The sequence below is a fragment of the Protomyctophum parallelum genome (assembly GCF_964188405.1).
Source record: "Protomyctophum parallelum genome assembly, chromosome: 12".
Taxonomy (NCBI): domain Eukaryota; kingdom Metazoa; phylum Chordata; class Actinopteri; order Myctophiformes; family Myctophidae; genus Protomyctophum; species Protomyctophum parallelum.
Genome location: NC_139712.1, coordinates 25,108,129 through 25,252,307, shown reverse-complemented (window position 1 = coordinate 25,252,307; position 144,179 = coordinate 25,108,129). Strand labels below are relative to the sequence as shown.

Below are 144,179 nucleotides of genomic sequence, written 5' to 3'. Positions count from 1 at the left end.
CGGATATGGAAAAGGAGTAGAAATACGACACCAGTACACGGCTTACACCGAAGGAGTACAAGTACTCGAGTGCAGGCTGAGAAGAAATAATTACCGTTCTAAAAGCCGCTCTCGGCGCATGTGTTGACATTGGTTCAGTAGCCTGAGCGTACTCGTTATCTCACCTGTGGGAAGAAGAACCTAAGCTAAGGGGGCCTAATCTAAACCTGTACCTACCCCGATCCTCTGTGAATGTAATCCATACCTACCGGTGACGTCCAGCGACGAAGATCCCCCTCTCTACCTTGGAAATTAACTTTGTGTTAACTGCTACTTTGACTGCATTCCCCTGCAATAGGAAAAGAGAGAAAAGTTAATTTCTGTTCCGCAACAATATTCAAAAAATGCTTTTGTGAATAGGCAATCTTGATTCCCGCTCCTGAGTTGTGTATCAGTCGCCACAGTATACAAACTCAGTATGTGAGAAGACCGTTACTGTGACGTGGCAAGTTCTGGCAACAAAACTTTTAACAAACAACGTGTTTTACATTCTCTTAATCAAACATTTCTCCTTCCTTCTCCATCTCTCTCTGCGCACCATACTCTCTCTCACGCACGCACGCATGCATGCACGCAGACACAAACGCACACAGACACACACACACACACACACACACACACACACACACACACACACACAGACCAGATGCTCTTCCCATCTCCTCCAGAGCTTGTAGACAGGGGGCTTATTGAGATGAAGCATGGGGCCTTGAGGGACCACTGCCATTCTAAGCTCTGACAGAACTGACTCAGAGGAGCTCCGCAACGAAGCAGTCAAAATACTGCAGGAAAATTACCACACTAAACAAAGTTGGTTTTGTACAGATAAAATAAGTGTTCTTGACTTATTATTATTGTGGGTTTGGTTTCGATCATGCAGTGCGAGTCCACGATAGCCGATAGTCCAAGCAGTTCCTTTCCCCTCCATCAGTTCCTTTCCAAATTCCACACAGAAGGGCCCTTTCGCCAACCCCACAGCGCCCACAGCGTCCCCAGCGGGAATCGAACGCAGGACCTTCTAGCTGTGAGGCGACAGCACTATACCGACTGTGCCACCGTGCCCTGTCATGTGTTTGTTTTTTACTTCTTGTTCTTAATGTGCAGGTTTATCAGAGCGCCCGAGACCACAACTGAGAGTGAGTGGCCGCCGCTGCTGCGTGCCGTGTGCCAATTAACCTGCCGCGCATGCTAGAAATAATAAATAAATAAAAATGTGTCAGGGCTTCGGGCTGGGCCCGGGCCCATAGTTTAGGCCCCTTGGGAGCTTGTAGATTGCCTATATTCATATAGCACACGCTATATATTCAGCCACGCATAAAATTACTTTTCAACATTTTTAGTAGAGTTTTTCGGAGCCTTAATTAGTGTCATGGGTAACACCTGTGAAGTTATTTGTGCATAGAGCCTATTAAATCCTGGAGCGATATCTCTCCATAGATTCAGCAACAGCTGGACTCGTCCCAAGTATCTGCAGCTCGACTCTGAGTCTGAAGAAGACTCAGATAGATAGACGTTGATAGAATCATGTATAACTTGCACACTAATGAAGACAAAACGGGCGTACGTACGTGCGTACCAGGTGGTCCCCAAATGATGGAGAGTTGGTAGATCTTCAACTCTTGAGAGCTCTCAAGAGTTAAATTATTGTTAAACATCTGCATTAGCCTATACTTATAATTTGCTAAATTAAGTCTACACAATTAGAGAATGTAGAAGAATTGTTATTTTGATCAACGTTTTAAAAATATTCTTTAGTTTTGGGTCTGCAAGGCTAAATCTCATCAAATGGTGGTCGGTGGTTCAAATGCCGAATAAATGATGAACCTTGATGTGAAAGAGACCACCACCCTGAAGGCAGAGAGCAGCAGACCACCACCCTGAAGGCAGAGAGTAGCAGACCACCACCCTGAAGGCAGAGAGCAGCAGACCACCACCCTGAAGGCAGAGAGCAGCAGACCACCACCCTGAAGGCAGAGAGTAGCAGACCACCACCCTGAAGGCAGAGAGCAGCAGACCACCACCCTGAAGACAAAGAGCAGCAGACCACCACCCTGAAGGCAGAGAGCAGCAGACCACCACCCTGAAGGCAAAGAGCAGCAGACCACCACCCTGAAGGCAGAGAGTAGCAGGCCACCACCCTGAAGGCAGAGAGCAGCAAACCACCACCCTGAAGGCAGAGAGCAGCAGACCACCACCCTGAAGGCAGAGAGCAGCAGACCACCACCCTGAAGGCAGAGAGCAGCAGACCACCACCCTGAAGGCAGAGAGCAGCAGACCACCACCCTGAAGGCAGAGAGCAGCAGACCACCACCCTGAAGGCAGAGATCAGCAGACCACCACCCTGAAGGCAAAGAGCAGCAGACCACCACCCTGAAGACAAAGAGCAGCAGACCACCACCCTGAAGGCAGAGAGCAGCAGACCACCACCCTGAAGGCAGAGAGCAGCAGACCACCACCCTGAAGACAAAGAGCAGCAGACCACCACCCTGAAGGCAGAGAGCAGCAGACCACCACCCTGAAGACAAAGAGCAGCAGACCACCACCCTGAAGGCAGAGAGCAGCAGACCACCACCCTGAAGACAAAGAGCAGCAGACCACCACCCTGAAGACAAAGAGCAGCAGACCACCACCCTGAAGACAAAGAGCAGCAGACCACCACCCTCACACTAGAGGCCCGTGTCTTTCATGTCTCGTGTGTGGTTGTGTTAAAGCTCATGGAGAGAAGTGAGTTGTGAAACAAAAACTCCTGCCTGGCTATTCAAATCAGGAAGGTCACATTGGGACATACTGCATAATAATCAAGCATGTTAATATGAAATCATATTTTATGAAATATTCTAGTCTATTGAAGCCATTGTGTCCACACACACACTGACTCTGCCCATCTGTGCTCAAGTCTTTCATTACCCAGGTTTCCATACAATGTCATTAAATTAACAAAATTAATAGCAGCAAATATTATGTAGAGAGTAAGCGCAGCTATGGTGAAAGACAAGCTTGTGCTTTCACCCTCAGTGGTTTTACTAAAGTATCAATACTGCAATATCAAAATGTACTTTTCTAAGTTGTATTAGTTCTGTATCTCTACCGCTAGCTGTTGGCATAAACCCCAGTTCCAGGTGCCAGCATAGTTTGCCCTTTGCACTTTGAATATATTTCCAATCCCATAGTTAGAAACGGTGGGGCGTTGCTATAGGAACCGGACCAATGTTAAAAGCTTCCGTAGGACTCAACCATTAAATAGATGGAGTATACGTTGGGGTAAGTATATATACGGACCTGGGATATGACGCCACCTAGCGTCGACGTCCATATATATACGGACTTGGGAAAAAGCTCACTAATGACGCATTGTGAGCTTGTATAGATTTTCAAATGTCCGAAATGTATATAGAGCAATCAAAATGTACAAAGTAACTATATTAACTAATGTTTTCAAATAATTGTAGTAGTAAAAGTACAAAAAGCTACACTGTTCGCTTTCTCGCTTGGATTCTGAGTGTCATGTAGCTCTCAGTAGCTTGTCAAATCCACCCATCTGTTAATGATGCATTATTCTAGTTTGAGACCATTTTTCACTTTAGGTTTTGTCTCTTAATTGGTACAGATTTGTCAAGTCTGTCATATCAATTGTAATGGTGGAAGAGCTGAGAGGGAAGGCCTTTTGTAACTCTCTTTCAAAATGTGCTTCAAAATAAATGGTATTATACTAGACCAGAATATCTGGCTTTAGTGTCAGACTCATCATCATCATTATTTGTTACTATTAGTACTATTATAGTCATACTACTAGAACGTTGCCCGTTGGGCCTACTTGGAACGATGCAAGTTGTAAATGGATGCCCCACCCAGTTATTACAGATATTACCATATATGGAGTTCTTTGTCGGGCATGCCCAAACATGGAGTCTATGCAGATGTCAGAACATCATTGTGATGTCAGAACAGGCCAGCTCCACATATAGAGATCTAGGGGTGATCAATTGGCCCTAATTTGGGCCCTGACATAACCTGGGCAGGGGCTGTTGTGCTGGTTCTGGACAACCGGCTATCCGACGGACTCCACACCGGGCACTGCACTGCACTATGGTGGCGTTGGAGACGTGTCCGTGGGGCGAACGGTTTCCGAGTTACGTGGATTACAGTCAAACTGTTTTTTTCTCCGGGTTTAAATGCAAGGGCAGAGTGTGGAGGGAGTGAGTAATTTAATATGGCATCTGTTTCTGACCGTCCGTCCGTCCGTCTCTCTCTCTCTCTGTCATACTCCCCCCGTCCCCCATCCCGCCAGCAGCGGTTAGTGATTGGGATTGAGGCAGAGCAGACACAATCATGTCCACACTGTCACCCTCAAGGCCCCATGCTTCATCTCAATAAGTGCCCCTGTCTTCGACCAGCCTCTGGAGGAGATGGGAAGAGCATCTGGGGAGGGTGTGTGTGTGTGTGTGTGTGTGTGTGTGTGTGTGTGTGATGATATGAAATCTCTCCTCATTTCGCTGTGCCAGTTTTACACCATATCACGGCACCTAGCAGTCCGTGTGACGTACGTCACTGAATTTTAAAAATAAATGTGAAAACGAACTGATCAAGGCTGAAGCTAAACTCAAATAAAATAAAACTCCTTGGTGCTCACAGGAGATATAAAAAGGTAACATCAAACAGGATCAAAACATGTGGAAAAACAACAACAGACAATCCGGTCAGGGCTGGGAGAGTGAAAAAGGACGAACAGCCTTTTTTTTATTAAACGGCCCATGGCCCCTTGTGTCTGTTCCTCTCCTCTCCATCTCCCTGCTAAGGGGAAGAGGGGAGGGCAGGAGAGCTAGATGGATGATTGGAGATAATGATTGTGTTGTAAAATTAATGAACACCTATAGTATTAATGGACACTGCCACGACGTACGTACGTACGTACATACATGTGCGTGCGTGCGTGCGTGCGTGCGTGCGTGCGTGCGTGCGTGCGTGCGTGTCTGTGCAAAATAACATTGGCAGCTATGGGCCATGAGATGGAATCTTGTCCAACCATATATTCTGCTAGCTTAGCAACGGCTGCTAAGATAGTGTTGGACATTCGCTTCTGGTGGCGAGGGCGTGTCTTGAGGAAGGAGAAGAAAACCGTGAATGCATGCGAGACGACGCTAAAGACGCAATTTACAATTTAGCAGATGTTCTTAATCCAGAGCGATTTACATTAAAGGACCACTTCACCACTTTTAAACCTATCTTCATATAATATAGGTCCTCACTAATAATCATGAAGAAATGGCGCAATTCTTTTCTACTCAGTCTGTGTCTCATGGGAGGGCTGTGGGCAGTTCAGAAACCCGTCCACCAGTGACCTCATCGATGGGGAATCCAAGCAAACTGCAAGATTTCTAGTCCTGAAAAGTTGCAATGCTAAAGTGGAAGCCATCGTTCTCACAATAATAAAAATCTAAAACTGCCCACAACCCTCCTATGAGACACAGACTGAGTAGAAACAAATGGTGCCATTTTATCATGATTATTAGTGAGGACCTCTTATATGAAGATGGATTGAAAAGTGGTGAAGTGGTCCTTTAAGCAAGAACAAAGATGCATTTTCTCGCCCACTGCGTCGGTCTGTTGTGAACGGCAGCAGAACTGCACACGACAGAGGGGAAGAACGAAACACAGAGGGGAGTCAGAGATCATCCCGCGCTCTCCTCCTCTGATGGAGGCTGTGATCGATGGAGTGCATACCCCCCTCCCCCTCAATCTCACCAAGCCCAGAAAGAGGTTACAGTAGATTGTTCAGAATGCACTGCGGAAACACCGAATGCATGCACTGCATGCTACAGAAATACACTCCAGATATCCCATATCCTGGGTTGTTTGGTGGTCAGGCCTGTCTTTATGTTCCCCTCGGGGGTGGTTTCCACTTCAGAGATAGTCTTATAGTGTTATTGGAGAATATGAGCTCTCCGTGTGCAGAGCAGTGGGAGGAGGATCTCTTCCTAAGCCTGGCTTGCTGCCTCAGTTCTTTGTTGCTGATGCTTTTAGGCCAGAGGATATGAAGAATGTTAGTCCAGGGGGGATATATATGGTTGATGAAATGTTTCTTTGTAGTGGGGACAGTTTGTACTCGGTATGTCTCAACACTTTTCATCCAATATATATATTTTCAATCTATACGGCCATGGACGAAAAGGAGCAGGAAATGTTTGGATGTTTCTTTGTAGTGGGGACAGTTTGTACTCGGTATGTCTCAACACTGTTTCATCCAATATATATATTTGTAGTCTAATACGGCCATGGACGAAAAGGAGCAGGAAAAAGAAGAAGAAAACACGAATACCTGTCCCCCCTTGGATGACAACTAGGGGTGCACGATTATCAGATATCTGATCTCTGATTATTTGCAGGGACATATCTGCCAATTCCGATTCTGATTGATTCCGATATTATACAGAGGACCACAATGGAAACAAGCCTAGACCCTATAGGGCAGGGTTCCCCAATACATTTTCCTCAAGGGCCATATTTCGACTAGGGTACCAGGCTGGGGGCCGAGTCCGTACGCGCAAGGTTGAAAATGGATTTTCAGGGCAAGACCTGAAATCAATCAATACAATACAAAATAGCCTACCGGTATACTCTTTTTCTAAGTGTCTGTTTTCAATAATGACTACTGAATGAGTACAAAGCCATTGAAGCTGTCACTTTATAATTGCATCATCAATATCGGTGAAAAACAAATCTGTCTCAAAATATAGGATTATTTTGAGACCGATCCAATAACGATTTTTCATGGCCGATACGACCTATTCCGATTATATCTCTAATGACAACTATTACTTGCACTAAAATGAAAATTTTAACAAAAAGAAACTAAACTAAAATGATCAACAAATAAACACTGAAAACTATATGACTATATAACTCCTATCCTATGTCTCGTGCTCATATTGACTAATTATTTACTGACTTCCCATTAGCATTGAAGATCAATGCAATTCAATTCAATGACATTATATACAGCTCCATCCCATGTAATAAGAATATTTTGTCAAAGTAATATAATTCAAAAAGTGAAACTTTCATAATATATTCTCAATTCATTGTGCATAAAGTCAAGTATGTAAAACCTTTTTTTTTGTTTTAATCTTGATGATTATGGCGTACAGCTAATGCAAATCAAAAAATCCTATCCCAATGAATTAGAATATTTTACGAGACCACTAAAAAATATATTTTTTAAACGAGAAATATCAACCATCTGATATTAATACTTTAATATTTGGTCTGGGTTGAACAAATCATTTCATCAATGGGACGTGGCATGGAGGTGATCAGCCAGTGGCACTGTTGAGGTGTTATGGAAGCCCAGGTTTGCTTTGATAACAGCCGTAAATGATGTTTTATTGTTCAGTCTTATGTCTCACACCTTCCTCTTGACAATACAACCTAGATTCTCTGTGGGGTTCAGGTCAGGCCAGTTAAGCACAGTAATACCATGGTCAGCACACAGTTACTAGTAGTTTTGGCAAATCGAGATGGAAAGGAAAATTAGCATCTCCATGAAGCTTGTCAACATACTGAAGCACAATTTACTTAAAAAAGATGGCTGTGTTGAAACCATTGTTACATTTTCAGTCAGTGGATCAACACCAGCAGATAACATGGCCTAAATCATCACTGTGTTTTGCCATGTCCAGGGTCTCAACACAACCATCTATTCTGATATTTTACAGCACTGTGTGCTTCAGTATGTTGACAAGCTTCATGGAGATGCTAATTTTCCTATCCAGCTCGATTTGGCACCTGCCCATAAATAATAAAAATCCTCTAACAGACAGACAAGAGATCACCACCCACTGCATGCTGGGGTGAATTCCTTTATAACCAATCAATTCTGATGCCTCGTGTGCGTTGCCGCTTGCGTGTGTGAGCGCGTGCCCTCGTCATCTCAGAGCTGGTCATATTATAAGTGTGCGTGCGTGCGTGTGTGCGTGCCTGCGTACGCACGCAGGCACGCACACACGCGTGATGGATAAGTGAAAGAAGTCATTGTCATCCTGATGACAATCTGTGCATCTGCCTCAACCTGAGAGAACTCTGCACTATAAATGTGATATATTTTCACACACACGCACGCACGCACGCACGCACGCATGCGCATTGACCTGAGAACACGGCACTAAATGTGACTTATGTTCTCACGCACTCGCGCTCTCTCTCTCTCTCTCTCTCTCCCTCTCTCCCTCTCTCTCTTTGTCATTGAGATGACCCTTCAGTAATCATGATCATCGGTGGTTTATGGTCTTCTGCCCACACTTTTGTCATTTACGATGGCTTTCTTGTCTATCTATGTGTGTGTGTGTGTGTGTGTGTGTGTGTGTGTGTGTGTGTGTGTGTGTGTGTGTGTGTGTGTGTGTGTGTGTGTGTGTGTGTGTGTGTGTGTGTGTGTGTGTGTGTCTGTGCGCGCGTGTAAACATGCATAATGTACCCATGATTACTTTCTATACACTTTGCAAGCCTGTCATTAAGCATACTGCATAGCATGGATGCTTACCACATTAAGCTGTGGACAATAAAACTATAATGTCCCAGGATGGCACATATGGCCTGCTGGAAACAACGGTTCTAAACCGCCATTACTGCAAATCAAAACTGGGTGTCACGGTGGCACAGTTGGTAGTGCTGTCGCCTCACAGCTAGAAGGTCCTGGGTTCGATTCCCGCTCGGGGCGCTGTGGGTGCTGGCGGCGTGTTTCCTCCTCCGCGTCATCAGTGCCCATACCCGAAGGCGGGGTTGGCGAAAGGGCCTTTCTGTGTGGAGTTTGCATGTTCTCCCCCTGTCCCCTAGGGTAGGTACCCTCACAAAAACATGCAGTAATCCTGGTCTCTAAACTGCCTCCCCCTGGCCAGCCGGGACGCCTGATGGAGGGGAAATGAACTGGTTGGAATAACGTGTTCCTTCCACGCGCTACGTCCAACCAGGGAAACTCCCCCCTGTCAGGTGTAAAGGAGCAACTTGGACACTCAAGCATGAAGGAAGCATGAGTTAAGTCCGTTTCTGTCCCTATGTTGGTGGAGGGTGTGTAGAGCCCAGGATCACATCACAGGATGATTGACACAGGGGTGAAAAATGGGTTACAAAATCGTGGGACCAAAAATATAAATTATTTAAAAAAAAACTGGCCCCTGTAAAGAAAAGTTAATATGTCCCCACCCACCCCTTAGTTCCCATACTTGTACACGTTTATCCCCTTTTTTAAACCTTCCTAAACTGTATTATGATGATTTATTTATTGTTCTTTCTCTTTTTTTCTTCCATAGAGGTGCATATTTGTACGTCTTAGTGTTCAGATTAATTGAAAATGGAGGACCCTGATGTAAACAAGTCTTAGTGCTTTTTATGGTTTAACCCTCGTAGCAGTTTTTTTAGCAGTGCGATGCTTGTAGATCTGTTACTTTTGAGAGAGAGAGAGAGAGAGAGAGAGAGAGAGAGAGAGAGAGAGAGAGAGAGAGAGAGAGAGAGAGAGAGAGAGAGAGAGAGAGAGAGAGAGAGAGAGAGAGAGAGAGAGAGAGAGAGAGAGAGAGAGAGAGAGGATCCTGGCTACGGAGGATGGAGATTAGCATGGATTAGACAACAGCGCTGAGATTGGACACAACCACAGAGACTACAACTACTCGCATGTATTACTTCAGTAAAAGTACCAATACTGCAATGTAGAGATACTCCATTACAAGTAAAAGTCCAGAATTCAAAATGTACTTGAGTAAAAGTACAAAAGTATAACTTTTTCCACCACTGGTTTGGTGCTTATACTGTGTTGTGTAAAGCACTTTTAATGACCTTGTGCTATACAAATAAACATTAGCCTTATTTGTGTATTCATGTATTTTCATAATATTAACACTGTGTGAGTGTGCGCGTGTGCGTGTGCGTGTGCGTGTGTGTGTGTGTGTGCACTCGTGCGTCTCAACAGATGGAAGCCCCTACACGTGGTGGGTCGGTCGGGGCAGTGAGAAACACTTCTACTGGGGGGGTTCTGGGCCGGGCGTCCAGAAATGTGCCTGTGGCATCGACAGGAACTGTACGGAGCCCAAATATGACTGTAACTGTGACGCTGACCTCAGCACATGGTGAGTCTAAGGTTGGATTCACGCCGTGGTCCCGGATGCGCACTCGGGACCACTTGGCAGATGTTGTGGTTTAGTGTGAATAATGCCGCGTACCGTTCCCGGGAGCGGATCACCCAACCGTTACCGGGACCGCATCGGGAGCGATTGAAGTGTACTCGGATACGGATCGCTGCAATGTGAAAGCATCGAATACAGTTGAATGAAGTGTACTCGGATAGGGATAGCTGCAATGTGAACTTCTACAAAATGTCTTCTAAATCACATGTCTATGTTTGTATATCAGTGGTTCTCAAATGTATTCATGTCAAGGAGCCCCACAACTGAATGGCCGCCGACCTACATCTCAAACTATTGTGTTCCAGGAGCAAAGATACGAGTTAAAGATGTTTGCCGTGAAAGAATAAATATTCAAAGATTTGCACACGTTTTCAAAAATAGAAGTTAAAAATGACGCTCATTTGTAACGAGTAACGCAGCGTGTTTTGGCCGAGTAAATGGGTATAATAATATGAGTGTTTTGGCAGAGTAATTCGTACTACTCGTTACTGGGAAAAGTAATAATATTACAGTAATATATTACTGGTAACTCGTTCCTGCCCAACACTGACTATGAATAGGCCTTAACTATGACACATGCACGCACGCAGGCACACACACACACACACACACACACACACACACACACACACACACACACACACACACACACACACACACACACACACACACACACACACACAGATCACACACACTTGCTATAATTGTCTGCATCCAACAGCCTCGTCCATAAATTTCCATAAAAGTGTGATAAATGATGCAGCATGTAAATAAACTATAACCCTCAGATGCATTTTGAACTGCAATAACTTGGATCAGATCTCGTCCCCAGTTGGATCAAGTCTGCGCTTTAGACTATCAATGCATTTGTGTGCGTGTGCGTACGTGCGTGCGTGCGTGTGTGCGTACACATAATCTTTACCTAATGACTTCCTTGAGCCATCCATCCACCCGACAATCGATCCCAGCATGCATTTCAAAAAACGTTTTCCTTCATTTCTAGAACATCCCAGCGTTCATTTCTCTCCAGGGACAGAGGATCAATTATACTGATGGATGAATAATTGATACGTTGTTTAACCTGCCATCACATCTTTACTGTATGTCTTCACAGTTCAATGTATTGTCTTTAAACATCTAGGGCTCCATTTCCGGCAGCGCTAAACCCCTTATCCCTAAACTTCTTTGCCTTTTTTTTACTATTTTGCAAAAAATAATTGAATACTTAAAATGGCCAGTCTACAAGCTTTTCTTACAAGCCCATGCCGAGCAGGCGTCTATAAGCACACTGCCCACGCTCATATGACTGTGAATGTGTAGCTCCGGGCGGCCTAGTAAAGACATCAAGCGCCTCCTATTCCCCGCCACACTGGCTGACTAAAAACAAGGAAGTGTGTGGCTCGCTCTGGTGGGCACAAAGCGTAGCTACTTTTGTGAATGAGTTTTGAGGTGAATATTCATTGCTATATGTTTGTAACCGTTTTAGAAAAGCAATAAGCCACGCGAGGCCCCAGCTTACCGTGGATTTCACCATGTGTAAGAGGGTTGGATCGTGTCTCACCACGCCTCTCGCCCATTGTAAAGTCCACGGTAACCTGAGACCTCTTGTGGCTTCTTGCTTTAATTCTGTCTGGTTCAGGAGAGAGGACTCTGGCCTGCTGCTGTACAAGGACCACCTGCCCGTCATCCAGGTTGCCGTGGGCGACACCAATCGGCCGGGCTCGGAGGCGGAGCTAACCGTGGGCCCGCTGCGTTGCCAGGGAGACGGTGAGCGTTATGGGCCTAATCAAATACATGCTGTCGTCAACACTCTGCTGAACAGGAAATTAGATTTGAAGTGATGTGTGCACGCACGCACGCACGCACACACGCACGCACACAATATATATCAGAGATAAAAGCACTCAGGACTCAGAGTCAGCGCTGCGCTGCGGTACATCAACATCCTCAACCCGATTTTTATGAAAAAAACGCATTCAGTTTTCTCTCTCTCATTATCTTTGAGCACACACTCACACGCACATGCACACACACATTTTAACAATGTATTTATGCCCACACAGAGAAAATTGCATAAGGACATTATGAACATAAGTTCATACTGTTCATAACATACGTTCAGGTGCAGCAAAGTTACATCAACAAATTCAAGGCATATTATGTCCTCAGTCATGATACAACAAACATGTCATGTCATGTCACCCAGCATTCCATGCAGGCACAAGTAGTGTAGGCATCCAACCAGTCCGTGGGCAAGTCCCAGGCCCCCAGACCACCAGAGGAAACAATTTTCCATGCAGTCCACTCCTGCATTGCCGCCCAGTTTCATATCCCATGGGCCCAAAATCCACCCACTGTTGTTCCGACAGCCGACGGACAAACAGCTAGAAGGCCAGGTCCAACGCCCGACATCGAAAAGCAAGTGATTAGAAAACAAACTGCGATATGTCTTCTTTTATATGCCTGAAGCGAATTATATGACACAGGTCTCAATGGTTCATAAATAATGATTGTTATGAGCTGGTCCAGCTTCCACTGCTTTGTATTCATGTAACGTCCGGTGCGAGATTTGGCTCCCATGAAAGTGTCATGGCGCAGCACGTGACCATGACACTTCCTTGGATCTGTCCAGGTTAATTAAATATGGTTAGGAAGCGAAGACCGTACGGTGGACTCCATTTTGCTCCCTGGAAGGAAAGGAACATGCACAATTGAGACCAAGGAAGCTGAACGCGGAAGTGATGGCTGCATATAGCCCATTGCGCATGTTTCTTTCCTTCCAGGGAGCAACAAGTCCACCATGTGGCCTTTGCTTCCTAACCTTATTTAATTAACCTTGGGATCTGTCCAGGGCATAGAACATGACAAAACAGCTGCTCAGCGGTGTCACAGCCATTATGCCCCCCCCCCCCCCCGCATCAACAAGCTGGTGTCACAGTCATTATGGTCCCCCTCATCACTTAGAGCTGCCTGTCATCTAAAGTAACTATGATTTAATGACCGAGTGTGTGTGTGTGTGTGTGTGTGTGTGTGTGTGTGTGTGTGTGCGTGTTCATGAGTGCATGCAGAGAGAGAGAGAGAGAGAGAGAGAGGGGGGGGGGGCAGTATGTCAGGTGTTATTAATAGAGATTAATCTTTCTGTCAGCTGCACGAGCCATATTACTTCGTCTTCATCTAATAACCATTGGACTGCAGAGAGAGAGAGAGAGAGAGAGAGACTGAACTAATTTGTTTCCCACAGTAAAGTACATTAAAACATATAGAATAATTATCTGCCTTGTAACAAAGGTAACGCTGTTACTATGCTATGCGAGGCTACGAGTAGTCCCGCGTTGCCAGACAACTATTCCACAATCTCAGAATGCTATATGGGCCATTCTACCGAATTGGTTCAAATTCAGAGTTGGAAATTGTGTGAAATTTGTATGCTATTTTGGAAAACCTTTTACCATATTCATGTTGCACCAGATCTAATATTTTTTTAAGAATTTATGTAGGTGGTTCCACAATTAAATACATTTAAATTGATATGTTAACAAAACATTTTATGTTGAAATTATTATTGAGAGTAATCCAAATCTAAACGCAATATTCTTTGTAAAATGTATAAAGTTGATTACCGGTGTATTGATTTTAGCATTATTGGTAGTTGACATTACACATACACCTAACCAATCATGATCTTAACATATTCGTTGATAACTCACTATCTTTGATTTTAGACAAAACAACCAGTGTTTCGGTAGTGACTGCACTGTTTCGGTAGTGACCACAGCATTGTCTTTACAATGCGGTGCCATAGTCATTTAACTATTTTGCTAAATATTAACTCATAACTTACTTACTTACGCCTGACACCCTTTCCAGGGTATAGGCCGTCGACAAGGGACCTCCAGAGTTCTCGGTCACTGGCGTTCTTTTCTATCTGCGACCAGGTGCCTCCCAGCCTCTTGGTGTCTGCCTGGAGATCCCTCCGCCAGGTGTTTTTGGGCCGACCTCTGTTTCTCTTCCCCTGGGGGTTCCATGTCAGAGCCTGTCTGGTCGTGTTTGACACTGGCTTACGTAGTGTGTGCCCGATCCATCTCCATCTTCTTCGTCCGATTTCATCTGCTGCTGGGAGTTGTTTGGTCTTCGTCCATAGGTCTATATTGCTGATCTTGTCTGGCCAGGATTCTTCTGAGACATTTATTGATGAAGGTTTGCACTTTATTTGTTGTGGTCTTTGTTGTTCTCCATGTCTCTGCCCCATAAAGCAGGACTGATTTTACATTAGAGTTAAATATTCTTATTTTTGTTTGTTGTTGTATCTCTCTAGAGCTCCAGATGTTTTTGAGAAGTAGGAATGCTGTTCTTGCCTTGCCTATCCTGGCTTTCACATCTGCATCAGTACCACCCTGGTTGCTGATGATACTCCCCAAGTAGGTGAAGGACTCTACTTCTTCCAACGCGTTGTCCCCTAGAAGGATTGGCTCTGTGCTGGTGTTATTTATCTTAATGAGTTGTGTTTTTCCCTTGTGGATGGAGAGTCCTAATTGTGAGGAAGTCTCTGCCAGTATTTTGGTTTTTTCTTTCATTTGTCTGTGTGAGAGTAGTGCCAGGTCGTCTGCAAAGTCCAAGTCGTCTAGCTGTGTCCATAACGTCCACTGAATTCCGTTCTTTCTTTCTTCTGTTGTTTTTCTCATTGTCCAGTCAATGGCAAGTAGAAACAGGAATGGGGATAGTAGACAACCCTGTCTGACCCCAGTCTTGATCTCAAACAGGTTTGTGAGCTCCCCATCGTGTATCACTCTACAAGTCATTCCAGAATAGCTGTTTTTGATTATGTTGACTAGCTTAGTGGGCACTCCATGGTGTCTTAGTAGCTTCCAGGTGGTCTCCCTATGTACACTATCGAAAGCTTTTTCGTAATCTACGAAGTTGACGTAGAGTGGTGAATTCCACTCTAGTGACTGCTCTATAATAATGCGGAGCGTGGCAATCTGATCTATACATGACCTGTTCTTTCGGAATCCTGCTTGCTGGTCTCTAAGTTGGTGGTCAACTGCATCCTTCATTCTGTCTAGGATTACTCTATTTAGCACTTTCCCTGGCACTGAGAGTAGGGTGATCCCTCTATAGTTGTTACAGTTACAGAGGTCTCCTTTCTTTGGGAGCTTGTTGATAAGGCCCTCTTTCCAGTCTGCTGGTATCTGTTCCTCTTCCCAGATCTTTTTGAAGAGTGGATAAAGCAGCCTCACAGTGGTATCGACATCTGTCTTTAAGGCTTCTGCCGGGATGTTATCTGGCCCTGTTGCTTTTCCGTTCTTCAGCTGTTGTACTGCTTTCCTGATCTCCTCTCTGCTTGGTATATCACAGCTGATGGGGAGGTCGGTCTGTGCTGGTTGTATCTCTGGGGGGTTTGTTGGTGGGGGTCTATTGAGCAGTTCTTCAAAGTATTCGGCCCATCTATTTAGTTGGCCGTCCTTTGTATTAATGATGTTTCCCTCTCTATCCCTGACCGGTCTTTGTGGCCTGCTATATCTACCTGACAACTTTCTGGTGGTGTCATACAGCTGCTTCATGTTTCCATGCCTTGCTGCGTCCTCTGCTTCTTCTGCTAGGTTGTGGATGTATTTCAACTTGTCTGCTCTAATGCTCCTCTTTACTGTTCTGTTGACATCAGTATATTCTGCTTGCGCCTTTGCTTTTGATGCTCTTGTGCGGCTCTTTGTCACTACTGCTTTCTTTTCTTTCCTTTCTTATATCTTCTGTTGTGTTTCTGTAGTTATCCACTCCTTTTGGTGGAATTTCCTGTAGCCAACCACTTCTTGGCATGTCGAAGTTAGTGTGTCTTTAATTTGTTGCCACTGCCTCTCAATGCTGGTCTCGCCTTCAAGTAGGTCCTGTAGAACTTCAAATTTATTGGAGAGTTTCAGTTTGAATTCTTCTTGTTTTTCTGCCCCTCTCAGTAGGCTCACGTTGTATTTCTGTCTGTTAGTTGTTGTCTCTGTCTTGTTTTTCTTTAGCTTGAGCTTCAGTCTAGCAGTTAGCAAGTGGTGGTCTGATGCTACATCTGCTCCTCTTTTAACTCTTACGTCTTGTAGTGATCTTCTGAATTTCTTAGTTATGCAGATGTGGTCAATTTGGTTCTCTGTAGTATGGTCTGGTGATACCCATGTTGCTTTATGTATCTTCTTATGGGGGAAGATGCTGCCTCCTATCACCAGCTTGTTCAGTGCACAGATGTCTATGAACTTCTCTCCGTTGTCACTCATCTCTCCGAGTCCGTGTGTTCCCATCACCTCTTCGTATCCCGTGTTTACTTCTCCTACCTTTGCGTTGAAGTCTCCGATGAGGATGGTGGTATCCTTCTCTGGGTATTTGTCCAGGATGTTCTGAAGTCTGTCATAGAACTCTTCTTTTTCTTCTTCTTCACTGTCGTTTGTTGGTGCATAGCATTGGATAATGTTCATCTTTATTTTCTCTTTTGTTGTTCTGAATGATGCTGTGATAATCCTTGGTCCATGGGCCTCCCATTCTATCAATGCTCTCTGTGCAGGTCTTGATAGCATGAGAGCTACCCCTTGTGTGTGTGGGGCACCTTCATCTTCATGGCCTGAATAAAGCAGCAGCTCTCCACTCATCAATCTTTTTTGTCCAGATTGCGTCCATCTTGCCTCGCTGATTCCCAGTAGTACGAGATCGTAGTTTCTCATCTCTTGCGCTATTTGGAAGGTTTTCCCTGCTTGGTACATTGTTCTTACGTTCCATGTTCCAATGGCAATGCTTTTCCTGGTTGAGAGAAGGGTGGTCGGTCCTGCGGCTTCCAGGGGATCCTGGCTTTCACCACCTAACGTCATACGTCCTCGAGCTGAAGAACTTCTCTCTCCCAGTGCCGAATTCTCTTTCTGTATCCTTGTCGTCGTTTCTGTAACGGAAAGTGTTTTACGGGGTGGGGTTGTTGGCCCCACGCCCAACCCCCAAACCTGGAGGACCGGGTGCTGCTTTTTGTCTGACCTCTACTCTAAAACCTGCCCGGCATGGTTAAACCTGCTGAGGGTATGAGCCCCCTCCGGTATAGCCTTCAGAGTCACGGAGGTACGCAAGCCTCCCCACCACGACAAGGTAGCAGCAACTCATAAGATGCTTTATATTTGCTCAAGCTACTACTAACCTACTAGAATTAAGTACAATGAAAAGCCTAAACATCCAATTTTGTCACTACCGAAACAATCATGTCACTAAATAGTGAATGTTTCGGTAGTGACAATTTTATCTAGTTTTTAGCTTAACTCTACAATGCTAGGCAAAGATGGCTAAGAAAAACTGCTTTGAACTGAACTGTACATGGATAGAAACATCACATTTAGCAGAAAAACCTAAATTGTTTATCATTTATGAGTAATTATGTGTTTCGGTAGTGACACTCCTTAAAACCACACACTGATTTTCAGACTTTGGAAGACATTAATTTCAGACTTAAGTAAACTAGCTATTTACTACTACTCATTTATGTCACTTCTTTGTGAAGAGTGTAGGGGTGTGGCTTAAACCAGGCTCCATCTATGGACTTAAACTCTTTCTGTTTTGGTAGTGACATGAAAACATGGGGCAGCATTTTTTATATTTTTTTATAAGAAATCTACAAAATTAATTTCATTATTTCAACTTCCCTATAAAATAAATGTTTTAAAAAACATTTTTTTAGGAAAGTGACAAATAATTGAAGGACTTTTTCATGAATTGAAATGTAGGGGTTAGAGGTTGGGACAGCCACCTTCCAATAGGAATTGACATATAAAGGATTATTTTTTATATATTTAATTTTATTATTAATTATCTCAATTAATGTATTGTGATTAATTAGACCATACTATGACATTACTACAGTGAAAAGTCTGAATACTAAATTGTTTTTTAATATGAGTTTTTCATTGTGGGACTGCAATTTGAACCAATTCGGTAGAATGGCCAATATAATGTAAAAGATCAATTATAAGCAAGAGTGTAGAAGTGAGCTGTGCTTTAAAAATGTCTACAGAGACTGCCTGTTGAAGGTACAGTGGGAGTTTGTTCCACGCCGTCGGCCCGTAGAAGAAGAAAGCTGCGTCACCGTATATTTTTGTTGCCATTTTTTTAGGCAAAGCAGGCCAGCAATGGAAGACCTTAGGGGCGGTTTGGGACATATTTAGGCACTAGGCAGTCAGTCATGATAAGATGCGAGACCATTGAGAGCTTTATAAACAAGTAAAATAATTGTAAAATCAATCCTAAAAACAACCGGAAGCCAATTCCGAAGCCAAAACTATCTCATCTTAGTTTTAGTTAAAACTCTGGCTGCCGCATTTTGTACAAGTACTTCTCTAATCTACTTTCCCATCCAAACTACTCCTTGCCCTGTCCAAGGGGTACCGTTGCCAGTGGTGCAGCACATACATTTCTCTCACAATATACATCTAAATACTTCCATTGCATGTTGATCGAGTGTAAAACACTACAAAACACGAGTTTCTTAAAAAAATAAAGAAAATGGTAGTTGTAGCTACAGTACATTATTCATAATGTGATTATGATGACAGTAATATTAAATACAATAAAATAAATTGAAATGAACTACATTAAGGTAAAGATGCATGTCTTCAGGTTACAACCTTTAGCCATAAAGGCTGATGGCCCATCCACCTCTAAATCACCAGGTATTAAAGATATCTTGCATGTGTTGTAACAACATGGAATGGAATGGAACACTTTTATCACCCAGACAGATATACCCGGTGTATACCAAGCCCCCAGTAGGGCTATCCAACGTTGAAGCTGCCACTACCTACTGGCGAAATGTGGAATTGCAGCTCTTTCATGGAGGTGGGTGGACGTTCATGACGTCACGTACGTAAGCCCGGACCTCAAAATTGAGGTCCGTGGCTAGGCTGGGCTAAACTTCTGCTCACTCGAGCCATTGAGTTATAATTATACTTCCGGCAGTCTTCCGGGTGCTTCAAAACGCCACTGAGCAACTTCCATTGAAATGAATAGTGGGGGGGGGGGGGGGGGCTAACACTCCGGTTCGGTATCTATCCTTTTATTACTCTATGGTGTACATACTCATAGGCATACATGGAGATCAGGATGTCCAGAGTCACAGATCCGCCCGCTATGCCCATAAATGGTGATATGCATATTATGTGACCGACCGACTCTAGTAATACAAGGATGCTTATTAGGCAATAGGCATAAGGGATAAGGCTCCATTCAAGATAGTGCCCTGAGTCTGCAGTGCCTGCACGTGAAATAATCCAACTGAATTGAAAGATTTGATCAGAAAATATGTTTGTCTTGTGTGTAACAATGAATAATTTATTCAGTTGCATTATGCCAGTCACTTAGAAAACGAAGAAAAAGTAAACACTAAATATGAAGTGGTGAATGACCAACCTAATAATCGTAAACTCACACAAATGCAATCAGGTTAAATGTTAACTTGCACACAAATTTTGGTGGCAATCTAAAGCCCTGTGCAACATATGAAAATCAAAATAGAGTTTTTCTAATATACCCCAGACAAGTGGACATTTTCTGACCCTGGACTACAACAATGGCATCCTTTGCTATATAAAAATGAATAGATATAAAATAAACATAAATAACAAAACAAACAGAACGTTGAGGAATGGAGAGGGGAAAAAAACTGCTGGCAGATCCTGCCTCCAAAAGACGAGTCTTAACTGAGGCCTCTGTTGAAAGGAGCAGTATGAATCTCATTAATATTTCTGTTTTTCTATTCACGTCCCAGCAAACAGAAAAGTGAGCTAATTTATAGTAGCTTCTTTCCCCCTTCTTTTTCCAGTGTGGATATGCTGATGTCTCTTCAGATTACTTGACCTGCTGAAACTCTTGTCACAATGTTCACACTGGAAAGGTTTTTCTCCAGTGTGGATACGTTGGTGTGCCTTCAGGGAAGGCAACGTTGTGAAACTCTTGTCACAATGTTTACATTGGAAATGTTTTTCTCCAGTGTGGACAAGCTGATGTGTTTTCAGATTACTTGACCTGCTGAAACTCTTGTCACAATGTTCACACTGGAAAGGTTTTTCTCCAGTGTGGATACGTTGGTGTGCCTTCAGGGAAGGCAACGCTGTGAAACTCTTGCTACAATGTTTACAGTGAAAAGATTTCTCTCCAGTGTGGATACGTTCGTGTGACGCAACGCGACGCAACGCTTTGAAACTCTTGTCACAATGTTTACATTGGAAATGTTTTTCTCCAGTGTGGACAAGCTGATGTGTTTTCAGATTACTTGACTGGCTGAAACTCTTGTCACAATGTTTACAGTGAAAAGGTTTCTCTCCAGTGTGGATACGTTCGTGTGACTTCAGGGAACCCGGCGCTTTGAAACTCTTGTCACAATGTTTACATTGGAAATGTTTTTCTCCAGTGTGGACAAGCTGATGTGCTTTCAGATTACTTGACTGGCTGAAACTCTTGTCACAATGTTTACATTGGAAATGTTTTTCTCCAGTGTGGACAAGCTGATGTGTTTTCAGATTACTTGACTGGCTGAAACTCTTGTCACAATGTTTACAGTGAAAAGGTTTCTCTCCAGTGTGGATACGTTCGTGTGACTTCAGGGAACCCGGCGCTTTGAAACTCTTGTCACAATGTCTACATTGGAAACTCTTGTAAGGCTGTTCGTCATCAATGTGTTCACTGGTCTCCTCCCAATCATCACTGTCTTTAGTGACTTCAGTGTCAGATTCAAGTTCAACTTCGACTTCAGAGCAGTGGGAAGAGGTCTCCTCCCAATCATCACTGACTTCAGAGTCAGATTCAAGTTCAACTTCGACTTCAGAGCAGTGGGAAGAGATGTATTCTTCTTCATCATCATTTTCTTCTTCACCTTTCACTGCTAGTAATGTCAACATTGACCCATCAGGATGCTCTGGTTTTTGAAGAAGATCTCCCTGTTCCTCTTTAAGCTCCTCCTGTTCATGTTTAATGTGTGGAGGCTCTGGTTCCTCCTGGAGCAGACTGGGGCTCCTCTCCCGTTTAATAGAATCCTCCTCTTTACACACATACATGTGCAGGATGTCTAGGAGCAGAAAAATTGCATAATAGTTAATACTAGATTCCTAAAATGTAAAACTATTCTTCCAGTCCTTGTTCCATGTAGAAAATGAGCCACCTTCAAAGTTTTAACAACAGATCAGCACCTTAAATATTGTGAGTAGTAATTAGAAATGCTATGTTTAGTTACTTCTTCCATTTGAGTCATGAAACTATGTAAAAACACAATACTTCACACGCAGGCTCCGATCTTGTCTGCATGCAGGTAGTCCGCCAGACCGATTTAGCCTCAGTACATCGCCAAGACACAATTTGCCAGCGCCTAGACTACACGTCAGTAAAATATAGGCTACCACAGTGCATAATTTAGTATGTAATAGCTATATAATATAATGTATAGCTATGTATCAGCAACTCATAACACGAGTGAAGACTCACAGGAGAGCGTGCACTGGGGCTTGACAATTACATTATGAACATGCAAGATATTAATCTCATCACAAAATGGAACAATACAGCCTGCTATAGGCTGACACTCACAGTATATAAGTATATATTTTTTACTTTTTAGAATAGTGCTATTCTATTTAGAACTGTTGAAAAGTAGCACTATACACTTTAAGCATATTAATGTCAAATTAATAAACAGAATTAAACAGAAGAGTAATTCCTGCACACTTCCAAGTGCTTAATATCTTGTTTCAATTGCAGCTCATTGCAATGTTTTGTGAGCTTGTAGATCAGGGGCGCCCAAAAGGTACCAGTAGATCACAAAGGCTATGCTGGTAGATCACATGACATTCCCCTAAAAATATACAATTTAAATATATATATTTTTAAAACTATTTTTCTGCCACTTGACTTATTGACTTGATTGACATAAAAAAGGGCTTATGCAATACTTTGTTTTCAAGAGTGTTTCGCACAAACAGCTGTAGTAGCATTACAAAGTTATACAAGAAAACAACTTCATTTCCACCCCTCTATTTCCCATTCCAAGTGTGTTTGTCTTTTAAAACACCATCGCCGCTATTCCAAAGTCCCCTCAGGTATTTAAAAAATAAAAAAATCAGCAATGGGATAATCTGTTTGATGGGTAGATCGTGTTGAGCTGGTCATTTTGAAAGTAGCGCTCAAGTCCAAAATGTCTGGGCACCCCTGTTGTAGATCGACTATGTATAAGGCATCTGTTCCCCCCACAATATAGGGATGCTAGGGTTCAAATGGTGAAACCTCGAAAAATACAGGCAAATATCTGTGTTATCTCACACAGTTCAGACTCACTTTATAGTCTAGTCTTTCTAGACACCTCGTCTCCTACAGAGAGACACCATGAAATCTGTTTGAGACCTACATCCATACTGTAAAGGCAATCACAAGGTGAACTTATATGGTCCAGTTTTCTTTCGCATTGCATTTGTGCAAAATCCAAAGTGCTTTTGGATATGGTAATAAGAAAATAAACATTAAATAGAATATATTTCAAAATTAAATGTGAGGGATATTCCAATGATTGATTTACATATTGGGATATGATCAGTGTCATTATTAGTAGCCCTACAGAACAGATTATTTAAAGAAAGGAAGAGCATGAAACTTACTGAGGTGTGGGTGGCCTTCAGGTTTAATATAAATGTCTTCAGGTTCCTCTTTAATATAAATGTCTTCAGGTTCCTGTTTAATAGAAATGTCTTCAGGTTCCTCTTTAATAGAAATGTCTTCAGGTTCCTGCTTAATAGAAATGTCTTCAGGTTCCTGTTTAGAAACACCCCTGGCTGAGTCTGGAGAGTTCATCTTCACCTGCAATCTGGACTCCACACACTGGCCTGAAATCAAGTGAATAAGGAAGGACTTTAGTAACTCGAGAGCTAGTGGTGTTAGCATGCTTACATGCTTCTTAAAAGGATCCCTGGCTAATGAGACAAATATGCCTTAAAACATTATACTTTCCCTCTATAACTAAAATAAATAAATAAAAGCACCTTAAATATTGTATTTCTTTCATAAATAGAGAATCTTTCACTCAATAGGGACTTCTCCTGTGGCAATTAAGTTGATGATGTCATATGTCCATGTGTGTGGTCCAGCCCTATGGAATTATGGAATGCACGTGCTAATAACAAAAATATTGCTTTAGAAATAATTAACTTTAGAAAGTATTACGTTATTTTGTATTAGCACATGCATCCCATAATTCCATAGGGCTAGACCACACATGGGCATATGACATCAACCTGCGACAGGAGCAGTCCCTATTGAGTGAAAGATTCACAATTTATGAAAGAAAAAATATGTAGGGGAGAGCCGCCAAGGATGTAACATTTTGCACGTTTATTTTTTTTACTCAGAGATCCGTTTATCCACACATGTAATATTTTCAGGCAACGGACCTACACATGTCTGCTACAATAAACCACTTCAAGTTATTTTTTTGATAAAACAGATCGGGAGTTATTAAACCGAACGTGGACGCTGTTTCAGTGTTACATTTGCTGCGCATATCGGATTAATTGTAACGGCATGCATGATAAATGTAACAACACTAAAAAACACCATTAAACATATCGTTTTCAGCTTAAAGCAATTATATTTCATTAAAGCAACTCCTTAGCATTGTTTTCATACCATGGATGTGATAAGAAAATGTATCAAACATAAGGGAAATATTAAATAGTATCGGGTGTACCAGTTTGGGCTTTTTTTTTTTTTGGTTCAATGGGGAAATACATTGATTAAACAAACGTTTGATTGATTGAGTTGTACAATGTTATACAACCCTAAACTAATTTTAGAATACACTCAGTAATGAAGACACCTGACTGAACATATAATATTGGCCAATATGTCAAATATGTAAATATTACATATAATGGTATTGAATGGAAAGCGGACCATTTGTAACATGTTACAAATGGCACACTTTTGCAAGTTCTTTGCCGTTGCTTACAGACCAGAATGAACGTGAATTCCGTCTAAACACGATGCAAACTAATGAAGAACATAAGCATGAAGACATCCATCCATGTGGATTTTTATTCACCAACACCAAAGAAAGAATTTGTAGCACACATATACTCCAGGTGTAAAATTATACGCCTTTTGAAAAAAGTCAGTTTTTCGCCAATAACTCCCCGTAGGATGAAGGTAAACACTTCACTTCCTGGGCACGTAGAGTACGTTGCTGTACACATACTGACGCGATGGCGTCATGGTGGCGTTGACCAATCAAGAGATAACGTCCATGTTACAACCGTGAAGCGTTACAATCGTGGCGGCTCTCCCCTATTCATTAGCCAGGGATCCTTTTAAAGCATAATTCAAATTAGACCTATATTATTTTGCCTTAAGGGCCTAAAGGTTTTTAATGGTACTCAAACTTTCAACCCCTGCATTTACCATGATCCTCAATACCGGTTATTGTTATTGGATGAACCTAAAGATCATAAAAAACCTTGAACGATCAGGGTTACATTAATAACAGTGCCATCAACAAGATGCAACCACACAAATAGTATTACTGCTGTTGCTGCTGCCAGTACAACTACTGGTTGTTTAAGATCACGTTTAGTGGGTGGGGGATTCAGATTTTACGGGGACAAGTTTCAAATTGCAGCCGTCCGTAGGTGCCCTTTGAGAGAGACTGCAAGAATCTCAGGAAAATAATAAGGAAACTATCAAACCAAAAACACAGAGACCCAGACAACCACAACACACGTCTCCAATATGGGGAAACACTGAAACAATACAAGAACACAGTAAGAGAAAAAAGAGATCAACATGTTAGAAACCAACTGCAAGATATTGAGGATTCCATACAGACAAACAGCTTCTGGGAAAACTGGAACAGACTTAATAAGCTAAAACAGGATGAAGTACCCATCCAAAATGGAGATATATGGGTGAACCATTTTTCTAGCCTCTTTGGCCCAATCGAGAAGAACAAAGAGCAAAAACAAATAAAGATAAACTACAAAACCTAGAGTCAGCCATAAAAGACTATACCAGAATCCACTAGATTCCCAAATCAACCTAAAAGAACTACAAGACAAAATAAAAACACTTAAAACCAAGAAGGTGTTATATATTGATGTTGATTAATGGTGGAAAATATGCCATGCAGGTTGTATAAAAAAGTGAGGTCCATCCAGTGTCCTTTTCTTTCTCATTTTGAGTTTATTTGAAGAACACCATGAGCTTGCCAAATATGACCAAACAGGACCCAATATTCTCTGAGAAGCCCCGTTCCTCCTTCCGCGAGGCTCCTATATACTTCTGTGGGTCCCTTCCCACACATACCAAATCCCGTGCATGTGCGTGTGTGTGGTGTGTGTGTATGTGTGTGTGTGTGTGTGTGTGTGTGTGTGTGTGTGTGTGTGTGTGTGTGTGTGTGTGTGTGGTGTGTGTGGTGTGTGTGTGCGGTATGTGTGTGTGTGTGTGTGTGTGTGTGTGTGTGTGTGTGTGTGTGTGTGTGTGTGTGTGTGTGTGTCAATCCCAAATCACAACCACATGCTATAATGAACAGAGGCTTTGTTTCCTAGCCCTCCCGCAGTTGACCCGTCCGACCTGTGTCCAGCACCCAGGCCAGGAATGTCTCTCCTTAGTATCACTCATGTTCATACCATAATAAGAATATAGGCTGACTTAATTAAACATGAGCTATGTGAATCTACACAACTCCTCATTATTGCAAATATGAAATACATGACATATCATACCTTTGTGGATGTAAATACAGGTGTTTCTCTATATATGTATGACTTGATGAGAACAGAAACATCTTAAGACATAGTCAAGGCTTTGTACTTTGTACGTACTCTCCATGAAGGGGGAAGGGTGGATCTCTGCATCCTGCCTACCCAATTTGAGTTCCTCCCACTGGTTCAGCTCACTGGGTCTCTCCACATCTCTATCCCAGATTGTGTCCCCAACTCTATATATATCTATACATATATGCCTACTGTATAGTATAATGCCTATATGTCTGGGCGCAAATACACGACATATCCTCCCTTCCTGACACAAACCCGTGTCAGGACATACGGAAGAGCCCAGACACGCCAAAATTTAAACACAGATTTAAACATAACTGGTCCCTTCAATGACCCAATGTTTTATCAGACCCCCGTCCACTGAACCACACAAACCACATTGTCCGCCTGACCCCCCTGGAGAGACAAACAGCTTATTACACAAAATACAATAAGGAAATAATTCAAGCTAACCTAAGCCCAAATGAACAAACTATAACAAACCATTACACAAACAATATTATCATTGACCTTACTCATAAACTAAAGCAAACTTCTGACAGTACAAACCGATAAAAACAATTACAGCATCAGAATTCATCACCTGCCTTTTTTCAAAATGTAATCATTAAACCTTAGTTTGACGTGATAGGCACACCTTAATTTCGGACCCCCCTTGACACAGGAGCGTCTTGTTAACTACCTAAATTGCATCATAATTAGAACAGACAAACCCTTTGTAGATAGATTTGAAACTGAACCATGTGTTAACCCAGAAATGAAAGTCCTCATATAACTGAAATCCTATTTAAACCAAATCAAATTCCTATATTGATTAAATTCAAATACCCGTAAATGAAAAGTTGACACTCAAAACATGCCACAAATAATAAAACAAACAAATAAAGATCAAACAATAACTCAACACATAATACCTGAAAACAATATACCTAATTGACAAAATGCACATCACCGAATATTACATGTACTGAAACACACAAAATAAAAACAAAAACCTCTAAGTTGAAATGCAAACTCCCCAATGACATCGGTCTTCTGTCATTCCTCCACCACGGACCTGTGAACAATTGACATGTACACATTGGCCCAGCGTGGGTGGGGGCTGCTAGCTGTCCCCGTTCAGCTCCCCCCCTGCTCACATAAATATGCATACTGTGACTTTAACATCCTGATTTGGGTCTACCGTCAGTATGACCCCTGCACCCCTGCGGAGGTTGCAGTCGGTCGCCCCGGTTACACTGACGCCAGAAATGACTGAATTCTCCACATATGTAACAAACGCTCTGGTTCTTCTGATGGGAATTACTACCCGGTCCTTGACGTCTAGGTGGTCTAACCCCTGGCAGAGGAGAGTATGGGAGGTACCGGGGTTCATCCTGGCTGGCCTGTGGCGGTCGCTGCTGACTATCTGAACTAACCACCATCTGTCCTGCCAGTTGGGCACGAGTCAAAGCCCTCTGCCTCTCCTCATCTTGTTCTGTTTGAGTAGTTAACTTTCTTCGGTACAGGTCGACATAATGTGCAACATGGTCTATATACATCGCTTTAGTCATGCTGGTAAGACCCACAACCCCCATTAACTTCCTCTGCACTGTCTCAGGCAACCCTTGTTCAACCGTGCTTCTGAAAACCACCTGCTCAAATTTATTTACGTCTGGATCGTTTCCTGTGACTGATCTCCATCTCTGATACACTCGGTCCACATAAATTCTTGGGTGTTCAGTTTCACTCATGTTATCAATAATAATACTGCTGGGGTGTATATTAGTCGGAAAGAGGGCCCTCAAAACACGCCAGAGTCGGCCCCTGTACGCATCAAAAAGGTCCCCATCATCAACAGTTGTTTCAATGTATCTCTGAAGTCCTGCACAATTGAAAACATTGTCCAGTGCACACAAACCAACTTGCCAGACAATCAATTTCTTAAAATCACCCATTGTTAATTGAATGCCCTCCAAAAGTACCTCGAACGTAGTAATCCAGGCATAGGCTCCGTCACAGAGCGGCGGCAGTTTACTTACAATGTCTGTTATGTCCACGTATGAAAATGGACGATAGACCAGGTTATGACCCTCAATTATCACTGGCATTTGTGTAGCAGTAATTGTTTCTTCCCTCCTGTTGCCAACACGTTCCCGCTCATCCATATCATACTGTCGGGTGACAGCAAGATGTCCTGGCTGTCGCTCAAATGACCCCTGGTCACTGTCGTCATCACGCTCACCTCAGAATTCACTGAGTCCCTACTGCAGTCGTCTGCTCCCAGATTGATAGCACAACTTTGTTGGCCAGCGGTGTCATCACGCCGGCTGTCCTTGCAGGTCTGGTCGGCGGTTCGTTGCCCCTGCCCTGCCTCAACTAGTACTGACTCCTGGTCCTTACGAGCTTTTTCCAAGGTTTGACCTACGTCACTAAACAAATCTAAAACTGCTATTTCAAATTTACGCTTCACTGTTCGGGCTTCCGTTTTCTGTCCTGCTCTATGCGTACGGACAAGGACCCCCATAGTTCTAATAATGTCCTCATTGAAAGTACCCGTTACCGGCCATCGCTGTTCAATGTCAGGCCAGCGTTTATTCCATTTCTTTGAAATCACGGAAATACCCACAACGGCGGGGTTATCCCGCTCCAGAATTCCCACTGGGTTTAGAATTTCCTTAGAACTCATCCTCAACACTAAATGAGTACCAGATTAACACAAAAGCAACTGCAGTGACACTATCTGTCCAAATGTTATATCAGATCTACTGCCTATTCTATTTCCCAGAAGTTGTTCCACACAACAAGAAATGGGACAATTCACTACTTTCCCTCTCCATCCAGACCAGGCCTCTGTGTCTTTTGTCTGAGTCCTTGCCTTGGCCTTTGTTGTTTTTTGGACATAAGAACACAAAAACGATGTCATTAGTACCACTTCTCCAATTCTTAAAAAATAACCCTCAATGACATGGGCCTTCACTCACAATCACTGTCAGGCTTCTTATCTTCTCATTTAAACCCCTGGCCAACGTTTACCCAATTCAAGCTTCATATGACCTGGCAAACATTGCTGTTTCTTCTGACACCTTAAGGTGTACCCGATCATTATCCACCACCAAAAATAAAAAAATGTCAACAGTAGACAACAGTAGTCTACCATCGCTATGCCTTTTTTTAAATGAGAAGATTTTCCAACCCTTCAACCACACTCACTCGCATCACACAATACGACAAGGTAGAAGTAGCCTATTATGTTTCTTCCACATACTACAAGGAGAGAATGACCCCCCCTTGACTCATGCACTCACACACTCATGTGCCGTGTCCTCTCTCACATGGGGAACCATAATAGCTACCCCCACATTCCACACACTCATTTGCATACAACCCACTCATAGAATGAGTAGATGGAGATTTCTCACTCAAAGCAACTGTTTAAACAATTTCTCAAATAGTTCCACACTCCTACGTATGTACACTCTACCGTACATGAATAGCCATTTTATAGTTCCCTTATCTAATTTAGTTCATTCATCCAGTTATTTATTAACCTCCTATTAATTCCCAAATTTCAATTAAATTCAAATATTACCTATTATTATTATTATTATATCATTATTATAAATGTTCCAACCCAACTCAATATACCATATACCATCAATATACCATCCCCCCTTTAAAACCTGTGGAACATGTTTTAACCATAGCCTATACCGTCAATCCTTAACCCTCAGTAAACCACCCAGGCAACGGTACACACACAGGCCACTCCGACACAGAGTAAACCATTCAACAAAACCCCATCAGCGCCATGCGTTGCCATAGTCAAGGACAGACAGGCCCCCCGCCCCCGCCCCACCCCCCTCAATACTGAGGAGAGCGGGCAGGGAGGAGCAGCAGCACACACATGCATGCAGCAAAAAGTAATCGAGTACTTCTACTCCCCACTGCAGAGTGCGTGTGGATCATACTCATACACTCCTCTCCTAAACCCCCCTCGGCACTATCCTGCCGAGAAGCGCATAGAGAGAGAGACCAACCATTTCCACTCCACATAGGCCAACATGTAATACAAAAGCCCCTATTCCATATAACAACCATCAACAATATACAGTCGCAGTATAACACCACCTCAACCATATAACATAATCCACTCCCAACTTCATTACACTCACACAGAGACAAAACAAAACACACAGACAAAATAGACAGACCACCCAACTTAACAGACAGATTTACACACAATTTACACCATGCAACACAAACACCCCATCATATCAAGTCAATTTCAATTAAATCATTCCCCCATATTAATTCAACTCCAATTCAATCATCTCATCATACCCATCACAAGTATCTGGTATCTCTATATGTACCCGGTGACACTATGCACCTCACGGCGTCACTATGCAGTATGCACCCCAACATCCACCTTAATTCCTCACACGTAACCCACACAAGACACATGCATAGGAGGAAAAAAAACAATTCAAACACAAAACAAAACCATCATCCATTCCATCCATTCCTTAACACCAAAAGTGTCTAAGGGTATCCACCATCCTTAACACCAAAAGTGTCTAAGGGTACAACATCTCAACACGAAAAGTGTCTAAGAGTAGGCTACAATATCTTAACACAAACTGTGACTAAGACTGTACCATTTCAACAGCCCAGCTTAACACCGGAGTGACTAAGACCGGCCAAAAAACATTCTGCTTTGTTATGTGTTTGTCTTGTTACGCATTTCTTCGGTTGTGTCTGTCCATGCCAATGTAACATATACAAAAGAAAATTAATCACACCGTTCCACCCGCGACGCAAAGGGTGCGGTCCCCCAGACTAGATCGTATAACCGAATAGGTTTGCAGCAGACATTCACCGCATGACGACGATGGAATTAATTGACTAGCGCACGGCCCAACTCCACCAAGTCAGAGAAACGCACGGCTGTGCATGCGCACGGCACATCACATTTACCATTTTCATTTTAGTTGTGTATTTTATTTCATTCCATTTCACTCTTATTCAATTCCATTTAATCTCCATTTTATTTAATTTAATTTAATTTCACTTTTATTTAGTTTTACATTTTTACATTAATTTACTTTATTCATAGCAATCACAATTCCTATAAACAAAGTAACACCATGGACTCTCACTGCCCGCACCAAATGCACTATTTCCACCATTACCACCGCCAAATCAATATAGGTTCTTTCCGTTAACCTGTTCTGTGGAAACACAGTAAGTATAGCCAGTAACTTACCAAGTTCCCCCCCCAAAAAATAATAAAAATAACAGGCTGAAAGCCTCCTGGCTAGCTCGCCAGATTTGTAATATATTGATGTTGATTAATGGTGGAAAATATGCCATGCAGGTTGTATAAAAAAGTGAGGTCCATCCAGTGTCCTTTTCTTTCTCATTTTGAGTTTATTTGAAGAACACCATGAGCTTGCCAAATATGACCAAACAGGACCCAATATTCTCTGAGAAGCCCCGTTCCTCCTTCCGCGAGGCTCCTATATACTTCTGTGGGTCCCTTCCCACACATACCAAATCCCGTGCATGTGCGTGTGTGTGGTGTGTGTGTATGTGTGTGTGTGTGTGTGTGTGTGTGTGTGTGTGTGTGTGTGTGTGTGTGTGTGTGTGTGTGGTGTGTGTGGTGTGTGTGTGCGGTATGTGTGTGTGTGTGTGTGTGTGTGTGTGTGTGTGTGTGTGTGTGTGTGTGTGTCAATCCCAAATCACAACCACATGCTATAATGAACAGAGGCTTTGTTTCCTAGCCCTCCCGCAGTTGACCCGTCCGACCTGTGTCCAGCACCCAGGCCAGGAATGTCTCTCCTTAGTATCACTCATGTTCATACCATAATAAGAATATAGGCTGACTTAATTAAACATGAGCTATGTGAATCTACACAACTCCTCATTATTGCAAATATGAAATACATGACATATCATACCTTTGTGGATGTAAATACAGGTGTTTCTCTATATATGTATGACTTGATGAGAACAGAAACATCTTAAGACATAGTCAAGGCTTTGTACTTTGTACGTACTCTCCATGAAGGGGGAAGGGTGGATCTCTGCATCCTGCCTACCCAATTTGAGTTCCTCCCACTGGTTCAGCTCACTGGGTCTCTCCACATCTCTATCCCAGATTGTGTCCCCAACTCTATATATATCTATACATATATGCCTACTGTATAGTATAATGCCTATATGTCTGGGCGCAAATACACGACAAAGGCCTGTGGGGCGGACGGAATTCTAAATGAAATGATAAAATGCACCGACCTCAAATTCCAACTGGCCATATTAAAACTCCTAAATATCGTGCTCAGCTCTGGGATTTTCCCCAGCACATGGAATCAAGGGCTGATAACGCCTGCATGATCCTCGACCACAGAATTCAAAATTTCCTCACAGAAAGCAATGTCCTGAGCAAATCACAAATTGGCTTTCTACCAAAATATTGCACAACAGACCACATTTACACTCTCAACACCCTAATTGACAACCAAATAAACAAAAACAAAAGCAAATTATTCTCCTGCTTTGTCGACTTCAAAAAAGCATTCGATTCAATTTGGCATGAGGGTCTGATGTACAAACTGTTGGAAAGTGGCATTGGGGGGAAAACCTATGACATCATAAAATCAATGTACTGTTGTGGACTTACTTTGACTACACTTCATGTGATGTTGGAGGCGAGTGGGTGCAATAATGCCACAACAAGGATTTCCAGGCAGTCAGGAACTTTACTAGTAGAACGGCAGATAACACAGTTCACAGGACGGCACGGCAATAATAACAACTCTCAACAGGCTGCGGAATAACAGGCGACACTACAGCAGTACACTGTACCTGTAGCTCACGCATATACACTGTAAACACACTGTAAACAGTCTTTGTGGCTGTCAGTCCTTAGTCCCTGGCACAGACGGAGGATTATTCACTCGACGACCATACACTCTGGGATCCGGAAGACAACTCAATACTCGCGGGCTGAACTGAACACAACACATAACTCTCTTAGCTGAGATCCAATCAGAACACATTACACTCGGTAAGGACACACCCAATAGGTTGTGGGCAATATAGTAGCAGGGCATAAGTTGGCAATGGTTCCCGCGTTACAGTACACTAACAACAAATGCACAGTTAAAATAGGCGAAAAGCACACAGACTTTTTCCCCCAAAGTCTCCTGCATTATGTGCAAATTCGAAACAGGTGATAATTACGCAGGGCCGTTCAGTGACATACGACGAGTGATTCCAAACTCCAGCACAAAAATATTCACCTGCACAGAATATATTGACAGAAAGTAGCTCATAACATGGCTACGGTGGATTTTTATGAAAAACAAGCTCGGCAGATTGAAAGAGGATAATTCAAGCTTGGACTACAGCTGCAATTTTAACATCGTTTTAGACAAGCAAATCGCAAACCAAATTGGATGAGTGGGGAGTCAATGGAGGGTATTGCAACTCTAGATTCATCCCATTATAAAAAAATCTAGAGTTGCAAATTGCGGCTAGTGTAGAGCTCTGGTGTACATATATGTCCCATAGGAATGCATTTTGTGGTGGTTTTATACCAACTGCTACTACACAGTGTTGATTTTGACAGCACATTTTTATTTTAGTTTTAGTCTTAGTGTCTTGAATAGTTTTTTTCGGCCCTCACCACCCGTATGCGTGATTGCGTGATGATATTTGTTATCACTGCTGCTGTAATATCCATAATGTAACAATACACTGGAATGGATAAACAGGTTAAGTAAAACAGTTGAGTACGAAACAAGTACAGTATCAAACATCAAATATGTACTCAAATGCAGCAAATCAAACATTTAGGTACCAGAAAGGCATGACAAAGTAGCACATGTCAAACAAACAAAAGCACAGAACTCCAAATACACCACTCTTTCAATGAAACATAATATGTACAATGTATTTGGAAAAGTTCTACATGCCTACTTACAACTTACTTTGACTCACACTCAGCACAAACAAAAAGCCTGACCGTCAAATGAAGCTGGCTTCTCATACTGAATTCACACTGAGTGACTGAGACTAAAGTACCTGCACAGCAGCACTGCAGCAGATTATCCCTTGATTGCTAACACTCAATAGGCAGCACCTGGAGTCTAAATGAGCAATTAACAGGAATAACAAGAAACAAAATACATTGGCCTGGTCACATGTTTATAGTCTAATAAACAGTCATGTTGTAGTGTTAGTCTAGTTTTAGGGTAGTTGTATTTATACAACGTAGTTTCAGGAGTGGAGACCACCCATCTGCTTATCACTGCCACTCTGTTCTCAGTGACTAGACCTGCCTCCTTTCACCACAGCCAATCCCTGGTGCAATCACCACAGTATAAATACACCTGCGATCTCTCAACCAAGTTGTTTGTCCTGCTTCACGACAGACCAAACATGGGTTGTGAGTATTGCACTTGTAGATCGGCTATTTTCGCTATTCTTCAAATTTTTGGTGGTGGGCCTTGATGCTGCAGCGTGACGCGTTGTGAGCTTGTATAGATCTGCTATTTTCAGCATGCAACCAAGTGTAAAATGACTTATACCGGATCACTTGTCCAGTATAAGTCTCTCTTGTTTTTGAGTGGTGCAACCACTCCAAGGAACAGCAATGTCCGTGTTCACCTATGTACCTATGTGGCCATGAGCACCAGTATATGACTATGAGTACCATTAGGGGCGCTGTTGTGCCAGAAACAGAGAGAGACATAGTATTAGTGCTGCACTGATGCCTGGTAATGAGAGATTTGTTGAAATTTGTTGACGAAATTGTCAATTATACTTTAGCTATAGTTTTAGTCATCATAGCTTGGTTTTTATTTAGTTTCAATTTAGTTTTCGTCAGTGAAAAAAGGTAGTTGACGGACATTTTTCGTCACGTTATTAGTCCTTCAAGCTTGGGAAAGCAGTTGTTTGTTTGTTTTTTGGTCATGTGATCGACGTGTCACGTGGTGTCCCGGGAACCGCTGACCCATAGGTTAATGAACAGCGCCCTCTGGGGGCTTTTGGGAAGAAGACATCGAAAACTCTCTCTCTCTCTCTCTCTCTCTTTCTCTTTCTCTCTCTCTAGGCGTGCGCGTGTGTGCGTGCGCGTGTGTGTGTTTGCACTGCCATTAATGAAACCCATTTCCACGGTTAGTTTAATGGCAATCCATACAGTCACAGTCACTGACAGAGAGGAATTAGACTAATTTACGGATGTTAAAAAGGGTTTGGACAGTTTAATGGATGAGAATGATAATAGGTCATATTATAGCAAATGAAGCAGGAGACGAATTATGTTCTATTTTTACACCGTACTATATTATATAGCCACTAAGCTTTAGCACATGTTCAGTGTTAGTGTGTGTGTGTGTGTGTGTGTGTGTGCGTGTGCGTGTGCGTGTGCGTGTGCGTGTGCGCGTGCGCGTGCGCGTGTGCGTGCGCGTGCTGCCTCTGGTGACAGTGCATTAGAGGGGGTCCGGTAGTGTCAATGGGAATGGCTTATCACACTGAACCAGAGACACACGCACACACATAGGCTACACACAGTGAGATATTGCACAACCGAAACCATGGCAACCTCCTCGCTCACTGTCCCGTTCCTTCTGTTATAAGGACTTCCTCTCCTCTTCTCTCCTCTTTTTGTAACCTTGCCTCTGCTCTCCTCCTCATTTGCCGTTATTTATTTGTAACCTTGCCTCTCCTCTCAGCTCTTCAAACTCAGCTCTCCTCTCAGCTCTTCAAACTCAATTAAATGTGAGTATAATAGCATAGTAGGCCTACCAGCCGTTCCGCCAGACATTAGCAAAGAATGGACAGAGAGAGAGAGAGAGAGAGAGAGAGAGAGAGAGAGAGACTCTTTAGTCTTCCACCACGTTTCCATCATTAAAATCTGTCTTTGCTTCATTCTAAAGCCATTAGAGAATAGAAGGTCAATTTAAAGTGTATTAGAAATCATGTCCCACGTCATGAGACACGCTACCGTCTCCCTAGCCTCGGTACCAGGCTTTAATTTTTGTTGGTGCAAAAATTGAAAGCCTGGAGAAAATGAAAGCCTGGAGGAACGCATTGGCCGCTCTGGTCTAAAAGTGGGAGTCAACCCTTCCGGGTGGGCGTCGCTCCAAATGATGTGACGTAGCGCTGCACTAGGGGGGAGAGGAGGGGCCGGGGGTGACGGACAGATCGATGAGATCCAATCAGGGCGTGCGCAAATCTCAGCCCCTCTAGACCAGAAACCTAACACGTTAGCTCAGGCTACCGTCACCCTAACACCCTTTGGGCTGTTCTCCTCTGAACACACAGCTCTGGCTGTGAATTATAATGCAGGTTTGCATTAATTGCGACCCATGATGGTCGCAATTAATTATATTATGTTCTGTTATAACAATAGGGCCTATAATGTTTTATTTCAACAGCCAACTACTGGAACTCCGCCTCCTTCACCACTCCATCCTCCTACCTGCACTTTGACACCTTCCATGGAGAAACCAGCGCCGACATCTCCTTCTACTTCAAGACCAGCGCCCCCTATGGGGTGTTCCTGGAGAACCTGGGCAACACAGACTTCATACGCCTGGAGCTGAAATGTAAGACCGAGCTCTCTCTCTCTCTCTCTCTCTCTCTCTCTCTGTTGTGGAGTTTAATCCAGCAGTGAGCCTGATGGCCACACTGTGGGATGCACGCACGCACGCACGCACGCATGCACACGCACACACACACACACACACACACACACACACAGAGTCGGGCACAGCATGAGTCAGCATTTCCATTCTCCACCTGGTGCGCAGCATGCAACAATGCCTCCTTCATGACAGAATATTATTGGAGAGTGCAATAATTTCACCCATTGTGAAACACACTTTATTCAAGTATAGTTCTCCCTGCTTAATGTTGCTAAATAAAGTGTCTGTGCGCGCGTGCAAGTGTGCGTGCGTGTGCGCGTGCGTGCATCCGTGCGTGTGATAATAGGTGCCTGGTTTACTATTATGATCTGAATTACTGTTTCTGTTCTACTGTTAGACTGATTATAGGTTCTTGGTTTACTTATGATTCATGATGACTATTTCGATGCGTTCGATGTATGTGTGGTTCTTGCTTACTGTACATCACTCTGGATTAAGAGCTATTATGCCAGATGCCTACATATTCCAATGGCCTGACTGCAGACTGGCATCATGACAGGATGTTTGTGTACGTGTGGGAGGGAGATCTTCTCTATTGAATTTATGTTCGGAGCAACATCTTGGCTTCACTGTTTATGTGCATCGGTACTAACCAGTTTATTCAGCGAGACCATGAAGTCACTGCATTAAACGAGGATGGCTTCATGGCACAGCCGCACACACACACACACACACAAACACACACACACACACACACGTGTGCGCGCTCGCACACACGCGCACATGCACGCACACGCACGCACGCAATCAATGATATATCACGATATCTGTAACTGAAAATGGAAATAATTACTATGAAAGGCAAAAATCTGGAATTTATTCCAAAATCTTACAAGATTTCTTTGTGTCCCAAACTGGCCAATTAATAAGTACATGTATCTTGCTATACAGAAACACTATATGGAGCCATTAGGGGCAAGGATGTTGAGGGTTGAAACTTGTGTCTCTCTACACACTGTCTCTCGTCGAAATTTAAAGTTAGAGTTAGTGAGCTGGTCCCTCAACGCAAGTGACAAAAACTTTTCTCTGCTGGATACAATTGGATAATGGATCAGGTCTTCCGCTAATTGGCTTGGGCATTGGCCTGGTTTATCGGAAACGTTGAGAAGACGGGTCACGGGGGCACTCCATGGAGCTCCAAAGCTGCCCGTCATGGTAAATGAACTGTGCAGAGTGGTTGGGGACTCTCTGAAAGACTTGCTGTCCGGGATCGCAAGATGGATATCGCCTTGGAGCGACTCACCACCCTGCGAGGAACTTTTACTGAGAGCGAAGATGGACACGAGAGAGGATGAATAATTGTATCTCCTCGCCCTAAAACCGGATTCATGCCACTTGAATTGTAATTAGTGTGGTCCAATTCAGACCCTGCTATATGGTGCCTTGTATCAATCCGGCCTTCTCTCTTTCAGGAGTTTGACCAAATAACTGCCCTGTTCCATTTAATTAATTTACAATTAATAGTGTTTTGTGTGTTTTCTCTGTAAAACTATACTATATTTTATTATCTCTCTCTCTCTCTCTCTCTCTCTCTCTCTCTCTCTCTCTCTCTCTCTCTCTCTCTCTCTCTCTCTCCAGCTCCAACAGTTGTGTCGTTCTCGTTCGATGTTGGAAACGGGCCCGTTGAGCTGTCCGTCATCTCGGCCACGCCCCTGAACGACGACCAATGGCATCGGGTGACGGCCGAGCGCAACGTGAAGGAGGCGGTCCTTCAGCTGGATCTGACCAATCGGGTGACTCGCCCTGCACCCCCGCACGGACACACGCGCCTAGAGCTGTTCAGTCAGCTCTATGTGGGTAAGACACGCGCACGTCGCACACGCACACACGCACGCACACACCCATGCACGTGCACACACACACACACACACACAGTTTCGTTGTCATCTTACAATAAATGCACCATGTGTGTGTGTGTGTGCACGCGCGAGTGTGCTTCGGTGTGCGTCTGTAATCCACATAACTCGAGAACCGTTCGCCACACCAACTTCAAATTTGACACATGCGCTCCACACCCCCACAGGGAGTGCAGTGCCCAGGCTTGAGTCGGATACACAGTTTTCCAGAAACACCACAAAAGGATCTGCTAAGGCTCTGCCAGTGGACCTAATGAGCCTAAGTCCCCTCACCTGTACAATGTCCAGCCTCTGCCTCAGCCAATTGATTGCCATGGCTGCCCCACACCTGCCATTTGAATACTTAACCAGTCCACGTGCTATACGTCTAACCGGGAACCCCCCCCCCCCCCCCCCATGTCAGGTAAAAAGAAGCAGCTTGGACTCCTCATGCATAGAAGAAAGCATGAGGTCAGTCCGTTGCTCTCCCCAGGTTGGCATAGGAAGTGTAGCGCCCAGGATCACATGAGATAATTGACACTGGGTGAAAAAATGCGTTGCGAAAATAAAATAATAATATTTAATAAATATTTAATACACAGTAAATGTAAATCTCTCTCTCTCTCTCTCTCTCTGCCCTTAACTACCAACATTGTGTGAATATAAAATCATAAAACAAATAAACTGTGGAGACAGCATAGTCTCCAGCGTGCGTGCCGCGCTGAATGCCACTCGGGGAAGAGATTTATTCCTTCAACTAAAAAGGACAAAGTGGAAATCATGTATTGCCTTGACTCTTGTGTTTGTGTGCTGAATGCATCTTTGACCTGTTGGCTGAGGAGTTTACGAGGATTTGCCGAGGCATGTTGCAAGAGAGAGCAACATCAAAACACTGAGGAAGGTCGCAAGGCCGAAACGTTGCTCTCGTTAAAATAAATGCTCTGAACCTATAGTGGCGGTGTGCGGGTGTCCCTTCTTTCTCCTACGTTGTATGCTTTTAAAGTAAAACAATTGATTGATACTTTTTTCCACCACTGGCTACAACAGAGGGGCTGTGGTCAAATCGTTCTTTGTCTGGAAATGGAACTATTCGTTGTTGTTACAGACAGGGCTTGGACTTGGAAAATGATGATTTCTGTTTTGTCCACATTTTGCTGCACCGCCTGCACGATAAATGTTTTATCATGTGACTGCTATCATTCCAGCCATGCTTTTTGCTTAGTTGTATAAATCGCCATGTTTTGGTTTCGTTCAATTATTTATGTTTGGAAACTCTAACTTGGTTTTATTTATCAATTTGTGTTTCCTGTCTTTGCATGTTTGTACTTAACTCTGTTGGTTGTCTTTCTTTCTTTCTTTCTTTCTTTCTTTCTTTCTTTCTTTCTTTCTTTCTTTCTTTCTTTCTTTCTTTCTTTCTTTCTTCTGTCATGCATGGGCCTGACGTCGCCTTCATCTCCTCACTGTGTGTGTGTGTGTGTGTGTCTGTGTGTGTGTGTGTGTGTGTGTGTGTGTGTGTGTGTGTGTGTGTGTGTGTGTTTGCGACGTGCGGCATGTCACACAGGAAAACCTGCCTCACTCACCTGCCATGACAGTAGGTATTATGTTGTCATCCAGTCCAGTGCTTAGTGATCCAGTCCAATGCGTAGTGATCCAGTCCAGTGTGTAGTGATCCAGTCCAGTGCGTAGTGATCCAGTCCAGTGCTTTGTGATCCAGTCCAGTGCTTAGTGGTCCAGTCCAGTGCTTAGTGATCCAGTCCAGTGCTTAGTGATCCAGTCCAGTGCTTTGTGATCCAGTCCAGTGCGTAGTGATCCAGTCCAGTGCTTAGTGATCCAGTCCAGTGCTTTGTGATCCAGTCCAGTGCTTTGTGATCCAGTCCAGTGCTTAGTGATCCAGTCCAGTGCTTAGTGATCCAGTCCATTGCTTAGTGATATCTTAGTATAGTATATCTCTCTCTCCCCCCACTCACTTCCTCTCTCCCCCCCCCCCCCCCCCCCGCTCTCTCTCTCTCTCTCCCCCCTCTCTCTCTCTCACTCTAGGTGCGGCAGGCGGCCAGCGGGGCTTCCTGGGTTGCATCCGCGCTCTGAGGCTGAACGGCGTGACCCTTGACCTGGAGGAGAGGTCGAAGGTGACGCCGGGGGTCAAGCCGGGCTGCCAGGGTCACTGCACCAGCTATGGGATGTACTGCCGCAACGGAGGGAAGTGTGTGGAGAAGTACAACGGATACGCCTGTGACTGCACGGAGACGGCCTACGACGGAGCCTTCTGCACCCGAGGTTATTTTTAACGTTATTTATTGTGACCACATAGGTCAAAGTCAAGGTACACTTTATTGTCCACAAGGGAAATTTGTCTGGGGCTTTCACCCCAGCTACAGCCACACATAAAACATCAATGACAGACAAAAATACATTACAGAGGGAGACACAACGTTACACCATTGCACACATGATGTGGATAATCTAGCCTCACACAGTTACTGCTGTTTCAGAGCCTCGTTCAACATCTTGGTTGACGCTGGTACAAATGTTTTTTTTTAAATCTGATGTACTTCCACTTTGGTTCTTTGTATCTTCTCCCACTCCCAGAGGGCAGAAGTAAAAACTCTCCATTTAAAACATGGGTAACATCACTGACGATTTGTTGAGCCTGTTTTAATGTAGCCTGCTCATAAATAGACTGAAGAGAGGGGAGTTGTCTTACCCCTATGATCTTCCCTGCAGTCTACACCAACCTGAACAATTTGGACCTCAGTTGCACTGAGAGATTACCGAACCAAACTGTGATACCAAACCTGACCAGGCTTTCAAAGACTGCTCGATAGAACACTGACATAAATCTTTGGACAACACCATGAACCCTGAGACGCCGAAGGAAGTGCATTCTTTTCTGTAGTTTACTACAGAGACTGTCGACATGTGTATTCCAAGTTAGTGAGTTGTCAACACAGATCCCCAATAATTTATATGAGGAGACCTGTGAGATGGTCGAGTCATGGATGACCACAGGCCTGTGGTCACCAATGCTCTTGGGGTCAAACACCATCTCCTGTGACTTCTTAACGTTAAGAATAAGGTGGTTGTCATCACACCACTTCTGTACCTCTAAAAAGTTCTGTACCTCTAAAAAGTAGTCGGCTAAATCTCTATCCTCATCCAGAAGGGCTAAGATGGCAGTATCATCCGAGAATTTAATGATGTAATTGTCCGGGTTGCCACTTCTACACTTATTTGTATACAGAGTAGAGAGGTCGCTAGCCTGGTGGAACCACTCCCCCTGCTGGACAACATTTGCATTCTGCCAAAAGGGTGAGTCTGGGCTCTCTCGGGCAGAGACGATGTACTCCGGACCAAATCATACCGGAGCGATATGCAGCCGTACGCGGCCGCTAGAGGCGGGATCAACGCGAGACTGGTGACATATTGAAGCTGTGCCACAGCGCAAATGTAAACACAACCTAACAGGACTACAACTCAAAATGATTATGGAGATATCAGATTTTTGTCCTGCTGCTTCCTGTTCATCGTTTCTGCTCGAGAGATCCAAGATGCAGGCAGGAGGAGGGAACTTGTGTGAACTCAATACTGCCACAATCTGGCAGAGTCAGGTTAATAGGTTGCAGTTTACTATGAAAACCTGCAAAACCTGTCAGTCAGTCCATCCGTCCGTCCGTCACGCCTTGTTGACACGCTCCATATATGGCCAATACAGAATTCATTCCATATGTTGATCTGACCTCATCCTACCTCATCAAACCCTGTAGTGTATACACTCAAGACACTGCACCCGCTGCCACCCTTAGATCTCCATATATGGAGCTGACCTGCTCTGACATTCCTTATGTTGATCCGACCTCATCAAACCCTGCATGTACTTTCAACAAGCTCGACAAGCTCCATATATGGCCAGTACAGAATTTATTCCACATGTTGATCTGACCCCCCATGCCAAAGCTTCGGTGCTCTCCCAGCAGTCCGGTTGGATGTAGCACGTGGAAGGAACCGGTACGCTTTCCCCTCGCGTTTGATTGCGATTATTTTGATTTTGGTTATCTTTTGAAAACACCTTGCCTGGACGGTATTTCATTTTTGATAGTTCAATGTTTGTTTTGTAAATGCATTGACAATGAATCAAATCAAATCAATTGTATTTGTATAGCGCATTTAAAAACGACTCTCATCGTACCAAAGTGCTTCACAGGTCAAAGAAAACAATACAATACAGTGCAATACAATACATCAGTGAAACAATAAAATAAATAAAATAAAAAATAGAAGAAAAAATAGAGAGAGAGCGGTTAAAAGGCAGTACGGAAAACGTGTCCTATGTATAAAGTGCAAGAGTAGAATTAGGGGGACTGGAAGGCTTGAGAATAGAGGAACGTTTTGAGCCTAGACTTAAAACTCTCAGTGGAGGGGGCAGATCTAACATTGAGTGGGATGCTGTTCCAAATTTTGGGGCCTGCGACAGCAAAGGCTCGGTCGCCCCTGAGCCTCTTCCTTGTCGCTGGGACATTTAGGAGTCGTCTGTCTGCTGACCTGAGGGTCCTGATGGAGGAGGAATATGAGAGGAGGTCAGAGATGTAGGATTATGTAGGATATATTTTTTTGCGGCTTACGCCTTTTATTGATTTTTTAACCCATTCTGACCTGAGATCAGATTCATACGAGGTTTCCGCCGGACACACACTGGTCCTGATGAACCCATTCTGACCTGAGATCAGATTCTAAAAATGTCAGTCGCTCTTCGATTTTTCAAAAATAGCAGACCTACAAGCTCGTATCGCGCCACTCGGTGGCGCGATATGAGCTTGTAGATCTGCTATTTTTAAATAGCTAAAGCATAACATGATGCTGACACCAAAATGGGTGCCCGGCCAGAATGGGTTAAGGGACAGATAGTAGGCTGACAGGAAACGGGAGAGAGATGGGGGGATGACATGCGGTAAAGGCCGTGTCGGGTTCGGGAGTCGAACCCGCGGCACACCGCGACTGGATCACCAGTCCGGTGCCCAGACCGTTACGCTACGGCCTGGGCCAAAGAGAAGGGTTTTGAATTGGATTCTGAACCGGACCGGCAACCAGTGGAGAGAGGCAAGGAAAGGGCTGATATGGTCTCGTCTCCTGGTGCCAGTCAGGAGTCTGGCAGCCGCGTTTTGCACCATTTGGAGACGGGATAGGGATGACTGGGAGATTCCGGTGTAGAGGGAGTTGCAGTAATCTAAACGGGATGAAATGAGTGCATGGATGACAATTTCGAGGTCGTGTGTGGAGAGAAATGGCTTAATTTTGGTGATGGAGCGGAGGTGGAAGAAACTGGTTTTGACTATGGTGTTGATTTGTTTGTCGAATTTAAAGGCGGAGTCAAAGAGCACCCCAAGGTTTTTAGCGTGGGGTTTGACAAGGGGGGCGAGGTCGCCAAGGTCATTTTTTATTTGTGTGATGGAGTCAGGTGGACCAAATAGTACTATTTCAAATTTACTGTCATTTACTTGTAGGACGTTTTGAGCCATCCAGCTTTTGATGTCGGAGAGACATTTATTTAGGTTGTTTAGTGTGGATTGATCGTTGGGTTTCAGAGGGAGATATAGTTGGGTGTCATCTACATTTGGGGACATTTACATCATAATGTGTCATTTACGTCATATTGTCTCTTTATTGTTAATGACATTTAATGTTTGTGTTGGCACCGTTTCACCATTACATCAACTAATCAACATGAGTTACACTTTAATATATTAGCGCCCCTCACTTCATACAGGTGAGATTTTTATTGGGCTTTGTTTTGGACTTTTGGAGTGTGGAATTTTAGGGTGACATTCAGCATGGCAGAACAACATAATTGTTATGTAACATTCCCCTCCTATGCGTCATGTATAAAATGGCAGCTGGATTAGGACGGGAGGATCTATCTGCATGAGTGAAGGTTTTAGTGGATGCTTTTCTCTCGCTGCATGCATCCTTCACTGAGCGGCTTTGTGCTGCTTTTAGATTGTCGGGGCTTCGAGATGAAAGGTATATTGACGAGGGAGTGATATTATGCTTACCCGCCAATTCTCCCCGACTGGGAAAAACATTACCTGAATACTGAGAGAGAGAGAGAGAGAGAGAGAGAGAGAGAGAGAGAGAGCTGTCATTTTGTGGAAGGTGCAAAGGTCCATGACGCGGCCAGAATATAATCATGTTTCCATTGATTGAATACCATATTAACAACGGCTGCAAACAACAGGGCAAAGTACAGTTGAGCAGGGAAATGCAATAATGCCTTGATGGCTTGTTTTTTCCCATTGTGGTCTTGTGCATTCAATGCATCATCGAGACATGCGATCGGTATACAAGACATACAATTAAAAAGGGGCGCGTTGCGCGCAGCCGTTAGCACTGTCGTTGCCTCACAGCTAAGGTCCAAAGGGTTCGATTTCTGCCGGGGACGCTGTGTTCTCTCTCAGTGCCCGAGGCGGGGTTTGGCGAAAGGGCCTTTCTGTGTTCTCCCCGTGGTCCCCTAGGGTAGGTACCCTCACACAAAACATGCAGTAATCCGGGTCTCTATGCTGTCTCCCCCTGGTCAGCCAGGTAAAATAGGTTGGAATAACGTGTTCCTTTTCCATGCGGTACGTCCTCCCGGGGAAACTCTCCCTTGTCAGCTGAAAAGAAGCGGCCTCCTCACTCCTCATGCATTGAAAGAAGCACGAGCTCAGTTCGGGGCTCTCCACAGGTTGGCAGAGGGAGAGAGTGTAGCGCCCCAGGGTTACAGCTTAGACAATTGGCCCTGGGTGAACAAAATTGCGGGATAAAAAAATAATACATACAATAAAATACAAATCATATAGATTCGTTAGACACACAAATATGATGTTTTGTGTTCTGTGTAGAATTCTCCCTCATCCTTTGCTTATTTAAACTTCCTCACCTCGCGTTCTTCTTCAGCATGCCTGCTGTTTTGTTTCCTTTGTATTCATATTTTGCACTCTGCTCCATTGACACACGACACGCTACTATTGTTACTATATCATTTATTCATGCTCGGCATCACAGTCCCATGTGCACGCAGCGTGTGCTGCATACATGAATGCATGGACACGCGCACACACACACACACACACACACACACACACACACACACACACACACACACACACACACACACACACACACACACACACACACACACACACACACACACACACACACACACACACACACACACACACACACACACACACACACACACACACACACACTCTCTCTCTCTCTCTCTCTCTCTCTCTCTCTCTCTCTCTCTCTCTCTCTCTCTCTCTCTCTCTCTCTCTCTCATGGCCAAAGGTGCAGGTAGGTTAGAGCTGTGCATAATTCAGGGCTCGCTGTGGGGAAAGAATACAATCCATATCCAAAGCAAGCAAAGTGGTCTAGGTTAACAAACCATAAGTGTTAACACTAACCTTCCATTACATGCATCATTATTCTCAATTATATGTGTACGTTTTGCCCGGCAGAAACATGCACTTTTTTTTTCTTTTTCCAGTAAGTTATTCATCCTTGTGTTCACTATGGTGGAACAAAGTCCCATGTGCACGCACCACACACGCAAGCGTGCTCATAACACAACACGCAGCGTGCACGCACCACACACACACACACACACACACACACACACACACACACACACACACACACTCACACGGCGTGCACACACCACGCCCTCGGCGTGCATATCTGAATCGCATGGAGTCCCACGTGCACGCACTGATGGACCACAGTGGTGGTGGAATAAAATCTGGACTTTGGCGTGTTGCTTTGCAGGGCCCGCCTGCAGAGACGACGCAAGACGCATACTAATGTTCAAGGCCCTGTAGCCCATAGCCTGCCGCCAGTGTTGATTTCGTCGACAAAAACTAAGACGAAAGATGTTCGTCGACTACCTTTTTTCACTGACGAAAACTAAATGGAAACTAAATTAAAACTATGCTATGGTGACTAAAACTAAGACTAAATATACTGACAATTTCGTCAACAAATAAAAACTAGACTAAAATGTTAGGAAGGGACTAGTGGGCAACAGATCCAGTAAGTCATTTTACACTTGGTTGCATGCTGAAAATAGCCGATCTACAAGCTCACAACGCGTTGCGACGCGCTGTGAGCTTGTAGATCGGCTATTTTCAGCAAGTGTAAAACACTCATTACGACGGCATCAAGACCCGCCAAAATACATTTTAGTCGACTAAATCAACTGTAGATTTAGTCGACTAAAATCTTATGACATTTAGTCGACTAAAACTAGACTAACACTAAGACATTCCAGGTGACTAAAATGTGACCAAAACTAAATGACGTTTCAGTCCAAAGACTATGACTAAACTAAAATATAAATTTGCTGCCAAAAACAACACTGCCTGCCGCTAAACGGCGCTATAAAGCACATTAAAAACACAAGTTCCATTGCTTAGTTTTCGAATCGACCCAGTTGTCAATCTCCAAAGAAGGACCTTTGTGTTGCGTTCTTAGCTCACGCGTGTTTCATGATTTTCTACTTTTTATGTATGTAATGTGTTGCCTTGCTTTTTGTTCTTGCTTGATGTGGGGTCGTCTCTGGATTAAGAGCGTCTTCTAAATGCCTAAATTGCAAATGCCTAAATTGTGTTCCACAGAGCACTGTGCTGAGGGGGAGGGAGAGGAAAGGTTCATGGGGGTCAGCGTTGATTTTGTCGACCTAAACAAAGGTGAAAAATGTTCGTCGACTACCTTTTTTTCACTGACGAAAACTACACGGAAACTAAATAAAAACTAAGCTATGATGACTAAAACTGAGACTAAATACACTGACAATTTCGTCAACAAATCAAAACTAGACAAAAATGATACTAGTGGACAAGAGATCCAGTATAAGTAACCGACACAAGTTCAGTCACTCCAATGTACTGCAACGGCCAGTGAGGCATCTATTTTATATAATATCTATGGTCTAGTAGCCCGCCCAATTGGTCAGCTGACTGCCACATCAGTGAATGACATGTGGGTCTACCGTCTGCAGCATATTAACCTTGAGTATATGAATGCACCGTAGAGTATATCTGACTGAACTAAAAAAAATCCCATTAGCACTAAAACCCTGGTTATGGTAGGGGAAATAGCCATATTCATAATGGGATTTTGCCAGAAAATAACACCTGGGCCTCTTTGGTGGGGACAACTACAAATAAAGGTAAGAAAGCCTTCTAGCCCGAAATTCTCCTTTAAGTAGCTTTAAGTCTTTATATACTCTCCTTCACCTCGTGCCTCGCTACGCCTCTCAGCCGTTATAAAATAGCAGATAACTTCACACCTCTGGAGGCTTATTGCTTTATTTTGCCATTGGATGTTCTTGATGTTGTTTATCGGAACGAGACGTGGAGCTGTAGTTTGTTAGAGTTATTTACAGTTGTTTATCAATACGCGAGACATTTTATGGAATAAGTCTTGGTTGTATGGAATGGAGGCGTTGTGGATTGAAGCGTTTATTGTGTTTATTATGTGGTGTGAGTTGATGTGTGACTTGATATTATACCTCTGAATGCTTTCAATCGGTACAGTATGAATGATGCACTCGTAAGCAACGAGCGAGCCCTCTAATTCTCTCTCTCTCTCACACACTGGCACTCACAACGTACACTTTCAGAAACACTCACAAAAGTTCTAAAACATGGTTTCCTGCGTGCGTGCGTGCGTGCGTGCGTGCGTGCATGCATTTTTCCCCTCATTCAGATGTCGGCGGGTTCTTCGAGGCGGGAACGCTGGTCAGGTACGACTTCCTGTCTGAGGCTACGGCGGCGGCCAATACAGACTTGAGGATGCCGGCGGTCCCGCCCCTCGGCCCGCAGGAAGTGAACCTGACCAAGGAGGAAGTGGCGTTTAGCTTCAGCACGTCCAGTACGCCCGCTGTTCTGATGTACGTCAGCTCCAACACCCTGGACTACATGGCTGTGGTTCTGACAGAGAATGGTAAGCTAAAACAGGACTACCTGGCTGTGGTACTCCTTGGCTACGGGTTTAAAACTAGAGACAGACTCAAACTATAGTCAATCAAGTGTGCTCACATAGTTTCTGACTGGCTACCTGAGTGATTATGTTTACTTTATTTTGTTGTATAATATTACTAGTATATTCCTTTCTCTTTTTTTTTGTTTTAGTTTTTTTAAACTAAAGTGTATTTTTAGAAAAGTCTCCTGTGGACAGCTGGTGAAAATTAGTACTTGTGCATGTACTGTACTAATTTTACAATTGTGCAATGTGATTGTCATGTCCATATCAAATGAATAATAATAAAAAAACACAAAAAAATAGCAGATCTACAAGCTCATAGCACAGCAGCACTCAGTGTAATGTGAAAGCATTGAATACAATTGAATGAAGTGTACTCGGATACGGATTGCTGCAATGTGAAAGCATAGAATACAGTTAAATGAAGTGTACTCTGGTGTGGAAGAATCAAGGCCAGTGTGTATCATGGCCAGCGGTAACTCATTGTAACTACAAACTCCATTTTAACCATGCTAGATTAATCAAAAACACCCGTCCTTGGCTCTGTTGACTGATATCGTCCTTCCAATGCGCAATGAGCCTGCGTTTTTCCAATTACTTTTTTCTTGTTTATTTGACTATTATATTTCTTTTAATTTCCACCCAAAAATATAGCGTTATAGTGTTCACATAAGCCCAAGTAGAGTAGATAAAATGGCCCCAAATATGTTTGAACTTGAAATATCCCTTTAAGTGCACACACGCAAGCACACGCACGCACGCACGCACACACACACACACACACACACACACACACACACACACGCTGCATAACAGATATATTATCTTCTAGTAATTACATGAACAATGTAGAGCCTTTATCTCCTTTGGGGTTCTTGCTTTTTTTGTGAAAATTGTCTTTCATCTTTTATCAACAATATTCATGTTTCCCAATAGGCCTCGTTTTCCTGCACAAACAAGCCGTTTGCTACACAGTACAGTATGCATTATGCAACGTTCATCTTTTTTGGCTTGTTGATGAAGACCATACCAATCTCAGAAAATGCCACAAAGTAGCAGTTGGATGTTGGATTGAGCTTGTAGATCTGTTATTTTGTGTCTGTGAGGTCTTTCTGACCCATTTTGAGATTTCAAGGTTGATTATCTGATTTGCCCGTGAAGCTCTCAGAAGATTCCCCTTCCATTACTTTCCCTAAAATATTAGATTCAAATCTCTGCTTGTTTCTCTTCATCTGAAACCTTTTCTAAATGTGAAAGTAGGCATAATAGGCAACTTAAAGCATCTCTGCCTGTTCGTGTACCCTTCCTCCCCCCACGGCAGTGAACTTCACACCTCCAGACAGCCCATTGTTCAAGTTAATGGCTCATTTGCTTTTCATCCACTAACTAAAGGTATAAGTAATCAAAAAGAGAATAAGGTCTGCACACTGGACTGAGCTCCAAACTCAATAATTTACTTTCTCACCACAGTGGACATGACGTTTCCAGCCTCACACCTAAAGCCTGGAATATAAACTACCATTCCAGCTCAGACACGCACCCTCTGTAGACATTTTTTTAATCTCAACTCAAGACTCACCTCTTCACTCTTGCTTTTAGTTTAGTTTCAATATCTGTATTCCTACTCTGTCCTGACTGATTTGCTGCATGTTGTGTTTTATTTTATTTTCTTATCGATCTGCACATCGGGAGCAATTAGGGGTTCAGTGTCTTGATCAAGGACACTTCGACACTAACCCGTAATAATTACGTCATTCAAGGCTGGTAGCTCTTTGTGATTCTAGTAATATTAGTGTAGAATAGAATTTTTACAAAAACGTCCACCACAAGCCAACATGGTGATGACCCCTGACCCCTATGACCTCTGTTTGACCTCTCCTTCGTCAGGGTCGTTGCAGGTGACCTATGACCTTGGAGGCCTGATGGAGCCCTTCTCTATCGCCGTGGACCAGCGTAACCACGGCAACGGACAAACGCACAGCTTCAACATGACCAGAGTCAACAGGACCATCACTATACAGGTACACGCACGCACGCACGCACGCACGCACGCACGCACGCACGCTTTGAGGCAGGATTCCAGAGAAGAAGGGAAGATATAACCTCATTGTCAGCTCTGTGTAGCAGTGGCCGGCAAACTGTGTTCTTCTGGATCGGACTAGTGAAGAAACACGGGGAAGGTTGCCGTATATTAGATCAGTCGATGGGAGGCTCTTCCCAGACAGATGTTGTGCTCTCTCTCTCTCTCTCTCTCTCTCTCTCTCTCTCTCTCTCTCTCTCTCTCTCTCTCTCACACACACAAACACACACACACACACACACACACACACACACACACACACACACACACACACCTCGGTGGGAGTAGACTCAAAATAGCAGATCCAACGTCTATAGGGAGCAGCCTTATATAACTCTATGGGAGCAGCAGCGATAGTGCTTGGTGGTCAAAGTGTCATGATTCTTGATTGTGTTACGCACACGCACACGCGGATCCCACGCACATGCAGATCCCACGTGCGAACATGGTGGCCTTTAGATTTGGTGTAGCTCCAGGGGGGTTGAGTGAGTCGGTGCTAAGCTGCTATAGTATAAGCACCTTATATATTGGCCCATATATTTCCCCAAAAGGCTGCTGGGAGTCTCTCTGTATAATAGAAGGCTTACTAACTGAGGCGCACCTGTATCCTCTAGCACCGGGGGGGGGGGGGGGGGGGTGGGGGAAGTGTAGCGCCCAGGATTACATTAGATAATTGGCACTGCGTGAAAAAACTGGGTTGCAAAATCGTGGGATAAAAATTATATAATTTGATTGAAAATGATTAAAGAAATAATCAGTTAAAGTTAATTGTTAAAGTTATTAAAGGCCACCTCCCACCGATTGTTGTCCATGATTGTTTATGTCCACAACAATGTCCTTCAACATAAATTAATGTATGTGACATTAATGATCAAGCCACATGTAGTAGCTGGTTCAGATTTGGGGGCATTGCCTTTGATAGCTGTGTTTAATTTCTAGTTAGTGTGCAGTGGAGAAACATTGCAGTGGTTTTCACTAGGGATGCGCGAGATTCGGTAGCATAATCTGAATTGGCCATAAAAATGCCATTTCTGTATCGGGACGGTCTCAAAATAATCCAGATTATTTCATCGGTTTTCACCAGCAAAACAAATAAATCAATGAAAAATGTACAAATGCACCAATGAGTTCAATATAAATGAATCAAAAGTGTGTATAGTACTCTAGTCTAGTAAAAAATAAACTTAACTTTACATTTTTCTACATTTCATTTGTGTACTCATCTCATTCAGTAGTCATTCAGTTGTGAAAACAGACACTTGGAAAAGAGCACAGGCTATTTATTGATTGATTGAATACTGTATTAACACCTTGAGGGCCCGGGCCTATTTAATCCATTAATAAAATGTGCCCATTGTCAGCAAGCGCCTCTAGGCTGTAGAGCGATGCGATCAGCTCTGAATCGGTATCGGCAGATGTGACCCTGCAGATCGGAGATCGGATATCGTTCATAATTTCATAATCGTGCACCCCTAGTTTTCACCATTGTGTCATCTGATTAATCTCTCTCTCTCTCTCTCTCTCTCTCTCTCTCTCTCTCTCTCTCTCCCCCCTATGTCTCTCTCCCAGTTGGATCATTATCCTCCAGTGGTGTATTCTCTACCAGACTCCTCAGACTCACAGTTCAACCTGATCAAGACTCTATTTCTGGGGAGAGTGGCTGCAGGTGAGTAACCTTTTCATTAGCTGTAGACAGTGGGCCTAAAGAATAACTTTCAAATCACAACCTTCAAACCCAAACAGACACGTTTCACGCACGCACGCACGCACGCACGCACGCACGCACGCATTCACTCTGAATGTGATGCCAACATTGTTACTTGTTTTATTGTGTCAGTAGTTCTGTTGTAGGTTGCATAATAGATCACTTTACACCAGTGGTTCTCAAACCTTTTCATGTCAAGGACCCCCATATTGTCACTTATCAGCCCGTGGACCCCCATTTGAAGAGATATGCCATGCAGGGACCCCCATAACAGAAGATGTTTATGGTTCTAGCAGTGATCTTCAACTATTTTCATTACAAGGACATATAGGACACTACACAGTGTACCCTGACAGGTCCATTCATACCCAAAAGGGTCCATTTGGTTCCTAGCTATGTTTCATTTCGCTGCGGAATGGGCACCCCTGGAACTCCCCAAGGACCCCTGGGGGTCCCCAGACCCCACTTAGAGAACCACTGCTTTACACGGTCATATACTGTGTGGCTGACTCGGCACAGCTTGGAGGCTGCAGCTCACTTTTAATGGTCTCCAGGTTGCTCTGGTTGAGCTTATAGGCTGCTTTTAAAACACATTGTGTTTGTATACAAGAAGTGAGCGACAGTGCGCATGCTGGAAAACAAAAAAAACTAAAACATGAGTAGACTACAGTGTTCCCGTTTTATATCATTACCGACGGTTGGATTTTATGACGGAATATTCCGCCAAAAGCAGTTAATTTGTTAAATGCAAAACTAAAATAATGTTGTCAAGGCCAGAAACTAGGGTTTTTTTGCCACTCAGTAGGCTTTCCTGCATAACTTCCTGGTTTGATGATGATGTCACGCTATAGAGCAGCTAGGCCTCTGAACACCACTGCCTTAAAGGGATTGTGACATTAAAAAAAAGGTTTTGGAATTGTTCTTATTTTTTTTAGGTTTTCTAATCTCAATTGCACCCAAAAAACATGAACTTTTAACATTCAGTAGATTTTCTGTGATCTGGGGTTTTCTGGCTCTGATTTGCTCTGATTTGCCGGCAGTAAGTGACATCACTTACTGCAAATCCCATATATGTCAATGGGATTTGCCAGCAGATGTCACTGTTTCACTGTGTTGCCTGTTTTAATTGTAGCTCAAACGTAGCTCCAAACCCCAAAGAAAACTTCAGACCACAGAAAATCCATTGAATGTTCAAAGTTCAGGTTTTTTGGGTGTAATTGAGGTCATAAAACCTAAAAGAAAAATTAAAATAAATGAAAATGAATGTCATAAAACCTTTAAGTTGGCATCTGGCTCGATGAGAAACGTTTTCCTCCACATTTCACATTGATAACCTTGTCTCCAAACCGAGACAAAAGAAAAATGCTTTTCTCTATAGAAATAAATCATGCTTTCCGGGCTCCAGTAGAAGAAAAAAAAAACAATCACTGAAGCCACTTGTCTCTCCGTTTTAGATTATGGGGTCATTATTTATAGAATGTCTGCTCCATCCATTTTAAAGCGCCTCGACACTGTTGTAGCGTTCTGCCATAAAGATGGGTCACTTGGAGACAGTTATATTACCCATCAATGTACACTTTATGGCAACGCAGGCTTTTTCTCTGTGTCTGAGAGGCGTGATAAACACTTTTATCTGTTTATCTTTAAAGCCCTCTCAGTACTGCTCCCCCCCAGGGACGTGCAGAGAGTGTTATAGAGGCAGCTGGGCTGAAATCAATTTTGGACAAAAATAGCAGATCTACAAGCTCTCAACGTGTCGCGCTGGGACGCGTTGGGAGCTTGTAGATCAGCTATTTTCGGGGCGCAACCCAGCACTCTTTAGCTAGTGGAGATGCGGTGTAATGACATTGAATTCTAAACAAATTTGTTCAACGCAAAATGCTGTGTTCAAGTTCAGGAGACTTCGGGGGGGGGAAAAAAGCAATTCTCCTGAATGCTGACTTCCGGCATGGCATGGAAAGGTGTGGAATTTGCAGTTCTTTCACCGTAGTAAATGCTGCATTCGTGGTCTGGAAAGGGCAGTTGTTTTACAGACGGGTAAAAGGGCAGGGGCTGAAGCCCCCTTTGATGTCTTGCACGTCCCTGTACCCCCTATGTGCTCTATGTTGGATCATACCTACCAGCAGTGTTGTAGTGGTACTTTTAGAAGTGGGGTCCATAAGACACGTGCTCGCACACATGCACGCGCATTTGCGTGCGCAATGTGCACCGATCTGCCTGGAATGAGCTGCATCTTTGGGTCAATTTAATAAAGGACAATGGTCTCCAACATTTCTGTTCAGGATTGTAATTGTTTTATTTAATTATTATTATTATTATTATTATTATTATTATTATTATTAATATTATTATTAATATATTTTTTGGTTCATCTCTTTTAGTTCTTGTCGTATTTGAGTGTTTTTTCTGTCTTCGGATTAATGTACTGCTCTCATTTGGATGTTGCTATATTTGTGAATGTCATTTATGTTGGTTATTGTTGTTGTATCTCGGCTACATTGCAAATGAGGGCCTGCCTCTCAACTGTACTCTGAGCTGAGATAGAGGTTATGATGATGATGATGATGATGATGATGATGATGATGATGATGATACTGTAGTTAAATAGGGCCATACTGTAGGTAGGCTATAGACAAAAATAACACAAATAAACTAAAATGTTAGGGAGGGACTAGTGGAAAATATCCAGTAGAACTAAAAGACAAGATTTTGGTTGAGCTTGGGTATGCACTCTGAAAATAGCCCATCCACGAGCTCACATTTTCAGCACGCCGCCAAGTGTAAAATCAGGCATTATGAATTAATCATACATTAAATTGCATGATATTTATAGTTGACTGAAACTAGACCAGCGCATTAAAACATTTTAGAATACTAAAATATGACTGAAACTAAATGAACTTTCCCTCTCTCTCTCTCTCTCTCTCTCTCTCTCTCTCTCTCTCTCTCTCTCTCTCTCTCAGAGACGGGCCCCGTAGACCCAGTGCTCATCGAGCGTTTCAACACTCCAGGGTTCATCGGTTGTCTTTCTCGAGTGCAGTTCAACGGAGTAGCGCCCCTCAAGTCTGCCCTGAGAGGCCCCGCAGCGCCCCTCAAGTCTTCCCCGAGAGACCGGGTAGCGACGCCCCCAGCGTCCTTCCAGGGTAAACTAGTGGAGTCAAACTGTGGGGCGTCGCCTCTCACCATCCCACCTATGTCTGCTGCCACAGACCCCTGGCACAACACAGGTACTGCAGCCCATGTGGACAACACAGATCAAAAACACATACCAAAAAATGAATAAAAATCATCAATGTATCCAGCAAAATAGTATGACATCAATGTATGAGACTGTCTGTCTGTCTGTCTGTCCGTCAGGCATGCACCCCATGATTCACACAGTGAGCTCATTTTGTTCCTCTCTCGACTCACTCCAGTGGGTTGTGGCTGAGAAATCTATATGATCTCTGTGGCTTTGATATATTGCATCCACAGATTGTTGCTCACTTCTATAGAACCTTTTTATTGATTTTATATGTTTTTATGATGTTGTTTGTTGCTTGTTTGTTTACCTCGCATGCAGTGCGAGGTAGTGCCATGACCTGCCATGACCTGATGAAGATCAAATAGATCGAAACGTTGTCAGTATTTAAATAAATAACGTCTTGCTTACCTGTGGTGTGCGGGCTCCATCCAATCTACTCGCATGCAGTGCTCCCATGAAACATTTAATGCCAGAAGATGAGAGGCGAGTGAGAGGCAGGTTAGTTTTTGGAAATAATGATTTAAACTTGAACTTTCTATAGCTGCGGAAGGTCTCTGACCATTGATCAGAATTGTCGCTTCGTCCCGTTTGTACCGCGGCAGGTCGCGCCGTGCCCGTTTGCGCAATTGTCGTCTTTGCATTGACTTTGTAATAGTTTGTATGTGATCGCGCCGCTCTAACCATCCAAGTCTGAACGCACCTTTAGTCCGACGTGCCAATAATCCGACATTACTAACCCTCTCCTAACCTAAACGTACAGTATAACGCACACGGAAGCCACGGGTGAGTCTTAAGTTAACCGGCCACGTTTAACGGACTATTCTTGGTACATCGTGACTCATGTATGCTTGGCGGCCGCCTCCTCTCTGTGTGTCTAGATGCAGAGTTCCCCTTCAATGAGGAGAGAGTGATTCCGGGCGGCGTCAACAGGAACTCTGCAATCATTGGAGGTACAGTGTGCTTATTATACATGTAATATAATAGTTTTTTTTTCTTTTTACTTGTATAGCACATTTATACATAATTATGTAAATAGTTACAACAATCAAGGAAAGTGGAAGAAAATAACACAATTACCTTTTGACCAGGTTTAGAAGTTACTTACGTATTTTTCTAGTTGTGGGATGTATGCTGTCCGATTATACACACTGACAATTTTCTATTTTATTTTTATTAAATGAATAATTATAAAGATTATGACTTCATGAATAGGGCGTCCTGAGAATTCCATGCTATAAGGCTTTCTTACCTTTATTTGTAGTTGTTACGTCCCCAACAAAGGATATATAAAAAAATAAAAAATAAATTAAGTGATGGAAATATGCGAATTAGCATAACACCCCATAGCCCCATTCAATTCAATGCAATTCAATGCAATTCATTGAGGGCTTAAGGTAGGGGAAATTGCCAATAATGCGCTTTTGCACAAAATAACACCTGGACCTCTTTGGTGGAGACGTAACAACTACAAATAAAGGTAAGAAAGCCTTCTAGTATGGAATTCTCCTTTAAGGCCGCCCCTGAGTGGTTCTCAAACCTTTTCATTTCAAGGACCCCCATAACTCTGAGAGTGTACAGATGGAACAAAATGGACCCATAATTCCAGAGCTACACACATTTGTGTTGCGCGGGTCAGGGTTTTTCATGACCCGCATGTGATAATAATCTGACTCAGCCCAGCCCGCCCCGCAGCACCACATCCATTTTCACAACTCAACCTGGCCCCGCAACCCGTCATCATTACATGGCAGATTGAGAGTAGACAGAGTGGTTGAAGGGAGAGAAGAAAGACTCACCCCGTGCGTCGCAGACATAGCCTGCAGTATAACAACAGGACTGTCACTGCACAGACGCTGAAAGAAAACGCCACTAAAGAGAGAAAAACGATTCGAAAACGTTAGTGTTGTCCAACATACACTCCACACCCGTGTGCGCAAACAAACACACACACGCATGCACACACACAGTGTGCTGGTGGTTATAAAATATTTCACTTACTCTGGAGAGAGTCAGAAGACTCAGAACACAAGAGGCAGGATGGGGTCCAACCATTATGGCTACTGATGACTTAAGTAGACATGAAACACAACTCACCACGCACAGGGAAAAGGTAAAAAAAAAGCTTTAGAAGTTCTAAACCTTTTTATGTTCTAAATTAGAACAGTCTGTCCGTTCGTGCCTGCGGGGTGTGCTCATGCACGTGCGTTGGGAGCGTGTGTGGCTGTGAGTTGTTTGGGGATTGAGATATCAACCAGCACAGCAACACAAGTACACAACAATCCGGTAGGCTGCGCAAATTTCCTCCCAAGGACTCGTGGCAACAATAATCATTTGCAAAAAATCACAGTATACATTATTTAACCCGCCCCAACCCGCCCCGCCAGTAAAGTTAAAATATCTTGACTCTACTCAGCCCGCCCTGCGGGTAACCCGCGGGACCTGTGGGTTACAGGTCGGCCCGCGCAATACTTAACTCACTCAAGGACAAACTTTGAGACCCACTGGTGTGGCAGACTGTTTCCAGTTGAGCCAACATCCACAATAGCAGCTCTGTTTCACCAGCATGGAACAGCTAGCCCTTCATTATTATCATTTGGTACTTCCCTACCAGGAAGTAGGGAAGTGGCCCAAGTTCTTTCCAAAATGGCGTGCATGCAAAAGTATTTTGCCAAAAGACCATACTTTTCCCGCCCCCCCACCCCTGTCACGCTTTGCATACATACTTATGTTCGGCTTCCATGTCTCGTTCCTCTGCAGGCATCATCGCCGTGGTGATCTTCACCATCCTGTGCACTCTGGTGTTCCTGATTCGCTACATGTTCCGCCACAAAGGCACCTACCACACCAATGAGAACAAGGCCAGGGGAGGAGGAGGAGACTCGCAAGGGGAGTCTGCCGACACGGCCATCATCGGCACCGACAACCCAGACACGCTCAACGAGTCAAAGAAAGAGTGGTTCATCTAATTGAACAACCCAAAATGAATCAAAGAAAGAGTGGGTCATTTATAGCCTGGGTTCCAGCCTGATTCGCTGCGTTCCGCGGATCTGAAAATGTCACTGCGCTATTTAGTCTGGACAGTCTCCTGTTCTCCACAGGTAGGCGGGACATATAGGTTGAAATGGAACCGTGGCTTCTGATTGGTCTGGGTTGAGGACAAACACCAGTTTGACGTTGTATCAATGCGCACTGCGCAGCTACTGCAGCTGTTGTCCTGCGACGTCCCCTTATCATTCACTAAACTCACCCCACACAGCTACTGCTGTTGTCCTGCGACATCCCCTTATCATTCACTAATTCACCCCACACAGCTACTGCTGTTGTCCTGCGACATCCCCTTATCATTCACTAAACTCACCCCACACAGCTACTGCTGTTGTCCTGCAACGACCCCTTATCATTCACTAAATTCACCCCACACAGCTGTCTTTTTTTTTTTTTTACTACTGAATCTGACAGTGGACTACTGAATCGTTTACTTTTTACCGTAGTAAAGTCTCGAACGGCGCTATTTTTGTCAACAGTGAGAAGCATGGACAGAGTGGCGCTGGCTGATGACGTATCAGCAACAACGTGGCTATACGTAACAGTTGACGTTATGAAATGCAAGTCAAGCAGCCTCTGTCCAAACTGAGTAACGCAGTGACCTTTTCAGATCGGTGGAACGCAGCGAATCCGGCTGGAACCCAAGCTAAGTCATTTAACACTTTTTAATGTTAAGGACGTGCAGTATACACGTCCGTGGAATCAAAACCACGGGGTGCCTTGGACGTGTATAGGCGTCCTTAGGTCTTTTTTATTTATATCTGCAGCGTACTCCTTGTGTTTCACGCATGCACGCTGCCGTTCACTTCCTTGTTTACGGCTCCATTAGAATGTCTCATAACTCTAAGTCTAGAGTTATGCCTACTTTGTTGCTCGCCATGGCTTTGACCAAAAGGGCAATGTTCTGTCTTCATTTCTGACTTCAGGAAGCATCTCGTTTGGAATAGAAACGCTTCTAGAGCGACTTTAGGTGTACCAGCGTGAGGTAACGGAAGATTATGCCTCCCGGTTTTGGGGGACGGAATCATCATTATTTTAGAAGAATTCTCCGGCAAAACCAGAACAAATCGAAGAAAGAGTGGATTATTTAATAGACAACCGGGTGAAAAAATGGGTTTAACTTTATTTGGTACATCTTCAGTTGAAGTTGGTGTGTGAGTGCGTGTGTGTCTATTGTAAGTTGACATTTAGCTAATCTCAAGGTAGTATATTTTGTATTATTGTCAACTCAAGTTACTTGTTTGTCCTTACTCTTTTGAATAGCCAAAGTATACAATATGGTTAAAATGATTGTGATGCTAAATCTACAATTTACAATTTACAATTGTAAGTGATTTAAAATGGATGCTTTCCCGTTTTTTAACGGATCTGAAACAAGCTTTTTTTTTCACTGACTGCCATTCATGGACCAATGATCGCGGTTAATTTATTTATAGTTTTGTCCGTGTGAAAAGGAGAGATGTTCCTCTGCCGCCCACATGTAGCTTGGCGTTTCATCCTGTACACATCGCACCTGCAGTGGCTCTTCAAAAAAATTGATTGTTATTATTTTTTTAGGTTTTCTGAGCTCAATTGCACCCCAAAAAAACAACTTTTAACATTCAGTAGATTTTCTGTGGTCTGGGGGTTTTCTGGCTCGGCAGTGACTGCTGGACCCTGAAACCAACCCTGCAGAAGTCCCTTGACGGGTGCTACACCAGAATGCTGCGTGCAGTACTTAACATCAGCAAGACTGTACATGTCACTGTACATGTTACTAACAAGAGACTGTATGAGGGATTACCAAGGCTGAGCCTGGTCTCATTGCAGCTCAAAAGGCTTCATCCCAGGCCACATAAAATCCACTGAATGTTCAAAGTTCAGGTTGTTTGGGTGTTATTGAGGTCAAATCTAAAAGAAAAAACGAAAGATAACTGACAATGAATCCATCAATACCTAGGTTTTCTGTGCAACATGATGTTTCTATTATTTGTATTACTTTTATTTGTCCTGTATGAAATGTATCATATTTTTTGGAATGTTGTATGTTCGATACAGTAGACACTGTGTGTCAACCTTCCTTCAGGACAATAAAGTTGATCTGATCTCATCGTATCGTATATCTGACGAAGGCTACGGGTGGTTTTTGCACCCCATTCACTCATTCACCCGCATAGAATATGCAAAATCAACCGTCATCAGGACCATGCAATGGGCCCATTTTCCACATAGCCTACTCACTGTTTCAGTATGTCATTATCACCTATTGTGACTGGTGATGATGGTATTTTTGTGTCACTGATGTCAATGTCGCAACGCTCGGCACGGCGACTCGCTCGGCTGGCGCCTCGCTCGGCGGTGCCTCACGTGGCTCAAGGCCACCAGAGCCGACTCTGCGCCGTCGGAGTTAACGTCCCGATAGGCAGAGAATAGTATATTAGTAGCCCCTAGTTTCCATGCGCCGACAATAGAGTTGGAAATGACACGTTCAGCCAAGGGTGAGTATGCCAGTATGGCCATTTTGGCTGTATTCCAACGTCCTGATAACGGTTTATTTTGTCTATTTAATAGAGTGATAAGGCGCCATGCAGCCCCTCCAACATCTGCCTTTCAGAATGACGACATGTGGCAGCCAAGTCAATGTTTGTTATATTATATGTATAATGTGTGTTTAATGTGCTCTAAACAAGCATTAAAAGGTGCTCCTTACTTCACACAAGGGATTACGTTGTCTTCTCCTAGCGAACAATAAACCACAAACTGAAAGAAACTAAACCAGAAACTAACTAACTCTGAATGTTGGGAGATTCATGGAGATGTCTTCCATGGACTAGTGTGCAGTTTTAAGCCCAAACCACACCAAAGGGTCGGTTTGGGACAAAACGTTTTTTTAAGGTAGACCACACCAATGCAACTCATTGAGTTGCAATCAGTTGCATTGCTGTGGTTTACCTTAAAAACCGTTGGTGTGGTTTGAATGTGTGATACTATGTGCATTTATATGAATGTGTGAGCAATGAGTTCTTTCCACCACTAGATGACAGTGTAGGTCTGCTAAAAGACAAGTTCTTATGAACACACGTTGTCTATGGTATTAGAACCACGGATGGTTTAGTAAACCTTCCAATATAATATTAATATCACATAAAATGTGATATCTTCTACAGTCATGTTTATGTCACGTCTCTCGACTGATGCAAGTCATGCTTTTTTTTATACACATTCACACTGGGTAACACTATTCAATATACCATAGGCCTATTGTGGCAAATATAAGACAATTCATAAGACAACCCCCATTTTTCAAGACTAATTTTGTGGAAAACGAACATTGAATGTCAAATAGTCTAGTCCCTGATAATATTACGACAAAGCCAACTCTTGTTGACAATAAACACAATGTTTTGGGCCGATCAAAATAAAGATTTTTAAAATAAATACTTTTTGAAACAAAATTAATGGGGAATTCTCTTCCGGGTGCTCTGGTATTCACAAGTTTGAGAAAAGCACTGGTACCCTGTCATATCAGACAGGGTACCAGGAACCAACAACAAACAGTGATGTGGGATGAGTGCAGTTCAGGAAGTGACCTCACCTAATTGTCATTGGCGTGGTTAAGGCCTATTCATAGTCTGGATTTTCGGTGGTGAGGTGACCACCGCTTCGGTGGTGAGCTGACCACCGGAGCTGAAAGAACTTTGAGTAAAAACAGAGAGAAGGGCTGGGGCGGTGGCGGTGGTGTACTCTTTTTTTTTTAAAGTACATTTTATTCAAAGAGTATGACATATGTAGTTTTTTCACAGACAGAGAATACGACTCTTTGTTTTTTTTACATTTTCTCCCACAACTCCTTTCCCAGTCCTCCCCACCCACCCACCATCTTTCCCCACGAGGCCAGACATACAAACAACATATAAAGGTGTAAAACCAATAGGTTGAGTACAAAACAATACACACAACATACAGTATATACAGGTATAAAACAGGTAGACAAGATACTTAAGATACAAAGAAAGGGATCATATGGTTATGATTAATAAACAATTTCAATGGGGGGGTAAAATAAGATTAACAATAATATAAATAGGTAAATAAAATAAAACAAAGTAATATTAAAAATAAAATAAAAATAAAGAAAAAACCTATATATATATATATATATATATATATATATATATAAAGAGATAAAGCGCTTAATTGGCTAATTTCTCGACTCTCATATGTAATGATTTCCGATATATTATGCTATATATATACTGCACCAAGTAGAGATCTGCACACCCACACCACGTGTCTTCAGTCAGGTGAAAGTGATTTTAAACCACTTACATACGATATTAAATGTTGCCAATGGTTGTAAAATTTGTCAGAGGACCCTCGAATCGTGAATTAGATTTTTTCAAGTTTCAGAAAGGACATAACATCAATCAACCATGATTTAGCCGAGGGAGGGGACTCAGCCTTCCACTGTAAAAGTATCCTCCTGCGGGCGATTAATGAGGCGAAGGCAATAACATTAAGTTGCTTTCTGGGTAAAACTACATCCTCCTTTTGGGATTCCAAAAATTGCAATTTGGGGGTAAGGCAAAATGGTTGTCTCCAGCACCTCAGAAATTATGTCAAAGAAAGATTTCCAGAATGGTATCAATTTGGGGCAAGACCAGAACATGTGGGACAGATTTCCTGGTGATTGTGAACATCTATCGCAACTATCCGTCATGCCCGGATATATTTTAGATAATCTTGCTTTACTGTAATGAGTTCTGTGGAGAACTTTAAACTGAATGAGGCTAAGCCTAGCACAGGAAGAGGAAGAATTAACCCTCTCCGTTGCCTGCTCCCACCACTCATCTGAAAATGCGATCTCCAATTCGGCCTCCCAGCCTGCCCTAATCTTATCCAAACCCGGGTCTCCGTGGGGGATAGTCTCATAGAGACAAGAAACAACACCTCTAGCTAGGCTTGCTGCAGGCATAAAGACCTCCACACCCGACCGTGTAGGTAACTGCGGGAATGTTGGAGAGTGTCGAACCTGAAAATATCTAAACCGGTCAGATTGTCGCAGGTTGGTGGTGTACTCTTCACCGCGGCTCGTGACGTCATGTTGTAGTTCGGTGGTCACCCCACCACCGAAAATCCAGACCATGTATGAGCCTTAAGGCCTACATAAAAGGGTCATGGGCTTATAGATCATCTATTTTCGGTGAACGTTCCAACTTCCCACCCACCCCATACAATAGGTATAATATATCACTTTGAACCCTACAGTAGCATATTATGCTACTGTAGGGTTCAAAGTGGTTTCACCTTTTTATTTATTTTTAGACAAAGAAAACTATAAAAAAAATACCGTTTTACTCTCTAATAGTTAAAGATCTATAAGGGCCCATTTGGTTACCAACTCTCATCATTTAGCTGTGGCAAAAATACAATTTTGACAAAAATGTCCATCATAAGCCAGCATGGTGACCCCAGGGCCCACAACTGTGAAAGTCAATCATAGCTAATTTTAATTTAAAATTCAGGATGTCTACTGATGTGTGAGACTTTTGGACACAAAATCTGTAGGAGTTTTAGCAAGACGTGTGTTTGGAGGAAAATGCAAAATGGTGGAAAATCTAGTCAGGCACAAATGACCTTGGCCTACCAGGACAGACACGGACACACACACACACACACACACACACACACACACACGCACACACACACACACACACACACGCACGCGCATGCACGCACGCACACACGCACACATGCACGCACGCACGCACGCACGCACACACACACACACACACACACACACACACACACACACACACACACACACACACACGCCTACAGAGGTCTCATCAACATGTCCTACAGGGGTCAGGGGTCATCAATCTGTCCATAATGTCTGTAACTCTGACAGTGTACAAATGTTAAATTAACCTTTTTTTCTTCTTAGTTTTATTTTACAGTGTAAAAAGTGTGAGTGGCTTGAGTCACAACCTCAGCCTCTGATGGCCTAAACGTCTAATATCTACACCGAGATATCCCTTTGCGTTGTGGTTAAGATGTTGGTGTTTGATCATTTTGATTCCCGGGTAGGCTTAATGTGGGGTGGTCCTGGGCATAAAAATAATACAACTCCTTGCAGGCTGAAGCTGCCTCATAACAACAGCAGGTGTCGCCAGAACATCATTTATTTGACTGGCTTTTAGTCTGAAGACAAATATAGATTTTACAATATAAATGGGGGTCCCAGAGAGAGAAATGCCATTACAGTCCATAGCTGCCTAATGCACGTCAAACAGAGGGTCCTTTAAATTAAAATGGTTGAGAATCACTGCGAGGGCATCTTATGGTGTCCCTGGCATATATTTTCAAATGGGAGAACATCTTTCATGGTCCCCAACCTGGGAACCACTGTTGTGTTGGGTGGGGATCAAATCAAATCAAATCAAAGTTTATTTGTATAGCACATTTGCATTGACCGAAGACAAACCAAAGTGCTGAACAAGAGCATTTAAACAAAAACAACAAGAGCATGCAAATAAAGAAAACAAAAACAAAACAAAGCAACAAGTGAGAGCAGAAGTATACGTACATGGTATAAGAAGGGTATATGCGTTATCAGACAACATTAAAAGCCAGGGAGAAAAGTTAGTTAGTTAAAAATGATTGCAACTGGGTACAACTGGGATAAGATTTGTGCTTTTAGTCTGGTGACCACCGGAGAGACGGGTGACAGCCGGAATGTAGACAGCACCCCGGGAGCAGTATGGGTTGGCGCTCCAGCCTGCATCCTCCGTGAGGAGGAAGCCCAAAAAACCTTCGGGTGAGGCCTTTAGGAGGGCCATTCGAGCCGCAAGTAGTCTGCAGTACCACCGTTGCCCAGGTGGAGCCTGCAGAACCATTGCGGCTCAAGAATCCACCGCTCCTGAATTAAGTGTCTGGTGCCGGGAGTCTGGTGCAACGCACAGGTCCTGGACCTGGTGAGAGCAGGAGTGGACCTGGTGAGACTTAGGGGCCCGGACAGGAGTCAACCCACTAGTCCCTCCACATGCCAGAATTGTGCCTCCCAGTCCCGGCAGAGTAGTTCCGGAGTGGTTCCAACGGATTGTGTGTGGCCTTCATGGTCTTTCCCTAGTGGGTCTGATCGAGGGTAGCTACTGGGACGTAAGTCGGGACTTGATCACCCCGGCTGGGTCACCCGAGTGAGGGGTATGATGTTGGTAGACCTGAAACCCTGATGACCTTGGGATACATCACTGAGGATACGTCCCAGGTCATCCATGTGATGTATTTCCGTTATTTTTGTAAAACTTGCTATGCATCCCATGTTTATACATTCCACTGTTTCTCAACCAATTAATGGTCCATTGACTACTAATAACTTCCTAATAATAATGACTCAACCAGACAATCCGGTTCCCTTTTTCTGTTGAATTTCTTGACCTCCAACTTGTCAGTAAATTACTACATGGACTGTCATCATAGGTCATTCAGTTCATGGTTTCTCTACTAGTGGAAATAAAACTTCAACACATCCTACATTACTAATGCACGGTCAGGAACCTTGCACTATCCTAGTGAAAGAGGTGGGTGAAGTAAGTCTGACATAATGTGAATGTGACAAACATGTTGTTCTCAAAGGTGAAATTATGTGACTGGGGTGTCTATAGCCTATATGCCGATTTTAAATCCTAAAATGTAATTAATCTTGACCCTGAGAACATTGACTAGAATTCTGAGAAAATCAAACTGGACCTCTGTAATTTCTATGTGTGTGTGTGTGTGTGTGTGTGTGTGTGTGTGTGTGTGTGTGTGTGTGTGTGTGTGTGTGTGTGTGTGTGTGTGTGTGTGTGTGTGTGTGTGTGTGTGTGTGTGTGCGCGTGCGTGCGTGCGTGTGTGTGTGTGTGTCTTTAAGGATTCAACCGTAATTCGATCCCCACAGGAGTCAGGAGAGAGAGAGAGAGAGAGAGAGAGAGAATGAGACGGTGAGAGTTGTCCTACAGTAACCTCGCTCCACCACCACCATCATCAAGCAGTGCGTTTCACACAGCGTGCGTGGCAACAACAACAATATAATAACGCACGTTTTCCGTCGTGACGATAATAATGACGATAATAGTCAGACTGTCGTCATAATGAGCGTATAGTAAAAAACAGTGCAGCTCTATGTCAAGTGTCAACATGACTCGACATGGCTTTGGATTTCTCTCCAACAACAGAACCGAGCCTTCCCCAGCAGACACGCACGCAGACCCTCTGAATGACATCTGGACAGTAAGTAGCAATTCTTTCTTCACAGTCTTATTTTCGTTGCACCCATTAGGCTACGTATATTGACAGTTGACACTTAAATAACGAACGACCACCGCGCAGGGCATGCCTGTATACGCGGCTGTGGGGTCTTATTTTCTAGACTATACCCTTAAAACATTCACAACATTCATAACATTCGCAGCATGCAGCTTGGCAGGCAATGCGGCTGATATAGATCGAGGCAGGCATGCTTCCTCTAAAAGCACCAGCCAATTAAGGTATGATTCTTTTTTTGTTTCATTATTATTATTATTTTGTTCATGTATTAAAAACAAAATTGACTGTAATCTAATGATTTAATGTTCAGCAAATACAAAACAAATTGCTTTAAAGTTTAAGGCATAGGCCTGATTCTCCTCCGCTAGATCTTTGTTATTATTATTGCCTATTATACACACACACACACACACACACACACACACACACACACACACACACACACACACACACAGGTTACAGTGTGCAAGACTTTCACTCTGGCTGCAATATATGGCTATTTACATTATACAGGCTGGGGGGCGGGGGCAATGAGTGCAAGCTGCTAATTTTAGAACTTTAGTTTATGCACAAAGGCTGTTTTGTCTAAACAGTTAGGCCTGACAGCTGTATAGCATTGAGGCTAAAAGCTTTAAACACCTTTTGTACAATAATGTTATGACAACACATGCTGTGATCTACATGCTGCTGAGTTAGGCGGTTGCCTAGTACTAGTAGGCTATAGACACATTATTTAATGTGTTTGCCTGGTAGGTAGGGGTGGGCAACTTTGACGATGGAGAGGGCCACTATATTTCCACACTCACTCCAGAGGACCACATTGCATATTAGCAACAAAACAATAGCTAATATACAAGCTCAAACGCCCTGCGACGCGTTTTGAGCTAGTAGATCGGCTATTTTCCCTATTATTTGACAAAAAATACATTTTAAGACTAGTCATTAATATAGACTGAAGTGGGTCATGTTCGCATGTTTGGAATTGTAACAGCTGAAATCAATAACATATCGATACCGATATTAAACTGGGGGCCCCATTAAGTGAAGGTGGGGGCGGCATGTGGCCCCCGGGCCGCCAGTTGACCATGTAGCACATTCCACAACATGACATGCACTCTGTATTTAGCATGATACTATGTTTCACGTTGACCCTGAATAGCCCTAGAGTAAGTAGCCTCCACACAGCTCCGTTTGGAACCTCCGATATCGGGATATCCCTGCACGGGTAGAGCAGGGGTCGAGCCAGTCCAAAAGCCGTGGGGAAAACCCCTTTTGCAGTATCGTTTCCAAGAAGTAAAGGTAACCAGAACCGAGCTGCAGATGATAAACTTTTAAGATAGGCAGATGACAATTTTAAGAAAATAATAATAATAATAATATAAATAATAATACTAATACTAATACTAATACTAATACTAATAATAATAATAAACTTTATTTATGAAGCGCTTTTCGAAAACAATGTTTACAAAGTGTTTTACAGTGTCAAAGGATAACCAACAACAATCAAATGAAATGCATAAAAATAGACAGTGTAAGACAATAATAGAACCAAGGCATATACATACATGGACATGAAATAAAATGAGCAACATGATACATCTAAGGAAAGGCTTTAGTGTACAAATGTGTTTTCAAGTGTGATTTGAACGTTGCCTATCCTAATTTTTACTTCAACTCTAACTCTGGGGGAGCCCGGGTTCGAACTGGCAACCTTGCGGTTACCATCCACCCACTCTACCCCTGAGGCACCGCTGCCCACACGGCACTGTACTTTTTTGGGTGACACCCCCGAATGTCGGATTAGGCTTATTACGCTTAGGCAGACACAGGCTTTGAGAAAACATTATTCAAAGAGCCGACCAGTGATCTGCAGCTACTCAGTCAGGGGTAAATAGAAACTGAATGTTGGATCATTACAAGTCCTTTAGCTTTGTAGGATTACTGAGAATTAGTTCAGCCTCTTCCTGAAGGCATGAACACTACTAGATGTAAGATCTCCAACAAGGCTGTTCCATATTGTTTTGAAAAACATATTCAAATAGTTCAACTAGCCGAAATACATCGACACGTTGTGATTGTGAGCTTGTATGTCGGCTATTTGAACTATTCAAAAATCTTTTTCAAAATAGTAAAAAAAAAGTTTAGCACTGACGATTGAGGTCATGTATTACTCTGCAAAACAGTAATATTATACCATATTTCTTTGTAAAAAACAAAATAGCACATATTGCATATTACTCAGGATTTGTTGGCTACCGTTTGAAAACATTTAATTCAAAAGGTGAAGAGAGATTGCTGCTTTATTTTATAGCTTTTTGGCTGATTGGTGACTCCATATATGGAGATTCCTGATGTATATTGTTCTCTAACTGCCTCAGGTGTTTTGGACTTTGCCTGTACCTCGACTGCCTCTCATCCTGCATTTGGGTCCTATACACTCAACCTGACTCACACCGTGACATGATGTGTACACTATGTTTTCCACATCATCTCCGGTTAAGGTCAGTTAGAGATCAGTTAGAGATCTCCCTCTTCTAGGCGTTAGTTAAACATTGACCGGACGACCGCTCCCGGCAGCAGGTGTGTTAAGGCTTATTGCTTATAGCTCGCCAAGCAAAAGCTCTCACGTATTGCACCTTTTAAATGCGTTGTGAGTTTGTGATGGAACAGATCAGACAAAATGGATAAAGAGACACTCGCTCAACTGTACCGTTTAGAGTCTGAGGTAAGTGGTCAAAAGTAATGGTTCTTATCCTTTTACACAAGAACGCAGCTGGCAGAATTTAAATCTTCATCATTATCATTATACAATGACACGAGAAACACAGTCTTGAACACATCAAATTCAGTGTGTTTTGTTTTTATATAATGTATTACAATGGGGGTTTTTTCGTGGCTTTCATAGAGGGACAGACAGTAAGCTGACAGAGATGGGGTGGGGCAAGTAAAGGCCGTTGGTATCGGGAGTCGAACCTGCGGCACACTTGGCTACCGGCCAAGGTGCCTGGACCGCTGATCCACGGCCCAGGCCTATATAATGTATTATATTTCAGATGCCTTGTTGAGATTGTTGTCAGAGCCAGTATAACAGAAAAAGTATGCATGCTCACATGTTTTACCTAAGTAAAAGTACCAATACTGCAATATATAACTATTCTGTTACAAGTAAAAGCACTTGAGTAAAAATACAAATGTTTTCCTAAAGTACTGGATAACCTTGATGGCAAGTTACTGAAGCTCGCTGTACACCTGGTAACTAATCCAATTACTCACATTTTTAACCAAAGCCTGATGTGGGGGGTGTGTCCACAGATATGGAAGGAAGCTAAAGTTATTCCAATACCAAATAATTCTAAAGCTGCCCTATTAGCATTCTGCCAGTTCTTGCTAAACTAATGGAAAAATATGTCTGGTTTTACCTTATCTGCAGGTGGATAAAAAAGCTATTTATCCAGCAGATCACATAGAGTATACTATAATGGGAGTCTCTCAGACACTAAACATATTCACTGTGGAATTCCACAAGGAAGTTGCTTAGGTGCGACTCCTTTGTTGTTCACTATATTTATATATACGTATGTCTGCCACTAACGTGGAAGATCTGTCTGTAGGTTCTATGTTCCCCACTCAAAAAAGGCTCTACGTTCCCCACATATAAGAAACGGTCCCCGCTCAACCAAAAAGAGGTTCTATGTGCCCCACTCAAAAAAGGCTCTGTGTTCCCCACATATAAGAAACGGTCCCCGCTCAACCAAAAAGAGGTTCTATGTGCCCCACTCAAAAAAGGCTCTGTGTTCCCCACATATAAGAAACGGTCCCCGCTCAACCAAAAAGAGGTTCTATGTTCCCCACTCAAAAAAGGCTCTGTGTTCCCCACATATAAGAAACGGTCCCCGCTCAACCAAAAAGAGGTTCTATGTGCCCCACTCAAAAAAGGCTCTGTGTTCCCCACATATAAGAAACGGTCCCCGCTCAACCAAAAAGAGGTTCTATGTGCCCCACTCAAAAAAGGCTCTATGTTCCCCACATATAAGAAACGGTCCCCGCTCAACCAAAAAGAGGTTCTATGTTCCCCACTCAAAAAAAAAGAAACGGTTCTATAAAATGTTCCATGTTCCCCATCAACCATGGAGGCTGTGGACAGTTCTGAAGTTAACATGTTATTATGAAAAAAGGGAAAAGGGGAGGGGGGGGGGGGGGGGGGTTACAAGTGGCTACAAGTGGCTCGGGAGCCACATGCGGCCTGCAGGTTAATATCGGAATTCTGATGTAGGCTATTATTGATTTCAGCTGTTACAATTGCAAACATGACCCACTTTAACTTCCGTCTAAATTAGTACATGGGGATTAAGGATTATATGAATATAGCCGAGAACACTTTAGTCTATCATCGATACCATACACGTATGATAAGAGCGTTGCCAAAAGTAGGCATATGTGTGTGTGTGTGTGTGTGTGTGTGTGTGTGTGTGTGTGTGTGTGTGTGTGTGTGTGTGTGTGTGTGTGTTCCGGCCCCGGTCCCCAAAAGTAGGCAAGTGTGTGTGTGTGTTCTGCGGAACATACGTAGGTACGCTCCCACACAGTCACAATACCAGACTTGTTGCAATGGATCGATTTACAGTGCCAATAACTGATGCAATGAAGAATACAGTCATGTACAGGGCAATGACTTTCTGGAACTCTCTACCAGTATGCATCACAGAACTTAAGGGTAAAGGGCATTTTAAGAAAAGACTGAAGGATTTTCTTATACATATGGCAACATTTTTATTCTGTTTGTCAATATACCAGTTAATGTAATCTAGAGTGAATGCACTAACCGTATTTGTTATGCTGTAATGTACTTTTCTTTCTTTTGAATGTATTCTGTGAGGACCCCAGGAAGAATAGCTGTTGCCAGGTGTAATGTACAAAATATTGGCGATCCTAAATAAACTAAACTAAATCTCTCTCTCTCTCTCTCTCTCTCTCTCTCTCTCTCTCTCTCTCTCTCTCTCCCTCTCTCTCTCTCCCCCTCACAGAGGGGTTGATGTCGGGCGACCATGGATGCCTTCAGCCAGCTGATCGCGGTCATCACGGTGACGAGTTTCGTCTCCTTCCAGCTGCTGTTCCACAGGGTCAGCCCGTGGGTGTCGGCCCGCGTCAGCCGTGGCTTCCTCCGCCTCGGCGACCAGCAGAAGGTGGAATGGAACTCCAGGTAACTCGATGGAACGCCCAAGACTTCGCATCGATATTGGTAGAGGGCGCAAATCCACGGGTCATGTACTTTTTATTTGCATTGTAATCCCCATAGGGGGATTTTAGATGGCCTCATATAATGAGGCGATGTGTTTGAAAAATAAACATGTCATCCCGGGCCGTTTCACTCATATGGATATGAAGAATCAACTGACTGAGAGAAAACGCTGTTGTTCAACTGCTACTGAATTAGTTTGGTGCTCTATAGAGCGCCGAAGTCCTGACGTCACTCGCTCATCCCCTGGTTCCAAGGAGATGGTGGACTTTTATTTTTTCTCTATGGAGAAATAACATGGGGTCATCTTAAAATCGTCTCTGTTGTGGTTAAAAAATTAACAATATTTGTCGGGGATGTGTCTCTGTATCGTCTACGACAATCAGTCACTCATATTTGATACAGTCTGTTTCTAGCGAAAATGTAACTAATTTGGCAGCAGTAACAATAGCGTTTTCTCTCAGTCAGTTGACTCTGCATATCCATATGAGTGAAACGGCCCGGGATGACATGTTTATTTTTCAAACACAGTTCTGATATGAGGTCGATCTAAGATCCCCCTATGGGGATTATCATACAAATACAAAAGGACACAAACCCGTAGACTTAGCGCCCACAATTATGACATAATCGTCTAATCGCAAATAATTTGAGATCGGGATGTACTGCCACATTATCGGTATTGGCCCGATAATCGCCGTTATCGGTCAATATCGGTATCGGCTGACATTAACCAGACACATCGTGAGCAAATTAAATAAACAGATTAGGTTAATTGAAAATTGAATTGGCAAGTGGCAACGGATCACTGGAGGTCACTTACCGTATGCTCCTCTTTGTGGGCACATGTCTGCAGTGCAGAGACTGTATTAAAGCAGGCTGTCCGTCCGTCAGACTCACGCTGTCTGCTGTTGTGACTGACTGACTGACTGCAGAGTATTGGACTGCCTTAATGACATATTGGCCATTGATTGTCTGTCAGTAGTTACAGTGAGGATAACAAACGTTCAGCGTGTTTCTTCTTGTATTACATTCCTTTAGCCTTCAATACCTGCCGCTATACTGTACAAAATACCTTCTAGATCGGTTGTTCTCACAAAATCACAGACGTACAACATGATGTATGATCTGCAATCTTTGAATAGCCAACGCAAAAACGAATCTAAATTGACCTAAAGAATTTCCCCGATGCTTTACTGGTTTTAATGGATTGGTTGGGACATAATCTTAGGCCCTCTAAAATAACGTTTGCATCTCGAACAGGTTAGATCATCTACAGCAGATAATCAGACATTTGTTCTGTTTGGAACATGTCTTTAGAATTTTCAATTTAGTCATTTTAGCAGACGTTCTTAATCCAGAGCGATTTACAAGAACAAGTTGAACAACACATGGAAATACATAAACAATCAAACAGTCATCGAATCATACGTAAGCTAAGAACCTAACAGTGGAATATACTATATAGAGTGCTGTCTACATAAAATTATATCTAAATTACATAAGTTCAGCCTTTGCATATATGCCTGTAAGGTCGTCGAGGCTAGGGCAAGTGCAAGTGCTACGGAAAGTGCTACGGGCTAAGATGGAGTCTGAAGAGATGGGTTTTCAGACTATGGCAGAAGATTTGGACTGAGTGAGTCTGCAGTTCTGATTGCAGTGGGAAGTTCATTCCATAGTTTTGGAGTCAGAAGGGAGAAGAGTTTGGGATGTGTGGAGCGTTGTCCCGTACTCTTTCAGAGAGTATATAGCAGGTCATGACTTTTGTTTTGTTTTGGGACGTGTCTTTCAGGACGGTGTCGACGCTCCACGCCCTGCTGGTGGCGCTGTTCTGCCTCTACATCCTGTTGTTCGACGACAACGTCAACCAAGACCCAGTCTGGTGAGAACCCGAACCCTGCTCTGCTGCTGGTACTGATACACACTGAGCCTGTTAAAACCAGGACGGGAACCCCTTTTGGTGTTTTTAAACATTATGTTATACTTTGGCTATTGAAAAATAGCAGATCTACAAGATCATAGCGTGGTACCGAGTGCCGCGCTATGAGCTTGTACATCTGCTATTTTTGAAAAATCGTGAAAATGTGACGCAGATCTTTGGATATATATTCTTTCAGAGCGAACGTTTTTAACTCAAATCTTTGCTTCTGGGGGGATCCCTGGAACAACATATTTTCAAATGAGGGTCGGCGGCCAAATACATACAGTATATTTTTGGGGTCCTTGACATGAAAATGTTTGAGAATCGCTGACATAGAAACATGGTTTTTTTTCAGAAAACTGTCAGGATTTAGAAGGCATTTCGGCCTCAGGTCTAAATGGGTTAAAACCCTGATCTGCTATGCTGCTGGTACTGATACACACTCAGTCGGTTAGAACTTTTTTTTTTTTTTAAGTGTCAGATCGACTCAAACCACCCGATTCGACTGTTATCAATGGACAAGACCGCAGTTATCAGTACGGATCAGTCTGATTGTTTTGACTTAGTATGGGCATGCTCTGCCGACCCACCGGCTCAGTCGGTAGTTCTCCTTGATTATTTCGGTTGATAAGGGCTTGTTCTACATATTATGCGACCTACTCCGTTGAAAATAATTCAGTCGGCTTCTATCATCTGATTAGATTCCTTCGATCAGAGACGTCACATCACGTGACTGGTCCGTTTTACAGTCGAAGCGGGTGCTCAAACACTAACATGACAAAGTCCAAGGCTGTTTGTACAGCCTTGGGGGGGAGGGCATGCTGGCAGGCAGATAGTCAGGGCAGGCCTCAGCACTACTAGGATTCACTAGGAAATAAGTTTATAGCGCAATGTGTCAAGGAAATGTGGGATACCTGAGTTATATTTAAGGACGTCATAAACCAAGGCATGAGCAGCTGTTAAGCCACAAGAAGCTATTCTCTGTTCCCACTGACATTTGACCTGTGACTTGTGTGTTAGGACCCACCTTCTCCCCGAGGGGGGGTAGGAAAGGTATATAAGCTGAAGTCTGACTGAGATGTTGGGGTCAGTACGGTGTTCCATTGTAACGCTTCACTGCTGTCCACGTATTCGAATACAATCTATTCCAATACTCTGAAACTCTGAATTGTGTCTGTCTCATTATTGTGTTTCAACTGTGTTATATGTGCTCACCGACAGATTGCCTTAACATTTTTGGAGGTTCCTACCGATGATAGGTGGTGCTATGCTGCGGTAACAAATGTAGAAATGGTAGATTTCCCTTCCTGATTTTTGAGAGAAAGGGAAACGGGCAAGTGAAATGCTTCAGAATAAAAGCTCCCGGCATCCGGCTGGCACCACAGCGAGAGTGCTGCAGAACATTAGTGGCACTAAAAGTGTATACATACCTGTAAAATAAACATGAGAATCATTAGTCAGATATAATGTAATTCATAATTTGTAATATAAATATAATATGAGTTAGACATAATGTAAAGATGTAGGCATCTATCTCAGGGCGTCTGTGGCTCAGGAGGTAGAGCAGGTCGTCCAATGATCCCTGGGTCGGTGGTTCGAATCCCGGCTCCTCCTGTCCACATGTCGAAGTGTCCTTGGGCAAGAAGACACTGAACCCTAATACTCAAAGGGTTAACATGCTGCATTACTATGTGGGCCTATAAGTGTGTGCAAGTCTCACACGTCATTCGCCGATGCGGCAGTCAGCTGACCAATTGGGCAGGCTACTTAAGCTCACTAGACTCCATGCTCTTCCTGCCTTCCTCTGCTCATGGTTCCTGGTTGTAAAGCGCTTTGAGCACTTTGAAAAGTCTCCTTAAATCTAATACGCATAAATATGAGATGAGTCAGACATGCTGTAATTTTATCTGCCAGAGATGTCAGTGTATTTAATAATTTATATCACCAATATAAATCTATTACTGTGCCTACTAATGTGCGTACTGTATGTACAGATTGTCGCCGGTGGATATGAGGCTGATTTATGTCCAGTCAGTCTATGTTGGCCTATAAATATGGACTTGTCCACAGTGAATATAATGAGTAACTAATAATCTATGCAATCTATCTAATGCAATCTATCAACAATAAAATGTATATGGCAGTTATCCAATGTTATCCAAGTTTTATAAGCGCCATAAATTTATTGGCCTACATCACTTCCGTTTTCTTCCAACCTCTGTCTTTACGATATCGCTTATGGTTTAATAATTAAACCTCCTTGGCTTGTCCAGAGGGTCAACATTTAGTTACAGTGAGCCAAAGATGTTACAACATTGGCACATCATGACAATAAAGCCGTCCTTTTTAATTCTCACGAAGACTTGCAGTGTTTCTCTGGAAGATTATGAGGGAGTTTTGAGGGAGTGATGCCTTTTGATTTGAGCGTGTTCTCACAAGAATGTAATGCATTGTTCCACGACCACCTTTTTTCTTTGTTTTTATGACCTTTTTTCACTGACAAACTAAATAAAAATGAAGCTATGATGACTAAAACTAAGACCAAATATACTGGCAATTTCGTCAACAGATAAAAACTAGAGTAAAATGTTAGGGAGGGACTGGTGGAGTCGGAGAAGAGATCCAGTAAAACCAAAAGACAAGTCATTGTGTACTTGGTTGTGTGCAGGTGTCGAAATAGCCGATCTACAAGCTCACGTCAGCGCACGGCCGAGTATTAAATCAGACATTTCAACGCCATGCTGACAATGTGATTCTGTTCCTCACAGGGGAGATCCTACTCTGGTGAAGATCAACGTTGCCATCACAACCGGCTACCTCATATCTGGTGAGAGGAACCCTGAAACGTATGAAACGTATTTTGCACTGAAGAAAACCAGGGTACAGGTCATTGTAAATATCGACGGTGGGGGGCCCAGACGTCACAGTCAATTTGTATTGGGGGTGGGGAGGGGGGGGAGGGGGGGCAGGGCGGGGGTCGCGAGACATGGCCAAAGCATTTCCGGCGGTCCCGAGCCAAAAACGTTGAGAACCCCTGCTATATACAGTAGCCACGGTCATGTACAATATGTTTATGAGAATGGTTAGATTTAATTTAAAGCAACCAATGTCCCATTTGACTCATCATTTTTGATTGGTCTCGAATAGTGACTTTGGACCATATCAGCAATCTTGAAACAACTGCTGTGTTTTGTTTGTGATTTATTTACCTTTAATTCTCTCTATCTCTCTCTCTCTCTCTCTCTCTCTTTCAGATCTGCTGCTAATATGTTACTATTGGAAGGCAATAGGCGACAAGTTTTTTGTAGTTCATCACATGGCAGCGTTGTATGCTTACTACTATGTACTGGTGAGTTCCCTATTGGTCAGGCCAGATGAGACGGGGAGGAGTGAACCAATGGGCGAACAGCACTGTCCTCTGACGCTGGGTGAAGTCAATCCATTATAGTCTGATAGGTGGGACAGGTGTGAAAGACTCAGTCCGTTGAGTCAGTCTATAGTCTGATAGGTGGGAACAGGTGTGAAAGACTGTTGAGTCAGTCCATTATAGTATCAGGTGTGAAAGACTCTGTCTGTTGAGTCAGTTTAATGGGAGACAGGGTGGGAGACATGTGTGTGTCTTGGCGTTATGGAGGTGTATGGAAGCGTATGGTCTTGGCGCGGTAATGGAAGCGTATTGTCTTAGTGTGCTAATGGAAGCGTAGTGAAGCTACAGCGTGTCACAGGCTCTCGACATCTAAGTGTAATGAAGTGTCTTCCTCAGTCAGCGGTGAAGAGCAGTGCTGTTCGCCCTTGGTTTTAAAGCATCCTCCGGGTATCGTTATAAAGGCTCTGTCGCAGGTTATATTAATGTATGGCAATGGTATTATCTTTTTAGCATGGAATGCTCAATGATGATAATGGCTGATGCCCCTCCCCCCTCCATCTTGCGCTCACAGATACCATGCTCTCCCCCCTCCCTTTAGTTTTATACTGAGCCCCTTCCCGTATTGAACTGCAGCTGAACGCGTCAGGGCTCAGCGAGGCTGAATGTGCATGTGGACATTCACAACATGCTTCTGATGCATAGCTGAGCGGTCCAAGTTGCTGTGCTAAATGTGCATGGCAAATTACTTTTAACCTACTTTAATAACCTACAATATGTTTTGTGCCGAGTCAATAACTGTGCCTCTGTCCTCTTAGATACACGCAGGGGGCATTTTCACATTCTGACGCAGCCTGAAAAAGCATTTCTGGCAGCTCAGCTGCGTAGCGTGTCTCGTTATAGTCAGTCATTAGGCTCCCAATCCATACCACCTGGGTTCAAACATTGCTGCCGCAACTATTTTCTTTCCCCAACAACCGCAGACGAATTTTCTATACAAACCACATGCAAAGATACATGCAGTTTGTGTCGCTCAGCAGTCTCTGTGTTTTGTCAGTGCATTCTAATTGGGGAAAACTTAACCGCGCTGAGTAATCATGCTCAGCGTTATTATTTCATGCGTCAGCGGCTGGCAAGCAAACTAAATGCAGTGCCAACCACTCCTAAGAGTGACTTTATGTGTACAGTATATGTCTGCATGTCTGTATACTTTGTCTGTCTGAGTACGGACAACTGCAACACGGCTGGGTGACCTAAATTGTCGCTGTTGAGCAGCATGGCCGTGTGTGTCTCTATGTCCCCATGTATGTATGTGTGTTTAGGCAGCACACACACACACTCTCACACACACGCACACACTCAGACTCTCTCTCTCTCTGCACCGCTCGGTTCACACATTACATTGGTGTGATTTTTCAAAGACATTTTAATATTTCATGGACTCCATTTACAATGGGCTTTTACCTACAATGTGACTAGGGATGGAGCTCGACGATAACCAATACCCTGAAAACAAGCTTATTGAGTACCCGTTATCAATAAGCTTTGGGCTTATCAAGCCTGCTATCGAGCATAGCAGCCCATGACGTCATGTTTAAACAATCAAGACAAGAGGCGATCAAGATAATCGCACACGCTGGCACAAACGTCTAAAAGTGTATTGATACCTGCCAACCGAGTAAACAACATTACGCTTTTCACAGTCACTGTCTGTACAAATATTAACCATTAACAGTTCCTTGAATATTATTTTAGTGGTAAAAAGTTCAATTGCCTTCCGTTTGTTAGAAAAGTACTGTAGTTGAAGGCCCTAGTAAAATATACTGGTTCTATACAGAATGTATTGTCTCCCGTCTTTCCACAAAATAATAGAAAATGCTCAATAGTGGGCTCGATAAGAACGCGGCTCAATAAGCCTGATCGATAAGGTGTTCGTTATCAATACAAATTAATGAGCTCCATCCCTAAATGTGACACTTGCATTTTCTTTTGCATCCGTCTGTTGATTGCAGTATAGGAAAGGAACCAGGAAAGAACCATATTATAAAAGGCGAGTCAGGGAATGCGTCTGTCCTGAAAAATGACATGAACTACTAGCCAGGCCCTTCTGTTACTGGACACCTCTCATTCCAGACGCCACGTAGATGTTGACTGAAAGAATGCGATGAAATGTCGAGTCAAACAATACTGATAACGGGTACTCAATAAGCTTGTTTTCAATACTACCGTCCGTCTCTGACAATGGTAACATTTGCCTCTGATTGGCCTCCCGACACTCCCCTGCCTCTGATTGGCCTACCGACACTGTCCATCTTACCAGTCTTCCCTCCGAGGTCAAAGTCCAAGTCTTACGATTAGTCACACACGTTACCGCAGTGAAATTTGTTGTTTCCCCTGAAGTGAACATTTCCTTATAGACTCTTTTCTTTTTAGTATTTCGAGTTTGTTTTTATGTCATGTAGATAATCTTTCTTTTAGCAAATCACATATATGATTGTCACTTTGTCAGTAATAACCTTTTCCATTTAAAATGACCAATTTAAAAAGCTGAGGTTTAGAACGCTCGTGCGTTAATCCATAACTATAACAGCCAGTGGTGCCGTGGTGAGTGTATAACTGTTTGAACTGTGTGCTATGCTAATACTAATTTAAATGTGTTTTGTAAGTTATATAATGCAAATAATCTACTGTACACTAATAGCCACAGCGATGGATGTACAGTAATGTTGGACTAGACTGAGTGAAAGAAAGCATGCTTTAGTATTCCCCTCTGTCGTCACTTCTTCTTCGCCTCCGGCAGTGGTCGCATCTATTCGATTTCCTCTAATCCGTCTGTGTGTCTCTGTCTGTCCACTGCTATACAGCTAGAACGCAAACAAATTTAAAGAGCTTCAGAACCCATGCAACTACTTAGTTGAGCTGTCGCCACAGTTCGGGTAAAAACGACGTGAAGTCGGGTTGTGGGAAATTTAATTTACCAAAAAAGCATGGCGTTCTAAAACACTATGCCAAGTCATGTCCCTTTTACACCAAACCTCTTTGCCGGAAATGGCAGATCTACAAGCTCACAGCGATTTGCGTTGCGAGCTTGCAGATCGGCTATTTGCCCCCCCCCCCCCCCCCCACGATAGGGATGCTAGTGTTCATGTGGTTATAACCTAGACAGAGACTTCTGGTTCCTGTCTCGTCTGCAGTTTTTTGCGGTCGGTTGCCCTGCAGTCACAGTATGGAGTTACCAGTACCTAGACGTATGAGCATGCCCATGCTAACAGCGGGAGGCAGACTTTGGTTCGACATACCATTGGTCCGACTGGATTGAGGTTGGTGAGGCGTCCGTTAAAATGACCGGAGTAAGGTTGGTGAGGGGTCCGTTAATACGACCGGAGTAAGGTTGGTGAGGGGTCCGTTAAAACGACCGGAGTAAGGTTGGTGAGGGGTCCGTTAAAACGACCGGATTAAGGTTGGTGAGGGGTCCGTTAAAACGACCGGATTAAGGTTGGTGAGGGGTCCGTTAATACGACCGGAGTAAGGTTGGTGAGGGGTCCGTTAACGACCGTGCTCTGTGCTTGCGGTTATGGTTATAGGGTTTGAGGTAAATTGTCGTTCGGACCAATGGTATGTCGGACCAAACGCAGGCACCCCTTAATAGCTAGTAACTTGAGTGCGGGTGCACCTTTATACAGTAGGTGTGGCACAGCAGTGCGGGTGCACCTTGTACAGTATGTGTGTGGGCCATCAGTGCGGGTGCACCTTAAGTGGTACAGTTATGTGCCACATCATCGTAAGTTTCAATGGACGTTTATTTTTTGTTTCAGCCTCCCAGGTAAGAGACTCTCTCTGGAGTTTAGTGTGTGATGATGATGATGATGTTCCACAAATTAATGTCAAATAATGTCAGCCATGTTGTCAACTGTGAACTGTGAAGCCATGGCTTTGTATCAGGGCTGGGTTTCGCAAAGCTTCTTATTATTAATATTACTACAGTCCGTCAATCAATAAATCAATGACTCAATCAACCAATCAATCAATCACTCATCTCTGCTATTGAACACAAGTAATCAATTCCCACAGTTGAGATATGACTCATGCCCAGAACATTTCTATGAGCAACTATGTTAGATAACGTGCAGTTATTAGGTTCTATGGGATTTGTCAAGTGGCAATAGGCCTACCATTTCATAATTAAACTAGAAAAAGTGCCCTTCCGGGCACAGGTCTCCACCAGGTTATCCACAGATCCGTGCAGTTAGAGGTAAAAACACTTTTCGGCCAGTTATAGCGCCACCTTGAGGCTGAGTTGAAATTGTTCATGTGGCATTTCGTCCTCGGCCTAGTGGGAATGTGGGTGCACAATTTCACGGAAATCACGCGATGTGTTCATGATTTGCAGCATTTTGTTTGAAACTGAGCACTCCTGTGAACTTTGGAAGCCAATCTTAACCAATCAGGATGGAGTCTGATAAATCTGAAAGACCCGTTTCGTTGAATGGCTCTAGAGAGACTGTGTACCAATTTGCGTGATGTTTGGACAAAATCTGTAGGTGTACTGTGCAAAAACTTGTTTTGCACAAAGCGGCCTCCTGGTGGCGCTATAACAGGCCGTTCTGGAAAGTTTGGGGCAGAGGTTCATGGTTGGCATCCAGGGAGTGTGTGTGCAAAATTTGGCATCGACCGGGTTAACGGTGGCCGAGATTAGCTGTTCACGGACACACGGACACACGGACGGACGGACGGACACGCGGACGGACGGAGTGCAAAACATACTCTCCCCACATGCCTTCGGCCTGGTGGAGACAATTAATGATATCTTTAGTGGCAATAGGCCTACAATTTAATGTTAAATTACTGTTGGTGCAGAGGGTGAGTTGTGGAAATCAGGCCCTGATCTTATAAGCAACATGTATGAAAAACATGTTCTGTTTCCTCTGCATGGCTATTAACTGCTGCTCCGTCTATAGTGGCTGGCTCACTATGTGTTATCAAAGGCTGCTGTTCTGCTATTTACTATCAATGAATGTTGCTGAATAATATCAACTATAACATTTATGATTACTTAATTGTTAACGTGTATATCAACTATCGTTACACTAAACCCATTCGGAGCGGGAACCCCTTTTTGTGTTTTAAGCATTATGTCTGCTGTCCAAATGGATAGTTGGGTATGTCACCGTATGCTGTCCAAACGGATAGTTGGGTATGTCACCGTATGCTGTCCAAACGGATAGTTGGGTATGTCACCGTATGCTGTCCAAACGGATAGTTGGGTATGTCACCGTATGCTGTCCAAACGGATAGTTGGGTATGTCACCGTACTGTATGCTGTCCAAACGGATAGTTGGGTATGTCACCGTACTGTATGCTGTCCAAACGGATGAGGGCAAAGCGCACAAAAGCCTCTGGAAGAGCCTTACCGAATCGCTGGCCAATCGGAGGGGAGAATAGAGAGTTATTGCATGACTTAAATGTGTTTAAACGGAGTGTGCAGCATTAACAACAGTCTGCTTGCCAATGGGCAACCACGCTAATTAGATTTGTCCCAAACATTTTTCCAGTTTTTCATGTGTCTATGAGGTGGGCAAACAGCCATCAAACACAAATGTTTGGTCAAAACATGTGACTCGCATTGGAATTGCATTGTGGTGGCCATTAAACACAGACAAAAGACAGACAATGCGTTTGATATGTGTATGAGGCCATACAGAACATGTGTTTTGTCCGTGTGCTGTGACTTGTCTGTGTTTAACAGATTTTGTACATAGGACGTCTGAGAACGTCATAAGGACCCCGAAATATTAGTACTATTGACGTGTGAGGACGTCCTAGCGACGTCCTAGCGACGTCCCAGCGACGCGGGGCGAGATAAGAATATTCAGAATTTTTCCTATTTTTTTTTTTGGCATTTCGCTTTTCGCTTGCCGTATGCTAACGCTCAGTGCAACTATTAGCTTGTCATTGACTCCCATGTCGCGGCGGAAAGAATGACTCGTATCTCCTAATCCAAGGCGCTCTCCGCGGTGATGAATGGATCGATATGCTGGCGCTTCATTTCTGCTCCTCATCCGTCTCTCCCGCAAAATATGAACGTTTTTTGGAGCATAAAACAATATATTAAGATGATCGGGGATGTGAGGTCCCTTTGTAAAGTCAACTTTTTTAGGCAAGTGTTTCCTGTTTCATGGCTTTCAAAGTAAAAGCGATCAGACAACTCTGGCACTCTATAGCCTTTATTTTGAAGGCACTTCCTGTACTAAATGTGTTAATGGCCGCGCCAATGCATTTCCAATGGAAGTCACATGGTTTGACCAAACTTTTTTTTTTGATGGCTGTGTTCTTCCCCCCTCCTCCCATCAAACACACATGTTTGGTCAAACCAGGTGACTTCCATTGGAAATGCATTAGGGCGGCCATTAGTAGCTAAACACGAGATATCTCGAGGTTGGCATAGATTTGGTTAAACACACACAAGACACAGAACACGGACAAAACATGTGTTCTGTATTTGTGAGCCTAATAGATTAAGTGAAGAAACACAGACCTCTCTGCTACCAAGACGTCCGGCTTGCACTGCAATGCACATTTGGCTCTAATTAAAAAAAAGCATCTTGACAAAAATCACAATAGGAGCAGCAGGTTTAATGTTAAAGTGGAGCTGTATTGATGTCCCTGCAGTCAAGGACAATGTGAAATCATCCGGTATGATGACGTTGCTGTTACTCGATTCTGACGACGGTGTCCTGTATCCGCATCTATCGGCACAGGATGCAACACCAGGACACAGACTACATTAATACCTTTCAGTGTGTGTGTGTGTGTGTGTGTGGGGGGGGGGGGGGGGTAATTATGTGTCCCGATAGAGGTCGCATATTGTGTCTTTGATATGACACACACACACACACACACACACAGGCCTATACTCAGAAAAGCAGTCTTGTTCTAGTTTTAGCCGAGATATCCTTAATACTGGCATCACATTAAAATAATGTAAGGTGACATTTTGTCCCCAGAAGGGTTCGATCTAAAGGGCATTTGAGTGTGTGCCGTGGCGCCCTATATGGTGTCCAGGGGTGTCGGCCGCACAAGTGGCCGCCGCCAGCACGATCACCACTGCTCCCCGATTGGATCTGCTATTTTCCGAGTCTCCTCCCACCGAGTGGTTAAAACAGTTTCCGTGCCAGAGCCGTTAAGACGAGCTTACCTTTAGTCTGTCCAGCGTGCCAGAGCCATAAAGGCGAGCTTTGTTTAATCCACCTTAATCGGCAGTTGATTCGCATCGAATGTAGCATGTTGTAGCATATTTAGCTAACACTGAGCGCCGATCACGTAAAAATTGCCAAAAATCCCGTGCGCACGCCCGTGCACCCGCACAAACCGCCTCTATATGCATTATGGCTCATAATCTGCAAAAAATGCGATATTAGGTCCTTGATTAGACCAGAGATTGACTGATAAAAAAACGGATCGCTAGGATAGAAAGGCTTAAATCCACTACTGTGACCTGGCCTGACCTGTGACCTGGCCGACTTTCACTTGCGGTTCAAACCGATGTCAACATCCACTAGCTTTTGGGACATTAGTATTACAAATATGGCTGGCACTGGGCAACGACCCCATCTACTACACCCCATCGCGGCATTAAACAAACTGCCCCGCCGATAGGATGGTTCTGTAGACAGTGGGGACCTCATGTTTTGTTTTTGTTTTTTGTTTTGTCTTGGTGTTATGTGCTCTGTGTTGTTTTTAATGTGGGTGTTGAACTGTTGAACAGATTGTGAAGACAAATATCCTTTGGGACAATAAAGATTATTATTATTAGCCAGTTAGTGGGATGGCAGCTAGCTGTTGGATGAGCAAAAACACTAGCGAGGGATCCTGTGTTGCATTACATTGAAATCGGTGACCTATAATGAGTACGGTTTCGATGGAAGCAACAGCTGTACCTACTTGAAATAGGCACAGTGCCCTGCAAGCTGTGGGCCGTGGCCCATGGGGATTAAGCGCCACTAAAGTAAAATTTTTAATCCAGGCCTGGGAAATTGACCTGAGACAAAGATGTTTGAGAACCAAGCACTGCAGTGCAGTCTTACATTGGAGAATGTGCATTCTGTGCAACTACTACAGTAACTGGCCTATTTCACCCACCTCTGAACCGACTGACTCTGGGGATCACGGTCACACTGCACTTTTATTCCACCTATGAGGGAAGGGATTCTGCCAATGCATTTCAATGGGAATGGAGCTTTTTTTTCACCTTTTCTGCAGAAATCTGCAAACGGCAGCAAACTGTGGTGGTGTGGTGTGACCGTGCTCTTAGTCTTATAACCAGCTTAACTGATGGAGAGTTGGTAACCAAATGGACCTTTAACTCTTGAGAGCGTAAAATGAAACCAAATGGACCCTTACAGGTCCATTTGGTTTCATCGTACGCTCTCAAGAGTTAAGTTACTTAAAGGACCTATAACATAAAATTCAATTCAATTTCTTTTGTGTTTTTGGGGCTCCCATATGTGTTTTCTATCCCCACAAATAACCAATTTTGAACAATCAGGCCTTCATATCATATCAGGTGTTTTAATGGAATTGCTCTCAGGAACAGCTCGACTGATTTTGGCCTCATCGTGATGTCATCACTGTCACCCTACTTTGTATAATTCCCCTACTTCTTCAGTCTTCAGTTCCAAATTTGCATTTCCACTTTGTTTACAATGTCCACCATTGTTGATTTTCCAAGCTGGCATGGAATGGAAACAAGCCTGGTTTTATCTAGCATCAGTATTATAATGACTCAAATATTAAATAATATGCATATCAGCACCCCCACCACCTCAGGACATTGTGGTACTGCAGCTAAAACTGCTTTCAAAGTCCAGAAAGAAATGCCAAGGCCTGGTTATATCAGAGTGGTGATTGAGGCTCAAACCATTAGAAATAACTTCGAGGGACATAGACCATATGATTATTAAATATTAAAAGCAGTTTTAAAATGCATGTTATTTGCGCTTTAATTTACAAGAAGTCTACACAATAGAGAATGAAGAATAATTGTCATTTTTGATCAATAGTTTGCCTCCTAATGGTACCACATCAATACAGCATGGAATTGTGGACAAGATCTTATACAACAACAACTAAACAATATAGTTTAGGGTCTGAGAGGCTAAAATGACATTAATGATAGTCTCGTTGTATCCCTTTACTGTTTGGATGTTCTCACCTTGTGTTCTTTCAGGGTGAAGGGATGTTGCCATACTTTATCCCATTTAGGCCTAAGGCCGATTCTAAAAACGCCTTCTAAAGCCTGACCTAAGTTTTCTGGAAAAACTTCAAATATTTATATTGCAGCATCAAAACAATTACATTTTTGAATACTGTACATACTGTACAGAACCCAAATAGGCCTGAGGGGGTAAGACACCAAAAGGGGTTCCCGCCCAGAATGGGTTATACTGTGTGGATTTCCTCACCTTGTGTTCTTACAGGGTGAAGGGATGTTGTCATACAGTACTTTATACTGTGTGGAAGTTCTCACCTTGTGTTCTTACAGGGTGAAGGGATGTTGTCATACTTTATACTGTGTGGAAGTTCTCACCTTGTGTTCTTACAGGGTGAAGGGATGTTGTCATACTTTATACTGTGCGGAAGTTCTCACCTTGTGTTCTTACAGGGTGAAGGGATGTTGCCATACTTTGCAAACTTCCGTCTGTTGGCCGAGTTCTCCACTCCGTGCGTCAACCAGCGGTAGGTCGATCTCCTCCACGTGACCCCATCCCATTGCCTCTGTGATTTGCTGTTGATTTTGACAGCAAAGATTGACTTAGTTTTAGTGAAATAGACACACTGCTTTCTATCGTATATGATTTGGGTCCGTAAAGATGAATACAAAATGAATATAAATCTTTATACTGTCCAGTAATTAGGGAGGGGGTGAAATTATGACAGGCTGCTGTCAAAATATGACCCCCCCAGTCAAAAAACCTCTGTGTTTTAAATAGACAAATTTCGGGCCCTAAAGATGATTACATAATCAACATCTTAATACTGTTAAATACTTAGATAGGGAAGGGGTTGAAATAGTATTAAATATGACTCCCCAGACAAAACACACTTTGTGTTTGAAGTAGACACTTGTGCTTTCTAAGGTGTGATTTGGGGCCCTAAGGATGGATACAAAAGGAATATCAACATCCAAATACTGTTCAATAATTAGATGGGGAGGGGGGTGAAATTATGACAGGCAGTTGATGCTGTCAAAATATGACTCCCCAGTCAAAAACCTCTGTTTTAAATAGACACTATAGTGCTTTCTGGGGCAAAAAACACTTTGGGCTGTATTTTGCATGTCTTAAGTACCAGGTCTTATTCCCTAACTTGAGTAAACTAAAGACCTGGAGGCATGATCAATGCTCTTTAGCCACTCAGAATAGCCAAATGGCATTGATCACGCCTCCAGGTCTTTAGTTTACTCAAGTTAGGGAATATAAGACCTGGTACTTAAGACACGTTTAATTTGGGGCCCTAAAGATGAATACCCATGTAGGTAACACTTGCTATGCATCCATAAGCTTTGTAATTTGTATCACCAATTACTCCAGTAAAGTACAACATACCTCAAAATTGTAACTATACGGTATACGTATATATAAAATGTACTTAATTACTTTCCCACCTGTGTGTGTGTCTGCGTGTGCGCGCGCGCGCGTGTGTTTTTTTTCCAGCTGGTTCTTCGAGGTGCTCGGCTACGCCAAGTCCTCCCGTCCCAACATGGCCAACGGCGCCGCCATGGCGGCCGTCTTCTTCCTGGTGCGCATCGCCGTCATGCCGCTGTACTACAGCCGCATGTACGCCGTGATCGGCACGGCCGCCTACTACCGCTTGTCGCCGGGCGCCCGTGTGGCCTGGATCCTCCCCAGCGTCTGCCTGGACCTCATGAACGTCATGTGGATGCACAGGATCGCCCGCGGCTGCTACCGGATGCTGCAGTGCCGCCGCTCGCCGCCGCGGACCACATCGCCCAAAGTAGACAACGCGTCGCCGCTGCCGCCGCCTCGCAAAAACGGGAAGACGGACTGAGAGCGACAGACAGAGCGGCGGGCCAATGTTTGAAGCCGCCAAACACCCCCTACTGGCCAAAGCGGGAACTGCAGAGGGGTGTTTTTTTTGTTTTTTGTCCCGTGTATTTAGCACGAGTAAACCCACCTCGCCGCAGCAGCAGCTTGGGGTTTGACACGGAGCGCTCGTTGGCAGCATGTCCGTAATTTTAGACACCAAATGTTTGGTGTCCGAATCGAAAAAAGATGTGGAAGTAGTGTTCTTCTGGTCATAGATATAACAAACACAAAGTTGATGCCTCATTGGTCGCTGCGGTTCATTGGAGAGACGTGTCTCCATTACGCACGCGGAACCTTGGCAAGCTTCATGCTTCATGCTTCGCAAGGAATCTCAGGAAAAGGTTTCCTTCAACAAAGACACACGGCCCAGAGCCGGAAGAGGCGTCTACTGAGCAACTTCCATTGAAATTAATAGCAGGGGACAGGGCTGTCCGCTCTCTAGCTGATATATACTGTAACTATTTGAGAGCCATGCACGTATGTCGTGAGGAAACGGAACTCCCAAACGGAGCTGAGACGATGATGCCCCGACGTTGAACGCAAATCCATATGGACACTGACATGCCTGGTGAAGCTGAACGCTAAAAGGGGCATGGGTGGCGCACCCCCTATAGGGCTGATTGTGTAGTTTGTTTTCTGGTTGGTTGACAGAAGGGTGAAAATGCGTAAGGCTGGCGTTCTACTCAGAGTTATAGTACTCAAATACTCTGCTTCAATTAAAATATACTTGAGTAAAAGTACAAAAGGTATTGGCATTTGGTATCAAAATGTAGGTGAAGTACCAAAAGTAAAAGTAATAATTATACAGAATGTCACATTTCAAGTATTCAAATGTATGAAAATGTATTGAAAATCTACAAGCTCGAAATGGCTGAAATGTATACATACTAGGGCTGGTTAATGTATGTTTTGTAATAATAATCAAATTCTACAAAGTAACTAGTAACTCAAGTTTTCAAATAATTATAGTGGAGTCAAGTACAATTTTAGCCTCTGAGATATAGTGGAAGTAGAATGGAAATAATGAAATGAAATAAAAAAGAAAATAGCTCAAAATTAAAGTACAGTACTTGAGTAAATGTACTTTACCCCACTGTAAGTAACAGGATAAAACACGTTAGTACGGAGTCATATAACGAATAATAATATTACATTGACCTTTTCTCCCAAAGTAACGTGTTAACAATTTTCTCAAGCCTCGGTGGAATTGTGCATGGAGACATAATGAGACCATGCGTCATCATTAGATTTTGTCATCAGTATATGCTGCTTTGTAGCGATGGCAACATACAGCGCAGTCACCTCCCCATGCAGCCCTTAATAAGGAGTTGCAATGTCCCTTTAATACCTCGTTTTAGAGTAGCTTCAATGAGTGAATAGAGTGGATGAGACATTTCAATGTCCCTTAAAGGTGTAGTGAAATGAAACGTGTGGAATTTCACACGTTTTGACCATATCCGTGGTCACCATGTGGGCATACCTAACAATGGATGCCAAAAAACTGGAAAATTCTCGTTTTTTGTGTGTTTTTATATCAAAAGTCCATAAAATCTAAATGTAATTACTTCCTTAAAACGAAAATGTGCTGCGTGATGACGTGTCGACTCGAGGCCCACATCAATAAAAGCCAATAAAAATGAAGGTCACCCATTTGCTGCTACTGATTACAGAAATCCTCCGTTTTTTAATCCAATTCAAGATGACATCCAGACAGTGTATTACTCGTTTTCAACTTAATCATCACGCTTAAATATGTATATAGGTTGTGTACAGGTTAGAAAAAATAAGTTCACTACCTACACTACAGCATGATGTGTTCCCTAGTCTCCGCCCGGTCAGCTGTGGATTGGCTAGTCGATGCGGAAAAGCTTTTGTTTAGCAGTCCAAATGTCGGCGGTCCATCCAACGCTTTCCACAGCTGTCCAGCCTGTTCCCTCGTCTATACTAGATAGATTATTGTCTATACTAGATAGTGTGCAAATTATATATTTATTTATACAGGCCTATATTTGTTATTGAATGTTGAATAAACAGTAAAATCCTTATCAGTGTCAATTAACTTTGATGCGTGTGCAAATGGAACCAAATGGACCAGTTCGCTCCAACAGGATCTTTTCAGTGTGTGCAGAAAAAAACATACCTAAAACTACCTTACTACGTTACTGATAGTGTACAGTAGTTGCTTCATGGCAGGGATAGCGCAAAGCACCAATTAGCTGGTACATAGGTACCCATTATTAGTAGGGGGCGGGGCAGATACAATAAAATATCAAACATCTAAAATACTTATCGAGCAATTTACCCAAATTGTATTTTGAAAGTGAAATATCCCTTTAAATTACTATCCGGACATAACAATGGAAAGTGTCTTTCTTTAAAAGGTGGGCAGAGGTCAGATAGGTCATGTGTTGGACCATCGCGTTGGCCAAACGTCAGCAAAACTCTCAACTCTTACCTGCATGATGAGGAGGTCATTGACACTGAGCAGGTAATGAGCGGTTTACTGTAGGCTACTCTGTACGTTAGACAAAATGCATTGTTCCAGAAAGACATCATATTTTTTTACATCAAGTTAACTCTTGAGGGTGTTGCTGTGTAATAACTTGTTTTGTATTGTTGCTGTTTGACTGAGTTTAAGTTATGGTAAAACGTGAGTTCATGTTTAATACCCAAACCGCACCAAAGGGTCGGGTCGGGACAAACCACACCAATGGCTGCATTGGTGTGGTTTATCTTTTTTTTTTTTTAACGTTTTTTCCCTACCCAACCCTTTGGTGCGGTTTGGGCTTAAAGGACCACTTCACCCCTTTTGCAGCCAGATCTTGTTTTAATTAATGATGTTTGGGAGACAAGAAACACTTTCCTGGGGTTTTTATGTGGGTAATTTGTGGTCTTAGATTATTTCAGTATTTCAAGGTTGAAACACTGGGCTCACTTCCTTCCTGGACTGGATTTCTATAATGCTTTGGTGCACTGCTCCTCCTTGTGGATAGGGGGAGGGCTGTCTTACTGAGACAACATGTAGTCCAGGAAGTAAGTGAGCCCAGTGTCTGTGACATCATGGAGCCCATGGACACTTGCTAAAATATCTAAAAACAGATATTACCCGCATAAAAACCCCAGGAAAGTGTTGTGTCTCCCAAACATAATTAAAATAAGATCTGGTTGCAAAATGGGTGAAGTGGCCCTTTTAGGGGGACTGGGGGACGGGACGAAGACAACCTTGGGGGACCTCAAGTCAAAAGCACATAGATTGGGGAATTTCTTATACCTCAATTAATGGTCAGTCAAGTGCCATAAAATGTTTGTGTAGTGCTCAACATGATCATTCCAGTGGGCATTACTGAGGATTGCACATGGGACAGGACAGGACTGGACAGGAGTGGCCTGCATAGCCAGCCTTCATCTGCCTTTGCAATGCATAATTGCCCCAGGCAGATTAGGGCTCTTCTTTTTTTTACTATTTTGAAAAACATTTTTGAATAGTTAAAATAGCTACAAGCTCACAAGGTGTCGATAGATGTAGATCGGCTAGTTGTACTATTACAAAAAAAAATCAAAATAGTATAAAAACTATAATAGGTTTAGCATAGAGCCCTTGTGTGGCTCCTCTCAATTGTGGTGACGAGCCAACTAGATTTGTCTGGAACCAGGCTATGACCAACATGCAAATATGTGGGCTGGACATTACAGGAAAGAAATCCAACACTGACGGGGACGAGACTAATATCCACACAGTGATATTAGTATCACCATGTGAGGCTATAAGGACAGGAGTGGATTCATGCAGGGAAGTCATTGACTTTTCAAATTCAATTATCTTAACCTCGTTGTCGCATGAGGGATGTAGAAGGCCACCAGCGGTAGGTGTTTGATGGAGCGAAATTGGTCTAGAATACTTAAAGTTACAAGTGCATCACAGTCGCAGATGCCAAAGATTCACAAGGACGTTCTAAATTCTTCTAAAGTATTGGCATCAAAATCTACTTGCAGTAGGCTACCAAGAGTAAAAGTAGTCATTATACAGAATGTCCCATTTCAAGTTGTGAAATACAAAATAAAACCACAGCAATCGTATACATTATATTGTATTATCATACTCTACCAGATTGTACACAACAATGACACAACCTGTCATTGTGGGCATGTAGATCAGGCATTTATTTATTATAAAAATATATATATTATGGCTTAAAGGAGCATTGGGTGCCAAAACACTGGGACCCCCCCCCTCTCCCCTGTCCGCTCCCGTGACATGTGCACATGCACACACTTTACGGTGGTGGGAAGTGCAACAGCACATGCACCAAGGCCCGCTCCCCCTCAATCATGATTGGAGGAAGGCCCCTCTCATCCTGGATTGGAAGAAGGCTTTCTCACCCGCCACCAAAAACGAAAATAGGGTTTTTTGACCCCAGGGACTTACTGGGGACATGGAGTAACTCCTTATAATATGGTCAGCACACACTATAGTAGGGAGGATTATCCCCAACAAAAGGAAAAAAAGGTGATATTTGAATTAAGTTAAATCATTGCATAGCCTATACCTTTAAGCTGTTTCGAAAATGTTTAACTTGTTTTAGCTATGTACGAATCTTTAATCTGCACATGAATCATATTCATACATACTGTACGTATGTATGCATCTAACTGTGTACAACATCTGTCCAGTCGCTGCACGCCGATGTAGTCTCTGAATAAACATGTTAGACTGCAAATAAAATGCAAACTGCATATAGGTAGGCCTACCTCAGTTAAACTGTACCTCAGGCTAACTTAAAGGACCTATAACATAAAATTCAACTTTTTCAAACTTTCTTTTGTGTTTTTTGGGCTCCCCTGTGTGTTTTCTATCCCCACAAATACGCAATTGTGAACAATCATGCTTTCACATCATAGGGGCTTTTATGGAAATTGCTCTCTACTCAGAAACAGCTCATGCATGAGCACTCATCGTGGGCATGGAATTGAGAAAAATGACCCATGGCCTACAACCAGGAAGGAACTCCAGAGAGACCGAGTCTGCTCACTAACCCTATAGGGCCACGATGAGTGCTCATAGGCGGTAGGCCTATAGTATAGGCCTATCGCCGGCGCCTATGAGCACTCATCATGGGCATAGATTTGGGCGAAAACATTTGATCTATAAATCATCTACAAATCTTGGTTAATGACGATTCATGATGAATCATCATCATCATGAAGTGCATGGCCACCACACACACTAACACACAAGTTGGAACGGACTTCACTTTATTTCATAAATACACATTTCAAAACGTACACACTGTGTCAATGGTCTGAATGGTGGTAAAATGGTCAAATTACGTCAAAAACTTCAAGAGTCAAGACTTTTGTAGTATTTAAGTTAATATGGATTTCACGTTGTTAATCTGTTCAAAATGTGAATGAAACCAAGCATAGCCTACTTATACTCTACATACTTCTATACAGAAGAAAGGAGGGAATGGAAAGAGCTGGAGTAAGTGCCAGTGAATATGCTGCCTAAGTATTACGCTATACCATGGCTCCCCCTACTGACAGTTTATGGTACGTACACACGTACGCACTAGTGCGCATGTGCACACCCATGTATACGGTATGTTGGCCTTGGGAAGCTGCTGCTAACATCCACAGAAGAATAAGAAGTTTGTTAAAACAACGTGGCGTCTGACTGTTGACACTTTAACATATAAAAGACAACTAAAACGTGCGTGTCGTTCCAAAACAGTGTAGTCGTTAACAGCAGCAGGTTAGCAGCTCAACCACTGAAACACAGCAGGTACCGTTAGTTCTTTATTGACTCATCTTTTAAGATTGAACATATGTCGTATTTCTTTTATATCTACTTGCTTGTTATAAATGTGATCATAAACAGTTGTACTATAGGCCTATAGCTCTGGTCCATGGCTTTGTGGACCACCAGAGCTATATACTATAGCAGCAGCAGTGCTAATTAAGCTACATTGTTTGGTTGCATGATCTTGACCACTATTATTAATGTAAGGTTCCTAACGTTACACCAGTGTGTTATGCAGTGGTTATAGTATAGGGTATACTATAGGCATACAGTATTTTGCTATATTATTATTATTACTACTACTAGAGGGAGAAAGAGTTATAGCCTGTACTGTAGAGCTGTTAAGGATGTCTGTTTTCTTACTGTGTGTGTGTGTGTGTGTGTGTGTGTGTGTGTGTGTGTGTGTGTGTGTGTGCGCGTGCGTGCGTGTGTGCGTGCGGCTGTGCGTGTGCAAACTTAAGTTAAGCATGATTTGTTCACTTGTATGAATCCCATAATCTCAAGATTCACATGTTGCATGTGGAGACCTGGCCTGACACCACTAGGTCTCCACCATAGAGTATATATATCTATAGAGAAGACACCCGAGTTCTCCCATCCACTTGCATTGAGTTGCTCAAAAGCGCATGAGGCGGATTCACTCCTCCTTCCTGGTAGGAACAGAGTGCATTCTGGGATGTATTGGCCCCAAACACATGAACGCGCGACCGACACATGAATTAGCATCGTGCGTGTGTGCGTGTGCGTGCTACTCGTGGTGAACGCGCATCGATATGTAGGCAGCAGGCTCGTCTTAAAGGACAACTTTAGTTTTTTTCAACCAAGGATCATGTTTTAGGTTGTTATTAGAGAAACTAAAAGGTGAGTGTTAATTTTCTTTCATTTGCTGCTTTCTTTCGTTTTAGGGATTTTAGCTCTTTTTGACAGGGGGGCGGGGGCATTCGAGCATGGGGCTAAATATGTATTTTTTTTACCAAATTTGATGGTGATTTATTTATTTATTTATTATTTACTATAGTCCTAATACACCCCAGGAAATTACATCTGGCCACAGAAGATCATAGGATCTACTGAATGTGAAGGTAGCCTACTGGGGGAAGGCTTATACTGTGTGTATAGGCTCAATATGTCAGTTTGTCACATTCAATAGATCCTGTGATCTTTTGTGGCCAGATGTAATTTCTTGGGGTTTATTAGGACAAAAAAATAAATCGCCATAATATTTTGTAAAAATATACATATTTAGCCCCATGCTCGAATGCCCCCGCCCCCCTGTCAAAAACTGCTAAAATCCCCAAAACGAAAGAAAGCAGCAAATGAAAGAAAATTAACACTCACCTTTTAGTTTCTCTAATAACAACCTAAAACATGAACCTTGGTTGAAAAAAACAAAAGTTGTCCTTTAACCTGACACTGCCAGCTGGGGGGCGGTATTGGGTAGCAAGCTTTTTGGATCATTATTCTTATTATTATTATTACTATTATTATTCATTGACTGAGCACGGAATGTGATGTATGATGATGTATGATGATAAGAGTGCCCCTCACTTCAATATATATTCTATTCAATGGATAAAAGGTATTGAATTGAGATAAGTCACACAATGGCCGTGGATGAGGTTTGGTCTTGCTGCTGTGTTATGATTAATTCATCTTCTGGTTTAAGCTGGACACCTGTGACCTTCAAGCTAAAATTAAAATTACAGGGAGACAATCTTACCAGATAGAATTTATCTATGTCACATGTGACATAGATAAATTCTTCATTGATCTCCACCTTTTCTTAAATGCACTTTGTCCAAACAGAATAAATGTAATTTACACACTTAACCATAATTTTATTTTAATTGGAAAATTGATCATTTTCAGTGTTATGGAATAATTTAACCATTGATTTTAGACTGTAAAGAGACGGCACTGCACATACAGTAGCTCCACGACCACCAGTCAATCAATCAACGTCCTCTGCCCATGGATGGAGGCTTGAAGACGGGGTAGATGGAGAGACATAAGCCTAGCAGAAAATGACCTTCGCCTACTTGTAGGTTATCAAACCATGTATTTATATCGGTAAATAATCATGTCGATGCTAAATCAACATTAACATTTCATGTACAGCTGCTATTTAAAAAAAAGTTTTTTGAATTCGGACTCGGGAGTTCTACAGAAGCCTATGGTCAGTGAATGGGAAGTCCCTGGCAGTCAAAATGACACAAGCGATCTTTATACTCTTAATACTTGGTCACAAACCAACTATTTTACAAGAACAATATTGATGTAACTAGAGATTAGACAAATTAGCTATATTTTATATACACAGAATAATAAGTAATGAGCAAAAGTCCTGATGCGACATTTCCTGGTTTTAATGCGGTCGGTCCGTCAGCGCTCTCCGCTCTGGAGCAGAGCTCAGAGCTGCCTGAAACTTTTTGGAGTGGGCGGAGCCTAGTGCGCGTTCATGTGTTTGGGGCCAGACCTTACCAAACTGCAATACCTTCTTTCGGCCACTATGTCCATTTCGCCTCAAGATTTCCTCTGGGTGCCTTCTCTATAAATATATATACTCTAAGGTCTCCACTTATTAAAAGTCCTGATTCACTTGATTTCAGACCAAAATTGTGTGGAGTCCAGACTGCAGGTGAAGATGAACTCTCCAGACTCAGCCAGGGATATTTCTATTAAACAGGAACATGAAGACATTTATATTTCCCAGGAGGAACCTGAAGATGTTTCTATTAAACAGGAACCTGAAGATCACCCACACCTCAGTAAGTTTCATGTGCTCTTCCTTTCTTTAATATGTTCTGTTCTGTAGGGCTGCCACTGTGCCACAATGTCTTATTTTGACTTCACTATACAATAACACACACACACACACACACACACACACACACACACACACACACACACACACACACACACACACACACACACACACACACACACAGCTCAGCCCCTCCCCTCCCATCCTGAGTTGTCCTGACTATGTCTGCTCTGTAAAGCACTTTAAAGGGGAATATCTAGGTAACCTTTTTTTTTACAAAATCATGTTGATGATATGTATATTGACCAAAAAAAAACGTATATGGCGCTGGTCCTTTAAGAAAAGCATAGGAGGGGTCTAACTCGCGTAGAACAGGAAGAGTACAGCAACGCTGCATTGGGGTGTTGCTGTCATATCATCTAGAACAGATGTAAACAAAAACTAAAACAAATTGCGCGATTGAATAGGAGTTGATCCACCCAGACGGTAAATCTGCTAATTTGTTATGGAACGCTTGGCATGTTTTTGGGGTTTTTTTTTTCAGTGACTAATGGATATGTGTCTTCATATTCGGTAAGAAAAAAGCTTGTGCGAAACCGTGCAGTCGGTTTTTGCAACACATGGCAATATTGTAGAGGGCTATGCCAAACAGTGAGGACGCGAAGCCCACAACTATTGGCATATGGGTGGTGCTATAGCACTCAATTGAAAATGCTCACTTTAAACAGGCATACAGTAGCTCATGAACTGTTTGACCGTCAGCAATAACACTTTGATACACATATGTCTCCTTATGCGGAAAACTTTCTTTTGACCTCTTACCTTTTATCTCGCCCACCATTTTGAATTATACGAAAAACTGTTAAAATCTATCTACTCCTGGGATCATTGATTTAAATTCAAGAAAATCTCTACAAAAATGAGGTTTTTTGAGTTTTTATGAAAATTATTCTTCTGCCGCTAATACATACATACATGCAGAGTTACATGTTTATTCAACTTTACAGTATGGTAGAGGGTCATGCCAAATAGCACTGAAACCAGTCTTACTCCAATTGGCCAAAGGAAGGGCGCGCTATAACAATCGTTTGAAAATTAAATAGGCATACGCCTATTTGGCCAAACGCCTCGTTTGGCCAAATGCCATGGCACTTGTTTCCACATGTGCCGATCCATGCAAAACACATCTGTCACTTTGACTAGTAAGCTCAGCCATTTTGAGCAATTTGAAAAACGCTTAAATCTGGCAAGAAAGCAATAGCGGAAGGGTGATACTCAATACAGTTTTTTTGTTGGTTTTTTTTTTACTTTGAAAAGCAAACATGGCAACCATGATGTTTTCATATATCCAGTTGCATGGAAAGTGCAAAGTGGGCAACCTGGCTGAGTGGCCCTATTGTTTGTTTTGCTTGTTTTTATTTCCGTCTAAAAGCAAGCATGGCAAGTGGCAATGTTTCTATATACCAAGTTGCTTGGATGTTGTAAATGTGGCAACCTAGCGGGAATAGTATACTGTACTCCTCTGTACTGCACTGTAGTGCTCTGCACTGTCCTGTACTGTACTGTACTGTACTGTACTGTACTGTACTGTACTGTACTGTACTGTACTGGATTCCACTGTACTGTACTCCACTGTACTGGAGTGGACTGTACTGTACTCCACTGTACTGTACTGTACGCCACTGTACTGTACTGTACTGCATTGTACTGTACTGTACTGTACTCCGCTGTATTCCACTGTACTGTACTGTACTGGATGTCGTAAATGTGGCAACCGAGCAGGAATAGTATACTGTACTCCTCTGTACTGTACTGTAGTCCTCTGCACTGTCCTGCACTTCTCTGCACTGCACTGCACTGTACTGTACTGTATTCCACTACTGTACTGAACTGTAGTGTACTGTACTCCACTGTACTGTATTCCACTGTACTGTACTGTGCTGTACTGTATTCCACTGTACTGTACTCCACGTACAGCATGGACTACTCTACTGTACTGTACTGTAGTGTACTCCACTGTACTCTAGTGTACTGTACTCCGTTGTACTGTACTACACTGTACTACACTGTACTGTACTTTACGCCACTGTACTGTACTGTACTCCACTGTACTGTACTGTACTGTACTGTACTGTACTGTACTGTACTGTACTGTACTGGATGTCGTAAATGTGACAACTGAGCAGGAATAGTATACTGTACTCCTCTGTACTGTAGGGCATTAACCAAACGTGATTTTTGATAGTCGACTCGAATACCATCAAAATCGATTTATAGACGATTAGTCGGCGGTAAAATATGATATTTATTCCATCCGATCAAGCATTAAAACATCGTGTTCTGAAACAGCCAGCGAGTGAAGCAAAACAGAGCTGGTGAATGCAGGCAGAGTGGAATAGTACTAAGAGAGTGGCGACACACTTTGATCTCAACGCAAAGCAGGTACCTATGCCTATGGGCTATAGTTCCAAACATTGGAACTATCCCATTGAGCACTTCCGCATTCCATTGTTACAGTGGGAGTCAACGCGAGTGTCGCCACTCTCTTACTAGAGTACGCTGAATGCCGCTCTGATTGGCCGAAATTAGCTCAGCTGTTTCAAGTCAAAGTTGCAAGTCCACAATGACTCACTGATGGACGCGTTGTGAGCTTGTAAATCTAGCTATTTTTGATGCGCAAGACCATTCTACGGAGCAGCATAGCATGTTACGTTGTTCACAATGTTTGGAGAGTGGAGACTGGAGCGGGGAGGAGAAATGAACCATGCGATGTTTTTCATACAACCCTAAATGTTCAACAACAAGTTACAACCACAGTTCCTTTGGTTTTTAGAAGGAGCTACAAGCTAGGAGGAGGTTATGATTACATACTAGGTTTGCTAGCTAGCAGGCTCAAGGCTGCCAGGCTATGAAGATGATCAACTACTTAACTTCATCGCGACTATTATAACTATGATCGTGCGGCATAGCGGTTTGTTTTTTTGTTGGATAAATATGAAGAAACATGAAATCACGGCAAGAGCTACTGTAGTTTGACTGTCACCAAACTGGATAATATTGAATGAGGAGGAACTCCTGCTATACTTTACTGTACCGGACGACACGACGACACGTCTCCAATCTAACTTGTTGAACAAACTACAGTAATAAACTCATCAAAAGTAAAAGTATTTACACACTGTAGTTGTCCCCATTGAGCGTATGAGCCTATGAGGCATATCACAATATGCTTTTCCCAAAGAAAAACTGTCTAGTGCCACCACTGCTATAGTGCCACCGCCGATCCGCAGACGGCAAAACCCACGTAGGCTACAGTAGGCTTGCATATGATATGAAAACAATCAGCCAGGAATGGATTAGTACTGAAGTTGGCGAATTACCAACAAAACAACCGAGCTCACAGCTGCATGCCTGCATGTCTGCTGTAGAAAGAAAAAAAAATCATAATAATCATAAAAGATATTCAAATTAATATTAGCGAATAATCGGATGTCAATTAACAGTGTCGAATAGTGTTTTGCTAGTCGACTAGTCGACTATTCGATTATTATGTTAATGCCCTATTGTACTGTACTGTAGTCCTCTGCACTGTCCTGTCCTGCACTGCGCTGCACTGTAGTGTACTGGACTGTACTGTACTCTACTGTACTGTACTGTAGTGTACTGTACTGTACTCCACTGTACTGTACTGTACTGTACTGTATTGCACTGTACTGTACTGTGCGGTACTGTACTCCACTGTACTGTACTGCATTCCACTGTACTGTACTGTATTCCACTGCACTGTACGTACTGTACTGTACTGTACTCCACTGCACTGTACTGTACTCCACTGTACTGTATTCCACTGTACTGTACTGTATTCCACTGTACTGTACATACAGTACTGTACTGGACTGGACTGTACTCCACTGTACTCTGCTGTACTCTACTGTACTCCACTGTTCTGTACTCCACTGTAGTGTACTCCACTGTACTGTAGTGTACTGTACTGTATTGTGCTGTACTGTACTCCATTACTCCACTGTACTGTACTGTATTCCACTGTACTGTACTGTATTCCACTGTACTGTACGTACTGTACTCCACTGCACTGTACTCCACTGTACTGTATTCCACTGTACTGTACTGTACTGTACTGTACTGTACTGTACTGTACTGTACTGTACTGTACTGTACTCCTCCGTTCTGCTCTCTTCTCTTCTGTACTGTACTGTACCGTACAATACTGTCCCATACTGTAGCGTACTGTAAGCTACTGTACTGTTCCATACTGTACTGTGCTGTGCCTTAACATACTGTACTGTACCGTGCTGCTGTGCCCTGTGTATGTGTGTGCGTACGTGCGTGTGTGTGTGTGCAGTGAAAAGGGGAGGTGCCGGGGAATGACAAAGTTGTGATGTAATTTGCATCACAGCGAAATGCTGCGCAATAACAGTGTTTGACAAAAGTAATATTTGTACAGTAAATATGACAGTTGCGTGGATGCAAAGTAGTGCAGCTGGATTCTGGGAGTGTGCAGATTTTATTTTGCATGGAGAGATGTGTGCTAACAGTGTGGCTTGGTAGGAGAAGGAGCACGGATAAATGGCCATGTGCTTGTGTACCCCCTGTCTATTAGGGTAGAAGGATTAGACTTGATAGAGCATTTTCAGCCAAATTATTATATCTACCAAATTATTTATATGATCTACAATTAGGTATGGGAATTATCGATTAATGCATTCATTGATAGATGATACATTTTGATAAGCTTATCGATCGAGTAACCAGTTGTACCAGATAAATTGATTAGTTGATCTTAATCAAATATTTATTTGACCACTTGCGATACAGGGCTAGGCAAAGGCATCTTTGTATGAGAAATACAATTAAAAGTGCACTGTCTTGTCTGTCACATCACATGCAAAAGCAGAGACGTTTTGACTAATTAAACTATTTAGTTTAATTGATTTCTTAGCTGCTCTTGTGAAAGTGATATATAGACCCATCATAAACTACTACAAGTCACTCTGTTTCAGCTGGAAGTGAACCTCCTGCAAATATTGTTAATCTCCACTAGGTCTCCAGTTATTAAAGTCCTTATTCATTTGCTTCATTTCAGGCCAGTGTGTGGAGTCCAGACTGCAGGTGAAGATGCACTTTCCAGACTCGGCCAGGGACATTTATATTAAACAGGAACCTGAAGACATTTATATTCAACAGGAGGAACCTGAACACCACCCACAACTGAGTATGTGTTCTCACTATACGATACTTTTGGCAAAAAAATAACATGACAATATCCGGATATTCTACGACCACAATGGAAACAATACTTTTGAGTTAGCCTTGCATTTTATACCATCAATATCGATATGCATAGCCATCATTAAATGGAAAATGTATGGTGTCAAGTTTCTCCACCTGCCCCTGTAGACTCGTCTGTTTTTAGTTAAGTTGTTAAAAACATTCAAATAAGTATATCTTATTATAGTATTTTCAGATTTCAAAGCTTACAGTCTGCAATTTAATATCAAATTAAATAATAATTTAATTTAATAATCTGTACAAAACTGAAACATGACCATGCCTCGTACGACATTCTATTAGATGTAAAAAAATGTTGACACAGTACAGTGGTTTGAAATTAGCCAAAGACACAGATTCTCAGACACATTTCTCGACAAAAAGAGCCACGCCATAAATATTTCACATTTTAAACTACGACCATGTCATTATGCTATGATTCACTTACTTTGGAGCTGACATACATGTGTACTGTACACAGACATACATGTGTACTGTATACAGACAAATACAGTTGTATGTGGCTTGGAGTACTCCTTAGCTCACATATGAATTGATTGATGGATTGAATACTTAAAAGCGCTTTAAACCGCACAGAGGTACAGTAAACAATTTAGTCTAAAAGGATAACACGCAAAACTTGTTTTAATGATTAAAAAATATATATATATATATCACCAGAGGCGTCTGGGAGAAATGCGAGGCCCTGTGCGAGATGACGGGGAACAATGTGCGCACATTTTTTGAATTAATTAATTAATTAATATTTACTTTTGCCTTCACTTTCCTACAAATATTATGCCAGGTTCTCATCTCCAATGAGTAAGAAATTGACATGCACTGCCTAATTTAGCAGCTTAACAGTGTGAATGCAGAGATTGTGGTCCTCCACATGATGTTATTTTATTTGTTGTAAGGAAGCTATAGTTAACATGACATGAGTCATGTCAAGCAAGCTGTCACAGGAGGGGTCTCTGGGGCTGACACTGTCTGATGATCTATATGAGCAATTTAACATGTCTATGTATTACTCTACAACGAATACCAATGGAACACAAACCTGTTGCCCTGATCATAACTGATATAAAACCACCACCCAACCAGTCTGCCCTGCAGTGCAGCTCAGATTACTGGTTATAAAAGTAAAATGAACAGCTGCTTGTGTTGCTGTTATTTGTTATAAATATTATCACATTTGCTTGATTGCCTGCAAACAGTTTGTGATCGATCAAAATTCAATTCGAAAATTGTGAAATCATGACACTGACTGACTGGACTGACAGAGAGAGACTGAAAGAGAGAGTGAGAGAGAGAGAGAGAGAGAGAGAGAGAGAGAGAGAGAGAGAGAGAGAGAGAGAGAGAGAGAGAGAGAGAGAGAGAGAGAGAGAGAGAGAGAGCCTGAGAGGTCGTCGGTCCATGCCTGACAAAGTATTTGAAATAAAACCTTTTTTTTGTCCACACACAGTCCTACATGACATGACAGCATACCTTTTCACTTCACTCGCGTCACTTTGTTTGTGAGCGGAGCCGTTGTGCACTCAATTAGCCTACATGTGTTCAGTTGTTTTTATTTCCTTTCCATTGTGTGTATAATTCGACTGCATGCGTTGCGCGGTGGTGCGGCCGATCTACAAGCTCACAACGCGTCGCGTTTCAACGCATTGTGAGCTTGTAGATCTGCTCTAATTCTGCAGCGCAAGCCAGCACGGCACAGCGCAGCGCAGAGGGGGACAACAGGGGGGCCCACGACGGGACAGCCGGGCGTCGCTTAACGGTAGGATGAAGAAGTGACGGCGGTTGGAAGGAGGAGGCGACGCGCGGCCGTCGGAGGCCCCCCAACCGACCGCAGCTTAAATAGGTGAAAAATCAACTGCGACGGAACGGGCTGCGAACTGCGATGCAGGGAGAATGTAGCTGCCTATATTTTAGCTCTGACTCTGAGATGGAAAGTGTTTAAAAAAAAAAAAAAACGCTGCCTAGTGCGGCGGCACCATTCGATCTACCCTAAAAGCGGCCCTGTATATCACCATAATTATTTTTGGGGTAATATAACTAAATATATAATTTATGGTTACTTTTTAAAATGTGTATCTTTCTAGAACCTTACTAAAACTTGAACTTGAAGCCTGGTTTTGAATTTTCAGAACCACCTGTAATAACCTGTGCTTATTTAGTAAGTGTTTTGTCAGTCTTTTGTAGCCTACATGCAACATGGAAGATATAAAAATAGATTTACATGTTAGGAATCCAGTGTTGACTAACATCTTTTGTTTTGTTCCTAGCCAGTGAAGTTGAGTACATCTCTCCACACTGCTTTGAAGTTGAATTTGAATCTGACACTGAAGTCACTGAAGATATTGATGATGGTGGGGAGGCCACTGAAGACAGTGATGATGATGGGGAGACCACTGAAGACAGTGACTGGGCGGAGAAAAGTGGAGGTGTCCACACTGAAGAAAAACCTTTCCAGTGTAAACGGTGTACCAAGAGTTTCAGGAGTTCATATTATTTCAAGATACACCAACGTGTCCACACTGGCGAAAAACCTTTCCAGTGTAAACAGTGTAACGAGAGTTTCAGTAGTTCATATCTTCTCAAGATGCACCAGAGTGTCCACACTGGGGAAAAAACACTCCAGTGTAAACTGTGTAACGAGAGTTTCAGTAGTTCATATATTCTCAAGATGCACCAGAGTGTCCACACTGGAGAAAAAACATTCCAGTGTAAACTGTGTAACGAGAGTTTCAGTAGTTCATATCTTCTCAAGATGCACCAGAGTGTCCACACTGGAGAAAAAACATTCCAGTGTAAACTGTGTAACGAGAGTTTCAGTAGTTCATATCTTCTCAAGATGCACCAGAGTGTCCACACTGGTGAAAACCAATTCCAGTGTAAACTGTGTAACGAGAGGTTCAAGAGTTCATATCTTTGCATGATGCACCAGAGTGTCCACACTGGGGAAAACCCATTCCATTGTAAACTGTGTGACAAGAGTTTCAATAGTTCACATTATTTCAAGATACACCAGCGTGTCCACACTGGATCAGAACCTTATCAGTGTCAACTATGTACCAAGATATGTGGTTCATCTTATGGTTTTAAGCGACACCAGATGATCCATACAGGAGAAAAACCATTCCACTGTGCATATTGTGACAAGAGTTTCAGGCAATTAGGTCAACTGAAGACACACCAGTATGTCCACACTGGAGAAAAACCATTCCACTGTGCATATTGTGACAAGGGTTTCAATAATTCAAGTAATGCGAAGATACACCAGCATATCCACACTGGAGAAAAACATTTCCACTGTGAACATTGTGACAAGAGTTTCAGTCTATTAGGTCAACTGAAGACACACCAGTATGTCCACACTGGAGAAAAACCTTTCCACTGTGAACATTGTGACAAGAGTTTCAGTCAATTAGGTCAACTGAAGACACACCAGTATGTCCACACTGGAGAAAAACCTTTACAATGCAAACAATGTGACACGAGTTTCAGTCGGTCAGATGACTTGAAGACACACCAGTGTAAGTCATCTGACCTGAAGAGAGACCATCCTATCCACACTAAAGAAAAGTCTTTCCATTGTAAACTGTGTGACAAGAGTTTCAGTAGTTCACATTATTTCAAGATACACCAGCGTGTCCACACTGGAGAAAAACCTTTCCCGTGTGTACTTTGTAACAAGAGTTTCAGTAGTTCATATCACCTCAGGATACACCAGCGTGTCCACACTGGAGAAGAACCTTTCCAGTGTAAACTGTGTAACAAGAGTTTCAGTACATATTATGGTTTGAAGCAACACCAGATGATCCATACAGGAGAAAAACCATTCCACTGTAAACATTGTAGCAAGAGTTTCATACTTTCAAGTCATCTGAAGATACACCAGCGTGTCCACACTGAACTTGAATCTGACACTGAAGTCACTGACGACAGTGATGATTGGGAGGAGACAAGTGGAGCTGTCCACACTGGAGAAAAACCTTTACAATGCAAACAATGTGACACGAGTTACAGTCGGTCAGATGACTTGAAGACACACCAGTGTAAGTCATCTGACCTGAAGAGAGACCATCCTATCCACACTAAAGAAAAGTCTTTCCATTGTAAACTGTGTGACAAGAGTTTCAGTAGTTCACATTATTTCAAGATACACCAGCGTGTCCACACTGGAGAAAAACCTTTCCCGTGTGTACTTTGTAACAAGAGTTTCAGTAGTTCATATCACCTCAGGATACACCAGCGTGTCCACACTGGAGAAGAACCTTTCCAGTGTAAACTGTGTAACAAGAGTTTCAGTACATATTATGGTTTGAAGCAACACCAGATGATCCATACAGGAGAAAAACCATTCCACTGTAAACATTGTAGCAAGAGTTTCATACTTTCAAGTCATCTGAAGATACACCAGCGTGTCCACACTGAACTTGAATCTGACACTGAAGTCACTGACGACAGTGATGATTGGGAGGAGACAAGTGGAGCTGTCCACACTGGAGAAAAACCTTTACAATGCAAACAATGTGACACGAGTTACAGTCGGTCAGATGACTTGAAGACACACCAGTGTAAGTCATCTGACCTGAAGAGAGACCATCCTATCCACACTAAAGAAAAGTCTTTCCATTGTAAACTGTGTGACAAGAGTTTCAGTAGTTCACATTATTTCAAGATACACCAGCGTGTCCACACTGGAGAAAAACCTTTCCCGTGTGTACTTTGTAACAAGAGTTTCAGTAGTTCATATCACCTCAGGATACACCAGCGTGTCCACACTGGAGAAGAACCTTTCTAGTGTAAACTGTGTAACAAGAGTTTCAGTACATATTATGGTTTGAAGCAACACCAGATGATCCATACAGGAGAAAAACCATTCCACTGTAAACATTGTAGCAAGAGTTTCATACTTTCAAGTCATCTGAAGATACACCAGCGTGTCCACACTGAACTTGAATCTGACACTGAAGTCACTGACGACAGTGATGATTGGGAGGAGACAAGTGGAGCTGTCCATACTGTTGAATAACCTTTCCAGTGTAAACGCTGTACCAAGACTTTCAGTAGTCTCAAGATGCACCTACGTGACCACACTGGAGAACATTGTCTGAATTTTGAAAATAGCCAATCTAGCAGCTCATTTGTGAGCTTGTAGACGGAGGGAATGCACTTGCATAAAGTGAGTAGCAAATCAAGTGGCAATTTGGGATTGTGACATGAATTATTATTATTCTGAAAATGAATGTCATGAAACCTTTAATGCAAGATAAGACTTTTCTGTTTGGATGTATTGGCTCTCAAGGCCATTGATGATTGTGTGGATTAAACCATATAGTTTAATGAATTGTTGCACTCCTACATCCATTCGGCTGCACAGAGCTCATCATGTAGCGTTAGACACCTCCTAGCTCCATGCAGTCTACCTGCAACCTCTGATCTACTTATGGGCCCAGTGTTTCTCAGACAGATTCATGTCAAGGACCCGCAAATTGAACTGTATTCTGTGTGAGGGACCCCCATGAGGGACCCCCATGAGGGACCCCCATGAGAGACGGAAATGTTGATAATGTGTCCACGTCTTTTTTTCAAAATCTTTCAAAAGTATCAGATCTGCAGAGCTTGCAGATCAGCTACTTTAGAAAAGCTGAATTATAAGATAGTGGTTGAACTGTTATTAATGCTATTTACATTTTGCCCACTTTGGGATGCACTGCATGCACAACCAACAGGGTGTTACAACATGTTTCATAATCATAACATGGTGTAGAGCTCACTGTACAAGTTAATCTTCATCACCAGTGGTGTCACTATCATGGACACATTTTCGAAACATTCGAAAACGTTGCAACACATTGTGAGCTGTAGATCCCCCTATCCACAAGGAGGAGCAGTGGAGGAGTCAGGAAGGAAGTGAGCCCTGTGTCTATGACATCATGGAGCCCATGGACACTTTGAAATACTGAAATATCTTAAAAACACAAATTAACCACATAAAAACGCCAGGCAAGTGTTTCTTGACTCCCAAACATAATTAAAATAAGATCTGGTTGCAAAAGGGGTGAAGTGGCCTTTATAAATAGCTCTACAGCAAATTGCATTTTGGAGGATTGTTGTCTCCATAGTTGATTCTACAAATGTCTTCTAAATCCTGACAGTTTTCTAAAAACCTCATGTTTCTATGTCGGTCTTTCTCAAACATTTTCATGTCAAGGACCCCCAAAATTACAATTTACAATTTAGGCATTTAGCAGACGCTCTTAATCCAGAGCGATTTACAATAAGCAAGAACAAAAGCATGGGAATACATCACAAAAAAGCATTTATCATAAAACATGCGTAAGCTAAGAAAGTAACAGTGGAATATCTATATTACATATAAACTATATATATATATACTACTATGCTATACATATGTACTATGGCGTGCTATGACTATATACAATGCAATTATAGTGCTGTCTACATAACATGCTATAAGTCTATCAGATGCTATCTAAGTCTACAGAAATGCTATCTAAGGGGGTAGGGTAAGTGCTATGGGCCATGATGGAGTCTAAAAAGGTGGGTTTTCAGACTACGGCGGAAGATTGGGAGTGATGCTGCAGTTCTGACTGCAATGGGAAGTGCATTCCACAGTTTTGGAGCCAGAAGGGAGAAGAGTTTGGGACGTGTGGAGCGTTGTCCCAGCGTTTTTAGTGAGGGTGAGGGGTCTCAAAATGATATATACAATATGTAATTGGCCACCGACCCCCATCTGAAAATATGTTATTCCAGGGACCCACCCAGAAACAAAGTTTTGATTAAAGATGTTCGCTCTAAAATAATATATAATCAAAGATTTGTGCTCCATTTCAAAAATACAGAGTGCCGCGCTACGAGCTTGTAGATCTGCTATTTTTCAATAGCTAAAGTTTAACACAGTGCTTAAAACACCAAAAGGGGTTCCCATTCAGAATGGCTTAATAACGTGTGTCTTCTCAGCTAATTGTATATGGGCCATGTGGAGGATAGAGGTGGTCAAACCCCCAAAACGTATAACCTGCTCATATTCTTTGTCCAGCTGTCATCTGATCCTGTGTAGATTGTGTGCTGTATGTCAGTGGTTCCCAAACTTTTTCATGTCAAGGACCCCCGAATTGACACTAATTAGCCGGGTTGCCACCCGTCCCTTAAAATACAGAATCGTCCCTTATTTGAGAATTAAATGATGCGTCCCTTATTGAACCAATAAGGAACGCAGTTTGTTCCTTATTTTCCTAAATAGCCCCTACACGTCAACACTGAATTTAACAATAATGAACAAAACAAAACACAGGAAATATTAAAGTCAGCACAATTGTTCTAGCGGGAGGCACACACTACCTAAAGTAGCCTAAACCAGTGGTTCCCAAAGTGAGGTCCGGGGACCCCCAGGGGTCCTTGAGGGAGTTCCAGGGGGTCCCCAGCTAAATTATAGTTTGAAACTAAATGGACCCTTATGGGTCTGTAACTCTGAGAGTGTACAAATGGAACCAAATGGACCATCAGAATTAAATTAACATTGATTTTACTATATGAATTGGGGGTCCCAGAGATAGAAATGCCATTAAATGGGGGTCTGTATACTAATACATGTCAAACTGGTACTTGAAATTAAATGGGTTGAGAATCACTGTGTAAAAATCTTCTCTTAAGGGGGTCGCTGGCATATATTTTATAATGGGCTGCTGTTGTTGATGATGTTGGAAAACAAAATTCTACTTCAAAAGTTCTGGATAGCATACCATAAACAATAAGTTGAAGGGAAACTTCAACTTATTGCTTCGACTTATTGCTTCGACGTTTTGCTTCAACGTATTGCTTCATCGTATTGCTTCAACTTATTGCTTCAACGTATTGCTTCAACTTATTGCTTCAACGTATTGCTTCAACGTATTGCTTCAACGTATTGCTTCAACGTATTGCTTCAACTTATTGCCGGCCTTGCCGCACACGCCTGCGCCGCAAGGCCGCGGCAGGCGTAAAGAGTGTCCCTTATTTCAAGATCTCAAAGGTGGCAACCCTACCGGACCCCCATTTGAAGAGATATGCCAGGGTCAGGGACCCCCATAAGAGAAGATTTGTACGGCTCTAGCAGTGATTCTCAACCCGTTTAATTTCAAGGACATGCATTAGTCTACAGACCCCCATTGAATGGCATTTCTATCTCTGAGACCCCAATTTATATTGTAAAATCAATGTAAATTTAATGTAACAAGAGTTACAGACCCCATCCATTGTTAGGTATGGCCATAAATGACCACGGATATGGACAAAGTGTGAAAATGTATTATTAATTTCACTACACCTTTAAACATCGGTATCGGCCGAGAATTTCCATATTGGTGCATTCCTAGTATCACTATTACGGGATGTTTGACCAATGTAGTGTTTGTTACTATAGGTCAAGCACAACTCAATACAAAAACTGTTAACTGTGGTCAACACCATTTAAAGCAATTAAACTTGAGTAATTGAAGCAACGGGGCGTCACGCTGCATCGGCCTCTTCTTTGGGTGTCTTACCTGCGTGTGCACCAGGTGTGCCGTCACGCACGGCCTGTTATTAAACATGCGGCTCGGAATATCACTCTTGGAATATTTTGGACAGAAAGTAGCTCATAACATGTCTAAAGCCCCGTTCAGATAAAAAAAAGCTGGAAATAAAAAAAAAGCTAAACTCATTTCCACGCAGCTTTTTTTTTTAGAAAGTGGGTGTGTACAAGGTACCTGTCACTCAACCTGCCTGGACTGGCTTTGAGACGAGGAAGAACACACAGGCCCTGTGAGCACATCTAAACGTCAGGAGCGTGAAGTTGAAGCTGAAGTTTTCTTCTTCGTGGGGTTTTTAGACAGCTGGTGGATGGAAAATAAGCTCCACCTCCGCGCCCGACGGACGCGACGGACAGACTCAAATGGACGCGACGGACAGACTCAAATGGAAGCGTGAAAATGAAGCTCGTCACCCGGCAGTGATAGGCACTAGCCAATGGAACAGATGCAGCCTGCAGCCCATCCACTGGGCGGTTATTCACTTGTAGTTTTCTTCTTCACAGACCCAAACGCCCCTGGGAGGGATTTGTAAAGCCATATCGAGGGATACAGGCAGACTGGGCATTGGGTAGTAACATTATGTCCAAAATGTTAACAAAACATTGAAAAATCGTCTGAAGAAATAAAGTAAAGCATTGGTTGTCATGTTTGCTTCAGATCACCCCTGTAATCTTTTCATCCATGGCACCCCTGGCTGAATTACATTGTCCATGACATTGAAAATAACTTTATACTTTATAAAATAGCCCGTTATCTTCAGCCTCCACAGCCCTTCTCATCAACATCATCATCATCATCTCCGTGGTGGTCTAGTGGTTAGGGTGCGGCGCTCTCACCGCCGCGGCCCGGGTTCGATTCCCGGTCAGGGAACACTGTTTTATGATGAATTCCTGTTCTGTTCTTTAACTATATAGAAGTGTCTATTTGTACGTCTTTAATGTTTTGATGAATTGAACAATGTGGACCCTGTTGTAAACAAGTGTAATGCTTAATTGGGTCGTCCACTCACAGTTAACAGTCTTTGTATTGAGTTTGTGCTTGAAATGTATTGTAACTCTGCAAACTGTTAATAAATATTTAAATCAATCAATCAAAAATCTCCTTCTCACCGCCGGGTGACACACTTCATTTTTATGCTTGTCGGCAGCTTACATCTGACGCGGAGGACAGCGTCAGATGTAAACTGGCCGTCGCGCAAGTCGTCGGCGAAAACAAAACTAGTTTTAAAAGTCCTCGGCCGGGAGGCATACCCGGGTCCCCCGTTCCAAAGGCACGTACGTTAACCAGTCGACTAGACAGCCATGACTCGATAGCGAAGTAGCAACAGAGCAACTTATAGCCTACATTAGAATGCGCCTTTGTCTGTGTCAACATCTTGTCACTCAAACGTCCCTCTCACGCCCACCAAGAAATAGAGGACTACAGGCCTTTAAATAGGCTTCCGTTTGCGTCTCCTCTAGGAACCGCCCAAAGCCCCGGAAGGATTTAAAGTGAGACCTGACGCGACGTCCAACTGACGCCTTCACGCCTGACAGTGTATTCACACCCACAGGCAGTTTTTTAGCAGATTGCGCATTTGAAAGTCTAAAAAAAATAGCGACTGTATAGGAGAAATAATTATATATTTAGTTACATCATGACCTATTTATCGATGAATAAATAATATAATCCTCCCCAGTCTTCAGTGCTCATCTCCCCCCACTCAGCTCTCTCCCGAGCGAAACCCTCCAGGCATTTTTTTAAATAGCCGCTCTGTATGTAATGTTAATGTTGATTTAGCAAGAGCATACCGTAGAAATACAATCAGGACAGGACAGGTCGGATCAGGGATGTCCACATGCATATCATACAACTGATATAATCATATAAAGGCTATTAATTATTGATCTCTCTCGCGCACACACACACACACACGGTGCACACGACGCGCTGGGGACTCGGAACTCGGGGTGAATGCTCGGGGTGAATGCAGGACAACTTCTTCGACAACTTGTTTCTCATATAAACTTTAATTTCTATCGATAAAATCTGCTATGGTCTTGCCAAATATCCATTCATATTTCATATACAGCCCATATTTAAAAAGTTTATTTTTTAATTCGGAGAATCGCAGTGGACAGCTTTTGCAGGGCCTTTTCCTTTTGTGAAATGATCTCAACTCCGCCTCCTCAAACCACGCTGTGCTCTGATTGGCTACACGCAGCTTTTAAAAGTGCTTTTAAAAGCTGCTTGAAAGTTAAGTTTTGGGGAGAAAATAAAAACGCAAAAGCTGCTCTGCATAGAGATAACATGGTACCACGAAGCTAAAGCAGAAGCTAGCTTCTGCAATGTGAATGGGGCTTAAGGGGGATTTTTATGAAAAACAAGCTCGGCAGATTGAAAGAGGATAATTCAAACTTGGACTACAGCTGCAATGTTGGTGAGTTTAACGTCATTTAAGACAAGCATATCGCAAATCAAAAAAGATGAGTGGGGAGTCAATGGAGGGTGTTGCAACTCTAGATTCAGCCCATTGTAAAAATAATCTAGAGTTGCAAATTGCGGCTACACACACACTAACACACAAGTTGGAACAGACTTCACTTTATTTCATAAATACAATTTCAAAACGTCAGACCACACTGCCAATGGTCTGAATGGAGGTGAAATGGTCAATTTACCTCAAAAACTTCAAGACTTGAGGCTAATGCCCAAGTATTTAAATTAATATGGATTTCCACGTTGATAATTTGTTCAAAATGTGAATAAAACCATGCATACTTCTGTAATGCAGGAATTACAGAAGAAAGGAGGGAATGGAAAGAGAATAGAGTAAGAATAAAGGGAAATATTAAGTAGGCCTATTACGCTATACCATGGCTCCCCCTACTGACAGTTTATGGTATGTACGCTCCAGCACTAGTGCCTAGTGCGCATGTGCACACCCTGGTATGTTGGGAAGCTGCTGCTAACATCCACAGAAGAATACGAAGTTTGTTAAAACAACGTCACGGCGTCTGACTGTTGACACTTTAACATACAAAGACAACTAAAACGTGTCGTTCCAAAACAGTAGGAGGACGTTTGTTTGTTAGCAGCTCAACCACTGAAACACAGCAGGTAAGATGAACGGATGTGTTTAATCCATTTGTCTTTATTGACTCATCTTTTAAGATGGAACATGAATCGTATTTCTCTCATTCTCCTTGCTTGTTATAAATGTGATCATAAACAACCAGTAGTTGTAGGCTACTTGCAGCAGCTCTGGTCCATGACTAGCTCTGGTCCATAGCCTTTACTACGAGTAACGGCGGGGCTCCACCGCCGGGCGCGTTGCGTCTCCGTCGCGTGCGTCAAAAAACGAACCGGGGCAATTTCAATGCAGTCACGCAACGCAACGCGGGCAGTGGAGCCACCCTTCATTGATTAAAAAGGGAACATTCCCTGACGCTGACGCGCCCGGTGGAGCCCCGGTGTTGAGGCTATGGACCTTACTGCTTCTATGATTCTGCCCTGCAGTAGTAAGGATATGGACCAGAGCTAGGCCATGACTCCATAGCCCTCGATCGTGGACCAGAGCTACAGCTATACTAGCAGCAGCACAGGCTAGCAGTGCTAATATATAGGCTACCGCTACATAATACATTGATTGGTTTCATCTTGATGCCACTATTATTATTGTAAGGTTCCTAACGTTACATCAGTGTGTTGTAATATTGCAGTGGTTATAGTATAGGGTATAGGCATATGATAGGCTACATACAGTAGTAGGCTTTATTAGCATGTATTATTAGAGAAAGAGTTATATCATGTATTGTAGAGCTGTAAGGATGTCTCTTTTCTTACGGAGAGAGAGAGAGAGTGTGTGTGTGTGTGTGTGTGTGTGTGTGTGTGTGTGTGTGTGTGCGCTTAAGTTAAGCATGATTTGTTCACTTGGATGAATATAAAAGGGTACTGAAAATGGACTTTGTCTTGCACTTAGCCCTACAAGTCAGAACCCAGTGGTACTGAAGTTTCTGACATTTTGGAGACCCAGTAGCAATGGGGTCCTATTCCACCTCTACCCTGCCACCTGGTACGCGGACATAAATAAACATAAATACCATGGATACGTCCTGTCTGCGCTGTTTGAGGGCTTCTGAATGTGTGAACTATAAGTACCTATAAATACCGCTGCAAATTCTCCTGTGCCGCGGAAGTAGGGTGGCCAGACGCCCGGTGTCACGCCGGACAATCCGGTTTTAGACCCACCTGTCGTCCTCCCACCTCAACCTCTGGCCGGACACATAATTGTCCGTTTTTTTGTGATATACAGTGCTTGTGTCATAACTGTCATTTACGTCGTCTGCCTGCCGCAGCGCTGCTCAGCTCCGCAGCGAGCCGCCCACAAAGTCTTAAAAAGAGAGAGGCGAGTGGAGACGTTCGGAGTGTTGCCATGTCCACTTAATTATAAGCGACTTTGGGCTTGTTTTATATAATGGGCTACTAAGCCTAGTCAGGCTTCTTTTGGGCTTGTTTTCATATACATGGTTGCTTGGTTCTCTTCCAAAACCTGGCAAAGTGGGATGGTCGGTTTGTTTGTTGTGCTCTCACAATCACTTTAGTATAGTTAATGCAGAGATAAATAAACCAAATATGCCAAAATGAAAAACTACATTTAATGAGCAATGGCGCAAGGAACTCAACATCATAAAGAAAGGGAGGCTAAAGCACTGTGAACATATAGGCTACTGGCATCATTATATGTCCCACACCGATGACCATAAAACTGCATAAAACAACCCACAAGAAAGAGATTAAACATAAAACATATCTAAATATGAAATAAAATAAATTGATTATAAAATGAATGGCCTTTGTGGTACCCTATAATTTAAAAAGGTTAATTTAATTAGCAAATATATGTTCTCTGTGGACATAATGCTGGAGATGATGGTGGTGAAAATCAGGTGCAATAGTAGTAGTAATAATATTAATATCTTGGGTCGGGGGAGCCCCGCAAAAGTGTCCTCCTTTCTGAGGTCTTGCAGGTGGCCACCCGTTAAGTATTTTTAGTCTTTGTTTGACCGATTTGGTCGCTTTGATTCTTCTTTTCCTTCCTTGTTTATTGACACCTCATTGTACCGCCTATCTGGCTAGCTAGTGGCGCTATAGCTATGACAGAGCAGATCAGAGGCAGGAACGTAGCCGGCACAAGCCAAGCGGGAGGCGGTACAATTGGATGTCAATAAACAAGGCAGGAAGAGAGGAATCAAAGCTTCCAAATCGGTCAAACAAAGATTAAAAATACTTAACGACTTCCGTGGCACAGGAGAATTCGCAGCTGTATTTATAGGTACTTATAGTTCACACATTCAGAAGCCCTCAAACGAAAAGAAAACGGCGCAGACACGACGTATCCGACGATATTTATGTCCGCGTTCTATCATTTCAATACGAAAACACAGTAACGCACAGGGACCCTACGGGTCAGCCCGGTTCGGTTCGGGCTGACCCAGGGGGTTCCGAGAGGGGCTATCTTGCACTGAACTTTGGACTTTGGACTATCTACCGAACCGGTTCCCAATGGGAACCGGTTCGGTTCTTTTTGGTTCTTAGTCCATGAGCCAGAGCTCCAAAATTGGTGGGAAAAAACTAGACCTATATTACATTGTTTATAGGATCAATACAAGTAAATTAATACATGATAACCCTTCCACAGTAGTAGCTTTTTAATTTTTTTGATTATTTTGCATATTTTCCTCATTGGCTCATTTGCCTCATTTGATATTTAAAAATGTGTAATACAATAAATCATTGTCTTCGTGTAAGTAGTCAATTGGGGAAGTTTCATGGTGATAAATAAAGGTGTTTAATAATCTAATATAGGTATGGTTTTGCCCACTCAATTCATAATTAATGTTACAATTTTGGAGCTCTGGCTCATGGACTAAGAACCAAAAAAGAACTGTACTGGTTCCCATTTGGAACCAACCGGTGTAAAAGGGGCCTTAGAGTATATAGAGAAGGCACCGGATTTCTCCTCCCATCCACCTGCATTAAGTTGCTCAAAAGCTCATGAGGCGATTTCACTCTTCCTTTCGGGTAGGAGTGCATTCAGGGATGGATTGGGCCAAATTGTGATCGTGCTGTGCCGTTGACTGTCATTGTGGCATTTGCACACGTTCACGTATGCAACATAGCGTTCACGTGTCATGCCCCAATAACATGAACGTGCAATGATAGTCAACGGACCAGTGCTGGCTCGAGCTGCAATGACATTCGGCCACTATATCCATTTCGCCTCAGGGTTTCCTCCCGGTGCCGTCTGTATTAATATATTATATACTATACAGTGTGAATCCCATAATCTCAAGATTGTTGCAGAGCCTAACACCACTAGGTCTCCACTTATTAACATCCTGATTCACTTGATTTCAGACCGTTGTGTGGAGTCCAGACTGCAGGTGAAGATGAACTCTCCAGACTCAGCCAGGGACGTTTCTATTAACCAGGAACCTGGAGACATTTATTTTAACCAGGAGGAACCTGAAGACATGTATATTAACCAGGAGGAACCTGAAGACATTTATATTGACCAGGAAGAACCTGAATACATGTATATGTCCCAGGAGGAACGTGAAGACCACCCACACCTCAGTATGTTTGATGTGCTCTTCCTTTCTTTAATATGTTCTGTTCTGTAGGGCTGCCACAATGTCTTATTTTCACTGCACTATACAAGTAAAATAACGATGCCACTGTAACTGACTATGAGGCCCGGTTCTGGAGCGACATATCCTGTTACTGTCACAGTTAATTAGGCTACATTGCAAAAGTAGCATTACTTTTCATGTAAACCCTGAGATTGCTATGTCCATCCAGGCACAAGGCGAAATGCGTGCGCACCCCATTCGAATCCACTCATTATGATTTCTTTCCTGCCTGTCTTCTCAGAAAAAATACTCCAAAATCAGTCTTTTTGTCAAATCCGTCCGGCGTTCAGATGAAAATAGTGATTTTTGCTCCCATTGCGGCTGACATATTACCGTTTCTGGCGAAAGATAAACAACATCACCACATCGGAGAATCTTAATTTCCCTCAATGTCTAACATCAAAATCGACACTTTGCTGATATACAAAAGAATACAAAAGGCATATTTTCTTTAATCAAATATTTACTAACTATATTTAACTAGTGCGCAAGCAGAGCAAAGTACTTTCGACCACTGTAAACTGTCAAATCTCAGTATCTCTGTGAAGGAACGTTTGAAATGTCTAATTATTAGGTGTAACTATTTGCCAGCCAACCCGCCACTTTTGATGCGTATGAAAATAAAACAGCAAATTGTGCCTGATTTGCTGGGACCAGATTACATACATGTATACACAGGAGGATTAAAGGTATACACAGGAGCATTACCTTTAATCCTCCCAACACTAAAACATATCGTCATTACGTCACCATCGAAAACCAATTACACTCTGGCATTGGGTCCTTTAATCCACATATTTCTTACGTCATCATTGAGAGCTAGTTATACATATACTATATATATATGTAATTTGTAAGTTGATTAGCGGTATACTGTGGTTACTTTGCGCCAAAAACCGTCCCAGCCAACCCGCCACTTTTGATGCGTATGCAAATAAACAGCAAATTGTGCTTGATTTGCTGGGACCAGATTACATACATGTATACACAGGAGCATTACCTTTAATCCTCCCAACACTAAAACATATTGTCATTACGTCACAATCGAAGATCAATTACACTCTGGCATTGGGTCCATATTTCTTACGTCATCATTGAGAGCTAGTTATACATATACACACCATGTAATCTGGTCCCAGCAAATCGGGCACAATTAGCTGTTTTATTTGCATACGCATCAAAAGTGGCGGGTTGGCTTTGGACGGTGCATACGAGCCGGGCGAAACTATTACTTGTGCGCTCTGCTTGCGCAAGTAACTACTACAAGTCACTCTGTTTCAGCTGGAAGTGAACCTCCTGCAAATATTGTTAATCTCCACTAGGTCTACAGTTATTAAAGTCCTTATTCATTTGATTCATTTCAGGCCAGTGTGTGGAGTCCAGACTGCAGGTGAAGATGAACTCTCCAGACTCGGCCAGGGACATTTATATTGAACAGGAAACTGAAGACATTTTTATTCAACAGGAGGAATTTGACTACCCACAAATGAGTATGTGTTCTCACTATACGATACTTTTGGCAAAAAAATAACATGACCTTGGCCCGGTTCCCCAAAGGACACCTCTTACACCATGGTGTAAGAAGTGGTGTTGCACATGCTCAGTTGCTCCTCTAGGCCGCACAGAGAAGCCTGTGAACATAGGCATTCCGTGCATAGATGTGCCTGAGGCCTTGAGGCCTGGTATGGTAGGCCTCAGGTCAGTGTTGTTTTCGTCAGGACTGACGATAACGTAAATGACGACGTCAACGCCCCTTTTTCCAGGACTAAGACTGACTAAAACGAACGACCCTAAAATATTTCGGGACAAGACTGACGCTGACGAGCTAAATACCGTAGCTCTGTTTGATGACGATGACGAGACGTGTGTGTGTTATTGTTGACAAGACGAGGCTACACGAAAATGTTAGTGGATTTTGACGAACAAAGTTTTAAATGCATGAAAATGTTCCGCCAATAATGTCACTGCACTCGCCGCTATCCTCCTCTCCAGTCTCCTTTCCTAGTTGGTCACGCCCATCTGCATGCATGCACACACACACACACACACACTCACACACACACACACACACACACACACCGTCCCATTTCGACTCTGTGTGCGTGTCCTCTTCAGACCACCACCAGACTGGGGGAAGCCGGCACCGCTATGATCACTTTGCTTGTCCCCGTGGATTGGAAATAGGATTTAAAAGGCTATCCGATGATAGCGTGGATTACAGCACAGTTGTGTGCAATTATTCAATAAAGAATTCACATATCACCGCACCTCGTCAAGCCTCCAGTGTCGGCTCAATGCGAAACATGTTGCACCGAGCCTAGCCTGGAAGCTAACGTCAATCAACAACAGTAGCTCTGGTCCATAGTGTAGTTAGGACTCATGAGTTCTATGGTACTTAATTTGATCCTTTCCCCTCACTCACACCCGCGGAAGCTGTGCAGGCAGCCCCTCGTTTTTAACATAAAAAAGATGTGAAAGCCTACTTTCCTCCTTCTAACACTATGGATCAGAGCTAACGTTATTCCAACTCCCAGTAGCAGTTCAAGTACCCGACCAGATGACATGGTTTCTAACTAAACGGTTATGGCCAAATAAAATGTAAAATCTACTATGGCTGTTACTGTATGTCCACAGAAGAAACACAGAGGTGTTTTCTTATGGTCATGTCACATATTTGCTGCACCAATTGAAGCCCCCCCCCCCCAAACCCTGTAGGATGCATTCCCCAAAACTCTCAGAGACATGCCCCCACCATCCAAACCTTCAATATTACTTTCCCCAGCTATTTATTTTTATTTACTTAGTGTTTTTCCTTTAATAAAGTTGTTTTTGATTCATGTCCCCCTTGTAAAGCATTTTTGGGTACTCAGAAAAGCTGTATATAAATTAATTTTGAGATATTATTACTACAAAAACAATGTTAAACTTATGTATTCACTATTCATTGATTCACTAGTATACCAAAATCCATTAAAAAAATGGCTCTCTCACAGTTCTTGGGTCAAATAATGATATGCGATTAAAATGTGATTAATCGAGATTAACTACAAAGCCTCTGATTCATTAGATTAATTTTTTTTAATCGAGTCCCAGCTCTAATTAATACCTGTACGCTATAGACATTTTATTTAAAGACTTTTTATTTTTTGACAAACTGGACTAAAACCTTTTACTAAAATGACTAAAACTGACTAAAACCCTTAGGAGTTTCCGTCGACTAAAACTATCAAGGATAGAAATGACTAAGACTGACTAAGACTAATTAAGCATTTTTTCAAATGACTAAGACTGACTAAGACTAATTAAGCATTTTTCCAAAAGACTAAGACTGACTAAATCTAAAAAATGCCTGCCAAAAACAACACTGCCTCAGGTCTACCATTCTAAAATTTAATTTAATAATATTTGGACTGCTGGACAGCTGACAGTAGGCTCTCTTTACTCTTATGTCAGCTGTCCAGAAGTCCAAATATTATTAAATTAAATTTCAGAATGGTAGACCTGATGCCTACCATACCAGGCCTAAGGCCTACCATTGCGTGGCACATCTATGCACGGAATGTCTATGTTCACAGGCTGTTGTGTGCGGCGTAGAGGAGCAACTGAGCATGTGCAACACCACTTCTTACACCATGGTGTAAGAAGTGTCCTTTGGGAAACCGGGCCCCTATCCGGATATTATGGGACCACAATAGAAGACTTTTGTGTTAGCCTTACATTTTATTCTATCAATCAATGTATCAATATGCATAGCCATCATTGTCTCCACCAGGCCGAAGGCATGGGGAGAGAGTATGTTTTGCACTCCGTCCGTGTGTGCGTGTCCCCTTCCGTCCGTCCGTTACCAGCTAATCTCCGGCACAGTTGGCCCGATCCTTGCCAAACTTTGCACACACACTCCCTGGATGCCAATGACGAACCTCTGCCCCAAATATTCCTCAACAGCCTGTTATAGCGCCACCATGTGGCCAATTTAGGCAAATCACATTTCTGTAGATTACTCGTACACATTTTATCAATACATCACACAATTCGGTATACACTATCTCCATAGTCATGTGATCAACAGGGATCTGCACCATTTCCCATCTTCCATCCTGATTGGCTAAGATTGGCTTCCAAAGCTCACATGATTGGTTTGTTTTGAACAAAATGCCACAAATCACAAACGCAGTGTGCCATTTCCGTGAAATTATACACACACATTTCCACTAGGCTGAGGAGGACGACATGCCACTTTCCAAATCAGCCTCACTGGTGGCGCTATAACAGGGCAATTCCTGTTTTTACCAATAACTGCATCGATCTGTAACATCTCTCCACATCTGTCGGTTATAGTGCCACCATTTCTCTAAAAAACACATTGTTTATGTTAGTCGCATTTCATCCAAATCTCACGCAAATCGGTACACGTGATCTCTGTTGTCATGTGATCAAGACGAGTCTGTTGGATTTCTCAGATTCTACACTGATTGGCTAAGATTGCCTTCCAAAGTTTTCAGTACAAAATGCTGCACATGTCCTGCTCATCCAGAATTCTATCCTCAGAGATGCTATGAGTGATCTGGCTCTGCATGTTTAAATTACTCCTAAACATTTTTGCCAAGCATCACACACACTCCTATCCTCCTGGTGGAGACCTGTGCCCAGAAGGGCACTTTTTCTAGTTAAATATCCCAATACACAAAAAAAACAAAACTAGTATTTTAGTGGCCATAGGCCAAAGCGTCTATAAAGGGGTTTAGCTCAAGCTAAAGTTAAGTTGACATCATGAAACAGAAGCACCTCCAGCAATTAAAGCCAGAAATACCTGAATAAAGGAAAACAGATTATTTTTAATGGGGTCTCTTGAGGCCGGACTCTCACATGGAAGGAAAATATTATGATATTTGTGGGGCCTTTTTCTGACTTTATTGATTAGGTATACAGTGGACTGACAGGAGATGGGTTTAGAGATGAGGAGGGGGTTGAAATGCAGCAATGGTCGTTGCCACATTACCAGCCTAGGTGCCCGGACAGCTACGCCAGCCACCACGGCCAATATTTACATATTACTAAGCACTTGTCAAGTCATTCAAACAGCTGAGCAAGGGATAACTAATGCCGTGGTCATTGTTGATACATAAATCACTGATTGGGTGATTAGCGGAGCGGAGGTGGCATGATCACCCTGAATTAACACCCATAATTTAAACTGCTGCTGCCAGAGAGGTTTTCCACTAAACTTTGAAAAATCATAGAATGTTATGCATTGCCACGATCCTCCCACACGTGGTCTCAAATTGGTGCAGTAGCAATAATCCATTGCAGAGGTAGACGGTGTGGAATTGAGGCTGCTTCAGTGACTCATGCCAAATGAAAATGTATTGTGTTCAAGTTTCTCCTCCTGACCCTGTAGACTCGATCAGCCGTTCTGTTTTTATTTTGTTAAGTTGTTAAAAACATTATAAATATAACTTTGAATCGAAATTGACGTTCGATACAGTGTATCGAAGTCACCAGCCAACTCGCGATATTTCATTGCATGCACAGCCGTATGTTTATTCACCCCAGAACGTTTCTCACAGGACGAGTTTTAGCCGGTCGGTGTCGGACAGATTTCAGTGCAAGGCAAGTAACTTGAAAGCTTAAGGCCTATTCATAGTCTGGATTTTCGGTGGTGAGGTGACCACCGCTCCGGTGGTGAGCTGACCACCGGAGCTGAAATAACGTTGAGCGGTGGTGAGTAAAAACAGAGAAGGGCTGGAGCGGTGGCGGTGGTTTGCGGCTCGTGACTTCATGTTGTAGTTCAGTGGTCATCTAACCACCGAAAATCCAGACTACGTATGAGCCTTTACAGTCTGCAATTTAATAATCTGTACAAAACTGAAACATGACCATGCCTCGTACCACATTCTATTAGATGTTAAAAAAGAGCCACGCCATAAAAAAACATTTCACATTTTAAACTATGACCACGTCATTATGCTATGATTCTCTTACTTTGGAGCCGACATACATATGTGTACTGTATACAGACAAATACAGTTGTATGTGGCTTGGACTACTCCTTAGCTCACAATTGATTTATGGATTGAATACTTAAAAGCACTTTAAACCGCACAGAGGTACAGTAAACAATTTAGTCTAAAACATGATTAAAAATTAATATTTGTTCTGTCAACATAATTATTGTGTTGGGTAATATAACTAAATATATCATTTCGGGTTACTTTTTAAAATGTGTATCTTTCTAGAATCTTACAAAAACTTTGAAGCCTGGTTTTGAGTTTTCAAAACCACCTGTAATAACCTTACTAAATAACCTGTGCTTATTTAGTAAGTGTTTTGTCAGTCTTAGTACAGTAGGTAAAAGCTTTTGTACAAAGCAAAGGAAGATAGAAGAAAATAGATTTACATTTTAGGAATCCAGTGTTTACTAACATCTTATGTTTTGTTCCTAGCCAGTGAAGTTGAGTACAACTCCCCACACTGCTTTGAAGCTGAACTTGAATCTGACACTGAAGTCACTGAAGATGGTACGGAGGCCACTGAAGATGGTACGGAGGCCACTGAAGTCACTGAAGATGGTGCGGAGGCCACTGAAGTCACTGAAGATGGTGCGGAGGCCACTGAAGTCACTGAAGATGGTGGGGAGGCCAGTGAAGACAGTGATAATGATGGGGAGACCACTGAAGACAATTATGATGATGAGGAGACCACTGACAGTGACTCGGAAGAGACTGAAGAAAAACCTTTCCAGTGTAAACATTGTGACAAGAGTTTCAGTAGATCAAATTATTTCAAGATACACCAACGTGTCCACACTGGAGAAAAACCTTTCCAGTGTAAACTGTGTAAGGAGAGTTTCAGTAGTTCATATCACCTCAGGAAACACAAGCGTTTCCACACTGGAGAAAATCCATTCCAGTGTAAACTGTGTAAGGAGAGTTTCAGTAGTTCATATCTTCTCAAGATGCACAAGTGTGTCCACACTGGGGTAAAAAAATTCCAGTGCAAACTGTGTATCAAGAGTTTCGGTAGTTCATATCTTCTCAAGATGCACAAGAGTGGCCACACTGGGGAAAAAACATTCCAGTGTGAACTGTGTATCAAGAGTTTCAGTAGTTCGTATCTTCTCAAGATGCACAAGAGTGTCCACACTAAGGAAAAAACATTCCAGTGTCAACTGTGTAAGGAGAGTTTCAGTAGTGCAAATCTTCTCAAGATGCACAAGAGTGTCCACACTGGGGGAAAAACATTCCAGTGTGAATATTGTGACAAGAGTTTCAAATCTTCAAGTAATTTGACGACACACCAACGTGGCCACACTGGAGAAAAACCTTTCAAATGTGAACATTGTAACAAGAGTTTCAGTGAGGCAGGTACTCTGAAGAGACATCTTCTTGTCCACACTGGAGAAAAACCTTTCCACTGTGAACATTGTGACAAGAGTTTCATTAGGTCATATCTTCTCAAGATGCACAAGTGTGTCCACACTAAGGAAAAAACATTCCAGTGTGAACTGTGTAAGGAGAGTTTCAGTAGTGCAAATCTTCTCAAGATGCACAAGAGTGTCCACACTGGGGGAAAAACATTCCAGTGTGCATCTTGTGACAAGAGTTTCATATCTTCAAGTAATTTGAAGACACACCAACGTGTCCACACTGGAGAAAAACCTTTCAAATGTGAACATTGTAACAAGAGTTTCAGTGAGTCAGGTACTCTGAAGAGACACCTTCGTGTCCACACTGGAGAAAAACCTTTCCACTGTGAACATTGTGACAAGAGTTTCAGTCAATTGGCTCCACTGAAGACACACCAGTATGTCCACACTGGAGAAAAAACAAAATAAATGCAAACAATGTGACACGAGTTACAGTCGGTCAGATGACCTGAAGACACACCAGTGTACTACCCAAACTCAGATTTTTTTAAATGGCCGATCTAGCAGCTCACATGTGAGCTTATAGAGGGTATGCGCTTGCATAAAGTGAGTGGCAAATCGAGTGGCAATGTGAGTTCAATGTCAATTATTATTTTAGTTTTTGTAACTTTTCTTTTTCTTCCCTTTTTTAGGTTTTCTTAGCTCAATTGCACACGAAGAAACTGAACTTTTAACATTCAGTAGATGTTCTGTGGTCTGGGGTTTTCTGGCTCAAACAAGTGCTCTCATTTCCCTGTGGAGTGTGATGTAAGAGCCTGCAAATCCCATGATTTGCCAGCAGATATCACTGTTTTGCCTGTTTTCATTGCAGCTCAAAAGGCTTCGCAGACAGAGAAAATCCAAGACCACAGAAAATCCACTGAATGTTCAAAGTTCAGGTTGTTTTAAATAAATGAATGTCATGAAACCTTTAATGCAATCCCATAAGACTTTTCTGTTTGGATGTACTGTATGGGCTCTCAAGGCCATTAAGTGTTTTTTTTTTTTTTGCCACTCAGTAGGCGTTCCCGCATAACCTCTGGGTATTGATGTCATGCGCATAGCCTATACATTTTAAATGTTCACCATTTTGATTTGATTGGTTTTACCCAAAATAGGGTTCAATTTAATGATTGTGTGAATTAAACCATGTAGTTGTCAGTCATTGTTGCCCCCCTACATCCATTCGGCTGCACAGAGCTCATCATGTCCTAGCGTTAGACACCACCTAGCTCCATGCAGCCTACCTGCAAACTCTGATCTACTTATGGGCTCAGTGTTTCTCAGACAGTTTCATGCCAAGGACCCGCAAATTGAACTGTATTCTGTGTGAGGGTCCCCCATGAGAGACGATTTGTGTTGTTAAAAATGTTAATGTGTCCCAAGTTGTTTTAAATTTTTTTTAATCTTTCAAAAGTATCAGATCTGCAGAGCTTGTAGATCAGCTAGTTTAGAAAAGCTGAATTATAAGATAGTGGTTGAACTGTTATTAAAAGGTAATACCATAATTATTCAACATTTTAATATGTCATTAATATACCATAGAAATAATTAAAAAGTATGAAAAAAAACTAACATTGTGAATCACATCTTGATGACATCAAGATACCAAGCCGGGCCCCAAAATTATGTTAATTAGTCGGGCCGGGCCGAGCCTCGGGCTCAGTGATTTTCCGTGATTCTTTTCTTTCTCCTTTCTTTTCTCCCTTTTTTTTCTAAGAATGTTATAATAAAAATGGCAATTATGTTACTTGTGTAATGTGCATTGTGTATAGCCTACATGTATGCATTTATTATGAAGAGGGCTGCGCTATAGGCGATTCACTTGTGACAGGAGGACGACGAGTGGAGGCGGGGGGCACATTGCATTTCAGTACTTCTGGTTGCTGTAGAATGTGAGAGTGGGATTTGCTTTATTTTAGCTGTAATTTCCTCCTTTTCTAAACATGTTGTTCATCACTTCATTATGAACATTATTTTATTTCAAATTATTATAATTTTTTCGATATCGATATTTAAATAATATTGATTATTTATCGCGGGAGGACGTATTGATCTATCGCAATATCGATATTTCAGCACACCCCTATTAAATACGTGGCCTAAATACCGCTAGGTACAATACCCTCGTCTCGAAATAATTATACGTTTTATCTGAAAATGTATAAGCTATATCATGGGCAACTGGTGGCCTAGGGGCTACATTAGGCCCCCAAAATCACTTAATGCGGCCCGCAGGTTAATAACATGACCCTCTTTAATTACTTCAGTCTATACTGTAGCTTAATGACTAGTATTAAAATGTTATTGTATTTATATATATATATATATATAGTCGACTAAAACAGCCAGTTTAATTAAAGTATAATGTGTTGACAGACAGACCATGCACATCAGTGAATATAAAACAGTTAATGGTGTTGTTCTACTGTGTCACCAGCAGATGGGGGTGTCATACAATTTTACCCCCAGACCAAAGTAGTTAGTTGTGAAACGTCATTGGTTTGTGGGGAACTCCTTCGTGTTTCACTGTATGATCCATATCACTCATCACAATGCTTTTACTGTATCCTCATTTGCACAAAGACTAAATTGTGAAATATTCTAAATCTCCCAGCCGGCTCTTAAATCAGGCAAGACTTTATTATAATGAATTGCATTTTTGTAGTGCTTTTCCAAGTGCTCAAAGCGCATTACAATGGTTCATTCATTCATACATCGGGAGGTGAAGCGGTGAACAGTCGACGCCAGCGTCCTCACTTCCCACATTCACACCCCAATGGTGGCAAGCTAAAACCGACTGACTCATTGGAGCCAATGTGGTGTTCAGTGACTTGCCAAAGGACACTTTGACATGTGAACACCCAGCTAGCAAGTCATGGCGTGATTCGAACCGCCGACCCAGGGATCACTGGACGACCTGCTCTACTACCTCTGGGGCCACAGACGCCCTTAGAATTGAATATATTGTGTCGTCTACTCCAATAACCTTTTCTGATATTTTCACAGTTGAACCTATTTAAATTAAAAGTTTGCTGTGTATAGTAATACATTACACACACACATATATATATATTGTATCAAGTAAAATGTCACCACAGTAACAGGGGTCTCCCTGTCTCTGTAATAAACAGAAATGAGTCCTCTCTCCTACTATGTATGAGTCCTCAATTCAATAGAGCCCCCACCCCCCTTAATAATGAAGACAATAAATAATAAATAAACAGTGAAATCACATACAATCGTTAATAATTATATGACTTTAACTATGACGAAAAACAGTCCACACTATTGATCCATAATGTATAAATGATAGATAAGGGTTCAGGACAACGAGGCCTTTTCGTGGAGGGGTCAGAATTAAATTTGGACTTAGACTGTTTTTCGTCTGTGGTACTCATATATGCTTTTGCAAAGTCTTCATTTCCAGCCATTGCACTGCAGTGCAAAACTGAACGGCTGGTTTCTTGGGACGGTTACACATACGTTTTCCATAATGTTTTAGTAATATTACACTTTTATACTCATTTTAAAGCAGAAATAACATGCATTTTAAAACTGTTTTTAATATTTAATATATTGTCTATGTCCCTCAAACGTATTTCTAATCATCATCATTTTTCGACCGCGGTCGAGATCATGGATTCCACAATGCTACGCCAGACTTCCCGGTCCTTCATTACCAACCCCAGTTCCTGCCTACTGAAGCGTGTGTCTCTAGCGATGACACCAGGGAACGACAGCTTTCTACCTCTGGTCTGCCCTGAGGCAGGACTCCAGAGAAGAAGGGAAGATATAACCTCATAGCTCTAGCATTATATACCATTGTTATGTAGCATTATTTCTAATGGTTTGAGCCTCAATCACCACTCTGATATAACTAGTCCTTGTCATTTCTTTCTGGACTTTGAAAGCAGTTTTAGCTGCAACACCACAATGTCCTGAGGTGTTGGGGGTGCTGATATGCAGATTATTTAATATTTGAGTCATTATAATACTGATGAAGATAAAACCAGGCTTGTTTCCATTCCATGCCAGCTTGGAAAATCAACAATGGCGGACATTGTAAACAAAGTTTGGAACTGAAGACTGAAGAAGAGGAGGAATTATCCATATGCAGACCACGGCCATCTTACCATAAGTTAATGGCAAGGTGCTATCTAGGTGCAACGTCCAATGGCAGCCCATTCATCCAAACAGAAAAGTCCTATCTGATTGTATTAAACAACATCAAACTCACCAACATTGCAGCTGTACGGAAAGCTTGAATTGTTCACTTTCTATCTAAGTGTTTGTTTCATAAAAATCCACTGTAGACATGTTATGAGCTACTTTGTGTTCTTGCAGGTGATTATTTTTCTAAGTGCTGGAGTTTGGAAGTGCTCGCTGGATATCACACAACTTGCCCTGTGTACCATGCAATTCAATTCAATTCAAAGGGCTTTATTGGCATGAGAAAACATACGTTTACATTGCCAAAGCAGAAAGAACAATACAGCAATACAATCAAAACAAAAATGATGTACATTTGAAGGTCAGAATCTTCAATAGATCAAATTATATGTACCAAGATCACTCAATGCAGGTATAGTGCAGGAATATACACAATGATCAGTCTTTAGGATGGTTGTGTTCCATTTGATATCCTTCTCCTATCACAGCAACTCACAAATCTTGCTGCTGTGTTTGCACATTGTTGTACTTCGCCCAGCAGATATGGGAGTTTTTTGTCATTGGTCATGTTTTCAAAATCTCTGTGTGTGGTTGTAATCTGTGGGAAGTATGTGTCTCTGATGTCTTGGTACAATGGACAGATGGTTAGGAAGTGTAGCTCGGTTTCCACTTCATTTAGTGTGCAGTGGGTGCATAGTCTGTCTTCTCTCGGGATACAGGTCTGCCTATGACGGCCTTTCTCGATTGCGAGACTGCGAGACCATGCACCTGTTTTGAATTAGCACATAATGCAAGAGGCAGCAGGACATTGCTTTACTGAAAACGAGTGCTTCCAAACTCTGATGGAAACATGGCCGCTGTCTGCAAATGGTCAATTAGGCTATTCAAAGTAGGGTGACATTGATGACATCACGATGAGGACTAAATCAGTTGAGCTGTTCCTGCAGAGCAATTTCCATTAAAGCAGATATGAAAGCCTGATTGTTCAAAATTGGTTATTTGTGGGGATAGAAAACAGTTGAAATGAGTCTTGGTTTGATTGGGGCAAACTACAGCAACACCATAATGTCAGTGAATAAGCTCTTCTCGCATTCATGAAAGCAGAAGTTCGACCGGCCTGCCCCAGTCTCGCGCTAGCACCATGGAAATATAACATTCAAAAACCACACCCGTGTGAAGTGAGGGGCGCTCTTATCATGCTATGATTAGGTGATGTAATGATGATATGTAAAACAAACGGTTTCAAAACAAACATTAAATTCTCTGTATTGTTAATGGGATTTAATGTTTGTGTTAGGGACAAGATGATGTAAATCATTGTCAATGGCGTTTTTAAAACAAACATTGAACTAAAACAAACATTAAACCTGTGAGGGGCTAGCGTCCCTCTAAAATAAATAAACAAATAAAGGTGTAACGCAGAAACCTGTGGCCTGTAGAATGATGAAGGGCGTCTACGTTTATATGTATATGGTCCAAATGGCCAAAAGAGGTGGCTGAAAGGTGCCTGAATAATGCGCTTTATATTAACTTTACAATAAGTGAAGACATGGATAATAAGCCTCGAGTCGACCTAAGGCAGAGTACTTATATGTATAGTCCGTGGATGTGTGGAGGCAAATGGAGTGCTGGTAAGCAAACGTCCGCGCCTGTCTGGTAGGTCTGGCTACGGCTTTAAGGGGTGAAATCGCCTCATGCACTGCATGGGTGAGCAACTCAATGCACGTGGACGTCTCTATATAACTATAATGGTATACAAATGGGTCCATTTGGTTCCACTGGTAATATACTCTCTTGCACTTAAAACAACATTCAGCATTTCTACATGTGTACACAGAGCCTTCTGGTGCTATAATGCCTATAAGCCCCCCAGTTCAGTTGGGGACTATACGGGGTGTGGCTTTAAGAAGTCAAACAGGTGTTTAGCTGCCTGGCGGAGAGGTCAAAGATCACGCTCTCTCTCTCTCTCTCTCTCTCTCTCCTCATTAACCCCATGTGCCCTGACGGACAGACAGACAGACACACGTGCAGACCCAATTAAAACACTTAAAGGTCTTTTACAAGGTAAACAAAACCACATGTGCACACACACACACACACACACACACACCCCCCGTGTGACTCCACTACATGTGCCCGTCGGCTCCCATTTTGTAATAAATTGGCTGAGGAAGAGGCTAGAAATTGCACAGGTGAGGTGAGGTGAGCTGATTAGGAGCCTGACCAGAGGCTCGATACCGGGCACTGTACTCCCATTTATAGTAGGATACCACATTCTTAAAAAAATATTTTTTCAAAATGTCTCTACTGTGTAATTTGTATTATTTAATAGGCCTACTTGAGTATTTACTTGAGTAAGCCTAATAAGCCTTCAAACATCAGGTATAGGCCTATAGGCCTACATCAAACTATAATTCACCGAATGTCTGAGTGTGTGTGACTGTGAGTGTGTGTGTGTCCGACCGCATTTTATCTCCTCATTATCTCCTCATTGCCTGCACCAATCGCTCCCACTTTTCACACAGGCATTGACCATATGAATATGGAGGGCGTGACGGAGCCCTTTTTTCGATTTGACACATTAATGATTATTAATTAATTTATTAGTGAATTAACCTCGCACCCTCACACACCTCCGCCCCTTAGCGACACCTGCATCACAGGCCACCGTTCTCACCGTTACCCCACTGGCATGCTTCCTCTAGCTACCGCCGCAACACAACAAAGAGTGCCCTATACAATTTGGCGCCGCGTGTGTGTGTGTGTGTTGATCTGCTCCACACACACCACCTCAGGCCCCTCCCCATCTGGCTACTGTCCTTTGCATGGACAGGCGAATGAGGGTTGAGGCGAACACTCCACCTTAGTAACAGTAGCCTACGCATCGATTCGACACAATTACTACATACATCAAACAACATGCCACGAACAAAACGACCATCACTTTCACTTTCTGGAAGCTGCAATGCAAAGCGTCAGTGTCTCACTCGCGCTCCTGCCCGTACCAACAACAACCAGTCCACCACTAACGCAACAGGTAAGCATTCCGTCTCATGTTGCTTCTTTGCTTGCATGCCTGTGTATCGAACAAGTTACCTCACAATTTACTTCACGCACGCACTACCCGTGTACATTAACTGCAAAGCGTATTCCACTCAGGACCGCAGGCATGACAAAATCCCCACCCCCCGTGTGTGTGTGTGCGATAAAATCCACGTAAGAATCTTTGTACTATTAACAATAACACAGTCTGACGGGCGCCACCATCTTGCTCAGAGAGAGCGCTGAGTAGTGAGCGGAGCGCTGCGAGCGCAGCCTGTAGACCAGAGCCGTTTAGAGAGAGAGAGTGACGACAACAACCCGTGTACATTAACTGCAAAGCGTATTCCACTCAGGACCGCAGGCATGACAAAATCTCCACCCCGTGTGTGTGTGTGTGCGATAAAATCCACGTAAGAATCTTTGTACTATTTGTAACAACATAGTCTGACGGGCGCCACCATCTTGCTCAGAGAGAGCGCTGAGTAGTGAGCGGAGCGCTGCGCTGCGAGCGCAGCCTGTAGACCAGAGCCGTTTAGAGAGAGAGAGTGACGACAACATACCGTTCAGTGACCCATGAAGCTCCGTGAATAAACAGTGAACGGGGTTGTCGCAACTCTCTCCTCTACACGGCGCTGCAGCCTCCGACAGAAAGACGGGAACATTGTTGAGCATAAACGGAGTATACCCGATTTAATGGGAAACACATTGTGTAACAAACGCCGACACTGTTGTATGTTGTGTGTTGTGGACCGGTGCCATCACAGATTAACATGCCGCCCCCCCACCCCCCCCCCGAAAAAGAAGTGCCAAAGCCAACTGCAGGGCAACAGAAAATACTAGCAACCCTATTTTCTAAATCTAACATCATCATCTGCTAATGATGATGATGTGTGCTGCTGTTCACAGCCTACCTCCTTTATTAACAGTTAAAACTGGCAGAATTATTATAGATTTCATATAGCCAAAATAATATGTAGTATGAATGTTTATTTATTTATTTTATTTTAATTTATTTTGCTACCTTTAGTTATAATAATAATTTCTTCTTCGTTTTCTACATGAATATAACCACAGTATAACCATATAAAATGAAATTGGAGTTAAATGCTGCAATTTATAAAAATGGCAAAATATGTTAAACGTCGCTGAAGTGGGACTCACCTTTGTCCCTGTGTGTGTGTGTGTGTGTGTGTGTGTCGTAAAATGCATAGTGTCACTTATCTGCTAAGCAGGAAGGTCAAAACCCCCAGGTGGTCTATTTTAAGACCCTAAAGATAATATCAGATCAAATATCACTCAAAAGAATTTGGAATCACTGTCTTCTCAGCCATAGATTGACTTCCTGCCTGTGGAGGGTGGAACAATTGATATGCAAATAGACTTCAGTTCAAGGCATAGCAAGGCACCACTGTTACGTTCTTAGCTTACACATGTGATGATGACTACTTCTATCTATGTGATGTATTGCCAATGTGTGTGACTGCATGTGCAACTATCAGCAAATTGAAATGTAAGGGAAGATCGAGATAGTGTGTGTGTGTGTGTGTGTGTGTGTGTGTGTGTGTGTGTGTGTGTACCAGTGTCACACCTCCCCCACTCCCCTGCTGTATGTGTGTGTGTGTGTGTGTGTGTGTGTGACTGCATGTGCAACTATCAGCACATTGAAATGTAACGGAAGATCGAGATAGTGTGTGTGTGTGTGTGTGTGTGTGTGTACCAGTGTCACACCTCCCCCACTCCCCTGCTGTGTGTGTGTGTGTGTTTGTGTGTGTGTTTGTGTGTGTCATTGCCCACACATTGCCCAGAAACTACTCTCCTTCTCCCAGTCAAATTGTATATACCGTACTACATGTATCACATTACCTTCCTTCCACAGATGACATGTTCTCATTACTTCTCATAACACAATATTTACATTTCATCCCTACCTTCTCAGGTCAGCACCATGCGGACAGTCACCACACAACGACACACTTCCCCTCATTGGAAAGGCCTCTGGCCACAGGTAACTACTCCTCTTATCCCCTGTACTGCATTTTTGCTACTAAACTCATTCACAACATAACCATAAAATATGTCATCATGCACACAACTCTCTCCATCACTATTAATAACTCATGAATGCTACACATTTCAGAACCTGCTGACTTCAAAGGCGACCCTAACCCATCCACCACCAGTGCTACTGCTCCTCCCCGTGCCCCAAATACACAAACTAGACCAAAGCGGAAAACCAAGTTCAGCACAAAAAAGAAAAAGAAAAAAATGAACCCCACAACAACCCCAAACACTGTTTCACTTGACACGCAAAGGCGTGCTAGGACAAACGCACAACAACAAGCTCGCACAGCAGAAACACCTGCCGAACGTCACCGCCGTCTACATGCTGAAGCTACTTCAAGAGCTACTGCTCGCGCAGCTGAAACACCTGACCAACATGAGCGCCGTCGACGTGCTGCTACTACTGCACAAGCTACTGCCCGCGCAGCTGAAACACCTGCCCAACATGAGCGCCGTCGACGTGCTGCTACTACTGCACAAGCTACTGCCCGCGCAGCTGAAACACCTGACCAACATGAGCGCCGTCTACGTGCTGCTAATACTGCACAAGCTACTGCCCGCGCAGCTGAAACACCTGCCCAACATGAGCGCCGTCGACGTGCTGCTACTACTGCACAAGCTACTGCCTGCGCAGCTGAAACACCTGCCCAACATGAGCGCCGTCGACGTGCTGCTACTACTGCACAAGCTACTGCCCGCGCAGCTGAAACACCTGGCCAACATGAGCGCCGTCAACGTGCTGCTACTACTGCACAAGCTACTGCCCGCGCAGCTGAAACACCTGCCCAACATGAGCGCCGTCGACGTGCTGCTACTACTGCACAAGCTACTGCCCGCGCAGCTGAAACACCTGCCCAACATGACCACCGGCAGCGTGTTGACACTACTGCACACGCTACTGCACGCGCAGCACTGTACTCTCAGAGGTTGGCTCAAACAACGCAACAAGGACGTCGCACAGCATGTCCTGATGACATGCAATACTTTGATGAGACTCTGTATGATGCCACACACACACTCGGCACAGTCAGCCTTTTCGAATGCTCCAAGTGCTCAGCATGTGGCGCATATTGTTGGAAAGAGGAGAGACCAGGATTCTGCTGTTCCAATGGTCGTGTCGATCTCCGTTACGACCCTGACAGCCCCAAACCAGGTTCAATCCCTCCCAAACCTCCACAGACCATCAGAGAATTATTTCTAAACCCACAGTTTGTGCGAGATGCCAGAAGGTACAACAACGCTCTGGCTATGGCCTCCATTGGAATGACACAACCCCAACCAGAACCTGGCTTCAACCCAACCCTGCGTATTCAAGGCAAGATGTATCATACAATTGGCCCTCTACTTCCTGAATCCGATTCTGCTATACCCTGTTTTGCACAAATCTATGTGCATGATCCACAACATGAACTACGCAACCGCAGAGCACACCATTCGAACCAAAACCTCGACGAACACCTACTGGAACAAGCACAGGGGGCATTGCACAACTGTAACCCTCTCATACAACAGTTTAAAACAGCTGCAGAACTTGCTGCTAAAGATCCTGCTACAGAGATGTACATCAACCTCAGTGCCAACGCTCCACGGAACATCCACCCAGGTTTGTAACTCACAACACTTTCACATTCGCTACACCACTCCACATGACACTACACATCCTTGATCACAATATCGCAAATACAACCTTTCACAGACATTACTACAGCTACTATACTCATTCCAGAGACAATTTTCACAACACCCTCCCCCCTCTCCACACAGGTACAGTCAACCTCCCAAGTGGCACAGACATTGCTGTCATTGTTCCAGGAGCTACAGAAAACCAACAGTTTGGACCCATCGACGTACAGATACAACTTCGGAGTGGTGGGCCAAAGCGGATCCACCCTCTTCACCCACTCTATGATCCCCTCAGTTATGTACTGCTCTACCCTGAAGGCAACTATGGCTATCATCTCGCACTCAATCAACGACTACCTGGTGGTCGACAGGGGATCACTGCCACAGACTTCTATCGCTACCATCTTCAACTACGTGACCCAGCAACTCACTTCAATTTGTTCCTCCGTGCAGGTACTTCACATAACACATATATGTAATGTACCTAATTCCACACTTACAACTACGCAGTACAATACCTCCATTCACATACCCTCATTCCACATATTTTGCATTTGCCTCCACCCTAAGCCCTGCATTTACAACATGACATTGTCTTACATTTACTATTTTTCTTACAGGGAAACTGAGCCAACAGTTTGTATGTGATCAGCAAGTGAAAATTGAGGGCCAGAGACTAAAATTCATGCGCAAAAATCAGAAGACACTCAAAGCAGAAAAGTACAAATGTGTACAAGATGCCATTGCATCTGATGAAGCCATCCTTCCAGGAAGGATCACAATACTACCCTCTACTCTCTACGGATCACCACGTTGGTATACACACCAGTTCCAAGACGCAATGGCTATCGTTCGTGAAAAAGGAAAACCGGATTTATTCATCACTATGACCTGTAATCCAAAATGGAAGGAAATAACCCAGTCACTTCTGCCAGGCCAACAGCCTCACGACCGCCCTGACATCATTGCACGGGTCTTCCACATGAAGTGGAACGCGATGATCAACGACGTATATAACCAACAAATCTTTGGTCGTGTAGATGCATATGTCACAGTCAAAGAAACACAAAAACGCGGACTCCCACATGCACATGCACTGTTCACGCTGCTTCCTGCTGACAAGCCTCGCGTCCCTGCTGACATTGACCGCATTGTATCCGCAGAAATCCCCGATGCCACCACTAACCCTACACTGCATCGTGTGATCGCCAATAACATGATACATGGACCATGTGGTGCACTGAACATGACTTCTTCCTGTATGGACAAGGGCAAGTGCACAAAAGGATTCCCAAAAGAATACAGGACAGACACAGCCATGTCTGAGAGCTCCTACCCTTTATATAGGCGTCGAGAAGAAACACATGGAGCACCAGGCTGTTCGTTTTTGAAGACTGGCAGGGGTGGCATACAATTCCTCATCACCAACCAGTGGGTTGTTCCATTTAACCCATACCTATCTCTCAGATATGAGGCTCATATCAATGTTGAGGTCGTGTGCTCTGTCACTGCAGTCAAGTATCTCTACAAATACATTGACAAAGGTCCCGACGTATGCATGGTCAGTGTTGATCGCTATGATGAAATCACACAATATGAGGTGGCACGCTACATCACTGCCTCTGAAGCTTTCTGGAGGATTTATGACTTCCCTATCCAAAAGAAATATCCACCTGTTGAACAATTGGCAATCCATTTGGAAGGAGAGCAACTCATCACCTTCAACAATGACGAAGATGCCCAGGCCCTCATTGATTCCGGACCACCGCATACAACTCTCACAGCCTACTTCACAGCAATGCAAGATAATCCTGATAAGAGACACATCACTTACCCAGACGTCTTCAAGCATTTCTCCTTCACCAACAAGACGTTCAAGCGCAGGAAACAGAGAAGGAGTGGTGGTCATAACCAAGACCAACTGGCTGACACAATTGGGCGCATTCCTGTACTTGCCTTTACTCCTCACAACACTGACCTGTACTTCATGCGGATGTTGCTCTACCGTGTTCAAGGTCCAACCTGCTACAACGACCTTCGCTCTGTTAATGGAGTTGTGCATGACACATACGCTGCTGCCTGCATTGCACGAGGCATCTGTGAGGATGACCATGAAGTAGACATGGTTATGGAAGAAGCAGCATTGGTTGCATTTGGCCCTAAGCTACGTGAGATCTTCGCACACATACTCATATTTGTACTAAGGAAAGACCACATTCAATTCTGGCAAAGACACAACCATTCCATTTCAGAAGACCTCACACATGCTGCAGGCCTTACCGAACCAAATGACAACATACTCAACCAGGTACTTTTGGAGATTCAGCAGCATCTTGAACGATATGGATATGACCTCACTATCAACTTCAATCTCCCTCAGCCAAATCGTGATCTCATTCGACAAACCGAACCCCATGACATCCGACATGAGACACAACACAATGTTCCTGAGCTGCAGCGTTACATTGATGCAACACAACACCTTCTAAATGACAAACAGAGAGCAGTTGCAGATTGTGTCCTGGAAAGTGTTCAGAACAACCGTGGCAAGCTTATTGCACTTGATGCAAGTGGGGGTACTGGAAAGACCTTCACACTTACCTTCATCCTTAAATCTGTGCGTGCAGATGGAAAAGTAGCCCTTGCAACAGCCTCAAGTGGAATTGCTGCAACATTACTTCCAAAAGGAACCACCTTTCACAGCCGCACCAAGTGTCCCATTGTACTCACAGAGGAGTCAATGTGTGCTATCGGTACTACGTCCAGTACAGCAGAGCTCATCCGTCGGTGCTCTCTCTTCGTCATTGATGAGGTGTCCATGATGGATCGCCGTGCTGTTGAAGCTGCCGACCGCACATTCCGGAAACTCAGGGACTGTCCTAACTCACCATTTGGAGGTAAGACTTCATTCAAACGTATACACTTTATTACTGTACATTCTGACGGCATGAATGACTATATTGTGGCCTTTTTATGTACAACAATAACAGCTGCCAACACCTTTGCCAGCCAATCTTCATTACAAGACAAACACAACTACAAAAGAAACACAATATAGTATCACTTCCATAATAATTGTCTATAATGCAGCAACTTTGTTATTACACTCTCAGGTATTACCACCATCTTCAGTGGAGACTGGCGCCAGATCCTACCAGTCGTTCCCCATGGCACACGACCTCAGATAATTTCACGATGCCTGAAGAGTTCCCCTCTCTGGAACCATGTTCAAACCATGAAACTCACCAACAACATGCGCATAACACATGCAACAGCAGGGAGCATGGAAGATGACACTTTGTTCCACCAGTTTCTGCTTGATCTGGGCGAGGGGAACATCCCCACTATTCAGGATAAGGGAGAATTTACAGTCACAATAATGGATCGCTTTCTCATGCCAGGATCAACTCTGCACGAAATGGTCGACTGGGTATTTCACAACCTTGCACACAATATGACCGACCATCAGTGGCTTTGTGAGAGAGCAATCCTCTGCCCAACCAATGCAGAAGTGGACACAGTCAATCAATACATTGCCCACAAATTCCCAGGTCAGGAGCACATCTTCCACAGTGTGGATTCTGTGGAACAACATGACAACCATCAGTACCCAGTGGAATTCCTCAACACACTTTGTCCATCAGGCATGCCACCACATCGCCTGTCACTGAAGGTCGGCATGATCATAATGCTACTGCGAAACTTTGACACAGTACATGGCCATTGCAATGGCTCACGCTACATCCTGAAGCAAGTCCGCCCACATCTTCTCCTAGCAGAGCTGGTAACTGGGGTCCATGCCGGCGCCCAGCTACTCATCCCTAGGATACCTTTCTCACCGTCTGAGAATATGTTCCCCTTCACACTCACCCGCAAACAGTTTCCTGTACGCCCTTGCTTTGCCATGACTGTTAACAAGTCACAAGGTCAGTCACTGTCACGAGTGGGTGTATACTCTGTGAAAGACTTCTTTTCACATGGACAACTCTATGTGGCAGCAAGCAGAGTTGGCAACCCCCAGCAACTCCGAATCTTGCTAATCAATGAGGAGGACAACACCAAACGTACCGACATGAACAATGTTGTATACAAAGAAATATTAACACATTGACCATCAAACTGAACTGCTGAACATTTCCTCTTTCACTGGGCCAAGCCACATACATAATAACCACATTTGCCCATGAAACTACCGGTATATACATACATAAATGCAATTACTACACTACTAACATGACAATGACTGTTTGACACTTTCAGTTCTATATATGACTATGATGTACTGTTTTTCCATTTCCAGTGAACAAGTCTATATTAAAGCAATTCTTCCTCAAAATACATATATCAATAATATGATCTATTACATCACATTACCCACACTGTACATTTGGGAATACCTGTGCGACAGTCCATACTTTCTATGCTGCATGTCAAACTGGGGTCTTTCATACTTTTCAAATGGGGGTCTGTGGGCTAATAAGTGTACATTTTACAGTCCTAGCCATGAAAACATTTCCCTACCATGCATTTATACAAATACTGTCGATTCCTTCATTTGACTTGAGATAAAAGGTTAACGTGAGTTTTGTTTCTGACTGTTTTCTGCTTGCTTATTTAGGCTATTTTCATTACATTCCCTTTATCAATCGTATCCTAAGAGGAGATCATTCACAACCCGTGATATAAATAATTCGTAGCAGTGATAGCGATATCTGACCGTTACATATGGTCAGATATTACATACAACAAACATGCCACGAAGAAAATGTTATCTCCTTCCTGAAGGTAGCAGATATGGTGTACCAGCATACAATAAAGTAACATTCATCTTAATTTAATTAATTTGCGTTACAATAAAAAACATCTCCCCGCTGATCACGTGTCACCACCAGTGAAATGCATGTTGGGACAGACACACATTAATACTGGGACACATTTCTCTGCGCAACAGACCCACACGGGAAAAACAACTTGGACCCAGATACTACTAGCTACTCTTGCGTCAGTCGACATAACTTCTTCTTTGGGAAGCATCGCAGCCAACGCGCGGGTTGCGTGGCACAGGCACCTGAAAGCCAGCTCTGACAGTTCTGATGGGGGCATGTTAACGTGAACGAAAAAATTCAATAACTTCCATTTATAGACAGAATATCACCACCAAATTTACATCACACATCAATGGTGTACTTATGATTGTACTACAGCATTTCCTTATTAAACTTACGTTTAATTAGCCTACTTTTGTGCCCAACCCAACTTCACAACACCATCTGTAAACAACCGCCCCCCCCCTATCACATTACCCACACTGAACATCATTTGCTGTTCATATATTCAGAACGGGTAAGGACTAGTGTTAATAATGCATCATTTAAAGTTATGGTCTGTCTGAGGCAGCTATTATTGTTGAAACTGTGCCTTGAAAGATTTAGAATTAGGTTAAAGACGTGTGTGTGTGTGTGTGTGTGTGTGTGTGTGTGTGTGTGTGTGTGTGTGTGTGTGTGTGTGTGTGTGTGTGTGTGTGTGTGTGTGTGCGTGCGTGCGTGCGTGCGTGCGTGCGTGCGTGCGTGTGTGTGTGTGTGTGTGTGTGTGTGTGTGTGTGTGTGTGTGTGTGTGTGTGTGTGTGTGTGTGTGTGCGTGCACACGTGTGTGTCTGTCCGCGGACAATGCAAAAAGTGTGACAGATGACAGAGTAGGCGTGACAAGAGAACATCTGACTCCTGACTCCCTCTCTCTCTCTCTCTCTCTCTCTCTCTCTCTCTTTCTCTCTCTGTCTCTCTCTCTCTGTCTCTGTCTCTCTCTGTCTCTCTCTCTCTCTCTCTCTCTCTCTCTCTCTCTCTCTCTCTCTCTCTCTCTCTCTCTCTCTCTCTCTCTCTCACACTTCGGGATTTCGAGTCTGTTTCTCGGCAGAGCGAACCAACAACCCCTTTCTCTCTCTCTCTCTCTCTCTCTCTCTCTCTCTCTCTCTCTCTCTCTCTCTCTCTCTCTCTCTCTCTCTCTCTCTCTCTCTCTCTCTCTCTCTCTCGCTCGCACACACACACAAAGGCTCGCGCACGTTCACGCGCGTGGCTAACAAACAAACACACACGCCGGCATTAAAAGTTGTTCCATGGACCCACTCTCTACGGACGACAAGAAGAGACAGATTAACCAAACCAACAGCTGGAAAGTGATCGCAAGAGGAACGGACTTTTAACACGTTCACAAAAAAAACAATCCATTCCTTAATTAGGCCTAATTAAAAAATAAGAATAATAAAGGACTGGGAGAGGGCGACGAGGCGAGAACGCCGAGATGCGATGAAGAGGAAAACCCATCCGAGGATCAGGCGATCATTACAATAATTCTGAACCCATGGTTCTTATTTTTTCAGCAAGAGATCCTCATCGGTTTATTATCGTCCAAAACGGTCTCCATATCGTAACAGAGTTTAGTGGAATCAACGGAGCGGGGCAGCAGCAGGAGCGCACTTTATCCGCTCTCTCCACGCCGAGCGACGTGCGCACCCAGACGGCTACAGCCCAGCCTGACCTGCCGGTGTGCTGTCTGGATTAAATCATCTCTCCATCATCATATCAAAAGATTTTTTTTTCTCTCTTATTAATGTTAACTTCAGGGGTTATTTTATTTTATTTTATTTGTTGGAGGGGGGCAGGATAAGACCCGCGGACACATGTTTTATGGTTTCACATTTTGAATCCATTGTGGGGAATTATTCGTAGCCTACACAACACATGTTTGGATGATGGTGGTGGTGGTCGTGCGCGTCGCGGCTGAGGTGTGCGCGGACACACGCACGCAGCAGTGATGGTGGCGGTGGTGCCAACCTAAAAGGAAAACAACCCAACTATATCCGAAAACCCACACGAGAGTTTTTCCACATGTAAGTGCACTCCAAATTATTTGTATACTTTTCTGCTGTATGAACTGTATAACTATATAAGCTGCTACACAATGGAACCAAATGGACCACTAATCGGTCCCATTGTGTCGTAGAGGCTACAGTGTTGTTATAGAAATATTGGTTGTGATATAATTAATTATAACGTTGTGTTGAAGAGCTTTTAAAGCAACATAGCAAGCAGCCTGTTTGTTTTTGCTTTATATCATCCTCCTTCCTATACCATCATGGGGGACTGGGAGTGATAGTGCGTATGTGTGCGTGCGCGTATATTAGATAATATTTTCCACTTTGCTCTTATGTTGTCTGTTGTACAGCGGGGCGCGTGCGTGGTGACTTGGTAACAAGGATCTCGCACCGTTTCTGTTTAGTTTTAGTTTTTTAAATCAAGGATGCATATTTTTTTTGTTTGATGTAGCCTATCTACGCATATAAGAAAATAGGCTATAGTCTAATGTTTTGTTATTTCTCCTTTTTCCCCGTAATTAAACATGAATTTAGCTGTGCGTGTGCGTGTGTGCGCGTGCGTGCGCCGCGCGTGTGATAAGAGTGTTTTGAAGGTATTTAATGTCATGCAGCTGTCTAGCTTTATCTGCGTGCTGTTTGCTTTGATAATCCAATAGTTCATACAGTGTTATCATTATAATAGTATTGGCCTGTTCTCAGCATTGTAAAGCACCTTGACCTAAATACAATAGACAAGTATATTATATTATAGTAGCCTATATAATATAATTATTCATTTATTATTATTATTATTATTATTATTATTATTATTATTATTATTATTATTATTACGGGCAGAGTCCTCTATTGTTGTTCTACCTTTTTTTCTCCCGCCACGTTTTGCAGCTCTGGCAGTTCTGTGCGGCAATATGGTAGAGGGTCATGGGGAAACGGTCAAGAACTGAAGCTCACAGTCGATCGTCAAATAAACTCTGACCTATAGATCTCCCAATTATATGATAGTATGAATTATACAGTATGATCCACTCTATTGTTATCATTATATCTGTGGCTTGGTAGTTACGGTATACGGCAGATTGGTAGGCAGGTAGGTATAGGTAAGCAGGTGGATATATATAGGTATAGGTAGGAAGGTATAGGCAAAAGGGTAGGCAGCTGGGTACAGTATATAGGTATAGGTAGAAAGGAAGGTAGAAAAATAGTTAGGCAGGTGGGTAGAAAGGTAGATGGGTAGGTAGGTAGGTGGGAAGGTAGGTGGGTAGGCCTGTAGGTAGGTAGGCAGGTAGGTATGTAGGTAGGTGTGAAGGTAGGTAGGTAGGAAGGGAATTAAGGTAGGCAGGTAGGTAGGTAGGTAGGTG

At 42.9% G+C, this 144,179-nt stretch overlaps 4 protein-coding genes across 6 annotated transcripts in view; all 4 read left to right on the top strand.

Moving 5' to 3' along the window:
• The window catches only part of LOC310867597 (contactin-associated protein-like 2), a gene marked incomplete at both ends in the record, with an annotated part of 231,746 nt that extends 173,191 nt beyond the window's left edge, over positions 1 to 58,555 (top strand). The window contains 12 exons of the mRNA XM_083777712.1: positions 9,992 to 10,148; positions 11,845 to 11,972; positions 36,442 to 36,612; positions 38,290 to 38,508; positions 40,108 to 40,137; positions 40,584 to 40,820; positions 48,285 to 48,521; positions 50,448 to 50,581; positions 52,210 to 52,306; positions 55,309 to 55,572; positions 56,468 to 56,539; positions 58,347 to 58,555. Of these exons, the coding sequence (XP_083633838.1) occupies positions 9,992 to 10,148; positions 11,845 to 11,972; positions 36,442 to 36,612; positions 38,290 to 38,508; positions 40,108 to 40,137; positions 40,584 to 40,820; positions 48,285 to 48,521; positions 50,448 to 50,581; positions 52,210 to 52,306; positions 55,309 to 55,572; positions 56,468 to 56,539; positions 58,347 to 58,555 (1,955 nt within the window). The remainder of the gene's footprint in view (positions 1 to 9,991; positions 10,149 to 11,844; positions 11,973 to 36,441; positions 36,613 to 38,289; positions 38,509 to 40,107; positions 40,138 to 40,583; positions 40,821 to 48,284; positions 48,522 to 50,447; positions 50,582 to 52,209; positions 52,307 to 55,308; positions 55,573 to 56,467; positions 56,540 to 58,346) is intronic.
• Positions 58,556 to 66,610: 8,055 nt separating this feature from the next.
• Positions 66,611 to 91,282, top strand: tlcd4a (TLC domain containing 4a). 2 transcript variants are annotated; one of them, XM_083778518.1, is made up of 7 exons: positions 66,611 to 66,884; positions 71,945 to 72,120; positions 73,949 to 74,038; positions 76,846 to 76,904; positions 77,332 to 77,426; positions 87,103 to 87,176; positions 88,154 to 91,282. In XM_083778518.1, exons 2-7 carry the CDS (start codon positions 71,966 to 71,968, stop codon positions 88,506 to 88,508), a joined length of 828 nt encoding a protein of 275 aa, XP_083634644.1. In that variant the 5' UTR covers positions 66,611 to 66,884; positions 71,945 to 71,965; the 3' UTR covers positions 88,509 to 91,282. The 2 variants fall into 2 exon arrangements, with proteins under 2 accessions (XP_083634644.1, XP_083634645.1); XM_083778519.1 differs by lacking the exon at positions 66,611 to 66,884 and adding an exon at positions 67,005 to 67,141.
• Positions 91,283 to 96,980: 5,698 nt separating this feature from the next.
• LOC310867913 (uncharacterized protein) lies at positions 96,981 to 125,483 on the top strand (the record flags this gene model as incomplete). Of its 2 annotated transcripts, none has more annotated exons than XM_083778082.1 (3): positions 96,981 to 97,114; positions 119,014 to 119,139; positions 124,093 to 125,483. In XM_083778082.1, the coding sequence occupies exons 1-3, from the start codon at positions 96,991 to 96,993 to the stop codon at positions 125,481 to 125,483; spliced, it is 1,641 nt and encodes a 546-aa protein (XP_083634208.1). In that variant the 5' UTR covers positions 96,981 to 96,990. The 2 variants fall into 2 exon arrangements, with proteins under 2 accessions (XP_083634208.1, XP_083634209.1); XM_083778083.1 differs by lacking the exon at positions 96,981 to 97,114 and adding an exon at positions 117,441 to 117,593.
• Positions 125,484 to 138,769: 13,286 nt separating this feature from the next.
• LOC310868023 (ATP-dependent DNA helicase PIF1-like) lies at positions 138,770 to 140,252 on the top strand. Its single transcript, XM_083778227.1, has 2 exons — positions 138,770 to 138,850; positions 139,067 to 140,252. The coding sequence occupies exons 1-2, from the start codon at positions 138,772 to 138,774 to the stop codon at positions 140,062 to 140,064; spliced, it is 1,077 nt and encodes a 358-aa protein (XP_083634353.1). The 5' UTR covers positions 138,770 to 138,771; the 3' UTR covers positions 140,065 to 140,252.
• The last annotated feature ends 3,927 nt before the right edge of the window (positions 140,253 to 144,179 follow it).

Coding starts and splice junctions, on each gene's coding strand:
- tlcd4a (XM_083778518.1), top strand. CDS start 71,966: ATGGATGCCTTCAGCCAGCTGATCGCGGTCATCACGGTGACGAGTTTC. Junction 72,121..73,948: donor AAGGTGGAATGGAACTCCAG/GTAACTCGATGG, acceptor CGTGTCTTTCAG/GACGGTGTCGACGCTCCACG. Junction 76,905..77,331: donor AACCGGCTACCTCATATCTG/GTGAGAGGAACC, acceptor TCTCTCTTTCAG/ATCTGCTGCTAATATGTTAC.
- LOC310868023 (XM_083778227.1), top strand. CDS start 138,772: ATGATGGATCGCCGTGCTGTTGAAGCTGCCGACCGCACATTCCGGAAA. Junction 138,851..139,066: donor TCCTAACTCACCATTTGGAG/GTAAGACTTCAT, acceptor TTACACTCTCAG/GTATTACCACCATCTTCAGT.